The sequence below is a fragment of the Cervus elaphus genome, unplaced genomic scaffold (genome assembly GCF_910594005.1).
Source record: "Cervus elaphus unplaced genomic scaffold, mCerEla1.1, whole genome shotgun sequence".
NCBI classification, from domain to species: domain Eukaryota; kingdom Metazoa; phylum Chordata; class Mammalia; order Artiodactyla; family Cervidae; genus Cervus; species Cervus elaphus.
The window spans coordinates 441,515-581,782 of NW_025316684.1; the positions used below are offsets into that span (position 1 = coordinate 441,515).

A 140,268-nucleotide genomic window follows, 5' to 3' on the forward strand; every position below is an offset into this window, starting at 1 on the left:
TGAAAAGGTGTGAAAAATACGAGGAGCAAAAAAAAAAAGTCGAGGAGCATGAAAAGGTGTGTAAAATGCAAGGAGCATGAAAATGTGTGAAAAATGCGAGGAGAAAAAAAAAGAAAGAAAAAGACGAGGAGCATGAAAAGGTGTGAAAAATGCGAGGAGCATGAAAAGGTGTGAAAAATGCGAGGAGCATGAAAAGGTGTGAAAAATGCGAGGTGCATGAAAAGGTGTGAAAAATACGAAGAGCATGAAAAGGTGTGAAAATTGCGAGGAGCATGAAAACGTGTGAAAAATGCAAGGATCAGGAAAAGGTGTGAAAAATATGAAGAGCATGAAAATGTGTGAAAATTTCGAGGAGCATGAAAAGTTGTCAAAAATACGAGGAGCATGAAAAGGTGTGAAAAATGCGAGGAGCATGAAAAGGTGTGAAAAATGCGAGGAGAATGAAAAGCTGTGAAAAATGTGAGGAGCATGAAAAGGTTTGAAAAATGCGAGGAGCATGAAAAGGTGTGTAAAATGAAAGGAGCATGAAAAGGTGTGAAAAATGCGAGAAGAAAAAAAAAAAGAAAAAGACGAGGAGCATGAAAAGGTGTGAAAAATGCAAGGAGCATGAAAAGGTGTGAAAAATGCAAGGAGTATGAAAAGGTGTGAAAAATGCGAGGTGCATGAAAAGGTGTGAAAAATGCGAGGAGCAAAAAAAAAAAGTCGAGGAGCATGAAAAGGTGTGTAAAATGCAAGGAGCATGAAAATGTGTGAAAAATGCGAGGAGAAAAAAAAAGAAAGAAAAAGACGAGGAGCATGAAAAGGTGTGAAAAATGCGAGGAGCATGAAAAGGTGTGAAAAATGCGAGGAGCATGAAAAGGTGTGAAAAATGCGAGGTGCATGAAAAGGTGTGAAAAATGCGAGGAGCATGAAAAGGTGTGAAAATTGCGAGGAGCATGATAACGTGTGAAAAATGCAAGGATCAGGAAAAGGTGTGAAAAATATGAAGAGCATGAAAATGTGTGAAAATTTCGAGGAGCATGAAAAGTTGTCAAAAATACGAGGAGCATGAAAAGGTGTGAAAAATGCGAGGAGCATGAAAAGGTGTGAAAAATGCGAGGAGCATGAAAAGGTGTGAAAAATGTGAGGAGCATGAAAAGGTTTGAAAAATGCGAGGAGCATGAAAAGGTGTGTAAAATGAAAGGAGCATGAAAAGGTGTGAAAAATACGAGAAGAAAAAAAAAAAGAAAAAGACGAGGAGCATGAAAAGGTGTGAAAAATGCAAGGAGCATGAAAAGGTGTGAAAAATGCAAGGAGCAAAAAAAAAAAACAAAGACGAGGACCATGAGAAGGTGTGAAAAATGCGAGGAGGAAGAAAAAAAATAAGACGAGGATCATATGAAGGTGTGAAAAATGCGAGGAGCATGAAAACGTGTGAAAAATGCGAGGAGCAAAAAAAAAGAAAAGAAAAAGATGTGGAGCATGAAAAGGTGTGAAAAATGCGAGGAGCATGAAAATGTGTGAAAAATACGAGGAACAGGAAAAGGTGTGAACAATATGAGGAGCATGAAAAGGTGTGAAAAATGTGAGGAGCAAAAAAAAAAAAAAGTAAAAGACGAGGAGCATGAAAAGGTGTGAAAAATGCGACGAGCATGAAAAGTTGTGAAAAATGCGAGGAGCATGAAGAGGTGTGAAAAATGCGAGGAGCATGAAAATGTGTGAAAAATGCGAGGAGCATGAAGAGGTGTGAAAAATGCGAGGAGCATGAAAAGGTGTGAAAAATTTGAGGAGCAAAAAAAAAAAAAAAAGGCCAGGAGCATGAAAGGTGTGAAAAATGCGAGGAGAAAAAAAAAAAAAAAAAAAACCAGGAACATGAAAAGGTGGGAAAAAAGGGAGGAGAAAAAAAAAAAAAAAAAAGAAAGAAAGACCAGGAGCATGAAAATGTGTGAAAAATGCGAGGAGAAAAAAAAAAAAAAAAAAGAAAGACCAGGAGCATGAAAAGGTGTGAAAAATGCGAGGAGCAAAAAAAAAAAAAGAAAGACCATTAGCATGAAAAGGTGTGAAAAATGCGAGGAGCAAAAAAAAAAAAAAAAAAAAAAACAGGAACATGAAAAGGTGTGAAAAATGCGAGGAGCAAAAAAAAAAAAAAGAAAGACCAGGAGCATGAAAAGGTGTGAAAAATGCGACGAGCATGAAAAGTTGTGAAAAATGCGAGGAGCATGAAGAGGTGTGAAAAATGCGAGGAGCATGAAAAGGTGTGAAAAATTCGAGGAGCAAAAAAAAAAAAAAAGACCAGGAGCATGAAAAGGTGTGAAAAATGCGAGGAAAAAAAAAAAAAAAAGAAAGACCAGGAGCATGAAAAGGTGTGAAAAATGCGAGGAGAAAAAAAAAAAAAAAAAGACCAGGAGCATGAAAAGGTGTGAAAAATGCGAGGAGCAAAAAAAAAAAAAAAAAAAAAGAAAGAAAGACCAGGAGCATGAAAAGGTGTGAAAAATGCGACGAGCATGAAAAGTTGTGAAAAATGCGAGGAGCATGAAACGGTGTGAAAAATGCGAGGAGCAAAAAAAAAAAAAAAGAAAGACCAAGAGCATGAAAAGGTGTGATAAATGCGAGGAGCAAAAAAAAAAATAGAAAGACCAGGAGCATGAAAAGGTGTGAAAAATGCGAGGAGCATGAAAAGGCGTGAAAAATGCGAGGAGCAAAAAAAAAAAAAGAAGAGACCAGGAGCATGAAAAGGGGTGAAAAATGCGAGGAGCAAAAAAAAAAAAAAAGACCAGGAGCATGAAAAGGTGTGAAAAATGCGAGGAGCAAAAAAAAAAAAAAAAGACCAGGAGCATGAAAAGGTGTGAAAAATGCGAGGAGCAAAAAAAAAAAAAAAATCAGGAGCATGAAAAGGAGTGAAAAATGCGAGGAGCATGAAAAGGTTTGAAAAATTCAAGGAGCATGAAAATGTGTGAAAAATGCGAGGAGCAAAAAAAAAAAATACAAGGAGCATGAAAAGGTGTGAAAAATACGAGGAGCATGAAAAAGTTTGAAAAGTGCGAGGAGCATGAAAAGGTGTGAAAAATGCAAGGAGTATGAAAAGGTGTGAAAAATGCGAGGTGCATGAAAAGGTGTGAAAAATGCGAGGAGCAAAAAAAAAAAGTCGAGGAGCATGAAAAGGTGTGTAAAATGCAAGGAGCATGAAAATGTGTGAAAAATGCGAGGAGAAAAAAAAAGAAAGAAAAAGACGAGGAGCATGAAAAGGTGTGAAAAATGCGAGGAGCATGAAAAGGTGTGAAAAATGCGAGGAGCATGAAAAGGTGTGAAAAATGCGAGGTGCATGAAAAGGTGTGAAAAATACGAAGAGCATGAAAAGGTGTGAAAATTGCGAGGAGCATGAAAACGTGTGAAAAATGCAAGGATCAGGAAAAGGTGTGAAAAATATGAAGAGCATGAAAATGTGTGAAAATTTCGAGGAGCATGAAAAGTTGTCAAAAATACGAGGAGCATGAAAAGGTGTGAAAAATGCGAGGAGCATGAAAAGGTGTGAAAAATGCGAGGAGCATGAAAAGCTGTGAAAAATGTGAGGAGCATGAAAAGGTTTGAAAAATGCGAGGAGCATGAAAAGGTGTGTAAAATGAAAGGAGCATGAAAAGGTGTGAAAAATGCGAGAAGAAAAAAAAAAGAAAAAGACGAGGAGCATGAAAAGGTGTGAAAAATGCAAGGAGCATGAAAAGGTGTGAAAAATGCAAGGAGCAAAAAAAAAAAACAAAGACGAGGACCATGAGAAGGTGTGAAAAATGCGAGGAGGAAAAAAAAAAAATAAGACGAGGAGCCTATGAAGGTGTGAAAAATGCGAGGAGCATGAAAACGTGTGAAAAATGCGAGGAGCAAAAAAAAAGAAAAGAAAAAGATGTGGAGCATGAAAAGGTGTGAAAAATGCGAGGAGCATGAAAATGTGTGAAAAATACGAGGAACAGGAAAAGGTGTGAACAATATGAGGAGCATGAAAAGGTGTGAAAAATGTGAGGAGCAAAAAAAAAAAAAAGTAAAAGACGAGGAGCATGAAAAGGTGTGAAAAATGCGAGGAGCATGAAAAGGTGTGAAAAATGCGAGGAGAATGAAAAGGTGTGAAAAATGCAAGGAGCATGAAAAGTTGTGAAAAATGAGAGGAGCAAAAAAAAACAAAAGACGAGGACCACGAAAAGGTGTGAAAAATGTGAGGAGCATGAAAAGGTGTGAAAAATGCGAGGAGCATGAAAAGGTGTGAAAAATGCTAGGAGCAAAAAAACAAAAAGACGAGGAGCATGAAAAGGTGTGAAAAATGCGAGGAGCATGAAAAGTTGTGAAAAATGCGAGGAGCATGAAAAGGTTTGAAAAATGAGAGGAGCAAAAAAAAAAAAGACGAGGACCACGAAAAGGTGTGAAAAATGCGAGGAGCATGAAAAGGTGTGAAAAATGCGAGGAGCATGAAAAGGTGTGAAAAATGCGAGGAGCATGAAAAGGTGTGAAAAATGCGAGGAGCATGAAAAGGTGTGAAAAATGCGAGGAGCATGAAAAGCTGTGAAAAATGTGAGGAGCATGAAAAGGTTTGAAAAATGCGAGGAGCATGAAAAGGTGTGTAAAATGCAAGGAGCATGAAAAGGTGTGAAAAATGCGAGAAGAAAAAAAAAAGAAAAAGACGAGGAGCATGAAAAGTTGTGAAAAATGCGAGGAGAATGAAAAGGTGTGAAAAATGCAAGGAGCATGAAAAGTTGTGAAAAATGAGAGGAGCAAAAAAAAACAAAAGACGAGGACCACGAAAAGGTGTGAAAAATGTGAGGAGCATGAAAAGGTGTGAAAAATGCGAGGAGCATGAAAAGGTGTGAAAAATGCGAGGAGCATGAAAAGTTGTGAAAATGCAAGGAGCATGAAAAGTTGTGAAAAATGAGAGGAGCAAAAAAAAAAAAAAGACGAGGACCACGAAAAGGTGTGAAAAATGCGAGGAGCATGAAAAGGTGTGAAAAATGCCAGGAGCATGAAAAGGTGTGATAAATGCGAGGAACATGAAAAAGTGTGAAAAATGCGAGGATCATGAAAAGGTGTGAAAAATGCGAGGAGCATGAAAAGGTGTGAAGAATGCTAGGACAAAAAAAAAAGATGAGGAGCATGAAAAGGTGTGAAAAATGCGAGGAGCATGAAAAGGTGTGAAAAATGCGAGGAGCATGAAAAGGTGTGAAAAATGCGAGGAGCATGAAAAGGTGTGAAAAATGTGAGGATCAAAAAAAAAAGACGAGGAGCATGAAAAGGTGTGAATAATTCAAGGAGAAAAAAAGACGAGGAGCATGAAAAGGTGTGTAAAATGCAAGGAGCATGAAAAGGTGTGAAAAAAGAGAGGAGAAAAAAAAAAGACGACGAGCATGAAAAGGTGTGAAACAATGCGAGGAGCATGAAAAGGTGTGAAGAATGCTAGGAGCAAAAAAAAAAAAAATGAGGAGCATGAAAAGGTGTGAAAAATGCGAGGAGCATGAAAAGTTGTGAAAAATGCGAGGAGCATGAAAAGGTGTGAAAAATGCGAGGAGCATGAAAAGGTGTGAAAAATGTGAGGATCAAAAAAAAAAAGACGAGGAGCATGAAAAGGTGTGAATAATGCAAGGAGAAAAAAAGACGAGGAGCATGAAAAGGTGTGAAAAATGCGAGGAGCATGAAAAGGTGTGAAAAATGCGAGGAGCATGAAAAGGTGTGAAAAATGCGAGGTGCATGAAAAGGTGTGAAAAATACGAAGAGCATGAAAAGGTGTGAAAATTGCGAGGAGCATGAAAACGTGTGAAAAATGCAAGGATCAGGAAAAGGTGTGAAAAATATGAAGAGCATGAAAATGTGTGAAAATTTCGAGGAGCATGAAAAGTTGTCAAAAATACGAGGAGCATGAAAAGGTGTGAAAACTGCGAGGAGCATGAAAAGGTGTGAAAAATGCGAGGAGAATGAAAAGCTGTGAAAAATGTGAGGAGCATGAAAAGGTTTGAAAAATGCGAGGAGCATGAAAAGGTGTGTAAAATGAAAGGAGCATGAAAAGGTGTGAAAAATGCGAGAAGAAAAAAAAAAAGAAAAAGACGAGGAGCATGAAAAGGTGTGAAAAATGCAAGGAGCATGAAAAGGTGTGAAAAATGCAAGGAGTATGAAAAGGTGTGAAAAATGCGAGGTGCATGAAAAGGTGTGAAAAATGCAAGGAGCATGAAAATGTGTGAAAAATGCGAGGAGAAAAAAAAAGAAAGAAAAAGACGAGGAGCATGAAAAGGTGTGAAAAATGCGAGGAGCATGAAAAGGTGTGAAAAATGCGAGGAGCATGAAAAGGTGTGAAAAATGCGAGGTGCATGAAAAGGTGTGAAAAATGCGAGGAGCATGAAAAGGTGTGAAAATTGCGAGGAGCATGAAAACGTGTGAAAAATGCAAGGATCAGGAAAAGGTGTGAAAAATATGAAGAGCATGAAAATGTGTGAAAATTTCGAGGAGCATGAAAAGTTGTCAAAAATACGAGGAGCATGAAAAGGTGTGAAAAATGCGAGGAGCATGAAAAGGTGTGAAAAATGCGAGGAGCATGAAAAGGTGTGAAAAATGTGAGGAGCATGAAAAGGTTTGAAAAATGCGAGGAGCATGAAAAGGTGTGTAAAATGAAAGGAGCATGAAAAGGTGTGAAAAATGCGAGAAGAAAAAAAAAAAGAAAAAGACGAGGAGCATGAAAAGGTGTGAAAAATGCAAGGAGCATGAAAAGGTGTGAAAAATGCAAGGAGCAAAAAAAAAAACAAAGACGAGGACCATGAGAAGGTGTGAAAAATGCGAGGAGGAAGAAAAAAAATAAGATGAGGAGCATATGAAGGTGTGAAAAATGCGAGGAGCATGAAAACGTGTGAAAAATGCGAGGAGCAAAAAAAAAAGAAAAGAAAAAGATGTGGAGCATGAAAAGGTGTGAAAAATGCGAGGAGCATGAAAATGTGTGAAAAATACGAGGAACAGGAAAAGGTGTGAACAATATGAGGAGCATGAAAAGGTGTGAAAAATGTGAGGAGCAAAAAAAAAAAAAAGTAAAAGACGAGGAGCATGAAAAGGTGTGAAAAATGCGACGAGCATGAAAAGTTGTGAAAAATGCGAGGAGCATGAAGAGGTGTGAAAAATGCGAGGAGCATGAAAATGTGTGAAAAATGCGAGGAGCATGAAGAGGTGTGAAAAATGCGAGGAGCATGAAAAGGTGTGAAATATTTGAGGAGCAAAAAAAAAAAAAAAGGCCAGGAGCATGAAAGGTGTGAAAAATGCGAGGAGAAAAAAAAAAAAAAAGACCAGGAACATGAAAAGGTGTGAAAAATGCGAGGAGCAAAAAAAAAAAAAAAAGAAAGAAAGACCAGGAGCATGAAAATGTGTGAAAAATGTGAGGAGAAAAAAAAAAAAAAAAAGAAAGACCAGGAGCATGAAAAGGTGTGAAAAATGCGAGGAGCAAAAAAAAAAAAAGAAAGACCATTAGCATGAAAAGGTGTGAAAAATGCGAGGAGCAAAAAAAAAAAAAAAAAAAAAAAAGACCAGGAACATGAAAAGGTGTGAAAAATGCGAGGAGCAAAAAAAAAAAAAGAAAGACCAGGAGCATGAAAAGGTGTGAAAAATGCGACGAGCATGAAAAGTTGTGAAAAATGCGAGGAGCATGAAGAGGTGTGAAAAATGCGAGGAGCATGAAAACGTGTGAAAAATTCGAGGAGCAAAAAAAAAAAAAAGACCAGGAGCATGAAAAGGTGTGAAAAATGCGAGGAAAAAAAAAAAAAAAAGAAAGACCAGGAGCATGAAAAGGTGTGAAAAATGCGAGGAGAAAAAAAAAAAAAAGACCAGGAGCATGAAAAGGTGTGAAAAATGCGAGGAGCAAAAAAAAAAAAAAAAGAAAGAAAGAAAGACCAGGAGCATGAAAAGGTGTGAAAAATGCGAGGAGAAAAAAAAAAAAAAGAAAGAAAGACGAGGAGTTGAAAAGGTGTGAAAAATGCGAGGAGCAAAAAAAAAAAAAGAAAGACCATTAGCATGAAAAGGTGTGAAAAATGCGAGGAGCAAAAAAAAAAAAAAAAAAAAAGACCAGGAACATGAAAAGGTGTGAAAAATGCGAGGAGCAAAAAAAAAAAAAGAAACACCAGGAGCATGAAAAGGTGTGAAAAATGCGACGAGCATGAAAAGTTGTGAAAAATGCGAGGAGCATGAAACGGTGTGAAAAATGCGAGGAGCAAAAAAAAAAAAAAAGAAAGACCAAGAGCATGAAAAGGTGTGATAAATGCGAGGAGCAAAAAAAAAAAAAAAAAAAAGAAAGACCAGGAGCATGAAAAGGTGTGAAAAATGCGAGGAGCATGAAGAGGTGTGAAAAATGCGAGGAGCAAAAAAAAAAAAAAAAGAGACCAGGAGCATGAAAAGGTGTGAAAATTGCGAGGAGCAAAAAAAAAAAAAAGACCAGGAGCATGAAAAGGTGTGAAAAATGCGAGGAGCAAAAAAAAAAAAAAAAGACCAGGAGCATGAAAAGGTGTGAAAAATGCGAGGAGCAAAAAAAAAAAAAAAATCAGGAGCATGAAAAGGAGTGAAAAATGCGAGGAGCATGAAAAGGTTTGAAAAATGCAAGGAGCATGAAAATGTGTGAAAAATGCGAGGAGCAAAAAAAAAAAATACAAGGAGCATGAAAAGGTGTAAAAATGCGTGGTGCATGAAAAGGTCTGAAAAATGCGAGGAGCATGAAAAGGTGTGAAAAATGCGAGGTGCATGAAAAGGTGTGAAAAATGCGAGGAGCATGAAAAGGTGTGAAAAATGCGAGGTGCATGAAAAGGTGTGAAAAATACGAGGAGCATGAAAAAGTTTGAAAAGTGCGAGGAGCATGAAAAGGTGTGAAAAATGCAAGGAGTATGAAAAGGTGTGAAAAATGCGAGGTGCATGAAAAGGTGTGAAAAATGCGAGGAGCAAAAAAAAAAAGTCGAGGAGCATGAAAAGGTGTGTAAAATGCAAGGAGCATGAAAATGTGTGAAAAATGCGAGGAGAAAAAAAAAGAAAGAAAAAGACGAGGAGCATGAAAAGGTGTGAAAAATGCGAGGAGCATGAAAAGGTGTGAAAAATGCGAGGAGCATGAAAAGGTGTGAAAAATGCGAGGTGCATGAAAAGGTGTGAAAAATACGAAGAGCATGAAAAGGTGTGAAAATTGCGAGGAGCATGAAAACGTGTGAAAAATGCAAGGATCAGGAAAAGGTGTGAAAAATATGAAGAGCATGAAAATGTGTGAAAATTTCGAGGAGCATGAAAAGTTGTCAAAAATACGAGGAGCATGAAAAGGTGTGAAAAATGCGAGGAGCATGAAAAGGTGTGAAAAATGCGAGGAGCATGAAAAGCTGTGAAAAATGTGAGGAGCATGAAAAGGTTTGAAAAATGCGAGGAGCATGAAAAGGTGTGTAAAATGAAAGGAGCATGAAAAGGTGTGAAAAATGCGAGAAGAAAAAAAAAAGAAAAAGACGAGGAGCATGAAAAGGTGTGAAAAATGCAAGGAGCATGAAAAGGTGTGAAAAATGCAAGGAGCAAAAAAAAAAAACAAAGACGAGGACCATGAGAAGGTGTGAAAAAGGCGAGGAGGAAAAAAAAAAAATAAGACGAGGAGCCTATGAAGGTGTGAAAAATGCGAGGAGCATGAAAACGTGTGAAAAATGCGAGGAGCAAAAAAAAAGAAAAGAAAAAGATGTGGAGCATGAAAAGGTGTGAAAAATGCGAGGAGCATGAAAATGTGTGAAAAATACGAGGAACAGGAAAAGGTGTGAACAATATGAGGAGCATGAAAAGGTGTGAAAAATGTGAGGAGCAAAAAAAAAAAAAAGTAAAAGACGAGGAGCATGAAAAGGTGTGAAAAATGCGAGGAGCATGAAAAGGTGTGAAAAATGCGAGGAGAATGAAAAGGTGTGAAAAATGCAAGGAGCATGAAAAGTTGTGAAAAATGAGAGGAGCAAAAAAAAACAAAAGACGAGGACCACGAAAAGGTGTGAAAAATGTGAGGAGCATGAAAAGGTGTGAAAAATGCGAGGAGCATGAAAAGGTGTGAAAAATGCTAGGAGCAAAAAAACAAAAAGACGAGGAGCATGAAAAGGTGTGAAAAATGCGAGGAGCATGAAAAGTTGTGAAAAATGCAAGGAGCATGAAAAGTTGTGAAAAATGAGAGGAGCAAAAAAAAAAAAGACGAGGACCACGAAAAGGTGTGAAAAATGCGAGGAGCATGAAAAGGTGTGAAAAATGCGAGGAGCATGAAAAGGTGTGAAAAATGCGAGGAGCATGAAAAGGTGTGAAAAATGCGAGGAGCATGAAAAGGTGTGAAAAATGCGAGGAGCATGAAAAGCTGTGAAAAATGTGAGGAGCATGAAAAGGTTTGAAAAATGCGAGGAGCATGAAAAGGTGTGTAAAATGCAAGGAGCATGAAAAGGTGTGAAAAATGCGAGAAGAAAAAAAAAAGAAAAAGACGAGGAGCATGAAAAGTTGTGAAAAATGCGAGGAGAATGAAAAGGTGTGAAAAATGCAAGGAGCATGAAAAGTTGTGAAAAATGAGAGGAGCAAAAAAAAACAAAAGACGAGGACCACGAAAAGGTGTGAAAAATGTGAGGAGCATGAAAAGGTGTGAAAAATGCGAGGAGCATGAAAAGGTGTGAAAAATGCGAGGAGCATGAAAAGTTGTGAAAATGCAAGGAGCATGAAAAGTTGTGAAAAATGAGAGGAGCAAAAAAAAAAAAAAGACGAGGACCACGAAAAGGTGTGAAAAATGCGAGGAGCATGAAAAGGTGTGAAAAATGCCAGGAGCATGAAAAGGTGTGATAAATGCGAGGAGCATGAAAAAGTGTGAAAAATGCGAGGATCATGAAAAGGTGTGAAAAATGCGAGGAGCATGAAAAGGTGTGAAGAATGCTAGGACAAAAAAAAAAGATGAGGAGCATGAAAAGGTGTGAAAAATGCGAGGAGCATGAAAAGGTGTGAAAAATGCGAGGAGCATGAAAAGGTGTGAAAAATGCGAGGAGCATGAAAATGTGTGAAAAATACGAGGAACAGGAAAAGGTGTGAACAATATGAGGAGCATGAAAAGGTGTGAAAAATGTGAGGAGCAAAAAAAAAAAAAAGTAAAAGACGAGGAGCATGAAAAGGTGTGAAAAATGCGACGAGCATGAAAAGTTGTGAAAAATGCGAGGAGCATGAAGAGGTGTGAAAAATGCGAGGAGCATGAAAATGTGTGAAAAATGCGAGGAGCATGAAGAGGTGTGAAAAATGCGAGGAGCATGAAAAGGTGTGAAATATTTGAGGAGCAAAAAAAAAAAAAAAGGCCAGGAGCATGAAAGGTGTGAAAAATGCGAGGAGAAAAAAAAAAAAAAAAGACCAGGAACATGAAAAGGTGTGAAAAATGCGAGGAGCAAAAAAAAAAAAAAAAGAAAGAAAGACCAGGAGCATGAAAATGTGTGAAAAATGTGAGGAGAAAAAAAAAAAAAAAAAGAAAGACCAGGAGCATGAAAAGGTGTGAAAAATGCGAGGAGCAAAAAAAAAAAAAGAAAGACCATTAGCATGAAAAGGTGTGAAAAATGCGAGGAGCAAAAAAAAAAAAAAAAAAAAAAAGACCAGGAACATGAAAAGGTGTGAAAAATGCGAGGAGCAAAAAAAAAAAAAGAAAGACCAGGAGCATGAAAAGGTGTGAAAAATGCGACGAGCATGAAAAGTTGTGAAAAATGCGAGGAGCATGAAGAGGTGTGAAAAATGCGAGGAGCATGAAAAGGTGTGAAAAATTCGAGGAGCAAAAAAAAAAAAAAGACCAGGAGCATGAAAAGGTGTGAAAAATGCGAGGAAAAAAAAAAAAAAAAGAAAGACCAGGAGCATGAAAAGGTGTGAAAAATGCGAGGAGAAAAAAAAAAAAAAAGACCAGGAGCATGAAAAGGTGTGAAAAATGCGAGGAGCAAAAAAAAAAAAAAAAAGAAAGAAAGAAAGACCAGGAGCATGAAAAGGTGTGAAAAATGCGAGGAGAAAAATAAAAAAAAAGAAAGAAAGACGAGGAGTTGAAAAGGTGTGAAAAATGCGAGGAGCAAAAAAAAAAAAAGAAAGACCATTAGCATGAAAAGGTGTGAAAAATGCGAGGAGCAAAAAAAAAAAAAAAAAAAAGACCAGGAACATGAAAAGGTGTGAAAAATGCGAGGAGCAAAAAAAAAAAAAGAAACACCAGGAGCATGAAAAGGTGTGAAAAATGCGACGAGCATGAAAAGTTGTGAAAAATGCGAGGAGCATGAAACGGTGTGAAAAATGCGAGGAGCAAAAAAAAAAAAAAAGAAAGACCAAGAGCATGAAAAGGTGTGATAAATGCGAGGAGCAAAAAAAAAAAAAAAAAAAAGAAAGACCAGGAGCATGAAAAGGTGTGAAAAATGCGAGGAGCATGAAGAGGTGTGAAAAATGCGAGGAGCAAAAAAAAAAAAAAAAGAGACCAGGAGCATGAAAAGGTGTGAAAATTGCGAGGAGCAAAAAAAAAAAAAAGACCAGGAGCATGAAAAGGTGTGAAAAATGCGAGGAGCAAAAAAAAAAAAAAAAGACCAGGAGCATGAAAAGGTGTGAAAAATGCGAGGAGCAAAAAAAAAAAAAAAATCAGGAGCATGAAAAGGAGTGAAAAATGCGAGGAGCATGAAAAGGTTTGAAAAATGCAAGGAGCATGAAAATGTGTGAAAAATGCGAGGAGCAAAAAAAAAAAATACAAGGAGCATGAAAAGGTGTAAAAATGCGTGGTGCATGAAAAGGTCTGAAAAATGCGAGGAGCATGAAAAGGTGTGAAAAATGCGAGGTGCATGAAAAGGTGTGAAAAATGCGAGGAGCATGAAAAGGTGTGAAAAATGCGAGGTGCATGAAAAGGTGTGAAAAATACGAGGAGCATGAAAAAGTTTGAAAAGTGCGAGGAGCATGAAAAGGTGTGAAAAATGCAAGGAGTATGAAAAGGTGTGAAAAATGCGAGGTGCATGAAAAGGTGTGAAAAATGCGAGGAGCAAAAAAAAAAAGTCGAGGAGCATGAAAAGGTGTGTAAAATGCAAGGAGCATGAAAATGTGTGAAAAATGCGAGGAGAAAAAAAAAGAAAGAAAAAGACGAGGAGCATGAAAAGGTGTGAAAAATGCGAGGAGCATGAAAAGGTGTGAAAAATGCGAGGAGCATGAAAAGGTGTGAAAAATGCGAGGTGCATGAAAAGGTGTGAAAAATACGAAGAGCATGAAAAGGTGTGAAAATTGCGAGGAGCATGAAAACGTGTGAAAAATGCAAGGATCAGGAAAAGGTGTGAAAAATATGAAGAGCATGAAAATGTGTGAAAATTTCGAGGAGCATGAAAAGTTGTCAAAAATACGAGGAGCATGAAAAGGTGTGAAAAATGCGAGGAGCATGAAAAGGTGTGAAAAATGCGAGGAGCATGAAAAGCTGTGAAAAATGTGAGGAGCATGAAAAGGTTTGAAAAATGCGAGGAGCATGAAAAGGTGTGTAAAATGAAAGGAGCATGAAAAGGTGTGAAAAATGCGAGAAGAAAAAAAAAAGAAAAAGACGAGGAGCATGAAAAGGTGTGAAAAATGCAAGGAGCATGAAAAGGTGTGAAAAATGCAAGGAGCAAAAAAAAAAAACAAAGACGAGGACCATGAGAAGGTGTGAAAAATGCGAGGAGGAAAAAAAAAAAATAAGACGAGGAGCCTATGAAGGTGTGAAAAATGCGAGGAGCATGAAAACGTGTGAAAAATGCGAGGAGCAAAAAAAAAGAAAAGAAAAAGATGTGGAGCATGAAAAGGTGTGAAAAATGCGAGGAGCATGAAAATGTGTGAAAAATACGAGGAACAGGAAAAGGTGTGAACAATATGAGGAGCATGAAAAGGTGTGAAAAATGTGAGGAGCAAAAAAAAAAAAAAGTAAAAGACGAGGAGCATGAAAAGGTGTGAAAAATGCGAGGAGCATGAAAAGGTGTGAAAAATGCGAGGAGAATGAAAAGGTGTGAAAAATGCAAGGAGCATGAAAAGTTGTGAAAAATGAGAGGAGCAAAAAAAAACAAAAGACGAGGACCACGAAAAGGTGTGAAAAATGTGAGGAGCATGAAAAGGTGTGAAAAATGCGAGGAGCATGAAAAGGTGTGAAAAATGCTAGGAGCAAAAAAACAAAAAGACGAGGAGCATGAAAAGGTGTGAAAAATGCGAGGAGCATGAAAAGTTGTGAAAAATGCAAGGAGCATGAAAAGTTGTGAAAAATGAGAGGAGCAAAAAAAAAAAAGACGAGGACCACGAAAAGGTGTGAAAAATGCGAGGAGCATGAAAAGGTGTGAAAAATGCGAGGAGCATGAAAAGGTGTGAAAAATGCGAGGAGCATGAAAAGGTGTGAAAAATGCGAGGAGCATGAAAAGGTGTGAAAAATGCGAGGAGCATGAAAAGCTGTGAAAAATGTGAGGAGCATGAAAAGGTTTGAAAAATGCGAGGAGCATGAAAAGGTGTGTAAAATGCAAGGAGCATGAAAAGGTGTGAAAAATGCGAGAAGAAAAAAAAAAGAAAAAGACGAGGAGCATGAAAAGTTGTGAAAAATGCGAGGAGAATGAAAAGGTGTGAAAAATGCAAGGAGCATGAAAAGTTGTGAAAAATGAGAGGAGCAAAAAAAAACAAAAGACGAGGACCACGAAAAGGTGTGAAAAATGTGAGGAGCATGAAAAGGTGTGAAAAATGCGAGGAGCATGAAAAGGTGTGAAAAATGCGAGGAGCATGAAAAGTTGTGAAAATGCAAGGAGCATGAAAAGTTGTGAAAAATGAGAGGAGCAAAAAAAAAAAAAAGAAGAGGACCACGAAAAGGTGTGAAAAATGCGAGGAGCATGAAAAGGTGTGAAAAATGCCAGGAGCATGAAAAGGTGTGATAAATGCGAGGAGCATGAAAAAGTGTGAAAAATGCGAGGATCATGAAAAGGTGTGAAAAATGCGAGGAGCATGAAAAGGTGTGAAGAATGCTAGGACAAAAAAAAAAGATGAGGAGCATGAAAAGGTGTGAAAAATGCGAGGAGCATGAAAAGGTGTGAAAAATGCGAGGAGCATGAAAAGGTGTGAAAAATGCGAGGAGCATGAAAAGGTGTGAAAAATGTGAGGATCAAAAAAAAAAAGACGAGGAGCATGAAAAGGTGTGAATAATTCAAGGAGAAAAAAAGACGAGGAGCATGAAAAGGTGTGTAAAATGCAAGGAGCATGAAAAGGTGTGAAAAAAGAGAGGAGAAAAAAAAAAGACGACGAGCATGAAAAGGTGTGAAACAATGCGAGGAGCATGAAAAGGTGTGAAGAATGCTAGGAGCAAAAAAAAAAAAAATGAGGAGCATGAAAAGGTGTGAAAAATGCGAGGAGCATGAAAAGTTGTGAAAAATGCGAGGAGCATGAAAAGGTGTGAAAAATGCGAGGAGCATGAAAAGGTGTGAAAAATGTGAGGATCAAAAAAAAAAGACGAGGAGCATGAAAAGGTGTGAATAATGCAAGGAGAAAAAAAGACGAGGAGCATGAAAAGGTGTGTAAAATGCAAGGAGCATGAAAAGGTGTGAAAAAAGAGAGGAGAAAAAAAAAAGACGACGAGCATGAAAAGGTGTGAAACAATGCGAGGAGCATGAAAAGGTGTGAAGAATGCTAGGAGCAAAAAAAAAAAAATGAGGAGCATGAAAAGATGTGAAAAAGGCGAGGAGCATGAAAAGGTGTGAAAAATGCGAGGAGCATGAAAAGTTGTGAAAAATGCGAGGAGCATGAAAAGGTGTGAAAAATGCAAGGAGCATGAAAAGTTGTGAAAAATGCGAGGAGCAAAAAAAAAAAAGTAAAAGACGAGGAGCATGAAAATGTCTGAAAAATGCGAGGAGCATGAAAAGGTGTGAAAAATGCGAGGAGCATGAAAAGGTGTGAAAAATGCGAGCAGCATGAAAAGGTTTGAAAAATGCAAGGAGCATGAAAAGGTTTGAAAAGTGCAAGCAGCAAAAAAAAAATACAAGGAGCATGAAAAGTTGTGAAAAATGCGAGGATCATGAAAAGGTGTGAAAAATGCGAGGAGCATGAAGAGGTGTGAAAAATGCGAGGAGCAAAAAAAAAAAAAAAAAAAAAGACCAGGAGCATGAAAAGGTGTGAAAAATGCGAGGAGCAAAAAAAAAAAAAAAGACCAGGAGCATGAAAAGGTGTGAAAAATGCGAGGAGCAAAAAAAAAAAAAGAAAGACCAGGAGCATGAAAAGGTGGGAAAAATGCGACGAGCATGAAAAGTTGTGAAAAATGCGAGGAGCATGAAGAGTTATGAAAAATGCGAGGAGGATGAAAAGGTGTGAAAAATTTGAGGAGCAAAAAAAAAAAAAACCAGGAGCATGAAAAGGTGTGAAAAATGCGAGGAGCAAAAAAAAAAAAAAGACCAGGAGCATGAAAAGGTGTGAAAAATGCGAGGAGCAAAAAAAAAAAAAAGACCAGGAGCATGAAAAGGTGTGATAAATGCGAGGAGCAAAAAAAAAAAAAAAAGACCAGGAGCATGAAAAGGTGTGAAAAATGCGACGAGCATGAAAAGTTGTGAAAAATGCGAGGAGCATGAAGAGGTGTGAAAAATGCGAGGAGCATGAAAAGGTGAGAAAAATTCGAGAAGCAAAAAAAAAAAAAAAAAAAGACCAGGAGCATGAAAAGGTGTGAAAAATGCGAGGAGCAAAAAAAAAAAAAAGAAAGACCAGGAGCATGAAAAGGTGTGAAAAATGCGACGAGCATGAAAAGTTGTGAAAAATGCGAGGAGCATGAAGAGGTGTGAAAAATGCGAGGAGGATGAAAAGGTGTGAAAAATTTGAGGAGCAAAAAAAAAAAAACCAGGAGCATGAAAAGGTGTGAGAAATGCGAGGAGCAAAAAAAAAAAAAAAAAAAAAAGACCAGGAGCATGAAAGGGGGGAAAAATGCGAGGAGCAAAAAAACCAAAAAAAAAAGATCAGGAGCATGAAAAGGTGTGAAAAATGCGAGGAGAAAAAAAAAAAAAAAGACCAGGAGCATGAAAAGGTGTGAAAAATGCGAGGAGCAAAAAAAAAAAAAAAAGAAAGAAAGAAAGACCAGGAGTATGAAAAGGTGTGAAAAATACGAGGAGCAAAAAAAAAAAAAAAGAAAGAAAGACCAGGAGCATGAAAAGGTGTGAAAAATGCGAGGAGCAAAAAAAAAAAAAAAAAAAGAAAGACCAGGAGCATGAAAAGGTGTGAAAAATGCGAGGAGCAAAAAAAAAAAAAGAAAGACCAGGAGCATGACAAGGTGTGAAAAATGCGAGGAAAAAAAAAAAAAAAAAAAAAGACCAGGAACATGAAAAGGTGTGAAAAATGCGAGGAGCAAAAAAAAAAAAGAAAGACCAGGAGCATGAAAAGGTGTGAAAAATGCGAGGAGCATGAAAAGTTGTGAAAAATGCAAGGAGCATGAAAAGGTGTGAAAAATGCGAGGAGCAAAAAAAAAAAAAAAGAAAGAAAGAAAGACCAGGAGCATGAAAAGGTGTGAAAAATGCGAGGAGAAAAAAAAAAAAAAAGACCAGGAGCATGAAAAGGTGTGAAAAATGCGAGGAGCAAAAAAAAAAAAAAAAAAACAAAGAAAGACAGGAGCATGAAAAGGTGTGAAAAATTTGAGGAGCAAAAAAAAAAAAAAAAAGAAAGAAAGAAAGACCAGGAGCATGAAAAGGTGTGAAAAATGCGAGGAGCAAAAAAAAAAAAAAAAGAAAGACCAGGAGCATGAAAAGGTGTGAAAAATGCGAGGAGCAAAAGAAAAAAAAAAGACCAGGAGCATGAAAAGGTGTGAAAAACGCGAGGAGCAAAAAAAAAAAAAAGAAAGACCAGGAGCATGAAAAGGTGTGAAAAATGCGACGAGCATGAAAAGTTGTGAAAAATGCGAGGAGCATGAAGAGGTGTGAAAAATGCGAGGAGCATGAAAAGATGTGAAAAATTCGAGGAGCAAAAAAAAAAAAAAAAAAAGAAAGACCAGGAGCATGAAAAGGTGTGAAAAATGCGGGGAGCAAAAAAAAAAAAAAGAAAGACCAGGAGCATGAAAAGGTGTGAAAAATGCGACGAGCATGAAAAGTTGTGAAAAATGCGAGGAGCATGAAGAGGTGTGAAAAGTGCGAGGAGCATGAAAAGGTGTGAAAAATTCGAGGAGCAAAAAAAAAAAAAAAAAGACCAGGAGCATGAAAAGGTGTGAAAAATGCGAGGAGCAAAAAAAAAAAAAAAAAAAACACCAGGAGCATGAAAAGGTGTGAAAAATGCGAGGAGCAAAAAAAAAAAAAGAAAGACCAGGAGCATGAAAAGGTGTGAAAAATGCAAGGAGCATGAAAAGGTGTGAAAAATGCGAGGAGAATGAAAAGCTGTGAAAAATGTGAGGAGCATGAAAAGGTTTGAAAAATGCGAGGAGCATGAAAAGGTGTGTAAATTGCAAGGAGCATGAAAAGGTGCGAAAAATGCGAGAAGAAAAAAAAAAAGAAAAAGACGAGGAGCATGAAAAGGTGTGAAAAATGCAAGGAGCCTGAAAAGGTGTGAAAAATGCGAGGAGCAAAAAAACAAGAAAGACGAGGAGCATGAAAAGGTGTGAAAAATGCGAGGAGAAAAAAAAAAAGAAAAAGACGAGGAGCATGAAAAGGTGTGAAAAATGCAAGGAGCATGAAAAGGTGTGAAAAATGCGAGGAGCAAAAAAAAAAAAAAAAGAAAAATACGAGGAGCATGAAAAGTTGTGAAAAATGCGAGGAGCATGAAAAGGTGTAAAAAATGCGAGGAGCATGAAAAGGTGTAAAAAATGCGAGGAGCAAAAAAAAAAAAAAGAAAAATGCGAGGAGCATGAAAAGGTGTGAAAAATTCGAGGAACATGAAACGGTGTGAAAAATACGAGGAGCATGAAAACGTGTGAAAATTTCGAGGAGCATGAAAAGGTGTGAAAAATGCGAGGAGCATGAAAAGGTGTGAAAAATGTGAAGGCTCTTGGTCTCGGGTGGTGATTGCATTACTATCCTTTCAGGCAATCCCCAGGTCCGAGCCTCCCTCCCTGGGGTCCACTGTGAGCAGACACCATGACCATCTTCTTGGGGGTGGCGGTGGGGGATTCAAGGCCCAGAGAGGCCACCCCAGCTCCACCTCCACTGCACTCTGTCATGTAAACATGGATGGGCTCCTGCAGGAAAAATCAGATGTGACCATGGAATTCTTTGAGTCTAGAGAGTGCTGTGGGCTGTGGAGATCATGGCAGCATGCTGGGCCCCTGGAACTTATTTCTGATTTTGCCAAGTGCTGGTGAGAAATGAAGAGACCAGCTCCTGCCCACTACTGCCGGTGGGCAAGTATATGTGGGGGACATACCCCAGCCTCTGCCCCTGAAACCTGAGTAGGCCAGATGGGTGCAAGGGTCCAGTGAAGCCGGACATTAACATGAATCAGCCATGGATTTACATGTATTCCGCATCCCGATCCCCCCTCCCACCTCCCTCTCTACCTGTCCCACTCCTTGTGTTCCCATGGACTGAAGCTCACCAAGCTCCTCTGCCCGTGGGATTCTCCAGGCAAGAATATTGGAGTGGGTTGAGATTGTTTTTATTTTTTCTTACTGATTTTTTAAGTTGCTAGTTCTCAGTTTGCTGTATGTTGGTTGCTTCTTATTGAAGCAACATCTTTTCTCTGTTGGTTACTTTTCTTATTGAATTGTTTTTGAAGCATAACACCACATAGTGACAGCATAGCTCAAATGTGTAGCTCCATGAATTCTCCAGAGTGCCTACGTCGGTGTCACCCACCCAGGTCAGAGCACTGCTGGGTCCTAAAGTCCCTTTGCACCCCTCCAAACACTGTCCACCATCTGACCAATTAAAGAGTGGACTCTGTTAATACCCTTTCTACCAGTGTATTGCCTTGCTTACCAGAGGGATGGGCCTCCTGGTTGTGGCATATTATTTTATTTGCTAATAATTTAAGGTTTTTTGCATCTGTCTTCATAGAGGAGAGTGGTCTATGGTCTGGTGATCTCCATTGTTTTTTTTGCTGTTTATTGAGTTATGGTATTCATGTTGGGCTGGCTCTGTAACTACCTTTCAAATATGACTTTGTATTGATAATTAATCCCAGAAGCTGTGTTAGGGATAAGAAAAAGCAGCAAAGAAATGCCCGTTTAACTCTGGGCATCGAGTGAAGGATCCATCCCATAAGCAGAAGCCTGCAGCCTAGGGCAGGTCAGGCTAGGAGCTCAGGGACTAGGGATGTCCGAGAACAGAGTGACAGATGCATCCTGCCCATTGGCTCATGCACTGACTCGTCCCCAGGCAGAGGCCCAGAGCTTGGCCCATGGGATGGAGCCTGTGATTCTGACTTCATCACTACGTCTGTGGTCCACTGGTCCAGCTGGGTAGGGCTCTGGAGGGATGGTGACCTGGTTACTGGACCCTTTTTCATCCCACCTCCCAGCAGGGCCTAGGGGAGGGGCAGGTAATGCATAGCCCCTCCCTGGAGCAGAATAGCCTAGAGACTCAGAGAGGCAGGGGACTGGCCCTGTCCCCAGCCCTGCCATCACAGGAGGTGTCACAGAGGAGGCTCACCTGGGGACATAGAAGGGACAGTGCTGATGGTGCCTAGGGCCTGAGTACATGTGAGGCTCAGAGAATGGGGTGCCCCGGAATTGCAATGGGAGGGGCCAGGGTCATGGGTTGGCCAGTGGGTAGGGACTTTGTGTGGCATGATGGGGTGGCCTCCCCAGGGTCTTCATCCTGCCTGTGTGATGACAGTCCTTCTGTGCAGGAGCACTGGGCCTCAGAGGTGGTGGGAAGCACAAGGCCTCTGTCCAATGCTCTGTGGTGCAAGAGGAGGAGGATTCAGAGGCTGGTGCTAGTCTATGGCCCAGGCTTTCCCTCAAGGAGTCCCACCAAGCAGAAGGCATGGCCAGGCAGCCTCAGTTTGGCAGCTGGGTTGTCTCATGCTCTGAGGGGATATGCCCAGGTCATGGGAAACATGGGGTACTAGGTGCAGTGTTCTCCAGCTTCCATCCCCTTAGATGGCATATGCACGTGAAGAGCTAGAACAATCCATGACACAGGAAAAACCCAGCCCAACTCCGGAGGAGGAGAGCACAGAGGTAACCCCGTGCTGGCACCGCGAATCAGAGGGGAAACTGAGTTAGAGGGCAAGGCTCCGGGGCTGCCCACTGGGCACAGATTGCAGTGCTGCAGGCTGAATTTCTGGTTGGCTACACACAAAGGAATAAACTGTTCATCATCTCATTACAGGGAGGCATTCAGCTCAGCCCAGAGCCAGGGGAGTTAGCAGAACTAAGACATGGAGGGTAAAATAACAACCTGTGCTGGCTTGTGTTCATTATTTTTATTACTTCCATCCTTTCACACAGCACTGTCACTTGGACTTCAGGTGGCCCTGGAGCAGGCAGGGCAGACCAGCTCCCATGACATGGCTGAGGCCTGGGAGGTACAGGGGGCTTCCCCCACCCAAAGGTCCCCACCCTGGGTGGCTGGAGAGCGTTTTCTGACACTGCTCTTGTTTTTTGTTTGTTTAATAGAGTGTAATTGATTTACAATGTTTTGTTAGTTTTGGGTATACAGCAAAGTTATATAAACAATCAGTTATATGTATCTTTGTTTTAGACTTTTTTTCCCACGTAGATCATTACAGAGTGTTGAGTGGACTTCCCTGTGTTATATAGGAGTTCCTTATTAGTTATCTATGTTATATATAGTTGATTGGGATTGGTCTTCCCTGGTGGCTCAGATGGTAAAGAAACCGCTTACAATGCAGGAGACCTGGATTCGATCCCTGGGTTGGGAAGGTCCCCTGAAGGAGGGAATGGCAACCCACTCCAATATTCTTGGAGAATTCTATGGACAGAGGAGCCTGGCAAGCTATAGTCCGTGGGGCAGCAAAGAATTGGACATGACTGAATGATTAACACAAAGATGCAGATTGGGATTAACTGCTCTTGTTTTTAATCCTCTCCACATCCCAAATCTGGCTGCTGAAGGAGAGCACCTTGGAGAGCAACATGGACCCTGAACCTCCAGAGGACTTGCCCTGGAGGCCTGAGACAAGAGGTGACAGGAGGTGAATCCTACGAGAAGGAGGGTGTGTGGCCTCAGCTACCCCATCTCTGCCCCAACAGCCCCAGAAAACCCACAAACCTGGCTGGAGGAGTGGGTGCACCCTCCCTGTGTGGTAGAGCACAGGTGCTGAAGCTTCTTGCCCCTTGCCAGCTTCCACGGAACCCCTGGGAATCCCCAAGGGCTGGCACTCTTCATCTTCCCAGGCTGGAAGATCTTAGGAGGCTCCAGAGGAAAAAGCAGAGTCCCCAAATAGGCCCACACCCAGCAGTGGAGGCCTGAACAGAGCTCAGATTTCAGTCATGAGCGTGACGGTCTCTCTAGCTCCTGTCACCCGGGCCGGCTTTCTTGGGCCTATATCCTCTCATGGACCTTCCCAGCTACCTCCTGAGTAGTCAGGAACAAGGTCGCCTTTGAGGTTCCCGGCTTCCCCAAGGTCCTGCCACTAAGTGTGCTGGACCCCAAGGTCTCCCTCCCGCCCCACCCCAGTCCTCTCCATGACACTTCCCAGCACCTACTCGGGGTGGGACGGGCCTTCAGCACTTGTCCTGCATTTTCATCCTCATGGTGAGTCTGAGGGTGAGGTAGAACTGTTGCCCTGTTTTATAGATAAGTATACTGAGACCCTTGAGAGGTTGAAAGGGGTGGAGCATCAGGAAGTGTGGCCTCTGAGATTCCAAAGCCTTTAGACATCCCATGACACTATCTCTTTAAAAAGCAGACCCAACTGTGCTACCTCTCCACCCCAGACCTCTCAGTCCCCGAGGAGCGACTCTACACACTCACATACACATGCATACATGCATGCACACACACACACACACACACACACACACACATACACACAGGCGCACGTGCCCACACACACGTACCTGCAGGGAAGCCCACCTTCTGCCCACCTGCAGCCGACCACTCCCCAGGCTCTGGGGAGCTAATTACGTCACAGGGAATTGCAGTGTGAGTCTCACATCACCAGGGGTGTCCCCAGTGCAGGGTCTGAGACAGAACACATGTGGCAGAGCTGCAGGCCAGGCCCAGCTGCAGCAGATGTCCGCTGCAGCTGGAGGGCCACCAGGCGTTGGGCCATGTGTGGCTGGTCAGGGTCAGGGCCTCGCCTGAGGGTCAGCACAGGCCTTCCAGCCAGTGCTGGCCCAGCTGCCGCTCTGCTCACTGGGGAGCGCCCCTCCAGGGCACGGGGTATGGGAGGCAGTGTTTCCTCGTCTGTACAGAGGGAAGAAGATCAGCACCATGACCCAGTGAACGGAGCCCATGCAGGTCAGGGCATCACACCGTGTACCCGGCTTGGAGGCAGAAGGAGTACTGCCCTCAGTAAGCTGACAGCCTGCGGGGCAGAGGGGGGCACTCTTGTGCCTGAAGCAGCAACCATTCAGAGCATGGGCCAGAGAGGTGAGTCCCCTACTTCTGTTAGCAGAGAGAAGGCCAACAGGTCAATAAGGAACATGCTTGCCAACTCTGACCAGCAGGTCCGTGAAGGGGGCAGATGGGCCAAGGGGACAGGGTTTGCTGGGAGGTGATTCACGCAGGATGGCTGGGAGTGCTCAGGAAGGACCTCTCCTGAGAAACGACAGTTGAGCTTGAGAGAGACAAAAAGCCAGACAGGTGAGGAGACAGGGAGCCCAACAGAAATATAAATGCAGGGACCTGAGGCTGGAAGGATGGATAGGTGGCAGCGTGGTCCCAGGGAAGTAAGTGGCTGAAGAAGGAGAGGAGTCAAGAGGCCATGAAGGGCCCTGAGGGCCATCAGAAAGGATGTGGAATTTATTCTGCTGGCAACAGGAAGCTGCTGGGAGGTTTGCATGAAGGAGTTTCAGGGTCTGACTGTCATTTGGAAAGCTCACTCTGGCTAATGCTTGTGTGAAGGAGGGTGTTGGGGGACCCGAGGGGAGCAGGGAGGCCAGTGAGAGGCGTCTGCTCTGGTCTAGGACCCAGATGCTGCTGCTATCCCCTCCCCCCTTTCCCCTGCCCTCTTCCCTCTGTGTCCCCTCCCTTTCCCTTTCTTCCCCCTCCCAACCCACCCCTCCCCGCAACTCACCACCCCCTGTGAGGAGGCCCAGGCCTGACCCCTCAGATAGGCTCTCAGCATCCGGGACTCTGCTCACCCCTATATGCTGACAAGACTAATACTTGACCCACAGGGGCTTCCTGGCAGGTGGGATCATCCACACCTCCAGTAAGTAGAATCTGGGCTCCCCCACCCCCACTCCCACCTGCTCAGCCCCACCCACTGGGCCACTCTAGGCCTGGCGGCTCAGTCTCCTCTCAGGAGGAAGGCAGTTGTACTCTCCTAATCCACAGATGTGCAGCCCTTTCATGATGAATTAGGCCAAGGATCCCTAATTGTCGGTAGTTGATTTTGGTTAAAATGGAAACACCTCCTGTGGTTTGCAGGCGGGAGCTGAAGTGGAGGTTGTGGGGTTGTTTGCATAGACATGGAAGGTTGATGCTTGAAATGGGTCCATGGGCGTGATAGCAATTTATAACTATGAGCTGGGCTGAGGGTGATTTAATTAAGGCCAAACCAGCCCCGTGTCACTGGAAGACAGTGCCGAGCCTGTCCTTCTTCTCTTTTCTCCAGGACAGGTAAGAACACAGTGTTGGAGTGCACCAGTGTTCCATCTGCTTGCAAAGCCAGGTTCCAGGACCTCATACCTAGACTGCATTCCAGCCATGGTGAGGGAGACGGGGACCCCCAGGGTGCTGCCCTGGGGAAGGTCCAGCATGCACAGCAAGCACCCAAGGGCCCCCCACGGGGCTGCTCAGCAGGCCCTCATTGGCAGCTGTGCAGGGCTGGGACTCACACCCCAGTCAGTGTGACTGTGACACCTTTGTCTGGTGCTGGGGGAGAGGCAACACCCTAGTGCGGCCACCTCAGAAGTGCTTGGGTGATGGCTGATGGGGAAGGAGATTCCTCTGGCCACAGGTGCCCCTGGCACCTTGAGACAGATCCCACAGAATAACTAGGATTGTTAGCTCAGAATGAAGGCTGCCAGCAGTTAACTCAGCCCTTTGACTGCGGGGGAACCCCTAGCAGATGCTGATAACAAAGACACAAAGGAGAGCAAAGGGCACAGTACACAAGATCCAGAAACAGACTAATACAGGGCACAACTGATGGAGCTGGCCGGGAGTCCCCAGTGGGGTCATTGACCACAGTCCCACCGAGAAGGAAGCCATGGTCTTGCCTGGTCTCTTTCTGTCCTGCCCCTCAGAGCATGGGGCCAAGCAGAGATTGGAAGGATCCCTGCACCTGTGTGTGGCTGCCTACCACCCCTCCTTTCTCAGGGAAGAAGGGTGGGGGAGAGGCTGGCCGCCTTACCCGCTCCTGGGCGCTGGGGACCAGAGGCGGAGGGTATAAGCTGTGTGCAAACATCCCGCCTTCTCCCCAGGATATTTTCTTTAATAAAATACCATGGAAATGTCAGCTAGTCTAAACAAATAGCCAGGCTTTACAGAGGACGAACAGCCTGCATAAAGCACCCCCAGGGCCCGCTTTCCGGGGTGGCTTTGCAAAACTGTGTGCCAGGAAGGAAGCTCAGAAGCCTTCGTGGTGGGGCAAGCCTTTAGGGCCCAGACAGGTGAGGTTTACAGGGTTCCCGGGGAGGAAGGGGCAGCCGGACTGGGGCCTGGTGTGGGGGTGACTGTCCCAGGTGGTCCTGAGGACCTGGGCTCCCATCAGACCAGGGATCCCTCCTGAGGACCCTCAGGCAAGGCTGCACCCTGTGGGCAAGGAGGTGGAGGAAGGGACTGACGGCAGAAGACCCTCAGGTTCAGTTCCTCCTCTCCCCCTACAGGAAGCCCCATCTTCCTGGCCCATTACACAGATCTCTTAGATGTTAGGGGAGGCACCCATGGAGTCTGATCCTGAGGGGCCTCCCAGGATGAGGTGAGCCTCCCTGCATCCACTGGACTAGGGGACCAGGAGGCCCAGAATGGAGGAGAGAACTTACAACAGAGCAGTTAAGTGATGGAGCCACCAGATCCCCACTCCTCATCTGTGGAGCAGGGCAGTGATTTCCACTGCATGTGCCATGAAGAGGAGGCAGACACAGGGCAGGGCACTCAGTCAGTGGAGGTTTGTTCCCCCCTCATGATCCCTCCACAGTGGGCACCAAGATGGGTGCTTCTCAAGGCCGAGGACACCATCCTCAGGCCTCCAGGAAGGGATCCAATGTAGCAGGTGATATTTTCCAAAACTGGCCACAAAAGTGCTCTTGTTCCACATGCTCTCTCAGAAATCTGCCACTCCCCTGCCAACAGGGAGTCCATTTCCTCTCCCTTTGAACTTGAGTTGGGTGCTGAGCATAGGAGGCTGGGCACCCACATTACCTGATCCACCTCTGGTCAGACAAAACCCGGCAGAGCCCTTGCCTGTTGGCGAGGCCTGACTCAGAAGACCAGGCCCCCTGACCGTTCTGTCCCTCCTACCCTTGGCCCCAGGACAAGACTGAACTTGAATTCCTTGGCCTAGAATTCCTTGACAGTCAGGAATACAGCCCCACCTGTCATGAACCCTTAGAGCCATGCCACTCACCATCCAAGTTCTGCTTCATTTAGTCCACGAAAGAATACCATGTTATCAGCCCTGTTGTTTTTCACATGAGAAAATGGAGGCTCCAAGATCGACTGACTCCCTTGTCTAATATGTCCCAGTTTGACCTTGGGAGAGGCACACTGGGGAGTGATTCAAAAGTCCCCACTTAGGATCACTTCCCGGTGCCCCCATGCCAGCCACCGCCCCACACTGCTGGGGAGAAGCAGCCACTTTCGGCCCCTGGTGCCCCCATCAATCAATATTTTTAATTACTTACATGATTGACTAATAAAATTCTCCACCAACTAATTGATTTTGTGGTCAAGCAAGAGCCTCTGTTTTTATTAAAAAGCTACTTAGATGAATTTTTTCCCCCACTGAAATGGGAGGCTGTATTTCTTTTGGTCATTTTGGAAGAAGAAAAATGGGAGGGGACAGCGACAGGAGGAGACCCAGAGGCCAGGAAGACTCCAGGCCCAAACCAAGAGGCCTTGGGATCCATGAATCGGCAACTGGCTCACTTCTGTGTCCTGCCAAACACCCAGAGGCTCCGCAGTGGGTCAGGTGCTGGCCAGAAGACCCCTCAGGCGCCTACTTTACCCAACTCAACTTGGCCAGAGCCATTTCTATTGTTTTTATAAGTAAACTATAAACTTTCCTCTGAATCTTAATGGAAGCATTGGCTTTTCAGTTATAAAGGTAACTCACGCTTGGTGCACAGATCAGAAAAGACAGGCTAATCTAGCAAAACAACAAAGTGATGAGAAGGCTCTCACCCTGGAGACTCAGCTGAAAAGGAAGTTGATGGAGATGCTGTGAGAAGAACTGAAGCACTGATCCCCACATTTCCAGGGGTCCAAAGCCCCAAGGAACCATCACCATAGAAACCACCCAGAGCCCAGGGTCCAGAGAAAGCTGCTTATGGTTACTGCATTAGCAGACTTCTGGTTTTTGATTTTTTGTTTTACTGCATTGATTTTCGACTGGCTTGGAGTTGTCCTGTGATGTGTTTATAAATGACTCCAGTGTGGCCTGTCCTGTAGAGGAGCCACTGCCTGTGACCTGTCCCTGTGGTACAGGCCAAGGTCACCATTCCTGGGCAGCATGCCAGGTGGGGCCAGGGGCTCAGCATGGGCAGCTAGGGTGAGTGAGCATGGAATGTTTTGTGAAGGAGTGGCAGTGAGTGGGCTGAGGCTGGGAGAAGGGCACTCACTCACGACGCTGGGCAGCACTTTCTGCCCCAGTCCTCAGACTCCTCGCCTGGTGTGGGGCTGCTTCTGCAAAGGGCTCCCAGGCCTGGCCACTGTCAGTTCTCCACTAGGAGAGGCACTGCAGACTGGGCTGTAGCAGCAGCTCAGCTCAGGCCCTTGGGCCTGCCTCTGCTCATTGCATCCACAGTCACAGTCATCCTCCTGTTCCTGACCTTTGTTGTTTTTGTTCAGTCACTCAGTCATGTCCCACTCTTTGCAACCCCATAGACTGCAGCATGCCAGGCCTCTCTGTCCTTCACTTTCTCCTGAGTTTGCTCAGACTCATGTCCATTGAGTCAATGATGCCATACAACAAGAGGATGAGATGGTTAGATGGTCCCTGACCTTACTCTGACTGCATCTTCCCTTAACTGCTACATACCTAGCAACCAGAATGGTGGATGGCACAGAGTGGGTGCTCAGTTACCACGTAACAGGTGAATGCTGAATAAATCTATTTTAACCATGGATACTTGTGATGGCAGTCAGATGGCCCTGCTGAGCTGGCCTTGGAGCCAGGAGACAATGACCTCCATGCCTGCCCTCTGAGGAAGGTCATGGCAGACAAACAGCATGGCAGGCAGTGTTGCCCCTCTGCCCCTTGCCAACCCAGTGTGCAGAGGCCACTTTTCCGTCCTCATGGACAGAAGCAGCAGCACCACAGAGGGGACAAGAGACTCTACACAGGCTGTCTGAAATGGGAGTCTGGTTCTCTCCAGGGGAAGCTGCTCGGGATCACCTAGAAGTCCAGCCCCACTGAACCAAAACCCAGGTGAACTGTTCTCCCCTGGGTGTAAAGTCCCGAGACGCACTTGGTAGCCATGAGGTTATCACTAGCCCACCACTGTGCCTAAAGGATCTAGATTATGTCTGGAACCTAACTTACTTTTTTTTGGCTATGGACACTGAATTTGAAAAAATAAAAAGCAGTATTTGTGATACACAGTACAGCAAAGGATGCTGAAAGGAGGTATGTCTGTATTTAGGTCCTTTGCCCATTTTAAATCAAATTTCTTTCATTTTTTCTTTTTTTTTTTTTTTTGCTTTTGAGTTGTAAAAGTTTGTTGTATATTTTGGTTATTAACCCTGTAGCTGATACATAATTTACAAATATCCTAACTTACCTTTAAATTAAATAAGATACACTGGTTTTTCTTACACAAAAAAATAACATCTGCTCAAAGTAGAAAACAGATTTTTAAAAAGTCATAAAGGAGAAAAGCTCAGTTGTCCTCCTCCAGAGTGCTAATGACATATCAGAGATGCAGCAGCTCCAGAGGCAGCTGACCCCTCCTTCCTGAATCTCGGGATGTCTGAGGGATGCGCTCGCATCCAAGCTGTCATGCCCTCCACACTGCTGTCTGCCCTTGACGGGGTGAGTCACTCCCTCCTGGCAGCACTCCTCTCCCTGGCTGGGACCCGCAGAGCAGCAGCAGAATCCCGGCTCACACAGCTGGCTTGGAGTCTCACCTCACCTGCCACCCACCCTCCTTGGTTCCCTGGCTGGCCTCACCCTCTTGTCCTGATGTGTGGATTTTGGAATGTCCCAGGAGCCTCCATTCTTGGTAGCCTCCTCTCTTCCCCACTCCTTCCATGGTGAGCTCATTCAGGCAATGGCTTCATGCATCTGTGCACTGATGTCACCCACAAAGGTCACTCTGACGCTCTGGAAGGCACCTCCAGGGTAACTAGCAGCACTTGCACAGCTCTGCCTGGAACTCTCCCGCATAGCAGCAGGTGGCAACCTCGTCCTTCCAGTGCTCCATTCCAAAGCCTGGGAGCAGAGCCACCATGACTGTGCTGTTGTCCCCCATGGTCTATCAGCAAACCCGCCAGTCCCAGCCACAGTGGCCCTCAACTCAACCGTGGCAGATGCTCCTGACTGGTCTCCCCAAGCTGCATGGACACCCTGGGGCTCAGCAGCCCACCAAGCAGGTTGCCTTGGTCCCCACCAAAGCAGGGCCTGAGATAGGACTTGGGGTGGGAGTTGGTTGGGAAGGTGATGGCAGGAGGCAGGAGTAAGAGAGGAGAAAGTCCAATAGAAGGGTGGTCATCATGGGGACCGGGGGCTGCTGGGCCCCCCGAGAAGCTTTCAGAATCATCCACTAGGAGGATGTAAAGTTGGAACTCTGTCTATCCTCCCCTCCCCTGTAAGGACTACTATAACTTTATCTCCCAGACCCCCACTCTGCCTTGGGAAGGCCCCAAGTTACTACTTTTCCTTTTGTAATCAACAAGTTCATCTGCTGCTGATCCTCGTCTGTATCAGTTATCATTACAATTGTTGCCAAATGATAATTTTTCTAAGTTCTATCTATACTTCTTAGCTGACATTCTACTGTGAAGGCTAGCCTTTCCTTTTTTCTTTACTAGGCTTCTCAGGTGGCTCAGATGGTAAAGAATCTGCATGTCATTGCAGGAGATGCAGGTTCAATCTCTGGATTGGAAAGCTCCCCTGAAAAAGGAAATGGCAATCCACTTCAGTATTTTTGCCTGGAGAATCCCATGGACAGAGGAGCCTAGCAAGCTACATAGGGTTGCAAAGAGTGGAACATGACTGAGCAAGCATGCAATCTCATAGGATGCATGGAGTTTTTTAATTCTAGTGGTTATAATTCATTTTTGTAATTACTTATTTTGATGCTCAAAATATCCCAGTTGGGTCAATGGGAGCCTTCAAGTTGGCTCCTGTGTCCCTTTGACACACCCCATCATAGTTTGATTACTTTCTTACCTTCTGTCACAGCAAGCTATTCTAAGCCCATTTAAAAAATTATGTATTTATCTGGCCATGCTGGGTCTTAGTTGTGGCATATGGGATCTAGTTCCCTGATCAGGGCTCAAACCCTGGCCCCCTGCATTGAGAGCACAGAGTCTTAGCCACTGGACCACCAGGGAAGTCCATCTAAGCCCATTTTTAAGTTCCCTGCCCCAACCCTGGAATCAATCATTTCTCCAAGGAGCCTTGGTTCCTGGTTCCTTTTAGTGGGGGCTGTATTTAGAAACCAAGATCAGGGAACTGCATGTTGTGATGGGGTGTTTGCAACATTTTTAAGTATTGAAAGTATCTACGATTAGCAAGGCATGGATGAGGAGCACTCTTGTCCTCAGTCAGTGGAAGAGGGCCTGGGACAGGGGTGAGAAAGGGCACTTGGCCATGCCTGTCATACCTGTTTGATGGTGATAGGTGTGCACATGCACACAAGTGTGCCATTTATAGGAACCCCTTTAACCCAAACTAGCACACAAGTACACAAAAGCGACACATTGGAAACAATCAGTGTCCATGGACACAAAGTTAACTAAGGAAATTGTAGTACTTCCTTCCTAAAATGAACCAAATTTAAGTCCATGAATTATTTTTGGAGAAGCAGAAATTTACAAAATGCCATGTATAGTCTGATTTTTTTAAAATTTAAGATAAGAGATGTGCATCTTACAAAGGTGACTGTGTTTCTGTAGAGAAAACTAAAAGGACACACTCCAATCTCATAGGCAACATTATCCTTCTGAGTTATGGGGAAAGACCCTGGAGGTTGAAAACATAGGAGCAGAAAATCATACTTTGCATTTCACACACTTCTGAACTATGTTAAGGGTTTATAGCAGCCATGTATTTCCTTCACAATTGAAAAAAAAGCTGTAAGGACTTCCCTTCCCTGGTGGTACAGTGGATAAGGCAGGTAGATACCTGCCAATGCAGGAGTTCAATCCCTAGCCCAGGAAGATTCTGTATGCCTAGGAGCAACTAAGTCCATGCACCACAACTGTTGAACCAGTGTGCCTAGAGCCTGTGCTCAGCAACAAGAGAAGCCACCGAACTGAGAAGCCTTCACACCTCAACAAAGAGTAGCCTTGGTTTACTGAGACTAGAGAAAGCCCACACAGCAACAAAGCACATTAAAATAAGTAAATGAATAAAGAGAAAAATGCTCTAAGTGATAATAGGTGAAGAAGAGACAGCCAGCTCCCCATCCTATAAGACTCACCAGTATTACTGAATACTGCTGCTGCTGCTGCTGCTGCTGCTGCTAAGTCGCTTCAGTCATGTCCGACTCTGTGTGACCCCATAGACATCATCCCACCAGGCTTCTCTGTCCCTGGTATTCTCCAGGCAAGAACACTGGAATGGGTTGCCATTTCCTTCTCCAATGCTTGAAAGTGAAAAGTGAAAGTGAAGTCACTCAGTCCTGTCCAACTCTTAGCGACCCCATGGACTGCAGCCCACCAGGCTCCTCTGTCCATAGGATTTTCCAGGCAAGAGTACTGGACTGGGGTGCCATTGCCTTCACCATTACTGAATACTAAAGTAGCTTTAAAAATAAATGAAAAAGATGTTCATCAGAAGTGGGGTTAATCAACTTGGGAAATGGGAGAAGGAAGAGAAAAAATATTGACAGTGTTCACTCATACATGCCCTGGAGCAGAGGAGGGGTCTTGGCTGTCTGTGAAGTAGCCCCAAAGGCTGCCCCAGCCCGAGGCTGTCAAACATTTCAGATCGCAGTTCCTCCAGCTCTGATCCTGGCTCTCCACCCTCCTTTAGCAGGTAGCTGGCTTCCCCGGAGAAGTGCATGAAAGGAAGGAATGAGGCAGCCATGAAGCTCAGGACAAGAAGCCTCGATCAGGGCTATGCTGGTCTCCCCTGACTCTTAATTGTAGAGAGAGAGAGGGTGAGTATCACATGTGACTGTGAGGATGGATCCTGGAGCCAGACTTTCTGAATTCACATCTTGGCTCACTGCTTACTAACTTGAGCAAGTTCCCTCAACCTCTCTGTGCCTTAGTTTTGACACCTGTAAACGTTCCCCACGGGATTGTTGGAAGATCAGATGAGCCAATATGCTAACTGCTTAGGATAGTTGTTGGCATGTAATGAATACTCAGAAATGTTATTTGTATTGTTATCATTCTTGGTGGTTACAGCGAACACACCCCTATCTCAAAATGTAGTGGGAATGCAGGTAGGGTTTCACTGTCACCTGTGATGCTGGCTGATACTTTGTCATAGTGGTGTGCATTAGCCAGCAGTGCTTTCAGCTGCAGAAATTCCAAACACAACAGCTTAGACAAATAAAGCTTGGTTTTACCTCAGATTACAAGAGGCCTGTGAGTTGACAGCTGCTGGCCTAGGTTCAACAGCTCAGCCATGTCAAGCCCTGTCTCCATAAGGACTTTGCCTCTTTTTCATGTGTTCTGCCTCAGTGTTACAACATGACTGCCACAACTCCTGGTGTCATATCCACCTGCAAGGCAGGAAAAAGGGAAATGGAGAGAAAATTAGAAATACCAGCCACCTATGGCTCTTTAATCAAGAAAACAAGTCTGCCCAGAACCCCCCAGCTGACTGCCAATTATATCTCATTTACTAGAACTGTATTATTTGACCACACTTAGTTCAAGACAGGCTGGGAATTTAATTAGCTTTCCAGCCGCAATTAGTGCAGATCATAAGGGAAAGGAAGGTAAGAATGACCTTGCCGAGTCTGCCACTATTTTCTTTATCCCATGAAAGGAATATCCGTGACCATGTTCAGTGAATCAGGAGTGGGTAGTGAAGTTCACCAAACGTTTTCTCAGCAGCAGAACCCTCTTCCGCTCTTGGGTTCCATCTAAATAGAGGCCCACCTGTTGTGAAACAAGAGGCAAATATTGAGCCATGGGGACCACCTGGGAGCCCACATTTTCTTGAGACAGCAAAGCTGAGAACCATGCAGACCAGGATCCGAGGCTTCCAAAGAACTCCTTTCCAACTTTCAAACCCAGACATCCTTCTGCCAGAAATGGCCATCACTACCAGCCTCAGGCCGGTGAGGAAGCCAGAAGCAATCGGGTTGCTGAACCAAGCCCTTGGCAGCAAAGGCATCTCTGCTCATTTCCTCCCGGACTTGTTAACCTGTTTTCCATCTTCCGGGCTCTCAGGAGCACTGGGCAGGCCAGCTGGAGAGTAGGCGACTCCCATGTGTGACTGCCCTAGTTTTCCTTCATGTCCTCTGAGCAGGCCAGGCTGATGCTATCTAGTTCCTGAGACCCTGCAGTGAACTCAGCCCTCAGATACCGCCTCTTGATAACAGTTTCACCTTTTCCATCTCTTTTAACAAATACCAACTCCTGGCCAAAGCCCAAACTCCTGGCTGAAGACCAACTGCTGGCTGACAGCTCCTTGCTCCTTCCCAGAAGCAAACCTGGTCTGAGACGGCCTGGAGGGTGGGGCAGGGAGAAGCAGGCCAGGTGCCCAGGACTCCCTGCCTGCCCCAGGCAGCTCAGTGCCTTCTCTGGGCCCTGGTTCCCCACAGCAAAAGGAGTATATTAGATGCTTCCTGGGGTTGCTGCTCTCTGCATGCCTTCTGCAGGCTCCCCTGGCTCACCCATCATGGCACCTGGACTCTGCCGCTGTGCCAGCCACAGATTCTGTGACCAGCCACGGGCCACCTTCAGCAAAAGGGTCCTTGCCATGGTCCCAGGCCTCAGCGGAAAGGCAGCTCGTTATTTCTGAGTCTGTGGAAAGTGCACTTTGAACACATTTGCATCAATGCAGGACACAATATCTCCCCCAGGAGGCCAGAAAAGAAGGAAAATTCAATTTGTCAAGACATCCAGCCCTCGCATCCTGCTCTTCCTACCTGCTTTCTTGGCCCCTGAGAGGCAGCAAATCCTCTTGGGCCCAGACAAAGAGGAAGGGAAGCAGATGCTGTTTCAGACGGCATTTTTCCTCAGTTCAGTGGTAGGTTTATACTTTCACAGATACGATTTTGCACCACCCTCCCACCCATCACACAGAGCAACACTTCGACTTTCCAGGGCACTCTCCCCACCCCCCACCACTGGTGCCACCTGAGTCCCTCTCCCAGAAGGACACAAGGTCCCTCCCTGCCCACCTCCTGCTCCTGCTCTACAGCCTGTGAGGTGGTGTTCCCAGGCACGCCATTTGTCTGATGGAGAAACAGGCTTGGGAAGTCCAGCCCCACAGCGGGTGTCTGACCGGGGCTGGTCTTGCAGCCTGGCACACTCGGCATCCCCTGGCTGCACCCTCAGCTCAGACCCATGCCCCCTGAGTCTCTGTCCTTCCCCTCACTGGCACCTTGGAGCTCACTCAAAACGTCTTGGGTTGGCCTCTCCTCCCCTCTGTGAAGCTTATCAGCCCTTTTCTTTTTTTTCCCCAGCTTCTCACAAACCACATGAGACAAGGCTATAGATACAACATGAGATTAAAGGCTGAACCTCATCCAGGTCAGGAAATTCCGAAGGCAGTTGCCCAGTTTATCTCCAGCCCTGCTGATACCCCCAGGGTAACTAGTCTGCTAGTGAGGTGGGGGGCCGGGGGCAGGCATGAACTGCAGGGGCACCCGGGTCCTTGGAATTTCCCGAGGACCAGATGCCCTGACTCCCCACCAGCTCCCAGGGCTGTTGCCCTCTCCCTGTCTTGGGCCTGGTTCCCACTCCCTCCCTTGATGTTGTGTCCTGAGTGTGTCCCTCTGCAGACACACTGTGTCTGTTCCCACCAGATCCAAATATGCTTACTTCCTCGTCCTTCAGACAGGCCTCTGTTGGACTCACTCTACACTGACCGTCCCAGTTGCTAAGTCAGTGCTCAGCCTCAACTCTCGGTAACCCAGCACTTTGGTCCCATGCTGTCCTTGGCTGGACTACAAACTCCCTGCCTCACTCCCACCCCTTGGTCCTCTCCTCACCTACCCCCACGCTCACTCCTGTCCTGTGGCCTTAAATACTGTACACACTGCCTGACCCAACTGCCTGCTCAGCCCTCCGCCTCAAGGTCGGACAGGCATCTTGGGCCTGTGAACCCCAACCGCCAGGTTTCCCCAAACCTGCCCCCTACACCCCACCTCTTAGATGTAGGAACTCTTCCCTCACACCCTACGTCTATTATTATGTTCACCTTTCATGTAAACTGGGGACCTGACACCTCTGGCCATCTCCCTGCTACCCTCCACCTTCCCTTAAACCTATCACCCACCTGGACCCTGTTGAAATGTGCATTTGCTCAAAGTCTTAAAATCCCCCTTTGCCCAAGTTCAGGGTCAAAAAAAAAATGCTAGCGTGACATCCTTCCATCCATCTTTTTCCTGCCCCTGCCTCTTGCCCCTCTCACTCTATTCCAGCCACCCTTGTAACTGCCATCCAAAATCCAACTCTGCCCCTGGAATCCCAAGGCTCAGTCTCCCCCTTCTTCAAGTCTTCTCAAATAATTCCTTCCCTCCTATCCTATTTTAAACTGCATCACCTCCCTGGCACTCTCTATTCCCCTTTGTGTGAGTTAGCTATTGCTGAGTAACAAGTTAGCCCAAAACGTAGAAGCTTAAAGACAGTATTTGCATGTTTATCTTACAGTTTCTATGGGTCAGGAATATGGGTGTGGTCTTGTTATTCCTCTGGGTCTCTCATAACTTCAGGCAAGCTAGGTTGGGGTCCTTTCAGGGCTGGGTCTGCATAAGGCTGTCTTATGAGGCTGTGGGCAGTAATTGTCTCTTCCCAGGCTGCCCTCAGTCCCTGGCACATGGGCCCTCCTGTGCTGCTCAAAACATCAATGTGAGCAAGGGGAAAGGGAGGGCGTGCCAGTGAGACAGACTCACAGACGTTTGTTTTGTTTTTTAATTAAGTAATTTGGCTGTGCCAAATCTTTAGTTGCAGCATGTGGGATCTAGTTCCAAAATCAGGGATTGAACCTGAGCCCCTTGCATTGGGAGTGCAGAGTCTTGGCCACTGGACTGCCAGGGAAGTCCCCTCACAGGCATTTGTAACCTAGTCTTGGTAGTGCCAGCCCATCACTCTGCCTTTCCTAGTCATTAAAAGAAAGTCCCAGGTCCAGTTCAAACTTGGAGGGAGGGAGCTGCACAAGAGTGTGAGAACTCAGAGGTGTGAAGACCTGAAGCCCTGTCTGAAACTGGCAGTCATACGGTTTCTGCTGGTTTGGCTTTCTCATATCCTTCCTTCCCATCTGACGTACTCTCCTGTTCATTATCTGTCTCCTTGAATGCCCTGCAAGCTCTTTGAAGGCCAAGCTTTTCTGGGTTGTTGAAGGCTGTGTCCACACTGTTGCAGCACATAGCCAGCATTGAATAGATCCTTATTGGGTTGGTGCTTCAGGAAGTTCCTGACAATACAGAATAATAACAGCCCTCCACTCTCAGTGACTGTCCTTAAATTTTCCCAAAGTCAGCCAGTGACAGGCACTGAAGGCTGATTTCTGTAAGGGTGAAAGAGGCTAGGGTGTGGGACCCCAGGGCTGGAGTGTGTTGACTACCATGGCCATGGCCAAGGAATGACAGTCCCTATGCCCTCCCTGAGACTCAGTCTCACCCTTGTGAAATGACACTCAGTCGCAGAGCCTGATCTCAGTTTCAAGAGCTCTTTAAAGGAGTGAGGCTAATTCATTCTTTGACATATGGATTTTCAAATATTTTAAAAATTCAAAAATCATAATTTGGTAAAAAATATTTTTGGGTGACAATTTAGGATTATCTACCAAAGCTTTAAATGCACACACTCCTTGATCCAGCAAGTGCAGAGCCTGTAATTGTTGATTTTTCACTATATTCACACATAAATGCAAAGATGGGTGTACAAAGATGTGCAATGAAACTTTGTTTATTGTAGCAAAAGAATAAGAATGATAAATGTCCTCAAGTGAGGGGCCAGATAATTAAACCTGAGCATGTCCACCTGTGGAATAGCACACAGCTATTGGGAAGGCCCAGGAACCCACATGTCCTGATGTGGATGCAACATCATCTCATTTACTGAGTTAATCAACAGCTATTTGAGCATCTACTATGTTCCAAGTATTATTCTAGGCACTAGGGACACAAAAGAGCAAACTCCCTGTTCTTGGAAGCTTACATTCATGTAAACCCATACATGCACGTGCAAAGCACACCAACAAATATAACCATGCAAACATAACAGGATTCTAAAGAAAGCCCAGTGGAGCAGGGAGAGCATGGGAGACTGCTTCTTAGAGCATGGCCACTGAGGAACATCTGAGCCAACATCTGGGCAAAGTGAAGGAGAGGTCAAGGGCAAGCATCTCCCAGATAGAAGGGACAGCCAGTGCAGAGTCCCCAGTACCAACAGGCTTGCTATATTTAAAGAAGAGCAGTCGTGGGGTGGGCGGGGCACTTCCCAAGTGGCTCAGTGGTAAAGACTCCGTCTGCCAATGCAGGAAACAAGGGATACAAGGGCTCTATCCCTAAGAGGCGACGAGCCCCTGGAGGAGGAAATGGCAACCAACTCAAGAATTCTGGCCTGAAGAATCCCCATGAACAAAGGAGCCTGGTGGGCTGCAGTCCATGGGGTCGCAAAGAGTTGGACACGACTGAGCAATTGAGCACACACCTACAACAGGCTGGAGAAGCCCAAGTGGAGTGAGAAGGAGGAGAAGAGGGAGGGGAGGAGGAGGCAGGGGGAGGCTGAGGTCAGGGAGGTGGGGTGAGCAGAGGTTGGTGGGTGAGCATCAGATGGGTGACAGCCACCCATCTGAGCTGGCTGTGGACTACTTACCCTTCAGGATGCAGGCTCAGGGGCAGGTGATCTGGTGCAGCTGCTGAGATTCCACCCTGGTGGGGTTGGGACCTCAGCTGCCTGCTCCATGCAACGGGCTGAGTTTTTCCCCAGCACCCCTCTGGGACTGTGGGAAGGGGATGAAACAATGGTGGGAGCCTGAGAAGGAGGCCACTGTGACAGCCTGGAGAGGACAGCAGCTTGGACCAACGCAGACGGATGAGATTCTGAGTATGTTCTGGAGACCCAGCAGAACATGCCGTTGGGTCAGATTCAAGGTATGAAAGAGAGAAGGGAATCACTTGTAACTCTTTGGTCTTTGTCCTGAGAAACTGAGTGAATATGAACCCTTTTACTAAGATGGGAATAAGTGAAGGACAAGCAAGATTTGGGGATGGGAAAAGTGGAAATTAAGAGTTTGTTTTTGGGAATTCCCTGGTAGTCTAGTGGTTAAGACACCATACTTTCAATGCTGAGGTCACTGGTTCAATCCCAGTTTGGGGAACTAAGATCCTGCAAACCACATGACACAGCCACAAAAAAAAAAAAAAAAGTTTACTTTTGATGCATTAAACCTGAGATGCCCTCTGGGGGCCATGCAGAGAGTCCATGGAGGGCAGGCAGCTTAGTGAGTGGACTTTAGTGGGGAGGAGAGGCTGGGAATAGATGGGGGATGGAGGAGAGTGTTGGGGGTGGGGTGGACTGGGTTTCAAGCTGGGTCTGGATGCGGTCACTGAGGAGTCAGTGTGGGCTAAACTGACGGCCCAGGTTGGGGATCTTTTGTGAACACATCCATGTTTAGTAATGGAGACAAGGAAGGCACACAGATGAAGAAGAGGAGGAGGTGTATCCAGGAAGCCAAGTGAGGAGAGGCCTGGGGATGGGGGCGGAGGAGGGGGTGCGGGTGTGCAGGCAGGTGGAGGAGCAGTCCAGTGCTGCCAGGAGCTGAGTGTACGTGGACAGCAGAGGGTCACTTCTGGCCCATTGGGTGGAGGTCCTTCAGCTTTCAGGCTTAGACAAAGCCAGAGTCAGGGCAGGGCGGGGCCCACAGGGGTTGCAGGGGGCTGCAGGGACCACAGGGGCCAGAAAAGGAGGTGGTTACAAAGATAACACCTGTCAAGAGAGCCGAGGGAATTCCCTGGCAGTCCAGTGGTTCAAACTCCATGCTTCTACTGCAGGAGATACAGGTTCGATCTCTGGTTGGAGAACAAAGATCCTGCGAGCAATGAGGCCCCTCCTCCCCCCAGAAAAAGAGCCAAGGAATAAGGGATAGGCACAAGGTCTTGGAGTTTGGGTTTGAAGATGAGGAGCATTCCAGCATGTTCTGACAGGGAGTGATCCAGGAAGCCTGAGAAGTGGGTTCAAGCTGCAGCAAGACGATGCACAAGGCTCAGGAGCTGTGACTGAGTGGGTGGTGCAGACGGACTGGAAAAGGCTGAGTAGGTCCTTCTAAGAGATCTGGAGGCCCAGGGAGGTGGCTGTGAGGGCTGCGGAGGCACAGAAGACAGGGAGCGAGCAACCAGGGTGGCTGAGACCACTGTTGTGGAGAGAGGGTCCTGAACACAGACAGCTTCCCTCACCTCCTCCAGCCAGGCGAGGACTCGGGGGAGGCAGAAAACTGGGCCACCCAAGGTCGAGCTTTGCCGGGTGAATAGGAACATTTGGGGGGCAGTGTTGGGAAGAGGAAGAGAGATGTCCGTGGATTGTCCTTATCACACTCAGTTCCCAGAGCCCTCGCCCATACCCTGCTCTGTTTCACCCCCACCCTGGGGCAGGCACCACTTTGAACCCTTTCTGCACTGATGACAGGGGGTTTGCAGCTGAGGAAGGGCTCAGTAATTGGACAGAATCTCTGGGAGGGGCCATGGGGATTAGTGACAAGGAGAGAAATGCGGGGGTCAGACCAGGAGTGGAAGAGGCTCCAAGGAGCCCAGGACCCTCACTTTCTGAGGACTCAAGTGCTCCCTTTTCTTCCATTGACCTTGGAGATGGCTGCAGTCCCTTCTGAGTCTCAGATCCAATAGTTTGATCCAGAATTTGGAGGGAACTCCAACCAGGGGTAGGAACACACCCACCCCAGCCCTCTGGGGTCCTCATAGCAGCCCTGCCTAGCATCACAGCCACAGCCCACTCTGCCCCGTCTCAGAGACCCTGAGGTCCATGTCTTCCTTGACCTGTTCTGAGAATGAGCAGGAGGCCACAGGACCCTGTGTGTGCCCAGCACTGTGCTAGGCCTCATGGGGAAAGCAAGGGAAGGAGGAGAGGGTGTGCCCCTGGCATCCAGCACTCCTGAAGCTGAGCCCTTTGCTGCCTGTCGCTGCCAGGTGAGTGTCACCTGTGAACAGGTGCACAGGCCTCAGGTGGTGGTGCACACTCACCCATACCAGGCAGTGGAAGACCAGGGCATGGGCCTGGGTGCTGGGTGCAGACAGCTGTCTTTGCAGCCTGGCCAGCTCCTCCCTTGTGTTGGGGTCCAGGGGAGCCCAGCTCAGGGTTGTTTTGTCTCACACAGGTGTCACAAATGTAGAGTGCAAGCTTGAGCCTGCAACCTCCACTCTATGATTTGGCTGGGAGGAGCTGAGCACCCAGGGTCCCCCTCAGGTAGGTGGGAGGAAGCAGCCATGGTACAGGCCACCAGTCCCCCCCATGTGCCCTCGATCCAAGCATCTGCCCTGGCAGCATCATCTCATGCCGGCTGTTTTTCCTAATGGAATCACAGCTTGCCAGACAAAGCAACAACATTCATAAAATGCCCCAGGCATAACAAATCTTCCCTTTGAATGGGTCATTTGCTGAAGGAGATGCCACTGATGACTCATTCCATAGATCAGAGAGTCCTGGCATTACAGACAGCTGAAGCTGAGGAGTCTTGAGAGAGGATTATTGCTGGTCTTTGTGCCGATGGGCCTACGGAGCCAAAGGGGACACAGGTGTGGCCTGTTCAGTGTTAGCTCAGACTCACTTCAGGAGCAGTAGGGAGGCATTTTTGGACTCTGTCCCTAACTCCTGATGGTGGACCACATTGGGAACCTGCCCCCTTGACCCAGACTCCCCAGTGTGACCTCTGGACCAGGATGTCGCAGGCTGCAAATGACCACAGCAATATTTCTGTCCTGCCGGCTCTTCCAGAATCCTGCCACCACCACCCCCATCCAGAGATGGATTCTGTTTCCCCTCTCCTAGAAATTGGGCTGGACTTTGTGACTGCTATGATAAATAGAATGTGACGGAGGGATGCAGGGGGACTTTGGAGACAAGGATACAGAAGGTGATACGACTTTGACCGCCGTATTCTAAGGAAGCCCAGCTCCTACAGGGCTGTATGTCTGTGCCCTGGTGGACAGTTCCAGTGAAGGCAGAGGGTCTGGGCTAGCAACCAGCACCACACACAGTCATGTGAGGAAGTCCATGTGATTCTACATGACACAAGTCATGTGATTCCAGTCCTGCTGTGAGCCACCCTAAGCTAAGCGGAGTGCAGCAGAGACAAGATATGCCTGCTGAGGACTGCCCATGTTATAGACTCGTGAGCAAAAGAAATAACGGTGTTGTTTTAAGACAGTTTGGGGATGGCTTGTTATTGAGTAATAGACAGTGAGAATGCTGCCCTTGATGATCTCTTGGACTTCCCTGAATTTCTCTGACCCAGGGATGCAGCACCTGCTCTGTGGATGACCGACTGAGAATATGGGTGGACACAGAGTTCCTTGTCCTGGGGGAGCTCTAGTACATTTGGGTCAGTGAGAGCTACTCCAGAGGGTCTGCCATATGTGGGAGAGGAAGTGTCTCATTCCTGGAAGTGGTTTCTATTTATATTTTTTTAAGATTTTTTGATGTGGACCATTTAAAAAGTCTTTACTGAATTTGTTACAGCATTGAAAGTGGAAGTGTTAATCACTCAGTTGTGTCTGACTCTTTGCGACCCCATGGTGTAGCCTGCCAGGCTCCTCTGTCCATGGAATTCTCCAGGCAAGAATACTGGGGTGGGTTGCCGTTTCCTTCTACAGGGGATCTTCCCAACCCAGGGATCAAACCCAGGTCTCCTGCACTGCAGGCAAGTCCTTTACTGTCTGGAGCCACCAGGAAAGTTCATATTTACAACATTGCTTCTGTTTTATTTACTTATTTTGCTTCAAGGCATGTGGGAATCTTAACTCCCCGACCAGGGAGCAAACCCACACTCCTTACATTGGAAGGTGAATTTGTAACCACTGGACAACCAGGGAAGTCCCTGGGGGTTTCTGTTTAATGGGAAATGTCTTCTTGGTAGCAAAATGTTTGGTATTAGTTTTGATATTTGGTCATTTTCCCAAAGGTTGTGAGGTCTGTGAATCCCTCCTGTGATCTTAGAGCTGTGGCCTGCAGAGAAATTGCTTTTTTTAAGCCTCCACTGAAACCCAGTAGTGACAGAGCTGCTGTGAGAGCAAAAATGCACTAAGCAGTGTGAGTCAACAGGGTGTCAAACAATACACTGAAATTCCCTGGAATAAGTTTCACCAAATGGGGGTCTGTGATTTTGTTTAGAATTCATATTGTGTGATTACGCCTACAGCAGTAATGCCCACAAAGTCCTTTTCACTAGAACAACACTGACCTGTTTTTATGTGAAGGGACAAGCAAGCACTCAGTAGCCCATTGCTTCCATCTCTTTGGCTGGATGGAGGTGCCCTGTATGGGTCACCATGGGGTTCCTGATCAAGGTCACTGCCATCAGTGTGGACAGAAAACATCACTAAGACAGCGGGAAATGTGGGCTATAGTGTCCTCATCCATTTCACACTTCAGTGGCCCACACACATATCCAGCAATTCTCTGCCCTCTATCCCAGCAACCTGGGAACCCACATCCCAGGAGGGCCTCAGCTCCTGGAATGCACTGAGCAGACTTCCCCATCAGCATCCTCTCCTGAGTCTCTGACCGTTGATAAATACACCCCAGTTTGTGAATTCATAATGAAAACTAAAAGCATACAAATAATTGGAACTGGAGAAGGAAATGGCAACCCACTCCGGTATGATTGCCTGGAAAATCCCATGGACAGAACAGCCTGCAAGCTACTGTCCATGGGGTCACAAAGGGTCAGACACGACTAGTGACTAAACAACAGCAAAATCTGAAACACCAAAAGCACCCCCCCAAAAAAAGTAAAATTAATAGTGCTCTATGTTCATTACCAGGACCTTCTTTCCAGTCTGCATCAGTTTCCGGTGACTGCATGGCTTGTTATTATCTCACGGTTCTGGAGTCGGAAGTCTGAAATCATGGCTGGTTCCTTTGAGGGCTGTGATGGGAGGATCTTTCGACGGGCTCTCTCCTCAGCTTATGTCTCTTCACCTCACCTTCCCTCTGGGCCTGACTCTGTCCAAATTCCTTCTTTTTATAAGGACACCAGTGATATTGGATTGGGGCCCACCCCAGTGACCTCATTTTAACCTGATTACATCTGTAAAGACCCTGTTTCTGAATCAGATCACATTCTAAGCTAACAGAGTCAGGACTCTAATATATGGATCTGGGGGGACACCATTCAACTCCTGATACAATGAAAATCGTATTTGAGTTTATGTTTCTCCCTTTAGTAGGACTGAGGATGACTGCACAGTAGCCTAGACCAGCATCAGGGTGATTTGGCAGGCAGAGGGCAGAGGGCACTGCCCTCAGGCCAGGAGGCCAGCTTTACCCTGTGGCCTTGGCCAGTCTCAGTGGAACCTCAGTCTTTCTGTGATAAGGCTTAGACCGAGTGGTCCCTTTGGGCCTTTCTGTCCCTGAGATTGCTCAGGGTCACTTGTCCCTGGCTTTAGTTCACATGAGGCATGGAGGCCTGTGCTGGGCCCACTCAGTGTGGGTGTGAACAGAAGTGTGGCGGACACCGGGGCACTCAGCCAGGCTGCTCAGGGTGGATGTGCTAAGGAGACACCAGTAGGCCTCCCGGGGAAGGGCCAGGTTCTTGTGGGATCAAGAACAAGGAACCCTAGTTTCTCTTTCCCGCAGACTTTCCTCACTGCCAGCCCTACAGGAATTTCCCTTGAGGGCTGGATGGTCAGAGAAGAAGATGACACTCCTGAAGGGCAATGACTAGGCTTAATGCTAGAGCAGAGGGCTGGGCAGTGCATGATGAGAGGCTGGTGCCCCTTCCCCCAACAGCTGCTGCAACTCCAGAGTAGAGAGTGTGGCTGAGGGACCATGGGAGGCTTGGCAGGGAGGGGCTGAGGAGTAAGTAAACACTTTGTCTTCCTTGCTTTCGCCTCTTCCGGGGCCTCAACATCAAGGGCCAGATGACAGGATATTCCTCTGCCCCCCGCTCCACCCCCCAGGGGCAGCCTGGCTGGCCCTGACACCGGCTGGTCCAACCCACTGCCCAGCCCCCGCCAAGTGTGGCTGGTGCACACTGGGGCAAAACTGAGCAGGCATAGCCCTCACCATGGAGGAGTGGGGATGATGCACATCTCACCTAGCACAGCAGGGAAGCCAGCCCTGTAGCTGCAGTGAGGCCCATCTGTTTCCGGGCACGAGCCCCAGCCTGGAGCTCCCTCAGGGAAGCACCCCAGGAATGCCCAACAAGGGCTTAAATCCAACAGCAGATCCTAAGTCTGGGACAGTGGGAATAAATAGTTGCTTAGGCAAGTTTCACCCTAAACCAAGACTTGGGGACAGTAATTCTTGCAGAGCAAAGATGGCTGTGTGATTGCTTACTGTCAGGAGGTTTGCCCAGGCTTCCAGGGTTGGGGTGCGGGTCCCACTGCTCTGGTCTTGGCAGCACCTGGCTCAGCCTGCCCTGCCCTCCTCTCCCTAGGCCGCCTCCTGTAGGCCTGGAGGAGCTGGGCATAGGGGTGAGGACCAGTGGGACCATGGCCCAGGCTTCCAGAAACACATGGGCCACGGGTCTGGAGCTCACCAGTGAGGCAGAGGAAGGGGAAGAAAGGACAGACAGCTCAAGTGGGTTGTTGCTCCTAGCAGCCTGCAGGGCTGCCCTGTGCCCCCTCAGTTCCCCTCCCCAGCCCTGCAGGCAAGCATGGCCGGGTGGCCCCATTTCTCACCCCTATCGATTATGCTGGCAGAGCCCTGCAGCACAGGATGTAAATCATCATCCTTGGGGTATTTAACCCAGGGAGGGTTAGCTGGAGGTGGCATCCCTTATAAATCCTGCATCTGATATTTTTATATTAATTCCTAGAGTAGCCAGATTACTTTTTATTCCACTGACTATTTATTCCACTGACTTCTTCATTGACTAGGAGACATTTCTGAACAGTGCGTATCTTGTGGAGCATCAGTCATTTAGTGGGGTGCTTCCTCTGGTTGCAAGTTTTTTCATTAATGTAAAAGGAATGAAAATTCCTTTGCTTCAAAGACTCGGTCTTTGGAAATAACAATGCACAGGCCAGCCAGAGTCACTGCTGCCAGCACCACCACTGCCATGTATATGCGCTGTCTGGAGGGGCCTGTGAGCCTCTGACTAAGGGGCAGAGTCCCCTGGCATCCTCTCTTTCCTCTTTTTCCCCAGTCCCCCTTGGCCATGCACAGGACCTGAATTAGCCTCTGTCAAGGGACCATGGCTTGGCAGAGACCAGGTCCCCGAGAGCCAAACACGTGGTCATCAGGATGATGGCAATAACCGTCTTGCTCTGAGGACCCAGTTGAAGACATGGGTGTTAGGGGAAGAAAGCTGTCTGCAAATACAGGTGTGTCCCTGCAGAGGAATGGAGCAGGCATGTTCTGGGTGATGGTGACAGCCCACTTGCTTTGCAGATGAGAGAATCATGTTTGCTGGAGACTCTCTGAAGCTCCACCCCATGCAAGAGTTGGATGGCAGTAGAATCCAGCCAAAACAAAGAGATGACCACCCTTTACCTGCACAGTGAGTGTGCTGGATCACCCAGTGGACTCAGTCGGGTCTGAGTCTCCCATGAGGGACCCAGCTGAAAAAAACGGGTGTTAGGAGGAGACAGCTGTCTGCAAACACAGGTGGGTCCCTGAAGAGGAGCAGAGAAGGTGAGTTCTGGGTGGGCTCCCAGCAAAGCCAGGGCCATGGGCATCAGCCAGGGGCAGATGGAGGCTGCAGAAAGGGAGGAGACACAGAGGAGGGGAGGCTCACTGGGAACAGGGCGTGCGAGCAGCAGAGTGAAGCAGGCACCTTCCATTTTGAGATCCTCACCTGTGTCTCTCCCATTGCACCATGCTCTGGGCAGCTGATCCCCACCCAGTGGGCCGGGTACCAGCGGCATCAGCAGCCCCAGGGATCTAGTCCCGAGGACAATGTGTCACCCTACCCCCACACCCAGAGTTAGAACCTGGGGGGCAGGCTCACAGTGTGTTTGACCAGCCTTGCACTAGAATTTGGAAACCAACAGTGAAGTGAGGGCAAGAAGCCCAGAGAAGGAACAGCTGGGTTTGCACCTCAGCAATCTGCCTGGAAAATGGGGCACTGCTCCCACCCAGGCGGGTGTTGTGACCCTGAATGAGTTAGAAGCTCCAGTCCAGGGCTGCCCCCATGTAGGTTCTCCACAGCCATGAGCCATTCCCACTGTGCTCACTCAAGGCCGGCCTCCTCTTCTAGGAGAGATGATTCAGGCCTCAGAGCTTTGCCTCCCAGGGAAACCTCACTCAGCTTTTCTTCCAGGGGTCAGACATGCATAATTCAACCTTTAGGATTTTGAGATTGCTGATAAATTACAGATACAAATGGGTAACCAGGCAAAGCCCCTCTGCAGCCTGGGTATCCACCTGGGAAATAAAACAGAGGTCACTCCCTCCTGCCCCCCACCATAGGCAAGGTCGCAGGAGCCCCCAAAGACGAAGGCTGCTTGCATTTGTGGGCAGCTGCTTCCAAGACAACCGTGAAGAAAACAAAAAAAGGTTGTGAATGGTGTTAGAGAATCAGCTGTATCCAAGCGTCTGGATCCTGTAAGGAAACAATTATGAGGCAGGAGCGAAGCTTTAGAAGATCATAGGTGCTTCATCCAAACTCTTCTCTTCCATCCCTGAGGTGGACTCCTGATGAGGGTCTGGGCAAGTCCCAGGAGCGAAGGAGGTAAGCTCGGGGCCCCGGGGCGGGGGTAGGGAGGAGAGCAGGCACCCAGGTGCCTGCTCAGTCCCGGCCTCTCTGCATCAGTCTCCCTGTTCATTCATTGCCTGACACAGCCATGGATGAAATGACTAGGACAGGGAGTGATCTGGCCATTTAGATAAATACATCTTGTAGACCAGCCATCAGGTTCCTGTGGGTAGGAGGGGGTGGGGGTTGGGGAGGGGAAGGAGAGTTGCTGTGAGTGAGGAGGATGCTTCTAAGCTTCTGAATCAGCTTTCCACGAGACCCCAGGGATCTGGGGCAAAGAGAGGGTCTGAGACAGGCCTCTGAGGGCCATTGCTAGGGGGTGGGAGATGGAGGGGCGGAGTGGGAGGGCAGAATTATCCACAGACGTGGAAAAGCCGAGGTTCAGTTTCTCAGTTACAGCAGTTTCTCAGTTATAGGAGTGGTTGAAAATGTGGTTCCGGGTGTCCTCAGAAGTCACCTAAGGGAAACGAGGGGCCCTCCCTGAAATCAGTGTGGAGTCTTGGTGTATTGATTGATTAGAACCTTTCTCCTGCCCCCGGGAGATGTCCTGTGTGGAGAACAGCACAGACACAGTGGTCCCTTCTCTCCCATCCCCCACCACCTGAGTGCTCATCTCACAGCTGTACTAGGAGGTGGACTGCTGTGCCCACAAAGTTCACATGGGCTTCCTTTCAGTTCCATCCATGTGGTTTCCGTGAGCCAGGTCCTAGGCCTTCCTGTGTGCCCCCAGCCCACCCACACCCACGTGTGGTGGAAAGACAAGCCCAAGTTCTGCCTGGCTCAGCCAGGGGGCCTCCCTGTGTGGCTGAGTCACAGCACAGACAATCTGTGGTGAGTTCTTCCATGGTAGCCTCATTCAAGGACAGGTTACAATTCGCAGAGGTTGCAACTGCATCCACCCCTCACAATGCAGCCCCTGTCTTGGGGGGCAGGGCAAGGGCTGAGCAGCACACACAGGGTAGTAGAAGCAGCCCCACCAGTGGCTACTTGGTGTCCGGGCTGGAGCTGGGCAGAGAGCAGCCGCAGGGCTCCCTGGAGGTCCTGGGACAGAGCCCGGGATGGGCAGGTAGGGGCCTGTCTCTAAGCCAGAAGGGAGAAGCTTCCAGACATGATTGCATCTGACCTTCTCCTCATGTCTCCTTTCTCTGGCGTAGGGCCTGCAGTGAGCCCAGCTCCTTCGTATTCCTGGGCTTCAGCGTGGGGGAACTTTGTAAAGTTTCCAACCCACAGAAAATTGCCAACCTCTGTAGGCTTGAGGGGGACCCACGATCTCCACACAGAGCCCTTCTCATTCCTGTGGACCTCTGTGGAGAGAGGAATTGGGGGTGGGGAGTGGGAGAGCTGCTCTGAGTGAGGAGGGTGCTTCTATGCTTCTAAATCAGCTTCCTGAGAGACCCTCACCCCCAACCCTGCTGGCCTGGAGCACTGAGGTCTTCAGAACCTTCCAGAACCTTCCTCAGTTGAGCAATCCCAGCCCAGGGCCAATCCCCAGGGAACCTGGAGAAAGAGAAGCTCCCCTTGTTGAGGATCCCTGTATCCTTCTGTTTAAAGGGCCAGAGGGAGGAGAAGGATTCTGAGCTTTTAAGAGAAGGTCTCTCAACAAAACACTTCCTGATGCTCATCTGACACTAAAAACCTATTCAAGTCATAAACTTCTCCTGTGGAACACGTCTCAAGAATGTATTTATCTAAAGGGCATCTGTGTTTGGTCTCAAACTCAAATGCTCCAAATGTCAGGCCCTGAATGATTTATTTGGGGCCTCCTGTTCCCTCCCTGTGAATTGTCTTGCGGCTCCAGCCCTGCTCCTGTCACCCTTTCCACTGATGTTTACAGACTCAACAGGCTTCTGTTCACACCAAGGAGGCAGCCCAGAGGGAGTTGGGGGCAGAGGGGTGTGAGTGTGCACCGGTAAGGACTGATGCTGTCACAGCAGATGGCCCTGCCCTACCTCCTGCCTCCTGAATGCACCTTGTGCCTCTGCCCAGGCTGTCTTCTTAGCTTCCAGGGCCATTCCTCACAGCAGGTCATCCAACTAGCACCCTGAGTCCTCATCATGTCCCCATGGAGAGGGCCGGGAGATAAATCCAGCACAGTTAAACCAGGAAGCAGGACTTCCCTGGCTGTGCAGTGGTTAAGACTCCATGCTCCCGATGTAGGGGATATGGGTTTGATCCCTAGTTGGGGAACTAAGCTCGCACATGCTGCAGGGCATGGCCAAAACAACAACAAAAACAAAAACAAAACAGGAAGCACACTGCGTGTGTGTGTGTGTGTGTGCTCAGTTGCTTCAGTCGGGTACAACTCTTTGCGACCCCATGGACTGTAGCCTGCCAGTCTGCTCTGTCTGTGAGATTCTCCAGGCAAGGTTGCTGGGGTGGGTTGCCATATCCTCCTCCAAAGATCTTCCCAACCCAGGGATCAAACCCACGTCTCCTGCGACTGCTGCAACGCAGGCAGATTCTTTACCACTGAGCCACCAGGGAAACCCAGGAAGCATACTGGGTTCCCTTCAAATTGTTTAGATGGAGCATCTGAGTATTGGCTAGGGAGAGTGGTATCTTGGAGCCCAGACTTCTGAGTGACAATTAAGAGTTGAACAACAGAGGGGGCCAGAGGCAGGCAGGAAGACAGAAGGAACAGCCAGTGGAGGTCAGTGGCCACAGAACACGTAGGGAGTCTGAGACCATTGGAGGCAGGGTGGCTCGGGAGCAGAGGGAGGTAGGCCCTGGAGAGGGGCTAGATGCTGAGCTCCCAGCCCCAGCAAGCAAGCCCTTGGGTCTCAGGCTGCTGCACAGAGTCCCCTGACAGCCCTTCATCACAACATATTAACATGCATGAGCTCATCAGCCCCTTTCCAAAGAGGCCCCTGAGAACAGGGCCCTCCAACGCCCACTCTGCCTACAGGAGGCAGGGGTTTCAGTAGACGTGGTCAGGCTTGGTGCTGGGTCTGCAGGGGAACAGAAGATTCCCCAGGACGAGAGAGAGTGTGCCCAGGGGGAACCCCAGCAAGACTGCTGCTGTTGAGGGTGGGGGTGGGGGCTCTGGCACTTTCAATCCACCAGGAAACAGAGTGGAAGCTGCTGGATCAGACAGCCCACTGGGACTCAGCAGGCTCTGGTTTCTCTGCTCTCCCCACAGCGGGGGAGGTTTGGGCTAGGAGCCTGCCCAGCCCCCCAGGAGCCCCAGGGTAAAGCCGGGAAAGTGTTTCTTAGAGCATCAATGCCCAATAAGTACATAGCCATGTATGACTACTTAATTTTACATTATTGTAAATTCAGTTCCTGAGTCGCACCATCCATATCTCAAGTGCTCCACAGCCACACTTGGCTAGTGGCCCTCACATTGGATGGAACAGAGGAGGAAGTTACCACCATCACAGAACATTCTGTGGACAGCACTGGGGATGAAGGCCAGGCTGGCCAGCTTCTCAGCAAACAGGGGTGCTGAGGGGTGCCCACCTGGGCTGGGTGAGGTGTCTACAGCAGAGCTGGGAGCTACCTCCCAACCATGCACCTAGGTTCAGATAGCCACCTTTAGGGAGGTGTTAGAGAGGAAGCAATGGTGGCACCCTAGATCTACCCGAGACAGCACTCCCCACCTCCCCTGGCCACCTGGGGCTGCTGCCATCACTGAACAAGGTCTTTAGGAGCACTTCCTGGATTGGGGTGGGGAGAACGGGGGTCAGTCAGTGCCCTGCTGCTCGCGGGCTTGTCTGTAAGCACAGGTGGCTGGGGGAGCCACACAGGTTATGCCCTCCCACAGGCAGGTGGCCAGCCCCCCTCCCCCTCCTTTCCAGGGATGGCGGCACCCCCCCACACACACTGCCTCAGCACCCGCAGGCCTGAGATGGATGTAGAAGCAGCACACCGTGCCTGGAGCTGCACCCACCCCATCCTGGGCAAGGAGGCCTCAGAAGCCATTACAGGACATTAAGTCAATGGACTTCCTATTTGTCAGCACACCAAGAACACAGCAGACATTTTCCACTCCTAAAGATTGCCTGGGTCAGAGCATTCACTCTGCCAATCCTGCAGGCTGTAACCCTCTCAGAGACCAGAACTGCACCTTCTAGAGGGGTGAGGTGAGGCTGCCAAGGAGGTGCTTCATGGGGAGACAAAGACCCCTTATCCCTGCTGGGGCAACAGAGGAAACCCCAAGGCCCACCCTGTCACTTCCCCCACTCCCTGTGGGCAGCACCATCCCCAGAGCTCTGTCTTCTTTGCCCAAAGTCAACTCCCCGGGACATCCGCCCTGACAGACACCCTGCCCCATGCCCCTCCCCATCTGGGGTCACTTGTGAATGCTCTGTGTGTCTGTACCTTATGTGTTGGTGATTGTCCTTGAGAAGCACCCCAAAGGAAGGGTCTTGGCTTAGCTCACTGTAGTTTGAAAAGGGTGCTGGGAAAATAGTGCCCAGCAAGTATTTATTAAATAGATGAACTTTTCAAGAAGAGTAAATGGTAAATGTGCAGATCAGGTGAAATACAGACTCGGATGTGAATTTTTGAGCAAAAACAAGGCTCAACTTCATGCTTGTTGATCATTTTAGGTTACATGACCAGGGAGGGACATTCAAGGCCCCTCCTTGTAGACCCTGGCTAAGCAACCCTGCCACAAGGCAGACCTCCCTGGCTTTGTGATTCTGCCCACCTGAACATGACAGGTAGCATATGCTACCTGTCACCAGTTTTGTTTTGTTTTTCCACTGTGGGCCACAGAACAAATCGAGAGGCATCATCCATCTTACCTGAAGGTTTTGTCATTTCAGTCTGGAAACTGGAGAATTCATAAATAGGTTTTGTGATGGTAAAGGTAAGCTTAATTTTTCATTCACCTCTAGCTAATAACTGATGGAGAGGTTCGCCTTTGCTTCTAGAAGCAAAAGGGAAAAGAAAAGGCTTCCCAGTGACAGGATAATTTGTCAGAAAGTTATGAATGAGCACAAGCAGGACTGTATAGGAAGTGTGTATTGAATGACATGACATACTGGCTTCTAATTGCTGCTGCCTTTCTGATCAATAATACATGTTTTCAAAAAACCTTCTGTTTGCATTTACACAATGGGCTGTAACTACTGCAAAGGATCCATTAAGACCTATTTTAAAAAGTGCATTCGTAAAAACTTGTCTAAGTCTGCATTACAAGGCAGATTATGAAACTGCCCTGGGAGATGTTTTTTCTAAAGAGCATTCAGGTCATACCTGTTGGACTGGCCAATTCGAGCTCCCTGTTACTGCTATGGCTTGCTTGTAAGCTAGGTCAGTCCTTCTCTTTGGTGTCCTTGAGGCAAGAGGCAGGCACTGCCAGGCCTGAGGCCCCATTAGGTTCCAGTGGTCTCCAGCCAGTGGTACCCTTGGGCTGGGGACTTGATGTGAGCAAAGCCCCCAAAGCCTGGGTGAGGTATGAGCAGAAATCAACCCACCACTCCCGAATGTGTAATTACATGCTCAGATAAGTGCTGCGGTGGCAAAGAGGACTCTGGGGTTCTAGGGCTCTCTCTCCTTCCACTGAGAAAGCTGTAGGTCCTGTGGGGAGGGCTGGAGACAGGCATTGGCTCCTGCAGGCTGGTATCATTGGCTGCCAGCCCCATGCAGGTGTGACTTGTTACCTGTGCAGGTGGGAAGCCAGAGCTGGGGCAGCAGACAGCCCGTTTTAGGGGTCACCTGTGTTCTGTGCTACCTGAGCTAGGTCCACCGACCACTCTTGCCTCAGCTCAGCTTCCACAGCTGACGGGAACCAGTGATAACAAGGACAGCTCCTGCCCATTGCCTCGGATTCACCTGTCCTCAGGCACCTAAAGGGAGAGAGCTCTGCTTTCCTGAGGCCCAGAGATGTTGCAAACATGCTGAGGTCACACAGACCAGAGAGAGATGGCTTCGATACAACTCAGAGCCTACCTGCAACCTTCACACCAGGTCACTGCCCCCAGCCTAACATCCAGACAGCACCTTGGACTTTAGAGGACCCCTGGAAGAAGAGCCAAAAAAAAAAAAAAAGCTCATTTTCTAGACAACCAGAAACAGTGCTGATTCTGTCAAAGCTTCATTTGGGTTCAGCCTCACAGCACTGCCAGGTAGTTACTGTATTATTACTCCCATGTTCTAGTACATGATGAAGACCCCAAGGCCCCAGTGATGCAGCTAGCCTGGTTCTTGTGCTGTGGGGAGGAATGGAGAAGAGATTCTTCCAGAGAAGAGGGAGGGAAGCAGGCAAGGGAGGAAAAGGAAGAACAGAGGAAGGAAGGGAAAAGAGCAAGGTGGGGCCAGAAATTCAGAGGAGAAAAACAACTCCATTGGGGTGGCCCATGGAAGGGTGACTGGGGCAAAGAGTTGATGTCAGGCCTCCTGGTGGAGATGGGCCTTGTCTGGGACTCATGGGGGTCTCATAGATATGCAGGACCCAAGGCCAGAAAGCCCAACGCTTCACCTCTGCCCTCTCCTAGATGATTATCTGGTCAGGTCTCTGGGCATACACATGGGGGCGAGTGTACATCCGTGTCCTGCACATGACACAGGTATATGCTCATGCATACATGTGTACATACACAGACGGGGATAAAACTACACATAGGAGGCTCCCTGGACTTTTTTCTAAGAAGAAGGCAATACCCCCACCATAGTCTTAGATGTCCTCTCAAGACCCCCAAGGGTGGTGGTGGGGAAGGAGTGGAAGGGCCTGAGGGGATCAGGCAGGAGCACAGTGTCCAATGGGCCCTTGAGGTGGTCACCCAGAGCACGACTGGACATCCGGCCTGACCAGTGTCAGCCAAGGCTTGGCTGGGGCAGTTCCACAAGGGTGGGGCCAGTTGGAAAGAATGCACCAGGCCACCCCCCTTCATTCTGCATCCTCCTGTCACAGAAGTCTGTGTGTAACAAAGAAGTCTCTCTTGGGATCTCCCTTCCTAACTCAGGTCCCTTCGCTGTGCACAGGCCTGAGCAGCTCAGCCTTGGTGGTTACTATTAGCACCAGAGGTAGCTCGCCCACACCCAGGGGAATCCCCCACAGCCAACTCCAGCCCCAGATGTCCAAGAGCCTGAAGCCCTGGGAGGGTGAGGCAGGCAACATAAGGTCTGGTGGCCGCAGGGTGGCTCTCCTGAGCTGATAGCACTGTGCCCTGGCCTTCTGCCAACAGGCTGGCTTGGACATCTCAGGGGGCAGAGCCCCCAGCCAGCCTGTCTCGGCAGCTCCTCCTCCTCATGGCGAGTGACTTCACTTTGACTTCATATCTGCAGTGATGTGCACAGCTCTTACTCAGCTCTGAGCTCAGCCAGGCAGGAGGGTGCAGCTCTGTGCACAGCAGGAAGAAAAGACCCTGAAATAGGGGCACCTCAGGCCTAGGGACCTGGGATCCTCCCACCCCAAGCTCCCATGTGCATCCCATTCCTCTGTGCCCTGGTGGGGGCCAGACCTCAAAAGGCAGCTGGGAGGTGGGAGGAGAACAGTGGACTTTTCCCACAGGAGCCTAGTACTCACCTCCCCCCTCACCCCAGGACCTCCCATGTTAGGGACCCAGAGTCTTCCCTCTTTAGTATCAGATGTGTTTATAGGCATCATTTCTTGGTGCAAAAATTAAATTCTTTTGGGCTCCAGTTCCTTCTTGTTACTTGCTCTGCTACCCTGTCAGCCCCACATCCTAAGAACTCTAATGTGTGGTGGGGGGGAAAGGGTATTACCCTCCAAGCATTCCGTTAACGCTGGCTCCAGGTCTCTTTGAAAGGTGTGCCCGGTCAGATCCCTGTTTTCATTGGCTGGACCAGTCCTAAAGAGGGGTTCACAAACTAACGCTAGGACACCCCCAGAGGGACTACAGAAGCCACTCACCAGGCGCACCCCTGGAGTGCACAGAAGGCGCCGGCTCAGGGTCCCTCGCGGGGGCTCTTCCCCTCCTCCCACCTTCGGCCGCCAGAGAGGCCGCGCACCCACCGCACCTCCCCCCTCCGCGAAATGGCGGAGGATGCGCCCGTGCCCGGAGCCTGGAGGCGGGGCACCTGCCTGGTCTGCAGGTCCCTTCCGGCTCACTCCCAGCCAGTCCGCCCAGAATCCGCATCCCCGCCTGGTTTCCCTGCCCTCTCTGGGCGGCAGGGAAGGTCGAAGCGCAGAGACAGCGAGAGGGCGCACAGGCTGAGGAAGAGTGACTGTGCGTGCGGAGGTGCACGGCTTGGGGCTGCGGCTGCCAGGCCGGTACCCGGACCCCGCACCTCGCCCCTACTCGTGCCCCGCCCGGCCTGCACCCCGCGTCCGGCTCTGGTCTACTAACCCTCGCCCTGGGGTAAGCGCACCAGGGATCGCCTGGGGAGGTACCCGGCGCCCCGCCTTTACTTCCGCACCCTGGCCCCGCCCCCCCCCCCCCCCCCCCCCCCCCCCCCCCCCCCCCCCCCCCCCCACCACGCCGCCCTCACTGCCCCGCCCCGCCCCTGCTCTCGCCTCGTGCGCAGCCCGCGCCCTCCCCTCCTCAGTCATGTGCTCCGAGCCCCGAGCACAGCTGCGGAGAGTGCCCTGGAGCCCGCGCCCCGACGCTCGGTGCCCGCAGTGTTCACTGCGTCCTCCGCTCCAGGACGGGCGGTGCTGAGCGCCGCACCCCGCTGCTGAGCCCCCCAGCCCAAGGAAGCGTCCCTCTCGCCGCAGCCGCAGCGTGCATCGGCGATGGCGAAGGCGACGGCCAGCGCCGTGGGGCTGAGGTTGCTGCTTCTGCTGCTGCCCCTGCTCGGGGAAGGTGAGTTCTGTCGAGGACTGGTGCCCGCAGCGGCCGGGGTGAAGTTGGAGCCGTGCGGTGGAGTGGACGCGTTTGAAAATGCCTTTCTGTTCACGGCGGGCAGCGGGCCAGGCAGTTACTGGCCACTTGGGCTCCACTGGGAGTGGGGTGGTGTGGCGGGCAGCGCGCCTCGGGCCCCAGGCTGGGTGGGTCTCGGCCGGAGCCGGACACGGGCCAGGCGCCTGTGCCCAGGGCCCGAGTCGCAGCCACGCTCGCCTGCCTGGTTGCGCCTCGGGCCACAGCAGCGTCTCGGGGCGAACCAAGCGGATCTTGTTGGCGTTTTGGTGCAGGTAGGGGAGGACGGGTAAGGTAGCCCTAAAAAGCCTGCCACTGGGGCAGGAGGAGTTGTGTTTCTGTAAACGATTGCTCCATTTTGGTTTCCTTGTCACACTCCACGTCGGTGCGTTTCTCCTCCAGCTCTGATATCCTCTCTCAGGTGAGAGCGGAGGGGATCTGATCTTTTTAAAACGGTTGCTTTTCCTTGTGAGTTTTTGCCACCCTACTTCTTAAAAATCCCCCAAGCCTGTGGTTTTTAGGGAGGCTGCCCTCGAGGGCCCGCTCAGGCTGGCCCAGCGCCACCGGCCCTGGCTCCAGTCCCACCCACTTCTTTAGAGTCCCCTGTTGCTGCCCCACAGGGGTACCTGAAGGTGCAGCCTTTGGCACCGTTTGACGGTTCGGGGCCAACATGCACCAAGCGCTTTTACCATCCTGGAGTGGAGTAGGGCTGTGTGTTGTCAGCATCAGTGCTGGGAGGATTCGAAGTGGCTTTGCAGAGGCTGGTCACTGCCCCCACCTCCAAAACTCTCAACAGATGAATGAACCCCAAGGCTGTGGAATCTGCTTCTTACCCCCTGCCCCCCGTGGCCACGAATTTTAGTTTCTCTCAAATTGTCCCTGATTTCTTTTTCTTAAATACTTATGTGTATGTACTAAATTTCCCTCTGAGAGTAGCCCCCACCACCCTTCCCCACCTTTCCCTTCAGCCTTTGGGAATACAAGAGGCAGTGAGTGGTTCCCTGCTTCTGGCCCTGGGTCCTGCACAGACGGTGGGTTCACAGGCCTGCCCAAGGTTTCATTTGTATGACTGGATCCTAAACTCAAGAGTCAGATACTTACACTAGGATGGGCCCCCAGCCCATCACAGGAAAGGCAGGGGAGAAATCCTTCCCATGCCCCGGGGAAGAATGGGGGAAGCATTGGGAGTCTGGGGTCAGGGTGCTGTGAGGCGGAAACAGACAGAAGAAGGATGAAGACTCCGCAGAAGTAAACACAGACAAGGCCTTCAGAAGATCTCTTGTAACTCTGTGTTGCAACTTTGTAGTAATGGGCGGGTGATCAGGTGAGAGGCCGAAGCCAGGGTGGACTTGGTGGCCTCAGAACCTAGAAGAGGACTTCCCATGCCTCTCCTGTGCTTAGCCAAGGTGTCCAGCTGAGGCTAGGAGGACTGGACTGGGAGCGGGGCTGCTAGCATGGACCTGTGACACTTGGTAGGAATGCAAGTGGCTTTTTCACAGCCTGGACTTAAGGAGTTGGGTGGTGGGAGAAAGGCCCTCCAATCCAGGGAAAGCAGGTCTCCTGCCCCACCCACTCTTCCAACAGGATGAGTAAGAAACTGATTGACGACACTGAGAGTGGAGAGGTGGCCCCGCGGTACTCAGGAGGAGACAGCTGGGCGTTTGGAGAGGCCTGCGGGCACACTACTCAGAGTGGCAGTTCTGGAGCTCTCTCAGTGTGGCGCTCCAGACTGCCGCAAGTGAGCCAGGGCCACTGCTCCGGGACTCACCCAGGCTGGGAGTAGCCCGGCCTCAGGGCGGCCCCTTGTGGATGCAGCCCTTCAGTGGCCGTGCCTCTTACCTGGGGTATGGGCTGGGTCTCTAGGGGATGAAAGCCCTCCCTGCTGGCCTAGACCTACCTCCCCCAGACCGGAAGCTCTCTTCTGTGCTGGATGACTGATGAGAGGCAGGGTAGGGAGGCAACCAGATGGAGCGGCAGTGGCCTGGACCCCAGTGTTGGGGAAGGAAAGCACTGCCTCAGGGCTGGCAGGGATGGGCTAGAGGGCTCAGGGGTGCTCAGACCAAGGTCATAGGACATCACCAGACCCCTAGTGTGTGCCCCTCTCCATGTGTACACACTCTCATTGTGTAAGAATTCACACGCCTTCAGAAAAAGGCGCCATCCCAGACACAGACTCCCAGAGTAGGGCAGTACTCCTCACCCACACTCTGGTATCTGTGTGAGGGCACACATGGGCACACACACACACTCTTGAATCCATGCTCACACACTCTCATGCTCACTCTTGGTGATCACCGAGACACCACTGCCCTTTCTCAAGGATATGTGATCATGAGGCCTGTGGACACACTCACACCCATGCTCGGCCCCTCACACTACACCCTTATCTGGGAAACCCAGCCCCCCTCCCTGCTACTCCCACACATTGCGACCCCTGCGTGTATACACAGGGACACCTGCTCCTCCCTATTCACACTCAGGGGGCACAGCCTGTCCACCTGGGGCATCCTGGACCCATCTAGAAGTTGTTCTCAGAAGAGTGTGTGGCGTTTTACTGCTCCAGTGCAGGTACAGATGTCCCCGTGGCATGGATGAAGAGACTGATTCCCAGCTTCCAGGGCTCTCCCTGAATGTCTCAGGCTGACTGCTCACCCAGCACCTTCTCCCTGCTCTTCCTCATGAGGCCTCGCACCTCCCATCTTCCTGGCCTGGCTTCTGGGTTCCTGTTTTGCTCAGTACCTCTGCCCACAAGGAGAGACCTGCCCCCTGTGCCTGCACGCCCCTGGGGCCTCTCACTCCCAGTACTGGCCATGACTTCCAGCCTGCTCTCCAGGCTGTGGGCCCTGCCCCTCTGCAGTTGGACCTGGGTGTGCCACTTTTGCTGGGACCAGCAGGTGCCAGCGCAGCCCCTCAGCCAGGAAGACTGCTCTGCCGACCTCTTTGTTTCTCTTTCTGCCCCTTCCCTCTCTGGCCAGGGACGAGTGGTGGTGTGCTTCATCAGGCTCACCTGGGTCCCCCTAAGCCCTTCTGGCCTCTGAGAGCTGCCTGCGCTCCACACTGACTGTCCTGGGCCCTAGCAGAGTCCAGCCTTCTGAGGGAGCAAGGGGCTGGGTCAGCTGGTAGGCTCCTAAGAGTAGGGTCTGCAAGCAGAGAGCAAATGGGGAAGTTTATTGAGACCATTGCAAAATTGCCTTTATTCTGCAGAATTGCATTAAGGATGGCTAAGTAAATCACTGTTTCCTTGGTGGTGTGAAGAAAATGGGATTCTTTTACCTAATGGGGTGCTAATGGCCTTTTAGCCAGGGGAGGAGAAAACAAATGAAAAATTATGGGATCTGTTAACCTGAAGTATGGGGTGCCAAGTGGAAGTGGGGGGGGGGCAGGAAACTGCTGCCTTGCCTGAGGGCTTCTCCCCCTGTGACCCAAAAGAGGTGCCCTCTGCCTATTGGTCTTAACTGGATAAGGTGATGCCAGCAACAGCCACCCCAGGGGGCCCACAGCATGCTGATCCTGTGCTCAGCACCGCCTGTCTGCTACTCACTGTATCCTCCTGAAACCCTGAGGGATGTGGCCTTGTATTCCCATTTCATAGGTAAGAAAACTGAGGCTCCCACAGCCCGTGTACCTGAGCCCGTGAAGAGGACTTCATGACTCTGTGGCCCTGGTCCTCTGGTTTTCAGCAAGCCCCTCCTCTGGGCCAGCGGTGGTGGGGACCTGCAACAGGGCTCAGGAGGAGTCCGGGGATGGGTGTGGGGAAGGTGGCCCTGAGTCTGCTCACCCACTGGTCACCCTCTGGTGGGGTGCTCCAGGGGCCCGAGGGACAGCCTGGCCTGGGTCTGGGACGGAAGTGTGCTGCCATGCTCCCCAACACCTGAGTCAGGAGCCCGCAGGACTCTGGCTGATTCTCAGATGGGACTGCTACTGTAGCTGATGTCTGGGAGTCCTACAGGTCCAGGAACTGCCTCCAGGTGGGATCCTGTCATAACTGGCCCCAGGGGAGGGAGCGTGCTAGTGGTGTAGGCTGAGAGTGTGACCCTTGTACCCGCCTCTGCCTGGGGACCTAGAACCTGACAGAAGCCACTGTGCTGAGGAGTGGGGGAGGGCAGGGGCTGGGCTTCAGGGCACATGGGTATGACTGTGTCTCCTTACCTGGACTCCAGGACATTCTGGGAGAAGAAAGTGCCCACTGGGCTCCCCAGGAAAGAGGCAGAGCTGGAGAAGTGCCCCCCAACAGCGGTATTGCTTCCTTCTATCCTGAAGAAGTGGCTAGTCTCCACTCTGGAGACCCACCCCCTTCCTGTGGATGTGGGGGAGGACACTTCCTCCTGTGGGGGTTGTGTTCAGGCTCCAGTCCCTCATCTTCTCCTCTTCATTTCTTTCTCTTCTTCCTCCTGGTTTCTGCAATTGTTTTTCTGAGAGAGTGACTTAATAGTAACAATAACAGTACTGGTGAGCAGCCCACATACACGCTCCGAGGGACCACCTGCCACCCAGGCAGCTTCTCCAGGACTAGGGGTGCACCCGGGGAGAATGCAGAAGGTGACTTTGACCTCAGAGCTATCTCCATGTAGGAGAAATGGGCAGTAAAGGAAGCGCCAAGCTGTCATTTATCTCAAATGTGTGTGTGTGATATCAAATGGAAGTGCATGGCAGAAGGCAGGCTGTGGGGCCGGGTGGAAGCAGGGATGGTGGGCTGCCAGGCAGGAAAGGGGCCCTTCTGGGCTTGGGCCACAGGGTGTGAAGGCGGTGGAGGACATCCCCCTCCCTCCCTCCCTCCTGCCTTCTCACTTGCTTCCCCTGGGTCTTCAAGGGCAGAGTGCTATGCTTTATGGGTGGGCATGCTTCAGCTCCTGGAAGACTGGGGGGTTGGTGTGACTCAGAGAGATCACCCAGGGCCATGACCTGGGTAGTCTCAGAGGGGCTTGAAGGGGTATGAAGACTCAGGCCTCCAGAGCCCACATGGCTTTCCCTCCCTACCCCAGAGCAGCGGACTGGCAGCGCAGGTCCCCCTCCCTGACCCCCGTGTTCCCATGCTCAAGGGAGGCTGTGGCTCCCAAGACAGAGCTCCGCCATACCTGAGAGGACCTGAGGGTATTGTCCTCTTTGGGCTGAAGCCCTGGGAGCCCCTGTGGACGGGGCCCACTTCCTGCCTGGCTTCACCTCCCAATCCTCCCACCATCCGCCTTCCCAAGCTCTGGACCAGACGAGACCTGGGCTTCCATCAAGCTCTGGCCTCACAGCTGGGTAATTGTGGGAGCCCCTGGCACCTGTCCCTGAGGCTGGAGCCTGAAAGCCAGTGGCCCTATCAGCTGTCCACTGCAAGACCCTGGGCAAGGTAGGGTGGGGCGAGAGAGAGCAGGGAGGTAGAACTGATACCCCCTAGAAAGCGTGGTTGTGGGTGTGATGACGCCAGCAGGAGCTTGGGGAAGGCAGATCAGGCACCACCTGGGCCCTCAAGGAGAGCAGGTGGCCAGCCCTGAGCAAACACCTCTGTTTGCTTTTGCCTGGTGAGCGGCTCCACAGAGTATAGCAGCCAAGGCACCACTGTAGAAAGGTCACCTGTGCACCTGGACAGGTGTGTGCCCACCTGTTGGTCCGGCCGATGCAGGCTCTCCATGACATCAAGGATACCTAGTGGGACTGGGGGCCTCTGTGGCAGGCAGGGATCAGTTCTGGGACCCACTCAGGGAAGACAGCCCTGCCCCTGCAGACCCACGTCCTGGGGGCCCCAGCCCACTGCCCCCAGATTCAGGTACTGGGACTTTACTTTATCCCCATCTTAAGCCTTCACTCTTCTGACCTGGGAGCTACTGTCTGGGTTCCACAGGGCCCTGGGCTCCAGAGAAGTATCTAAGGGGCAGGGTGGCCGGGAGAGGGAGGCAGAGCTCCAAGCTGTGCCCTGATTACCAGCTCTGACTGCCCTGTGATTGAAGAAACAATTTGGCTTCTGAAACAGTCAGAACCTCTCTGGTGAGATAATGGACATCAGAACTGGTTCTAGTCCCCCATTCCTGCCTATGGGATTGCCAGAAAACTCCAGTGGTTCTTAGTCTTAGCAAAAGGGGGAAAGAAACCATGTAAGTTCCTAAGCTTTAATTAACAAAAAAAAAAAAAAAAGGAAAAGAAAAACTATAAGTTCCTAAGCTTTAACTAACAGCCTGGAAAATGCTTGGGAAGATATATGTTCTGTGTGCCAGAACCTGAGAGTGAGACAGGTGTGGGGGTGGGGGGCGATCTGGGGTGCACAGCGTGGTGGTGGGAGTCCGAGTGGAGGGAAAGAGTTTATGGAGTTTCTTTCTCAAGTTTTTCTACCCCTGAAACAGTCAAAGACACAGATACGGTGAAACAGGGAAAGACCCAGAAGCTGGGGGGCTGGTTCAGAGTGTGCTTTCTCCTTCCCTCCTCCCCTATCCTGCCTTTCCAGCATTGCCCATGGTGCATCTGATGCTCTTTTTTTTTCTTTCTGGGAAGGAGAAAGGATGGAATCAGCACTCCATTCCGCCACCTCTTGGCCATGACATGGGTGCAAGGTGACCGTGTACTCTGTGCTGTGAGCACATGCTTTGCCACTGGGTTGAGCCTCCTCATCAGATTGGCACCTGCAGGGGATCTTTACAGGAGATCACACATGTGACTCCACAGAGCCTTGAGAAGTTTCCGCTGGGACCCTCTTGAATCTTCTTCTGCAGCCACCTATCCCCTGTACCTATGTGAGCAGGAAAGACTATGAACTTGGGGGTGACAGAAACCCCCAGTTTCAACGTCTCAACACTGTTCATTTGTCTCCTGCTCCCCGCCCCCTGCCCTTGGCAGCCACTCCACACCTGACTGTGTGCACAAGAGGGGCCCAGAGCTCTGAGGAGTCGGGTTTCTAGGGCCCTGGGCTCTTTGCCCATTTCCACAGGCTGGAATCCCATCACAGGGTCCTTTTCTCTGCAAGAGAAGCCAGTGTGCAGAGGAGAGCATGGTGGTTTGGTGGGATGCACACTGGGGCACCTGTGCAGGCTCCTGGGGTCCGCTCTGGACTTGTGCCCCTGCCTCTTCCAGGGTGGTCTCTCCTGCGGAGATGGGGGGAAGAACAGGGTGGTAAACAATTAAAATTCACTTCTTTTGAGGTATGAAATTCACATAACAAAATTAGAGTGAACAGTTGAGTGGGATTTAGTACATTCACAGCATTGCATATTCATCACCCCTGTGTAGTTCCAGAACATTATTGTTAACCCCCCAAAGAAAACCCCATACCCATTAGGCAGTGCGCCTAGTCCCCCCACACTAGCCCCTGGTAACTGCCACTCTGCACCTGTCTCTATGGGCTTGTCTATTTTGGATATTTAAAATAAATTGACCTTTCATTTGTATCAGGCTCCTTTTACTTGGTTGGAGGTATATCCGTGTTGTAGCATGTATTGGTATTTCATTCCTTTTTAAGGGTGAGTAATATTACATTGCATGTATTGGGTTGGCCAGGAAGTTTGTTTGGGTTTATGAACTTTAGGGCCAATGCAACATGTATCACATTTATTTATTCATTCATCTCTTGGTGGACATTTGGGTTGTTTACATCTTTTGACTTTTGTGAATAATGCTGCTGTGGATATTTTTGTGTGAGTATCTGTTTGAATCCCTGTTTTCAGTTCTCTTAGGTGTTTATTTTGGAGTAGAATTGCTGGGTCATGTGATAATTTCAACTTTTCTGAGGAACTGCCAAGCTCTTTTCTGAGGAACTGCCAAGCTATTTTCTGATAACAACTGAAACATTTTACAATTTTACCAGCTGTGTGTGAGAGTTCTAGTTTTACCACATCCTCACCAACACATGTTAGTTTCTGTTTATATTTTTAAATTGTATCAATTTTCTTGGATACAAGCAGTGTCCTCACCTATGGTTTTGATTTGCTTTTTCTTAATTATCAGTGATGCTGAGAGTCTTTTTACTTCCTTCTCGGCCATTTGTATCTTTTTTGGGGAAGCAACTATTTTGCCCCTGTTTCAATTGGGTGGACCTTCTTTTGTTGTTGAGTTTACTTTGCTTTATCAAATTTCCACCAGGTGTTCCCACCTGCTCAGGGTGGGAAGATCTTGACTAGGGGGTTATCAGGAAGCCTTTGTGGGCCCAAGGAGGTCTCATTCAGGAGTCAGGGAGGAGGCGGCTCCTTGCCAGGCTGTCCTGTGGATGCTTCTGGGACTTTGTATGCTTCCCTTTTTCTTCCTCTTCCCACACAGTATCTGGAAGATTTTTGCTCTTTATTCGGACTCCTGGTTATTTATTGCGGGTTGGCAAGTGCTTGGTTTGGAAATGAAGGGTAAGGCTGGAAAGGAGGAAGCAGGTTGGAGACATGGTCTTCCTGACCTTCCAGAGTCAGTCAGCATCCTCTCTCCCTGCCTTCTGGGACCTTCTTGGTTTTCCAGAAGGTCCTGGCTGGGGGAGCTCTGAGCTCTGTGGTAGAACTGAGTGTAAGGGAGAACTAGTGTGTAAAGACACCACACCAGTATGAGGCAGAAACACACATCCTCCCAGCAGCCTGGGTCACCCTTGTACCAGAACTCGTCTGCTGGTGGTCAGCCCCTGCGTGATCCCTTCACAGCCCGAGGCTGGGGCCGCAGCCTGTGACCCAGCAGACACTGACCAGGACCCCAGTGCATTCCCTCTCGCCTGTCCCTCTGCCCTCCTCTTTCCTGGGACCATCCTGCATCACTGCATCTGATTTGCCTCAGTGGCAGACCTGGGTCCAGTGTCCTCTCCTTGACTTTGTGATGAAGGTCAAAAGAGCACAGGGACCATACCCAGGTTAGACTGAACTCCTCCAAAGGGAAGAATTACCCTTGGCAATTTCCACGCCCCCACCCCCCGGCAAGACTCTCAAGGGAGGTGCCAAGAGACCCCGAGACTCCAAGGCTTCCTCCTTGGGAAGCTGCCCCTAGGACTCTGGACACTGGGCTGAATGAATTCAGTTAGTCTCACTCTAAGGGTCAGAATGTTAGTCTGCTTTTATTTTTTCATTTGTTTTGTTCGTTGAATAAATGCTGCTGACGACAAGTTGTCTTTAATAAACCACAAGTTCTTTGCAAAAAAAAAAAAAAAAAAGAGAGGGAGAAAAGAGGAGAAGTGGCTCTGGCTCCCACCAGTAGGTGCTTGGTCCCAGCAGCCCTTCCAGGGAGGGTCCCTGTCCCTGTTCACAGCTGGGAACAGACGCAGAGAGGCTGAGCACTGAGTGGGCCATGCAGGAAGACAGAGAAGGAGCGTGGCCTGGGCCTGGCTCTGCACTTGTCTCTCTGCTTTCACGAGTCACACTGAAATCTCTCCTTTGTATCTAGACTCACTTCTGAAGGTGAAATGTGTGTGTGTACGTGCATGCATGTGCACGTGTGCACGCACACATGCTCAGTTGTATCCTACTCTTTGCAACCACATGGACTCTAGCCCTCCAGGCTCCTCTGTCCATGGGATTCTCCAGGCAAGAATACTGGCGTGGGTTGCCATTTCCTCCTCCAGGGGATCTTCCCAACCCAGGTATCGAATAGTAGGATCTAACAGCAGCAAAGAAAAGGACCCCTCAAGGCTCAGTCCTGTGTCCAGGGGGCATGGGCACATCAGGCCCCCAGCATCCCCAGGTACCTGCACACTCAGCAGCCTTGACCATGTCTGTCCCTGTTGGACAGCGCTGGCCGAGCAAACTCCCCCCTGTTCATGCCTTCCTGGGCCTTTGCTCTGTTTCACTGAGATATGAAAGAGCAAATTTCCACGAGGAGACTTTTAAGGGCACCTGCATTTTTGAGGAGACTGAAGAAGACTATGGAGGATTATTTAGGTTGCATTTTCCACCTGGTCAGCAAGCAGGTGGATGGGTGGCCTGGAGTCCCAGGTCATGGTGCCCTGGCTTTTCCACATGTGTGTGCACAGCCGTCACCGAGCAGAGGAGCCTGGTGGCCATGTATACCTAAGAGTAGAACCCTTAAGTCCTGGCTCACTCACTCTGTACAGCCTTGGGCAAGGTAGCCTCTCTCTGCCTTGGTTTCCTTGCTCTAAGACAGGAACCAGAAGTTGTCCTTACCTCTGGCAGTTGTCGTGTCCATTAGTAGGGTGATGCACGTGAAGCATTTGGAATAGAGCCTCTCGGGAAGAATGCATTGGCTTGCCAAAAAGTTCGTTTGGGTTTTTCTGTAATATCATGCATTAAAAACTCAAACGACCTTTTTGGCCAACCCAATAAAGAAGTCTCACTCTTGCTGAGTTAAATCCAACTCTTTGCAACGCCATAGACTGTAGCCCATCAGACTCCTCTGTCCATGGGATTCTCCAGGCAAGAATACTGGAGTAGGTTGCCATTTCCTCCTCCAGGGGATCTTCCCGAGCCAAGGATCGAACCTGTGTCTCCTGCATCGCAGGCAGATTCTTTACCTGATGAACCTTCGGGGAAGCCCTTGCTGGTTAATGGTAAACCTGGGCTGGGCGAGACCGGTGCTGGGGGGAGGGGCAGAAAGGGGCAGGACCATGGCTGTTCAAGGAGGTCCAATGAGGTGACACATTTGTTGAGATCTGAGTCATAGTGCCCTGCTGGGTGAGAGGGGGACAGTTGCTGGGCAGCAGCAGCAGAGTCAAAGCCTGGGATGTCCTGGCCAGTCGCCAGGGCTGACCTGACCAGGCCGGGGCTGATACACCTGCCGTTGGCTGGGGTTACAAAGCACAGGAACCCCAGAGCCAAGGGAGCCTGGTGACCTGCAGAACAGTCATCATCAGGCCACTTGGGTGGCCAGTCTTTTTCCAGTCAGGCTTTGCCCTGGGTAAAGAAATTAATTGTAACCTAATTCGCAGTTTCCTTTGCATAGAAGCTGGAAGGAACTGCTAGTGAGGCTGGTGAGTAACTCAGTGGCAGCTGGGAAATCACATTTGGGCATGAGTGTCCATCATCTGAGCGAAGCTGTTGCAGCTGGTCCGGGTGGTTGGGGATGTGGGTGGTGGCCACGGGTGCCTGCTAGGTGCAGCCTGGCCCTCAGGCCTCTGGGAACAGAAGGTTGGGGCCTGGGCACAAGGGAGGAATTTGGGCTGCTGGCTCCATGCAGCTGGGCTGCAGATCTCGTCTGCACACCTCACTACCCCAAACTTCAGCCACACCCTGACCCCTTCCTGCCCATCAGCAGAGGACTACGTAGATGGCATGGCAGAGGAGGGGGTTGTCAGGAGACCTAGGCCTGGTTGCAGTTCCATTCTGAGAGCAAGAAGTGAATTCTCTTCCTCAGAATTGGGAAACAGACGGGGAGACTGAGGTCTACAGTAAGAGCTCGGGTAAGGTGGGCAAGTCAGAGCTTTTCACGTGTGGAGGAATGTACCTGTACGTACAGGTCTGTGGTGCCTCTGAGGCAAGGCCTGGTCCTCGGGTTTCTCCTCCTCTCTCCAGGCCACCAGCCACCCTGTCCAGGCAGGGCCCACGCAGACAGGTGTGTGGGGAGACACAGTACCCCTGCATGTGATCGCCTGCCCTGCCCACCGTGGACCACACGATGAGGCTCAGTCTGAAGGGATGATGGAGGGAAAGCCTGCAGAGCTGGGCTATGTGTGAAGTCCCTGACCAGACAGGCAGGCAGGTGCCTGGGCTCTGCACTAGACAGAATCCTCAGGAGCATGGAGAGCCCCGGGCATCCAGGGTGTGCCAGGGTGGCTGCTCACTCCTCCTTGTGTGCCAGGCCTTTGTGCCAGCTGGCCTTTGTTGTGTGCCCAGTCCGGGCCAGGAAGGCCACTCAGCCTTGTGGCCACAGTGGCACACAGGCTGTCCACTGAGGGCTGCTGGCAGCATTTGGGAAGAGGGAATTTAAGACTGGAATTGAGGCTGCTCTCATGGTGATTAGTGTCCTCACTGGGCACCAAGTAAAGTAGCTAGCCCTGGCTTGTATTCACCACCCATGTATGCACTTAGCTGTTCAGCTTTGGGTACACCTGCACAGGCCAGAGTTTTCTTGATGATTTTGTAGAGAGGCTTCAGTTCCCAGCATGAGGACTGGGGCAAGCTGTCATATTCCCTGCAAGGAGGCACTGGCTTGTGACATCTAAGCTGAGCCCAGGACCCGTGAACAGAGGTGGCTGGCTCTCAAAGGGCCACCCAGGCCTTCCCTTCTCGCCTGCTCTGTGCCAGGCATCAGGCAAGGTTCTGGGAATGCAGCAGTGAACAGGACAGGCCCGGGCTGGCTTTGTGGGTCTTTCCAGTCCAGCTTTCTTCCCACATCTTATGTGGGTCAAACCTGGCAAAGCTGCTTCATTTGGAAGCCTCTGGATGCCTAGCAGAGTGATGATGGTGGCGATGGTTGGAGGGTGGAGTGATGGTGGGTGGTGATGGTGTAGGCATGGTCAGCAGTAGTGGTGAAGCTGGTGGGTGAAGGTGTGAGGTGATGGTTGTGGGGAGGGTGGTGATGGTGTCAGTAGTGGTTAGGGTGTGGGGATGATAATATAGTGGGGGGCTGGAGTTCAGGTGAAGTTAGTGATGGTGGTGGTGATGCTGTGTAGGTGAGGGGGGTGAAGGTGATGGTGCTTGTGGGGAGAGTGGTGATCATGGTAGTGGTAATGGTGTAGCTGGGGGTGGTGATTGTGGTTGGGTAATGGTGGTGATGGTGGTGATGGTTTTATGGCCACACACAGGAGGTACTGAGCATACCATCAGCCCCATTTATGGCCAAAGTGGGGCTGGCCTGCAGGGCCCTCTCTGCGCTCATAGGCACTGGTTCTCCTGACCTGTGCTTTTTTCCTAAAAAGCCAAAATTACATTACAATCCCTTGCAAAACCAGCCTCCATCTGGGACAAAAAATGGAGATCGTGGGGTGTGTGGAGCATCCTACAGGGTGACCCTGCCTGAGAGTGCACATGTGTGTGTGTGCATGTGTGTGTCATTCTGCCTAATGTCTCCCAGTTGGCAGTGTTCCTCAGTTACCAGGCCATCATTTCCTGAGCCGTGGTCAGTGATTTTGTTCTTAGGTGTCCTCAGGGTTTCTTTGCTCAATGCCAACTCTGGCCTCACCCAGGCAGGTCGTGCACTAGAGAGTGCTGTGTGCCCCACGTGAGCCTCATGGGGTGGGGAGGGGCATCCGTGAGGCTCCATTGCACTCATCCTGCCACTGGCCACCCACCTGTGGCTCCCTGTGCCTGTCAGACCAAGCCAGGGGGTCTTGACCAAGGTGATATCACCCATCTCTCTGATACCCTGCCCCCTCTCCTATCCCAAAGTCTCACTGTTTTCCAAATGTGCCCAGCTGTTAACCTCCCGCCCACCTTCCCCCCGCCACTCTGTGCTTAAAACCATTTATGTATTAGTTTGTTCCTTCCTGGATTCCTTTGTTGTTTCACTCACTAGTTTGTTGTTTCAGACAGATTGTGACATGATCTGACTGACCCTGGCTGCTCTGGGGCAAGTGGCCTATGGGGTCAAGAGTGGTCTCAAGGAGGGACTTCCCTGGTGGTCCAGTGACTAAGACTCTGTGCTCCCAAAGCAGGGGGCCTGGCTTCAGTCCTGGTCCAGGAACTTAAATCTTGCATGCCACAACTAAGATCCAGTACAGCCAAAAAAAAAAAAAAGAGTGGGCTCAGGGAGGCTAGGTGGTCCTCTAAGCTGAACTGAGATGAGGGAGAGGATGGAGCGAGTTGGTACGGATGTCTCTGGTACTTGGGTGGAGGTCAGGGCTGGTGAACGTGGCATTCCTTGGCTCAGAGGCAGCCATTCGAGCTGTGGGACTGGCTGCCATTTGCTTAAGGATGCTCTGGAGAGAACACCTAGAAGATAAGCTGAGACGGAGGAAACCCACATGGGGGTGAGCAGGCTGGCTCATCAGAATGAAATAGGAAAGCACCAAACACAGGAGGTCCTGAAGCAACCAGAGAGAAGAGAGAACCAAGAAGGGAATCATCAGAATTGAGTACAGACCTCTCAGAAGCAGGACAGCAGAATCACGCTTTTGAAGGACAGAATAACTGTCCTGTAGAAGTCTCAGGGCTTCCCAAGTGGGCTTCCCAGTTGGCACAGTTGATAAAGGGTCTGCTTGCCAATGCAGGAGATGCAGATTCAATCCCTGGGTCGGGAAAATCCCCTGGAGGAGAAAATGGCAACTCCCTCCAGATATTCTTGCCTGGAAAATTCCATGGACAGAGGAGCCTGGCAGGCTACAGTCCATGGGGTCACAAAAGAGTTGGACATGACTGAACACTCACACACACAGAATTCTCTGCCCAGCAGAAGTGCCTTTCAAGAATAAGGTAAAAGTGTTTTAAAAAGAGGGGCAAGGGAAACAAAGACCCAGATTCATGTTTCTGTGAGTGTATGAGGTGGAAGGGGCGTGTGGGAGGGGCAGCACTGTTGCTAAACGTCCAGTTAAGTTGGCCACAGGTTCATGAGTGTTTGTTGCAGAACACTATTTTGACATAAATGTTCTGCAAAATATACTGCTTGTACATGTCAAATATTCAACTAGAATAAAGAGAAAATGTGAACAGGATATGAGAGGAGGGGCATGGGGTGGACGAGGAGAGGATAATGGTGCCAAAAGTTGCTGTCTGGGCGGTGGGGCTAGGGGGACCCTCCACAGGGACAGCTGGCCCTCAGGGAGAGGGGCAGTCCCTGGGGAGGAGTCCATGAGGTCTGCTTCCTGTTCCTGCAGAAGTGATGGCATTAGGAAACCACCGTCTGTTAAGGAGATTGTGCTGGGCCATAATAAAGCTGTCATCTGCAGGATCTGGTGCTCGTCACAGGCAGGAGCAGGGCTGCCCGGTGAGTGGATTCTGCGGGAAGGTACTGCCTTGCACACACATGTGGGCACTATTGTCACCCCACTCAGTTCTTAGATCAGACCATCTTGCCATGTGTTTTTTTCTTGAGAGCCCCAAATTCTGGCTTTTACATTGCAGTCCTAGGACATTGGTTGTCTGGGGCCTTGTGTGGGATGACCACGGTGACTGCCACTCACTCTAGTCAAGGGTGCCCAGTTAGGAAGCACCTGCCTGGATCTGGGTTGGTATGGTCAGACTGGCAGCACATCCTCAGTCGAGGGTAGCAAGGAGGTCAAAGGAACCTCAGGGGAGTTGTGCATGGCCTCTCATGGCCAGGGCTGACCAGGGGGCACTGGTGAGGTGAGCCTGCAGTTAGGACTGGGTAGGCTCGGTATGTCTCACTAAATGAGCAAGAAGATGGGGGAGGTGGGGGTGGGTCTGCAACAGTGTGAGAGAATGTGCATGTGACATGCTAAGTGTAAGAGAGATGTGTGTATCAGTCTGGGTCCAATCCAGAGACACCCACACAGCGACTGGACCAGAGGAGGTTAACATAAGAGTTGATCGGCAGTGATGAGTGTAAGAGAGCTGTGGGCCACCCTGAGGCAGAGGGCAGGAGCTTGGGGAAGGGGCTCCCTCCCCAGAGTGGGGTCACAGCTCACTGCATATTGAGAAGTTGGCTGGGTTGCAGGGGCCAGGACTGGTCTGCAGCCTCGGGGGCCAGCGGGAGGTGACCCTCCAGTACACGGGGGAGCTGAGGCTGGTGCACAAAGGCTGGTGATGGGTGCATCTGGGGGCTATGGGAGGTGATCGCGGGGCAAGGGCGTGGGCTACATTGGCGCCAAGGGGCTGCGTGCATTTGGCATGGACTGAGGCAGAGCATGCAGGATGTCCCCACAATGTGCTGCAGAAGTGAGGGATGACAACCAGAAACCCTCGTCCACCTGCGTGGTTCTCCACCGCACAGGAGGGCACTCACAGCTTCTGTGTGGGTCTGAGAATGTGTACGAGTATGACCAGTGTTCATGTGTGAGTGTTCACACAGGGCTGAGCTTGTGGACAGTTGAATGAGTGAAAGTGAAGTAGAGACTTGGGCCTGCTTCTCTCTGCATACAAATGTGAGTAAATGACACATCCAGCCAGGTGTGGAGCATTGAAGACTGCCTTTCCAGGATACAAAAAGGCTGGTGACTGCGTGTGCCGAATGAGACCATCCATGCCTGGTGGCTCTGCTTGTAAAGATGCTGGAGGAGGCCCTCCTTGGAACAGGACAGCCCGCTGTCCCCACTGAGTGTTAGTTGCACATCTTCTCCTGCAGGGGTGGGGCAGGGTGGGAGCATATGGGGCCTTGGGCCCACATGCCTGTCTCTGTTTCCATCTGCTGCATACCTGTGCATACACATTCATGCATATACACACACATGCCATGAAGGGGGCCTGGGGTCTCTGCAAATGCGAGCAGCAGCCAGGACCTTTGGCAGGTATGTCATGAGCAGTGTGGGACCCATCCCCACTCCTGTGAGAGCAAAGCCCAGCTCCTCACCCTCTGGTGTGATGCCAGGGCAACTTGAGGGGCCAGAACCCCACGTGGTGCTGGCAATATCTGTCGAGGCAGAAACGTGGGACTAGGTGTTGGGGGAGGACCCTGTCACCCAGCAGCATTCGGGGTGGAAGGTGTGGGTGGGGCAGGTTTTACAAGTCCTGCTGTGTCGACCTGCCCCAAGTTCCAGGGGAGACTCTCATCAGAGGTTGGTCAAAAAGCCCTTCCTGGCAAAACGGTGCCAGCAGGGAGGGGTGGTCAGCTGGCAAGGCCTGGGGCTTCCTGGTGGGGCCAGCATCTGCCTTGCTCCTGAGTCCCATCGCCGCTTTGTTAGTCATCGTCCAAACCCCAAGATGCCCACCCTCCAGCTGTTTGACCATGGGAAGTCTTCTCACCTCCCAGCCTCCGTGTTCTTACCTATTTAATGGGGCAGTGAAGAGGTTTGCCCAGTGATTATAAATCGGAAGTGTGAACTTCATACCGCGTGTACCTGTGCAAAGGTGAGGCCTATACCAGCTCCTCCTCTCCCCAGCCTGCCCTTCTCTTGTTCACAGTCAGAGAAAGTGAGGCCCAGAGGAGGCTAGAACTTTACAGAGGCTGCACAGCCCCAGGAAACTGGACACCTCTGATGGCCCTTTCCGGGCTCTTCTCCTTCACCCTCTGGGGTTGGCCCCATCATCTGTAGGGCCCACCATAGAATGCAGATTGTTCTAGAATTATGAATTATTTTAGGACAATGACAGGAGAGCATTAAACCAAGTATGGGGAACTGTGGTCTCCCCAGGCTACACCCCCCTGAGGCCAGCCCTGCACCCACACCCTCGTTCCCTACCTTGGACCATGTGTTTTTCCATCTAAACGTGTCTGTGACAAGGAGGAGCATTAAGGCGGCCATGCCCTGAGTAGGGACCACCTGGGAAGCATTTTAAGTGCATTTAAGACTGTTTCTGCTCACAATCATCGCCCAACCCACAAATCACTTTTGGCAGCAACAGACCAGGCCCCACATGGATCCTGTAGGACCTGGCTCGGAGATGAGAGCAGGCAGTGCTCTCATCCTGCACGTGAAGTCTGTGTGGTGGTGACTGGACCAGCTCAGAGGTGGGGGCTCCCTGGAGCTCAAGGCACCTCCCAGCCCCTGGACCATTGAATGTACATGTGCTCAAGGGGGCCCCAGGGGAGGAGCCCTATTCTGGATCTGCTCCTCACTACCTGGTAGGTGGAGTGAGCATCTCGCCCCCGCTTAGAAGACCGATCTGCAAGCCCTACCCCCCATGGGTGGCTCCCAGGGCTGCCAGTTCTTGCACAGCTGACCGAGGCCACAGGGATTATATCCTGAGAGAATAAGAAGGCAAAAGTCGCGATATTCTGCTGATGTGGGTGCAGGCGTCCCACACCATCCTTGACAGTACTCCGGAGACCAGAATGCAGACCTCACTTCTCCACGGAGAGCTCTGGCACACCAAGGAGAGCTGGTGGCCAGGCAGGCTGGCAGACACAGGCTGCCCTTGGCTGTGTGCCATCTGGGGGACCCACCCACACCCACCCTGGGCTTTCCCCCTCCCCACCAACTGAGTCTCCTGCAGCTCTGGGGTTGGGGCCCTGAAGGCAGCATCTCAGATCGCTAGTGGTTGGCGCTCACCTTTCTGCCAGGATGAGAAGGAGGCTGGCAGCACAGAGCCCCCTTCCCATCCAGCATGGTGTCACAAGCCTGGACTGCCACCAGGTCACCACCCTGTCAAGCCACTGGGAAATCTCTCATTCTCTTTGTGGCCAGAAAGTCAACCTTCCCGAAAGATGGTGCACCCTCCGGGGCTGCTTTCTACTGCAGGCCAGTGTCCCTGACTTGCGGTCACTGCCCAGGACTTGGGGTGGGGGTGGAGGGTGGGCACAGTAACCGTGGGTTCTGGACCATGTGACATGGGGTTGAGCAGGCCGGTGAGGGCTATGCTGCTGGAAAGACAGCCCTCCAAATCCCAATCCCCTGGCTGGCTGCACATGTGCCCTCGAGCATACAAACAACTTTCTTTCTGTCCTGCCCAGGTGTCTGTTTGCAAAGCAGTGATCCCATCAGCAGCTCCATCTGGGGCTGCGAAGAAAATGCAGGGTCACCATGTGCCACGGGGCCTGGCCTCGTGCTGTGTGAGTCCACCTGGCCGTGCTCACCCCACTCTGCACCTTTGAGAGGCGGGGTGGGTGAATGCGGTGGGCCAGGTCCTCTGGAGAAGGTGGCAGTGGAGGGAAAAGCAAGCCACTCCTCTTGCTGTCCGCAGGGCTGTGAGCATCAGCTTCTGCGCTCCTTCCCCAGCCCCCCACAGCCCACCCCAGAGCTCCCCCTAGACTCTTTGACTTGCAACCTTCATGGAGTGTTGGAGGGAAAGGAAGCTGGGCTGCTGCTTATGAATCAGGCACTTGTTTTGGGGCAGCAGGGCTGTGTCTGGTGTTGACCCCCACTTTGAATCTGCCTTCCCAGACCCGGCCTTACTGGGGCAGGACAGGGGGCCACCGTGGGCTCGGAGCCCTTCTGATTTCTGTGAGGAGTGCAGACCCAGGTTTATTACTCTGCCAGGCAGTGCAGTGGGGCTTCAGTGCACTACAGGTGGGGAGCAGCTGCCCCTTCCCTCTCGTTGGCTGAGGAAACACCACAGGAACCCTCCTGCCTTTGTCACAAGAGCAGTATGAGCAGTGCTGTAGGGTCCTCTTTGGGACCCCGAACTGTGTACTTCTCAGGAAGTGTGAGCCAGTGGAGTGCATCCTAGCTGTGCAGGAGGATCTGTCAGCTGTGGCCTGTCACTCTGCCCAGCTTGCAAAAGGCCTGCTCCGAGCTAGTGCCATTGGCTGCCTTTTCACAGAAGCATCAAGGCCAGTCTTGAGGCCATTTGGGGCTGACACAGTTCTCTGAGCTGCCAGCCATCCCTGCTAGGGTTGGCTACTAAATCCCGAAGAAATGAACACTCTGAGTGTATCTGAGAGGCAGTCCATGTCCTCGTGGCCAGTTGGGAGGCTGTGGGACAGGAGGGTGGCATCCAGCCATGTGTGGGTGGCTCCTGTCGTGGTCTCTACCAGTGAGACCCCCGGCAAGGGAAGTCAGGTCTCAGTGCTCCCTCCCCAGAGTTCCCCAGAGTGACTTCTTCCTAGGGCTCCTGGAGCTGCCACCCCCTTGGATGGCAGGCAGCATGATGCTCTGGGTGGATCCCTTCCCCCAAGAGGTGGCAGGGCAGGAAGGCCACACGCAGAGCCTGACTTGGGCACAGGGCCAGCTCCTTGGAGTTCAGCTGCCCTTCCCAGTACCTCACCTGCAGAGACCCAGTGATTCTGGGTCCCACTCCAGGGACAGCACTCCTAGGGAGCAGTTTTCCGAAGGTCTAATAAGTCAGCTCCGTACCTGCAGCCCCCCTCCTTCCATCTCTGTCTTTAGTGCCGGGTGTGCAGTAGCCTTTGACTACTGGCCAGAGCATCTCTCCCCTCCATCCTCTCTGCCTTACTTACCTTTGTCCTTAGCCCCATTTGTCTTTTCCCTCCTTCCCTCTCTCTCCCTCTGTTTCTCTTCCTGTTCCCTCCCTCTCCTGCTGGCTCCGTGGTCCAGCCTGTTTGGCAGGGCAGCACCCACACTGGGTGGGTGGGACCCAATCAATGCACACTTCAAGTTGGCATTCCCAGCCGGGTTGCCTTTGAAGTCATCCTTGGGAAGCCTGGCACAGTGCTGGCAACCTTCCAGTTTTCTTCTGTTTCACCACTTTGGGATCCAAAAGGTCTTCACCAGTTCTCCTCACCTGACTCTAGTTGGCTCTTGATTGTTTCCCACACACAAGTGTGTCTTCAAGGACCCAGGCAGCCCCAGGGTATCTTCCACTGGTGTGGAGTGGACCAACCACTCATCTTGGTGGCTGCAAGAGAAGCAGAATGTAGGTGGAAACAAATTGATTGAAAAGAGAAATCGCTCACACACAAGTACAATGTTTCTCATGTTTGCTTTGTGTGTTAGTATTTTTTATGCTTTGTAGAGAATATTGGCAGGTTTTCAGTTTTTTTTTAAAGCATCACCTGCCCATTTATCCATCTTTTTAAAATTTCTTACTATTTAAAAATAACTGTTTATGATGCAAAATGTTGAACATACACCAAGTCAAGAGAGTAGTAGGATGAGTGCCCCATTGGTTCACCCAGCGTGGCCATGGTCAGCATCCCTCTTCCTCATGGCATTTACAGCTCTACCCACAGCCTCTCAGTGATAAATTTAGGCCACAATTACATACGTTGAAATGCACAAATCTTGGCTGTATGTTGTTGACAAATGGATGTCCCTGTGTGACCCACACCCCATCAAGATATGAAACATGTATGTTTCCCAGAATATGCCCCCTGCTTTTCCAGTCTATTACCTCCCCTACCCCCAGCTGGTACCCAGTTTGATTTCTGTCACCTAAAATCAGTCTGGAATGGTGCCATGTGATTCTTTTGTGCTGCTTCTTCCACTTAGCAGGATGTCTATGAGATGTGTCCAGGCTGTCGTGTGTATCAATAGTTTGTGCCCCATCCTAACTGCATAGGGTTCCATGGTGTGATGGACTGAGGTTTGTTATCTGATAACCTGCTGGAACACATCTGGGTTCTTCCCAGTTCTTGGCTCTGTGAATAACCCCAGCATTTGTGAACAAGTCACTTGACGGACATATGTTTTCATTTTTCTCAGATAAATGGAGTGGAATTTTTCGGTACTATGGTAGGAGCATGTTTGACTTTAGATGAAGATTTTGTTACTTACAGGGGCTTCCCAGGTGGAACTAGTGGTAAAGAACCCACCTGCCAATGCAGGAGGTGTAAGTGATGCAGGTTCAATCCTTGAGTCGGTAAGATCTCTTAGAGGAGGGCATGGCAACCCACTCCAGTATTCTTGTCTGGAGGATTCCAAGGACAGAGGAGACTGGAGGGCTATAGTGCATAGGGTTACAAAGAGTTGGACACGACTGAAGTGACTTAGCATGCACGAATGTTGTTACTTATAAAGTGCTCTAGTTCATCTTTGGGGACCCCTGCCTGCTCTGCTTGTCTGGCAGCGTCTTGTACACTTCAAAACTCTGGCTCCAGGTGATTTGCTCAGAAGCTTGGGTGAAAGCCGAGTGGTTTACGTGCTTATCTATCTCAGGTAATCGAGGATGATATTGCAACTGTTTATGCTTCCTCACTTCCTCCTTTTTCTGTTTTAAAGCAGTGTATTTGCAGCTAGTGTTTAGCTATACAGATAACTGTGTGTTGATGTTCTTAGGAATACAGATGAGAAAGACCTAAGTTTTCTTTTTTGGCCCACAAGGAAGCTATTACTAAAATGTGAAGTTAGGCCGCTGGGAAAGGTGATCTGCCTGGGAGGGCTGCTGGGCTCTGCACCGTGGTCGTCCCTCAGTCCCTCCTTCCCTCACGTGTTTCCCTGCCTCCCACAGCCCCGCTGGGACTCTACTTCTCCAGGGACGCTTACTGGGAGAAGCTATACGTGGACCAGCCGGCCGGCACGCCCCTGCTCTATGTCCATGCCCTGCAGGACGTGCCAGAGGAGATGCCCAGCTTCCGCCTGGGCTAGCACCTCTACAGCGCCTACCACACGCGGCTGCACGAGAATGACTGGGTCCGCATCCAGGAGGACACGGGGCTTCTCTACCTTAACCAGAGCCTGGACCACAGCTCCTGGGAGAAGCTCAACATCCGCAGTAAGGGGGCGGCCCTGACCCCACCCCCACATGCCTCATTACCCACCCCGCCCTGCCCTCACCTGGTCCTTCCTTAGAGCCCATCACACAGCTCCTACGACTCCTGCTGTGTAAGAGTGGAGCAAGTGAGATGGGGCTGGCCTGTCCTCTTTGTCCAGCCCGTGAGGGAGCCAGGATGAGCTTGAGGACCACTGATGACCCTCAGGCCTCCTGAGGCTGTTGGGATTTTGGAGAACTTATGTGGAGGACTTGAGGGGCTCTCTCCATGCTGGCTCCAAATGTCTTCCAGTTGGATTAACAGAGATGTGGGGTTGTGAGAGAAGAGTTAAGAAAGGCTAGAGACATCCCAAGATCTTGATTTAGTGGATGATCTGGAACTTGGTGGAGAAGCAGCTGTTTGCACAGAAAGCCCACCTTACCATCAGCAGCAGGCTGCTCTTGGCACCTGGTGAGGACTGGGGCCTGGTGCCGGGGAGGAAAGTGGAGCAGGAGGAAGGCCTGGACGGCTTCTCAGAGCAGGGGTCCAAGCTGGAGTGAAGGCCATGTGTGACCCTGGTACTGGGAGGAGGTTGTTTGTGGAGCAGAGTTCTGCCTTGTGGCACCAAATGGTGATCACAACCCCACCTCTTGCTCTATAGACATGGCCTCCCTGGGCCCTCACGCCAGCTCTGAGCTCCTGTGAGTGCTGAGAGGCAGACACTCTGCTGTGAACAGTACTGCCAGAGTGAAATTTGCCAAGGGTCTGAGTTTCATAGGAGGCCTGTTCTGTTCGTGATTGGAGAGCAGCCTCATGCACCTGCCAGCTCTAGTCAGGAGAGAAATCACAGTAATTAGAACAGAGAAAGTTTATACGGAGAATTATTAACCACAGCAGGGGACTGGAGCAACAGAGGACAGGCTAGTAAGAAGCAGAGAACTGATGAATATGGGAGGAGTAGATGTAGCGGGGGGACACTTACCTAGAGCTAAGATAGAAGGCCCAGGAAGAGCCCCCGCCCCAGCTGAGATCCAGATGGGTTGGACGGGGGTTGCTATGGTGCCTCCATGATGGAATTTGCCAGAAATCCCCTCTCTAGGTGCTGGGGAAGTCTGTGTCTCTGCAGGGGTGGCATGGAATTCCCTGGGGGTCCCGTGGTTAGGACTCTGAGCTTTCATTGTTGAGGTCTTGGGTTCAGTCCCTGGTCAGGGAACTAAGATCCCACAAGCAGCAACACTGGCAAAAATAGAATAGAATAAGTGTTTTATTTATTTTTAATTGAGGGATAATTACAGTATTGTGTTGGCTTCTGCCATACATCACAATGAATCAGCCATAGGTATACATATGTCCCCTCCCTCTTGAACCTCTCTCCCCCCTCCCACCCAATTCCACCCCTGTAGTGTTTTTAAAAGTGAGAAAAGAAAGAAAGTGGTTGGGGTAGTGGGTGAGGGAGGGAAGGGAGGTCACCTGAGGTGCCAAGAGCCTGCCTTGGGGAAGCACTCCATCTTAGACCCAGGGTTCAGCGCACCTCTCTGAGGAAGGGTATTTGAACTGAGATTTGGAATAATCAGAGAGATGGACCTGTGAGGCACCCCCCAGGATGAGGGAGCAGAGCCATAGGGCCCTGAGGCTGCCAGATCCCAAGTCCAGGGCCGTAGGGGGCAAGCAGGAGGTAGGGGGCAGGGCGGGGTTCCCAGCAGAGCCCTGCTAGCCTTGGTGAGGACTAGGCTTTGCACCAGCCCGGAGCTCCTGCCCTCTCCCCATTCAGATCCCAGCTGGGCAGGTGTGGCTGACACCCTGGCGGGGCCTGACTTGTCTCTGCAGAGGGCGGCTTCCCGCTGCTTACCATCTACCTGCGGGTCTTCCTGTCACCCACATCCCTACGTGAGGGCGAGTGCCAGTGGCCAGGCTGTGCCCGAGTGTACTTCTCCATCATCAATGCCTCCTTCCCAGCTTGCGGCGCCCTCAAGCCCCGGGAGCTCTGCTTCCCTGAGTCAGGCCTGTCCTTCCGCATCCGGGAGAACAGGCCCCCTGGCACCTTCCACCAGTTCTGCCTGCTGCCCGTGCAGTTCCTCTGCCCCAACGTCAGTGTGGCCTACAGGCTCCTGGGAGGTGAGTGCCAGCCGCATGGAGCCTTCCTCGATGCCTGCCGAGTGCCAGGCATGGCCCTGCAGTTCCTCTACATGAGCCGTCCAAGTTGACTACACCACCCCATCATCCATTCATTCAGAGGTCCACGTGTATCTCATGTATGCTGGCCACAGGCCAGGCATGGTTCTAGGGACCAGGGATGAAACAGTGAACAAGTTCAGGCCCAAATCCTGCCTGTCTGGACCTTCAATGCCTGGGGCAGGTGGAGACCACACAGGCGCTAAGGACGTTGGGTGGCCTCTGAAGGGACCAGGTGGGAGGTAATGCTGAGAAGGCACGGACTGGTGGAGACCACTGTCCTAAATCAGGTGGCTGGAGCAAGGTAAAGGAGGGTGCCCAGCAAGCAGGGCGAGCTCATTCAAAAGTGCGGAGGGGGAGGTGCGGCTGGAGGGGAGGGCAGAGGCTGCTGAGGGCAGAAAAATGCAAGGGAGGGGGCAGGACTTCCTGATGAGGGGACTAGGGAGCCATAGAAGGTGTTTTCAGGAGTGGGGGGAGGGTGTCATTGACAGGATATAACTTACTTTAAAAGGTTAGTCGGGCTGATGTGTTCGAAATGATTTGGGGCGAGTGGTTTGGAGGAAGCAGGAAAACTATGAAGAGGCAGGAGACATCCTTGAGTGAGAGGATGAGGACTGGGGTTGAGGGTGAAAGCCTTTAGGCCACAAGAAGCAGGCAGATTCTGGGCATGTTTTTGCAGGAAGATCCAGCAAGATTTTCTGGGGAGTTGAATGTGGGGTGTTGAGAGATTCACAAGGGGACCAAGCATGGTTCTAGGATTCCGCCTGAGCCACTGTAAGGACAGTGGACCTTGTCACAAGATAGTCCTACCACACGATGGCCCTGGGGAAGCCACATGGATATGGGGTAGGGGAAGGGCACTGGATCCGAGTGGAGATGAGAGAAGGCAACTGAGCTGCTGTGTGTGAGGTGCCATTGGACAGTTTAAAGGGGACTTAAAGGGGACACTTTTATGCTGGATGGCTGGTAAGTGAAGCCTGGATTCCCCCCAGGTTGATGGCACCCACACATGGTCATAACGTTAAAGGAGCACTCAGTAGTGTAAGGAAAGTAGTCACTCACACTTCCACATCCCTTCATTTATCCTGCCACAGGGATGGATGTCTTTGTACAAAATTGTCCCCAAAGCATATGGTTTAGTGTGCTGCCTTTTTCGCTTAAAAAGAAAAGCCATTTTTGTAACCATAAGCAATACAGGGAAATGTGTAGTTCACATGTAATATGTGGCTCTGATGTGATTTTCCACCAAGTGGAGTTGACAGCCCTCCTGAGGTTGGCTATGGGGTGGTCACTGTTGACCTTCAAGCGTTCAGCTTTTCCCCCTTTCTGGGTCCTTTCTGGAGGATGAATTCGAGGACAGGCTTGGGTTGAAGAGTATATTGTTATTACTGGTCCTCCCCTCACCAGGTTGCAGTTAGTCATTGAACTTACAGCAGTGTCTGGCGATGAACACACACAGCATCTCATCTTCTGGGGCTTCCCTGGTGGCTCAGCTGATAGAAAATCTACCTGCAGTGTGGGAGACCTGGGTTCAATCCCTGGGTTGGGAAGACCCCCTTGGAAAAGGGAACGGCTACCCACTCCAATATTCTGGCCTACAGAATTCCATGAACTGTATAGTCCATGGGGTCGCAGAGTCAGACATGACTGAGCAACTCTCACTTCACTTCATCTTCTGGCGAGGAAGCTGAAGAACAGAGACAGAACCATCAGCCTCAGGCCACGCAGCCTGCAGGTGTATAGGGCAGGGATCCAAACCAGGCAGTCAGAAATATTTGTGTGTTAACATGAAATTACACCAGATGTCCCCAATGTTGGTTTTCAAGTGGTGGAATTGTGGCTTTTTTCTCACATTCTCTAAAATGAGCATGTCTTGCTTCCACAGTTAAGAAAATTCCTGACAGTTTTTCAGATACCAGCAAACGCTAGGAGCTGGATCTCTGGGCCTGCAGCGTGACTGGTGCCAGCCCTCGCCACAGAGGAGGCAGGCAGGGTGTGTGAAGGGGTGTGCCCTCCTAGGTGATTGGGTTGAGGACCTGAGGCAGACCTCCTGGTCCCTGCTCTTCCCTATCAGCACCAGTGCAGGCTGCAGGCACAGTGATGCTCAGAGCATAATCTCCACTGCAAACTGTGCTTGGAGGCTGTGCTCCACTGTGGAAGCTGAAGAGGGGCCACGGCCCAGGCCCAGCATGCACCCCAGCTCTGTCTCCTCTTGCACACTGCTCCCTGTGGGGCCCTGAGGAAGGCAGCTCACCCTCCCCTCAGCTCAGGGTCATCCTGGGGTTGCTGGTCTGTTTGGTGCTCAGGTGAGAGTCTGCCTTTCCGCTGCGATCTGGACAGCCTGGAGGTGAGCACGCGCTGGACCCTGGACCGTGAGCAGCGGGAGAAGTATGAGCTGGTGGCCGCGTGCACGGTTCGCATGGGCATGCGCGAGGAGGAGGTGATGGTGCCCTTCCCTGTGACCGTGTACGACGAGGACGACTCTGCGCCCACCTTCTTCGGGGGCGTCGACAGTGCCAGCGCGGTGGTGGAGTTCAAGCGGAAGGAGGTGCCTATGCGTTTGTCTGGTGCTTCTCTAGTGTCTGTCATCTCTTTGTTGTGCATCTGGGTCTCTCCATTCGTCATTTGTTCCTCGGTCTATTCAGCTGTCCATCTAGCCATCCAGACATGTGGCTGACCATCACTGTGGTTATTCGTCTTTCATTTGTCCATCAGTCTGTCTGTTGGGGTTTTGTTGGTTTCCAGGACAGCTGAGGAGGAGAGAGGACCAGCCCCGCTGGCCCCGAGCTGACCTCTGCCCTGGGAAGCGGGTGAGGGGAGGGGTTGGGGTGCCGGTGGGGTTGAGGGTAAGGGTGCCCAGCCTCTGACTCAACCATCAGGGCTCGCATCAGAGGGGCACAACTGTGGTACTGCAGAGGCGGGGCACACTGCCCCAAGGAGACGGAGAGGACATCTGCCAGGAGGGTGTTCCCTTCTTCGGGCTGTCAGCCCCTCAAGGGAGGGCCAGTGAGTTCAGGGAGGGTACCCCGGAGTGGAGGAAGACAGGCCAGTGGATCCGGCAGGGGTGTCCCTGCGCCGCCCCTCCCATCGGGGCCCCGCCTTCCTCTTGCCTGTGCAGGCGGAGCGTGACTGCCACCTGCTGGGCCCTGGGCTGTCCTGCAGCCGGCAGGCTGGCGGGAGCAAGGGGAGGGTCGGGGTCGGATATGCTGTGGTTGCCTGCTTCTCTGGACACCCAGGGAGCAGGTTTGGTGGATGGATGGGCAAGAGGAAAGCACATGGAGTAGGGAAATGTCCCATGAGCCTGGCGGGGCAGCTCCATGGTAACACTGTGGAGCTTGGCCAGGAGTGAGAGCAGAGATGACATGTGGCTTTACTCAGAACCCCCCTCATGACCCCATCTAGCCTGGGGTACAGAAGAAGCTGTAGGAGAGCATTCTGGTGGACACTGTGCTTAGGTCCCAGCTCTGTCATCTGTCACTGCATGACATTGAGCTAACTTCTCCACTGTGCGGGGCCCAGCTTCCTGGAAGGAGAGTGGGGGTGCCCACTCTGCCCTGTGGGGACCTGAATGAGGTCTTCCACAGAGCACCAGGGCATCTGTTCTAACCCATAATCATGGGAAGTCTGGAGATGCCATTGCACCTGTTGCAGAGGTGAGGTGCAGTGGCCCAGGAAGGGTGACAAGCAGGCTGGCTGGGGGCCCCTTGCAGCTTGAACCCTGGTCAGGCTGTCCCTGGAGCCAGCTCTGACCGCACACACCTGATCCACCTGCAGGGCACATGCCCTCCTATGGGCTCTGGCTTTCGGGGCCCTGACTGGCCCCCATATTCTTTGCAGGGCACAGTGGTAGCCACGTTACGTGTCTTCGATGCAGACGTGGTGCCAGCCTCTGGGGAGCTCCTGAGACGGTACACGAACACGCTGCTCTCTGGGGATGCCAAGGCCCTCCGGACCTTCCGAGTGGAGCACATGCCCAATGAGACCTTGGCCCAGGCCAACGGCAGCTTTGTGCGGGCAACCGTGCATGACTACAGTAAGAGGGGACCAGTGTGGCCTGACAGGGCCCCCTGGGGAACTGGCGACCTGCTTTCCTTGGGCAGGGCAGCACCCTGCACAAGTAGACACCTGTCCTGGCCCTCTCAGCCCCAGGTGGCCACCCCTTCCAACCCTCTTCCCAGCCTTTGTCTCTGCTGGGCTCACCTTGGCCACCTTGGTGGGTGTTTACAGGCTGTCCTTTCTCGCTGAACTGCCCCAAGGCCAAGGCTGACCCTGGCAGGACCCCCACCACACTACCCTGTGCTGACCACGCCAGGGCTCACCGCAACCTCCTAGGTGCCCAAGTGCCCAGGGATCCTTAACCACCCCCCCCCAGCAACTCTCCACTAACAGGAGTTGATGTCCAGTAGCAGCTCTGTGCCCTCAAATTGGAGGGTTCTGGGATGACTGTCCTGTCTGACTTCTGAAATGTGCCCACCCTCAGGGCTAAGCACCACGTGCCCCCAGGGCTCACCTGCAGGATTGGGTGTCCTCATCAGTTGCCAAACCTCCCCACCTCCCTCGCCTGCTCTCCTGCCTATGTTTTGTAGGATCACCTTTCAAATATGCCACTTGTGCTTGGATCCTTGTTTGGAGGCCTGCTTCTGGGGAACCCAGGATCACTGGTGCCTTTACCCCTTTCTGCCTGACCTAATCCTATTTCCTGTCTTCTTCCTCACCAAGCTCTGATGACCTCTATTCTGTGCAAGGGAAAATGTCATCCTTGCCCCTGCACACTCACTCTGTATGCCATGTGCACCCAGAGATCCTCGCCTCCTTTGTACTCCACTAAATGGGGATCTTAGCCTTGGCACACGGTGACTGCTCAGGAGTGTGGAAGCTCCTGGGTGCTTGAGGCCTGTGGAATCTGAGGGTCCATAGGAGGCTGGTACTGTTGCGAGAAGTTCTCAGGGGCCAGGACGGTCTTTCTGGGACCTTGCTGGTGGTGGTGGTGGGTCTTTACCTGTGTGTCCTTGCCCTGACATGCATCTTTCTTATACACATGCACACACACACACACCTCACTGAGGTTACCTCCCAGCTGAGGAGGGTCTTCTGGGCTCAGCTCAGCACAGTGACTCACCTTTAAAATATTTCAACCTTAGTGCCTACAGCCAGGTCTGTTGTCTGTGTACCGTGTGGGTAGAAGTACCTGTTGTCACACGTATGCCCATGTGTCCAGGGAATGCTTTGCAGGGGAGATGTGCAGCATCGTGGGGCAGTGGTCTCCACCCTGGGCAGGGCCCCTACCTATCATCACATGCCTCCACCTGCAGGGCTGGTTCTCAACCAGAGCCTCCCCATCTCGGAGAGCTGGGCTGTGCAGCTGGCCGTGCTGGTCAACGACTCAGACTTCCAGGGCCTGGGGGAGGGTGTCGTCCTCCTCCACTTCAATGTGTCCGTGCTGCCCATCAGCCTGAGCCTGCCCAGTGCCTACTCCTTCTCCGTGAGCCGGCGGGCCCACCGCTTTGCCCAGGTGAGCTCCTGGCCTCTTGCCAGCCTGGGGAGGGGAATGGAGGAGCAGGGACTCCCAGGATGGGGTCACATGGGGGACACCACCTCCCTGAGCACACAGAGTGGCCCTGGGGAGCAACAGGCACAAAGCCAAGGAGGCTAAGGCCGTGGGAGAAAGGAGTGGGGCTGGTGGGCTTTGTGGGCCCCTCTTTGCCCTCTCCCTTCTCAGCATGTTTACATTTTTTACTAATGAAAGAGCAGTGCCAGTTAAATCTATGCTGACTTGGAAAGACATTCCTGGTGAATGAAGTGGGAAAAGTAGTTTGCAGAAGTATTGGTCTTAGGTGGCTCCATATGTTCAAAACCAAGTCTTCATTGCCAGAAATTTCCAAGTGTGCAAACATAGGCATTAGTGGAGACCTCTGCAAGGAAAGACAGGAAGTGCTTCTATTTCCTACTTTCCTGCAAGTCTGTTTGCTAGAGCTTATTTTGCATTTGTCATCAGAAAATAGTGATTAGAAGTAGAAAAAAAGGGAAGTGGTAAGAATTCATCAAAAGGATATAAGGGATAGATAAGAGTGATCTCTTTTCCTCATATCAGCCAGTGTTTAACGTTTTGGTGCAATTCTTTCTAGAATGTTTCTCTGAAGCACTTTTTAAAGTTTACTTGCAGTTATGGCAGGCATGACTTAACATACTGCATTCTCCTAATGGCATAGCTGTGGCCATGTGCCCTTTAGAATATCCCATTTAGGGTCATCTCCTAATTAGGACAGTGGCTTTGCCAGTTTCTGTGGTTGGTTCCCATGCCACCTCCGCTCCTGGCAGCCACTTAGGACCCAGCACAAGAAGAGCCACATCCTTGGACGTGGCCAGGCCACCCCACTTGCCACCCCCGCCAGGCCTTTCCTGGAAGCAGAGGGCAAGGCTGGTGAGAGGTGACGAAGCAGGGGGCCCTGAGGGGTGTCCAGGGGGGCTGAGGCAGGCATAGGCATTGCCAGGGGTGTGTCAGCAGAGCCAGGCAGTGGGGAGGGTGATGAGGGCTGAGTGGGAGTGGGGTCTGAGAGGGCGGGCCCTGCCAGCCTCTGCAACACCGCCCACCCCTGACGACTAAGTCTTTCCCTGTGCCTGGACTCACGAGGGTGCAGAGACCCGAGTCTTGGCCCAGCCTTACACACACTGCTGTCTCTCACCAGCCCCCCCTTAGTATTCATGATTATAAATTGAAGGTGGTGATCTCAGGCAATTTTGAGGATCACAGGAGAAAGTGGAAGTGAACCTGCTCTGTACAAGGAAGTGCTCGGAGCCTAGGAGGTGGTTTTGTTGTGGTATGAGGAGTGGGCTTGGTGGAGCCTGGCTCTGCCCTGGGCCTGAGCAAGGCTGAGCAAGGGCCTGGCCTGTGGCTGCAAGCAGGGGGCCCTGTGCCATCACTGCCGCCAGGCCCGCAGCCCTCGACCTTGACTGGTCAGAGCTTCTGATCTCAAGCCCCAGCAGCCCTAACTCCACCTTGGGTGGTGAGGGAGGGAAAAGGAGAGTTCAGGCCCCAGTGACCACTGTGGCCATGAGGCATCCCTGGAGAAGTATCCCTTCTCTCCCAGGGGTTCCGGCCCAAGTCTCGGAGGAGGCTCCAGGACCTGGGTGGGACAGCAACCCTGCTGTGTGAATTATGGCCCGGGTGCTGTGCTCTGGCTGACCAGGCAGGTGACCCAGGCAGGACACTGAGGATGGACCCTAGTGGTGCCCAGAGCACGACGGCCCCTGCCCAGAGGGGAGGGAGGTGTGTGGGAGGCATCCAGGCTGCCTCTGTGCCCAAATGAGGGAGCAAGTGAGGGGTGAGCCGGGCAAGCCAGCAAGCGCCTCCCTGGAGGGCCAGTCCCTAAACCAAAGCCCGGCACCCTGTGTTCTTTTCACCTCCGGCTCCCAGGAGCAGGGATGAAGGGTGGTGTCACGGTCTGCGCAGGGCCAGGCCAGGCCAGGCAGGCAGATGGGTCTGCAGATTCCAGGGGCATGGAGGATGGGGAGATTGGGGGCCACCATCTCTGGGCTGAGTGGGAAACTGTCCTGGGACTCAGCTGGCATGGAGCCCCTCCAGCCACTGTCCCAGGTGGTCTACTCACCTGGCTAAGGGTTCCGTGATCCCATGCCTAGATTGGGAAAGTCTGCGTGGAAAACTGCCAGGAGTTCAGCGGCATCCAAGTGCAGTACAGGCTGCAGCCCTCCAGCGCCAACTGCAGCGCCCTGGGGATGGTCACCTCAGCTGAGGACACCTCGGGGACCCTGTTCGTGAATGACACGGAGGCCTTGCAGCGGCCCGAGTGTTCCCAGCTCCAGTACACAGTGGTGGCCACCGAGAAACCAACCCACCAGCAAGCCCAGGCCCTGCTGCTCGTTACCGTGGAAGGGATGTGTGAGTGCCCGGCTGCGGGAAGGGTCAGGGTGGATGGGGCGTGGCAGAGCCTCGGGCTGTTCCTGCAGAAGGGTGCCGTCCTATACCCCGTCACTGACCAGTGGGCTTTCTTGAGCCTCCTTCTCTGTAAGATGAGAAAACAGCGCACAGCTGCACTGGAAGGATGATGGGGGAGGTATGACACAGTTTAGTCCAGTGTGACAGCATTGTGGGTGGCCGCTGCTGCCCATCGCCTCTGTCAGCAGGACCTACCTGTGCACTTGTTTTAGGGCTGCCAGGTACAATATAGGACCCAGGTTGAGTGTGAATTTCAGGTGAACAACAAGCAATTATTGTGGTGTAAGTACATCTCGTGCAGCCTTTGCAGTGAATTAGAAGACAAACTCCCCTATGTCCCTGTGATATTAGGGCCATATTTACACAAAGCAGGTATTCACTGTTCTCTGAAGTTCAAGTTTAATTGGGTGTCCTGCGTGTCCCTGGATGAGTCTGGCCACCTCCCATCCCCACTCCATACTCAGCCCCTTAGCTGCCCCTGCTGTGTGACTATGATGCCACCCCTCCCCCAGCAGCCCCCTCACTACCCTGCGCCCCCAGAGTTTAGTGACTGCCTCCTCTCTGGGCTCAACTCGGGACAGCTCCAGCCAGTGCTGCCTGCACCCATGGGTGCCCATGGCAGGCTGGCCCCCCATGACTGCTTTCTGCCACCCCTAGACATGCCTGAAGAGCCTGGCTGCCCCCTGTCCTGCGTGGTCAGCAAGAGGCAGCCCGAATGTGAGGAATGCGGTGGCCTGGGCTCTCTGACAGGCAGGTGCGAGTGGAGACAGGGAGATGGCAAAGGTAGGCCCTGGGCAGAGCCAGGCGGTGGGGAGTGTGATGGGGGCTGAGGGGGAGTAGGGTCTGTGCATGCAGGCCCTGCCAGCCTCTGTGACACCCCCCACCCCTGCCCACCTAGTCCTCCCCTGCGCTTGGTCCCTGCCGTGGCTCCTGATGCCAGGAGAGGGTGGTCACGAGCGCAGGGAACAGAGAACCTTCCAACTGTTTATCACCGATGGGATCACAGGTGCCTGAGACTGAGCTCGCTCTGGACTTGAGAAGGTCAGGGCCAAAGTTGAGATGTGTGTGTTTTCTTTTTACTTTATTCTAAAATTCTGAATTTCTGTATTGGTGCCTAAACCAGATGGTAATTAACATGTATATATCCATTTCTCTACCCATATACACATAAATACATGTGCAGTTGTGAATGTGAAATTGAAAGTGTTAGTCGCTCACTCGTGTCTGACTCTTTGGGACTCTGTGGACTGTAGCCCACCAGGCTCCTCTGTCCATGGAATTCTCTGACAAGAATACTGGAGTGGTAGCCATTTCCTTCTCCAGGGACTGTCCCAAGCCAGAGATCAAACTCAGGTCTCCAGCATTACAGGCAGACGCTTTACTATCTGAGCCACTATATTCACCCAATGCCTTCTCTTTTTTTTTTAACTTTTTATGTTATATTGGAGCATAGTTGATGAACAATGTTGTGTCAGTTTCCAGTGTACAGCATAGTGATTCAGGTATACATATACGTGTATATATTCTTTTTCGAATCCTTTTTCCGTTGAGGTTTTTATAGCATATTGAGCAGAGTTCCATGTGCTATACAGTAGGTTCTGGTTGGTTATTTTAAATATAGTGTGTATACATGTGTATCCCAAACTCCCTGACTATCCCTTCTCCCCACTCTTCCCCCATTCACCCAATGCTTTTAAACACATAGTTCACAGACACTTTTCGAAGATCTCTTGGTAATATTACTGTGCATCCAAGAAGTGGAGGAATTAAGGTAGACTACACTGTTGACATGTCATTTATGGTTGGCTTTACTTCATGAAAACACAAACCTTAAAATAATTCAAAATATCCAAAGTGGTCTTCAGAGAGGCTCTACCCAGGAGTTCCCAGCCCAGGGGACATGGACCCAAATAGGAGGGACCTGAGCAGCCTTGGGTGTGGACAGTAACTGGCTGCCAGCTGGGCCCACCAATCTGAGGGTCCCACCCACAGTGCAGCCTAGAGAGGGTCCCAGCCTCATCTGGTCTCTTCTGGCCTCTCTGATGTGAGCCTGGCACAGCTCTGGGACTGCCTGGCTCCTCTGGCCCCCACCATCCTGGCTGCCCTGTACCTCAGGGATGCCCTGCTGGTAGGGCTCTGTGTGTGGTTCTTCTCTGCTCAGATCTCAGTTTGCTCTTCCTTGCAGGGGATGGGGTGGGGTACAGGGTTGACCTGGAAGGCCCTGGGGTATGACCCTCCTGGCTCTGCAGTCTGAACAGGGCAGCTGCTCCCTTGTGGTCATAACTGCCCACTCTGTGTTGTAGGGATAACCAGGAACTTCTCCACCTGCTCCCCCAGCATCAGGACCTGCCCCGATGGACACTGTGATGCCGTGGAGAGCAGAGACCCCAACATCTGCCCCCAGGACTGCCTCCGTAAGCAGCCCGATGAGCCTGCACCGTGACTCTGAGCGAGCAGGAGCCTGATTGGGTGGGGGGAGTAACAAGCTAAAGGGGCTTGGACTCTCACCTGCATTTCAGCCAGACCAGCCAAGCTTCTGGGTTTTGCGTACTGAGCCCTTTCCTAACATTTTTTTTTAATAAAGGCGCTCCTCCCCCCAAATTAGAGCTTGCTGGCTTGACCCACACCCTTCCAGTGTTGCTCTAGCCAACTCATGGGGCACGACTCCCTGTCCCCCGTTTTGCTGACTGCCAGCTGCCCCCTCTGCCCCTTTTCTGCTTCTGAAAAGTAACCAAGTGTGGACCTTGACCTGGGCCCAGGGCAGCCTGTGGGTTCCTCCTCTCACCTGCTGCAGCCAGGGAGCTGGTTTGGGGGCTCATCATGCTGCAACTGGGGCTTCCCAGATGGCGCTAGTGGTAAAGAAACCCACCTGCCAATGTAGGAGATGCGCAGGTTTGATCTCTGGATTGGGAAGATCCCCTGAAGAAGGGCCTGGTGACCCACTCCAGTATTTTTGCCTGGAGAATCTCATGGACAGAGGAGCTTGGTGGGCTACAGTCCACAGTGTTGCAAAGAGTCGACCTGACTGAAGCGACTTAGCACACATGCATGCATGCTGAGGCTCTTGCCTGGGGTGACCTAGACTTCTGATCTCACTGTGCTCCCTGGGCGTGAGAGTGCTGACATCAGGTGGGGAGGGGCCTCTCATGATCCTGTCTGGTGGTCCTGGCTGGCCAGGTCCCCCTGGAGGCTGAGAGTGGGCTGCTGAGTGGGTGGTGTCTGTCCTCAGGGGGCGGCAGCATCATTGGTGGGCACGAACCTGGGGAGCGCCGGGGGATTAAAGCTGGCTTCGGTATCTGCAACTGCTTCCCTGAGAAGAAGAAGTGCTTCTGCGAGCCGGAGGATAGCCAAGGTGCATTGGGGGTGGGGGGGTGGGGGGCACAGCTGGCCGGGATCCCCACACCTCCCTGAGCCTCCAGGGAGCAAGGGAGAAGATTGCAGGAAGGAAGAGAAACCTAGGAGATCTTCCTCCTTCCCTGGGGTCTTGGTTCCCCCATGTGTGCAGACAAGGAGCTGGCTCAAGGCTACTAAGACTGCCTTGTGGCCCGAAGTTCCTTTTTTTTTTTTGGCAAGGCTTATGGGATCTTAGGTGCCCAACCAGGGATTGAATCTTGGCCACAGCCGTGAAAGCTCCTTGTCCTAACTGCTGGACCACCAAAGAATTCCCTGGCCTCAAGTTCTATAATAAAGATTGGGCTGGAAAACTAGTTATTCCACCAAATAGCTCAGCATCTCCTCAGACTGTGCCTGTGTAGAGCCTTTCCTGGGCCTGTGGCATTGGCCAGCTGGGTCCCCCCTCCCAGCACCCTCCAGGTGCTTCTTCTAGAACAGGGGGGCCCCACTGAACACATGGGGAGCTTTTCTGGCATTTGGGTGGTCATTGCATGGCCCAGATCCTGGGCCACTTGTCTTTCCTCTCCACTATATATTGAACATGAAGAAAATACAGAAGATATTAGGAATGCAGGAGAAGAACTTCTCCCACCCCCCGGGCCCCTGGGCCTCTGGCTTCAGTGCAACGTTCCAGGGTGGGGGAGGTGCAGGGGTGCACAACCTCTGGTGTGTGACCTCAGGCAGGATGTTTATAAATGCTCATTCCTTCCAGAAAAGGGCAATAATAGTCTCTTGTAGCAAAAACATACAGAACAGTACCTGCCATGGGTCAGGAGTGTTGGCAGGCAGCTCACAGTCGGTTACAGCAGCCACTTCCTGGCTGTCACAGGTGTGGCTCTGTTGGGTATTGGGGGTCCCCCTTGTGGGGTGTCTACTCTCACAGCCCCTACTCGCCCGCAGACACCCTGCGTGATGACCTCTGCTGCACAGTGATCACGGCAGCTGTGGTCTTCTCCATCGTATCTGTGCTGCTGTCTGTGCTGCTGTCCACCTTCTGCATCCACCGCTACCGCAAGAATGCCCACAAGCCGCCCATTGCCTCGGCTGAGATGACCTTCTGTCGACCCGCCCAAGCTTTTCCGGTCAGCTACTCCTCATCTGGTGCCTGCCGGCCCTCTCTGGACTCCATGGAGAACCAGGTCTCAGTGGACACCTTCAAGTTCCTGGTGAGGTTCTCCATGTGGCAGCAGGGCCAGGGAGGCAGCCCTTCCAGGTAGCCATGTGGGTAGCCTCTGGTCTAGGGCAGCTGGGGAAGGAGGGGGGGGGACAGAAGGGGCAGGGCCCTTGGGGTTGTTGCATCCTTGCCTGCCAGGAGGACCTCGTGAGCTTCCAGCTGTCTTCTAACCTCCACCGAGCTGTCTTTCAGGGAGGGCAGAAGGCAGGGGTGGGGCAGAGAGCGTGAATCAGTGTGGAAAAGGATGGGTGTGGATTTAAATGACTGAGATCTGGGCCATTAGGCTCCAAGGAGAGGGCAGGCCATGCTGTACCCACCTAAGATATCTCCTATGGAGGCCCCAAGTGCTGGAGGATGCAGCCTTGGGGGAGGCCCTGAGGAGGAGTGTGTGGGTTTTATTCTCAGAAGGTAGGACCACCCTAGGGCTGGAGGCTGATGTTCTGCCTTCATTTCCACGGGTCACTCTGCTGGGGAGTCTGTTGGGTAGGAGCCCCATGATGAAACACTGTCCCCATCCAGGCGAGAGAGACTGGCAGGTGGGGGGCCTGGCCGCAGCCAGGAGGGGATTCTGTCTGTGGCTTGGAGAGTGGGGTTGCTGAGAGGCCTCTCAGGCACCATCAGGGGAGCCTGGCCCCAGGACTCTGTGACTGGCCTGCCAAGAGGGGAGAATCAGCCCAAGCCTCCTCCTCCATGACATGGTCTGGGCCTGCAGTTAGTGTGGGAGGCTCAGACACCACCTCCTGCCCGGCCAGGCTGCTCCTCCGCCTGTCTGCCCTCCAGTGTTTTTGCTGAGGAGACTGAAATACTATGGGGACTGGGGGCTGGAGACCTCCCACCTGCTGAGTGTTTGGAACCAGCAAAGTCAGGAAGGAGGCCTCTGTGGCCACCACATCTGGGAATGGCCCTCGTGGCCCAGGGACGAGCCATTTGATTCCCTTATATGCCCTGACGGTTTGTGCTGAGACACACAATGAGAGAGGTTCTTCTGTGGGGGGGGGGGGCCACGGACCACTTTCAGCCTCTAGCCCAGAGTGCAGAGAAGCCAGAGCTGGGCCGGAGGCCCAGGACCACACTGACCAGCTCTGAGGTCTTAGACACATTATTCGACCCTTTGGCCTTAGTTCTGTCTTACATAAAGTGGGGAGGACACTTTGGGGTTTTAGCACTTTTAAAGAGAAACAAATGAGAGATATCCCCTCTTAGCCCAGTCTTTATGTGCAGTCAGCTGTTATCCAGTGCAGTGTGGACACCAGGGTGGTGGTGACTCTGTTGTCACCTTTGAGCCTGACTATGGATTCTTGGTAGAGGAGGAAATGGCAACCCACTCCAGTATTCTTGACTGGAGAATCTCATGGACAGAGGAGCCTGGCTACAGTCCATGGGAGTCAGACACGACTGCCTCTTTTGCAACTTAAAGAACAAACAACATGGGTTATTGGGGAAGCTGAGACACCAGGACACCTGGGGAGCTGGCTGGAAGGCGCCCCTGGCCGTGGTGCTTAGAGGAGCCTGCCTCTGCTCCCAGACGTAAGAACACAGGGTTCTGGTCCCTGGGGGGGGGGCAGTGGGTCACCAGTGTGTGTCTGTGGGTTAGGCGAGCCTGCCAGGCACATCATAAGCAGCCCCTGGAGCCATGCCCACACCCAGCCACAGCAAGACTTGGGGACCTGGGCATCCAGTGCTGACGGGAAGGCAGGTTCCAGACAGGCTTCAGCATCCCCAGAGTTCAGGTCTTCGAGCCAGTCTTGGGGTCTGGGAAGACCCCACCCCAGAGGGGTCTTCAGTGGGCATGGTGTGTTGGGAAGGCCGGTGTGTGCAAGTTCTGGCCAGTGGCTGGGCTGTGGGAGGAGCAGACTCTTCCACACATTGTCAGGGAGGGATGGGGGGGTACCTGAGGGGCACAGTGGTAACTTTCTAGAGGCTGCCACACCAGGAAGGTGTTCTTGACACCCCATCCTGTAGCTGGGAGTGCAGGGCTGGTAGGCAACTGGGGCCACAGCTGCCACTTGAGTTCTCTTGGAAGTCCTGGAGCCTGGGCCACTGTCAGTGCCTGGTGTCCAAAACAGAGGTGGTGCCATGAGGCTTGGGCCTGAGTCCCAGGGAAGAGGCTGTGGTCCCCCTGTGAGCACCTGTGGGTGCTGAGTAAACCCTGACTCTCTCACTGGAGATACCAGGCCCTGGGCCTGAGGTGGCCCAGGGCATCTATAGTAGATGGAGGCCAGTGAGGGTATGAGCATACGGAGTCCAGCCAGTCTGTGGCAACACCTGCCTTCCTGTGGGGGGACGCATCTTGTCATGGCACCTCAGGGCCTGACTGTGGGGTCTTGCCCTTGGACATGGTGACTGTCACCTGTCACTTCAGGTGACAGTCGGCCGTCTGCACATGGAGCTTGTCCGCCGGCTCTTGCCTTCTTCCTTTCTTCTTACCTTCGCCATCTCTCTTCCCTCTCTTTTTCCTTCAAACCCAATGTAGGAGGATCCCAAGTGGGAATTCCCACGGAAGAACTTGGTGCTTGGAAAAACTCTGGGAGAAGGTGAATTTGGAAAAGTGGTCAAGGCCACAGCCTTTCGGCTGAAAGGCAAAGCAGGGTACACGACTGTGGCTGTGAAGATGCTGAAAGGTACGTGCCCAGGCAGTACACAGGGGGCTCTGCCACTCACACCTGCGGGGGCCCCAGTGGGTGGATGAAGCCCTTATGACAGCCAGGACTCTGGCAATCAGCCTGCTGCCTCCTGAAGAACCAATACGCCTCCCCTGCTCTTCTTGAGTGGCTGCAGTCTAGGGACCTCCACCATGGATGATGTGGGCTGGTGTGGTCCCTGGAGAAGCAGGGTAAGACATTCCTCCCTTGAAAGCTTTCAGAGCCATGTTGCTTGTGTATCAATGTTGGGTAAAGATCCGAGTTTAAATTAAAAGCCCTTAAGTTCAAAACCGACAGCTCTCCCCACCTCAGTCTGCCCCATTAATTTCTTTCGCCAAGCGTCCACTGAGGTCCTGGTGAAGAGACCACCTGTAAGGACTGGCCCCTGTCCCCCAGGTCCCTGCCTTTCCCAGTCCCCATCCCCCCCAGCCCTTAGTGGGCCAGCACTGCCCCAGTCTTAGCACATGCTGGGTATCCTCACTGCTGCTTCTCAGCAGGGACTGGGTAGACAGTCCTCTGCCATGGCTGAGTTCTGCCTCAGCTTGACCAACTGAGGGCCCAGTGGCCATGTGATGGGCACATTTTAGGCTGATGCACTCTGATGTTCAGCAGTCGGGGAGCCATGCAGTGCCGGGTACTTTTGTGTACTTACCCAGGCCCTCAGACTGGGGTTGCCCCTTGTCTATGAGACCCCAGGCCCTAAGAGGGCACAGTGAGACTGGCCCTGGGTCACTCATGTGTGGTCCAAAGGGTTCCAATGCCCCATCTTGCAGCTGTCTTCTCATTTCCAGACAAGTCTACAGCCAGAGGCAGTGGCACAACTGGGCAGTGGGATGTGGGGCCATGACCCAGGAGGACAGTTGGCCAGGAGACCTCCACACCCAAGCTCCTGAGCACAACTATCTCTGCCCTTGGAAAACACACACTCAGCATGGCAAGACGACTTCTGTGAAGTCTCATGGCCTTCACCTTTCTCCAGGGCCTCACCCCCCTTTGCCAAGTGCTTGGTTGGCAGGTGTTTGGGGACACCAGGGAGTCCCTTTACCTCCCCAGAAGGGTTAATGAAGGGTTAACGCCACTGTCTTTGAGAGATGGTGATTGCAGGGAAATAATGCCATTTGCATGCATAGCCCAGCCCAGAAGGCTTTCCATGGAAAGACTCTGCTCACATGGAAGTGCGCTCCTCTGGTTCTTACTCCCTGTAGGCAATTGAGGCCGCTGTTGACCCTCCCATGGGCTGAGAGTAGCTCCAAGCAGTGAGGTCCTGGCAGGCCTCAGTCTGAACCTGAGTAGGATGTCTGGGAAGGAGACAAGTCTGTGTAGACCCCTCGTTTGCGCCTGTGACCCAGCATGGTGGTAGCAGGGACTTTGTGACCTGCTTTGTTTCTGTGCATTTCAGAGAATGCCTCCCCAAGCGAGCTGTGGGACCTGCTATCAGAGTTCAACCTCCTGAAGCAGGTCAACCACCCGCAAGTCATCAAGCTGTACGGGGCCTGCAGCCAGGATGGTAAGACCAGCCGGGGACTAGCAGCTGCTGGGCACAAGCCAGGGGCTCTGGGCTGCTCCATTCTGCATTCTCCCTCATCCCCATCCTTTTCTTCTCTGGCACCTGTCCTCTCTCTTCCTGGAAGCATGGTTTCTCTGGCTCTTGCCTGAAACTTGTGTGTCAGTGGACCATGAGGGCTGCCACAGGAGTGTTCCCTGGGGTCTCTGGCGACATCCTGGTTGTCAGCACCCTGCCCCAGGCTGAGCCCTTAAGACAGGGAAGTCCAGAGATGAGCAGTGTCTCCTGGGCACCTACTAGATATGCCATAACCTCCAGGTGATCTCAACCCCACCCCAGCCTGGGGTGGCAAAGGCAATGGCAGATCATTTTTCACATAAGAGCATTTTGCTCTATTAGTCTTCCAAAACTGCTTTGCCACCCTGGGGGCCTCCCACTTTGTGTGTGTGTGTGTGTGTGTGTGCATGTGCGCGTGGGTGCATGTGTATTTCGGGTGTGAGGGAGATGGGAGGCCGACAGGGAGAGAGCAGCAGGGGCACCAGTAGCACTCAGGGCCGGGCCTCGGGGAGGACTGTGGCCTGAGAGCAGGCAGGGCAGGGAGAGGGTGGCCAGGGGCAGTCCAGAACCTCTGCCTCCATCAGCTGTCCCCAGGCCATACTGTGGCAAGACCAGGGGTACAGAAAGTTCCTGACATCCGAGCAGCAGTGGTTATCTCCCAGGGCAGCTTCAAATGCAGTGACTGCTTGCCCTGGACACCCAGGAAAGAGGTTGTGGTCAACTGTCCAGGCAGCTGGCTTTGGAATCCAAAGCCCCTGCAAGATGGAGGAGCTTCCCAAGTGGCACTAGTGATAAAGAACCTGCCTGCCAATGCAGGAGATGTAAAAGACTTGGGTTCAATCCCTGAGTCAGGAAGATCCCTTGGAGGGGGACATGACAACCTACTCCACTCTTCTTGCCTGGAAAATCCCATGGACAGAGGAGCTTGGCAGGCTACAGTCTATAGGGTCACAAAGAGTCAGACATGACTGAAGTAACATAGTGCTGCAAGGTGGAGAGCAGAGTGATGGGAGAGTGAGCTGAGGCTTGAGTCCTCAGGCTGCTGGAAGCGATTGCCCCGTGCTGGCCCAACTTCTGCCTGCCCAGGGTCACCTAAGCAGCCAGCCCACGTACCTACTGCTCTGCCCCTAGGGCCACTGCTCCTCATCGTGGAGTATGCCAAGTACGGCTCCCTGCGGGGCTTCCTCCGAGAGAGCCGCAAGGCGGGACCTGGCTACGTGGGCAGCGGGGGCAGCCGCAACTCCAGTTACCTGGACAACCTGGAGGAGCAGGCCCTGACCATGGGCGACCTTGTCTCCTTTGCCTGGCAGATCTCACAAGGGATCCAGTACCTGGCTGAGATGAAGGTGCGTGCCGCCCCAGCCCCGCGCCCCCTCCGCCAGCGATTGGCCCGGGGTTCAGGGGTCCCTGCTGTTGTCTTTTCCACAGCTTGTCCATCGGGACTTGGCAGCCAGAAACATCCTGGTAGCCGAGGGCCACAGGATGAAAATCTCAGATTTTGGTCTGTCCCGAGATGTTTATGAAGAGGATTCCTACGTGAAGAGGAGCAAGGTACCAGGCTCTGGGGTGTGATGGCCTGAGGGCAGAGGGCATGGTCAGGGAGCCCACAGGGTGGGGACAGATTTTGATCTGAGGAAGATAAAGCGGGTTTTTAGAGTGCAAACTTCCAGTCCTCATCCCCGAACTCTTTCCTAGTCCTGGGTCCCCAGAGACCCAGAGCAGGACTCAGTCTTGAGCCTGTTCCTTCTCTTCCTCACAGCCACACGTGCTGTTTTGGAGCTCCCTGCTGGGAGTGGGGTTCCTGCAGCTTCTCTCACTTTTCATCACTATCACTTCTAAAGGTCACCCACCACTGCAGAAATAACAATCTTCTTGTCTGCAGTTGCTCCTCTCACTGCTGCAGAGTGAAGGTCACTGTTTTACTTTCTGTGTAACTTTAGTCCTTTGCTTGGGGAAAAGAAATGAATTAAACCCAAGCTTGCTAGTCATTCTTTACAGAAAGGATTGAACCACTTTACAGCAGGGTATGCTCCTGGTCCAAGGGCCTAGGAACGGCTGACTAAGTGAGTTTGGAAGGCAATCAGGAGGATCCTGGAGACAAAGTCCAGAGTTACAGTGTAGAGATTTGGGAAGCTTTTTCCAAGTCACTAAAACAGGTGGTTCGGGGACCTTCTTGGGAAACCTGGTTCCCTGGTATGGTCCCCTTCCCTGTGACATTGGTCTTGACTTTCTTGGTGCTGCTATCCTCCCAACCCCTTTCTAGTAGCCTCCCTGTGACAGACTAGACAGGGAAGATCACAGGCCCCCTCAAGACACACAGCTAAGCTGGCATTCAGAACAGATGCTGCTCAAAAAGAAAAACACAGAAAGCCACGACATACACTTCAGCTTTGCTCTGAGGGGCGAGTGAAGCCCAGGTGCTCCTGGGGCTGTGAGGATGACATTTGATTTCTTGTGGGGTTTCTGTTGTGACAGCACATCTTAGAAGTGCTGAAGGGGAAGTGGAGAGGGGTGCTCCCTACCCCGTGGAGGGGGCTGGATGGAACTTCCTGTTGATGCACTGGTCCTCGGGAAGGCCCTGTGTCACCCAGCAAGGAAGCACAAGGTGCCCAAGCTCGGCCCCTGAGAGCACAGCCTGCAGGTTGCATTGTTAGAAACACACACCCTCGAAGCAGTCACACTTCATGTAGGGTATGAATCCTAAATAGTACTTTAAAAAAAAAAAAAGAAGTACAATAAATGCATTAAAATCCAAAGCAAATGCCTTTTTTTTAATTGATTGTGCCTTGATGCTGACCTGTTTGTTGTTGTTTAATCGATCAGTCGTGTCTGACTCTTTGCGACCCATGGACTGTAGCCCAGCAGGATCCTCTGTCTATGGAATTCCCCAGGCAAGAATACTGGAGTGGGTTGCCATTTCCTCCTCCAGGGTATCTTCCTGACCCATGGATCAAACCCGCATCTCCTGCACTGCAGGTGGATTCTTTACCACTGAGCCACCAGGAAAGCCCGCTGATCTATTTGTACCAAAAAGCTATTTCTTAAGTTGCATTAGAAAGGATTTGTTAGGTTGAACTCCAGCCTCTCCATGGTGGAGGACAGTCTTTTAGAGGATGCTAAAAGGGCCCTGGGATAAAATAAGGGAAAAATCAGACTCAAGACACTCACATTGATTTCTTCGCTCAGAGCTTCTTAGAAAGGCCTTTAGTGTGTTCATTTGTGTCAGAAATTCCCAAGATGGAAACACTGGATGTTGGCTTCCCAGACCCCTTCACCCTCAGAAATCAGGGGAGATCTTGATGGAAGTGCTTCCAGCCTACCCACTGGGCAGCACCCAGGGTGCAGTGCCCCTGATCTCCCGAGAAGTGACCACAGTGGGGCCTGGCTTGCACTTAGCATCAATTCCTTGGGATGTGGTGCATGACCAGCACACCTTGTATAGCTGTGGGCAGGCCGACTGACTCCCTCGGGGGTCTCAGCCAAGCCTAGGAAGGCGGGGCTAGGACTCCAGCCCCTGTGAGGCTGGGCTGCTGGCCTCTACCCAGGAACACACTGGAGTCATTACTCAGTGTTCCCTAAGAGCTGAAAGAGCCTGAGATGTGTCCCCCACACACACCAGTTCCTAGGATCTCAGAGCAACGTTAATGCCTTTCTTTCACTCCTTCCTTAGGGTCGGATCCCAGTCAAGTGGATGGCCATTGAGTCCCTCTTTGATCATATCTACACCACCCAGAGTGATGTGTGAGTCTGGGTGTTGCCTTCCTGGGGTGGAGGTTACATGTATGCACCTGTCTGGGCAGCTCTGCTGGGGAACAGAGTTGCCCTGAGTCCCTGTCAGCTCATTCCAGCCGTCCAGAGTGACCTCCCCAAACTGGGGGGCTGTGGATGGGGAAGCTTTGTGTACTCACACAGCAAATGGCAAAGGCCCAGGCAGTAGTTCTGAGTGCCACGGTGGAATGCATGAGGATGTGAGCCATAGCTGCAGCCCCCTTGCCTCCCCCACCTCCCCTGCCCTCTCTTTGGACATCTCAGTGACACACAGTCCCAGCTGAACAGTTCCCTCTCTGTGAGCCTGAGTGTGAGCGGGCTTCAAGCAGGTCCCTGGAGACTGGTCCCCACCCAGAGACAGGTTTAGGGTGGAGTGACCTTGAATGGGTTTCCGGTACCCAAACTGCTCCAAGACCAAAACTCAAGTCTTCCAAGTCCAACTGCATTCTCAATTGTTTTGAAAACCACAACAGACTTGTTTCCAAATGTTCTGCTGTAAACAGCCTTGCATGTTTTAAATAAAGTAGGCTGTGAAAAGGCAATTCTTAAACAGTTTTAACAGCTGTGTTCTGATTACCAAGTGGACTGTAAAACAACTGGAAATGCAGGGGAAAGCATAATGAGACTAAAAGTCAATGGGGCCCCACCATCCCAAAATAACTACGGCCAGCACTCACAGGCCTTGCCTAGAGTTGTCCGTGGCATGCAGGCATTCTTTATTACTGTAAACGGGCTTGTGTGATAATGCTGTTTTGTGATGATTTTGTCCCCACTTGACAGTAAATTTTCCCTCACAGTTGATATTTTCCCATTGCAGTGTTTTTTCCTTTTAACATCTTATGAAAATTTCCAGGCACACAGAAAAGGTGAAGGGGTTTTGCAGAGTGCCCTGGTGCCCTGTGGCCTCAGTTTGACCTGCTTTTCACTGTGCTCATTTGCATTCCCTGTGCCGTCTCTGATGCTACAGAGCTTCACCTCAGGGGTCAGCCACCTGCCCTTTTTGGATATGGGGGCTGAGCTTGGGCAGCAGGTTGCCAGGGGGTTGGGGCAGGGCAGGCAGACACCTGGTCCCGCCTCCATTCCACTTCCATCTGTCTGGTCAGCCTAGGCTGAAACTGTGGGCACTTGGACCACTCTCTGTACAGGGAACTCGGGTCCTGTTGCTGCCCAGGGGGAGGATATCTGGGGCGCTGAGGATGCCACAGACTCAGTGCAGTCGCTCATTGGCCCTCTGGTTCTGCAGGTGGTCCTTTGGTGTCCTGCTGTGGGAGATTGTGACCCTGGGCGGCAACCCCTACCCTGGGATTCCTCCAGAGCGGCTCTTCAACCTTCTGAAGACAGACTATCGGATGGAGAGGCCAGACAACTGCAGCGAGGAGATGTGAGCATGCTTTCTCTGGTCCAGCCTCCCCAGCCACTGACACTCCAGGTTTTGGAGGGGTGGGGTCATGCACACTCATCCTTTCCCACTGCTGGGCAGCCCTGGGTGCCAGCCCTAGGCGAGCTGGGCAGCTGGAAGCAACGGGCTAAGACAAAGGCACAGATGACAGAGAACCACCCTTGGGCATGATGGCAGATGCTGGGGACCCAGATTCCACTGGGGGCTGGGTGGGCCTCCTGGGGGGACTTACAAGCTGAGGGGGAGCAGGACCCCAGGAGAGGTGGTGGAAGGATGAGGGAGCAGCTTCAGTCTAAGGCTAGAGACCTGTCCCAGGATGCTTGGGGAGGGGCAGGTAATTCAGAATGGCCCCAGGGGTACATACAGGGGAGCGCCCAAGTGGAGACACCAAGGCAGACAAAGAGCAGGCAGATGGCACCTGGACTTCAGCTCGAGGGCACCAGAATCTTCTCATCAAATGGTGGTTCCATCAGATGATCCTTGGAGAACAGGTTGAGAACACATGAGAAGGGGGTCGTCCATAGTTAGACACACACTGGTCCATTCATTCTACAAAGTCTGTCATGCACCTGCCATGTGCCTGGCTCAGGGCTGTGGGAGTGCAAGGGTGAGTAGGTGCTGCCTCCCTGGGCACCCTAGACTGGCAGGCACAGGCCCAGCACTCACCCACAAGGTGGCCCCTGCAGCCCTGCCAGAGCCCCAGGGGAGGGAGGGAGGGAGGTGCAAGACAGAGTGTGCTTGGCAGGTTTTTGTGTTCATACACAGTTCATCCTTCATAAGAGTTTTAAGGACTGGCATTTCTGCGTTAGCTGCCATAACAAGCATGGCTGGACCACAGCGCCAGACACTGTGAGCCCCTGCTGACCCATCATACCCTGGCCCAACTCAGAGAAGGATGTCAGTGACACAGGAACAGCTTTGGGATTTTGGACCAGAGCCTCTGGGGCCCAGGTGCACTGTACTGGGTGTGGTGGTTGTGACTGGGCAATCCTTGCTGGATTGTCACCACCCACCTGTTTGTCTCACCAGGTACAGTCTAATGCTGCAGTGCTGGAAGCGGGAACCAGACAAGAGGCCAGTGTTTGCCGACATCAGCAAAGACCTAGATATCTAAGATGATGGTTAAGAGCAGAGTGAGTACCCGGAGCCAATCCCTGGTGCCACTTCCCTCACCCCAGTTCATGGAATTCCCAATACAAAGGCAGAGTGCGGCTGTGCAGAGTGAGATGGTCATGTCGTCTCCTGGTAGGGGGCAGGGCAGACTGGGGGCAGGGGGCGGGGCGGGCACGAACCTTTATCCTTAATCCAGGCCTCTTGGACTTCTTGAAATTAGGGAGAAACCAGGATTTTTACCTTGACACTTAGGAAGAGCCCTCCACAGACAGGGGTGGGAAGAAGATATGCCAAAGCCAAACAAAATTATTTTCAATAATGGAACTTGAGGAAGTAAAGTTGGAATGAATGTGTCCTAAATTCAGATTCTATGAAGGGTCTGGCTAGGGGTGGGAAGTGAAGGGAGCAGTGGAAACTGTGACAAATAGTAACCTACCAGCTGGCTCTGAAGGACCTGTTACCATAGACAATGTAACCTGTAGGAATAAGAGTGCCAGCATGCCAGGGCTTTTTAAGGGATGTTTATGTTTCCCAGTTTTTATAGCAATTTCCAAAAGCTCAGTGTGGGCCAAACAACATATCTGTGTGCCTCCAGTTTACAACTCTAGGTGATAGAGGAAATCAACACAGTTTTCACTAATATTGATTGGGCAATGGGCTGCCTCCTGTATTCTGCCTTAGATGCTGGGGATGCAAGTAAAGAAAATAGACACAGACCTTGCTTGCCCTCTGGTGGTTTCATCCTTAAATTGACACAGTTACTGAAAGTTGTCATTTCTCCAAACATGGAAGGCAAGATGCATGGACTGGGCCCCTTGGAATAAAACCCAACCTTGGTGTATCGTTTGGGCACATCCTATGATTTGCCCTAAACAGAGGTAATAGCTGATGCCTACAAACAGCTTTCCTAGAACAGTGCTGAGAACCAGCCAGAAACACACTGGAAGCATTCTTGACACCTTTAACCAGGGCAGTGGAAGTAGCCGGTCCTCACAAATCATCCTGCTTGGGAGCTGAAGCCTCTAGCAGCATCTTATGCAAAACCCACACCGATGACTCAGATTTCTTGGTCCTGACTTGATATTGGAGATGGCAGGAGTGCCTGGAGGGAAGCCAGAAAGTGTGGAGCAGATGGGGAATGTGTCTTGGCCTTCCCACATGAGTCACGGGACTGCAATCCCAGAGCCTCAGGTTTTATAAACAGGCCTGTTCTCCAGTGCTGGGCCTGGTGCCCCTAGCGCTGCAGAGAGAGGACCAGAACAATGAGGGAACACATTTCTGCCTCCAAGAGGTGATTTTCTGTGATGAGGACCAGAGGCTGGGGGAACTCATGCTGACAGACCTGGCCAGGGGCTCAGATCTGGCGAGAGGTTGATAGGTGCGGGGTGGGACTCGGCTGGGGCTTCTGCTATCAGGCAGGGCGGGGGTGGGGAGGGGTGGGCATGTCCAGCAATGACCTGCTCCAGGAGTGACCAGGTCTCTCTCCCTTCCAGGACTACTTGGACCTGGCCGTGTCCACCCCATCCGACTCACTGTTGTATGATGATGGCCTGTCAGAGGAGGAGACACCCCTGGGGGACTGTAATAATGTTCCCCTCCCTCGCACCCTCCCCTCCACATGGATTGAAAACAAACTCTATGGTAGAATTTCACATGCATTTACTAGATTCTAGCCACGTTGTTCCTGCTCTCTGCACTGTCCTTACTCTCTGTAATGCTTTTTAAGAGTGTTTCTGGTTTGAATGAAACCAAAGTCTGCTCTGAACCTTTTTGTTTGTAAATGTCTGACTTTGCATCCATTTACATTTAGGCATTTTTTTTAAAACTATGTTTTTTTTAAAGGATGTGAAAATATGTGTGATGATCACATTGCCCAGCAGCTTAAGATGATAGAGGAGAGGGCGGGGCAGAACTCTCAGGGGATTTTTTTTTTTTTGGCTCCTCGCATTTTTCACACCTTTTCATGCTCCTCGCATTTTTCACACCTTTTCATGCTCCTCGTCTTTTTTTTTTTTTTTTGCTCCTCGTATTTTTCTCCCCTTTTCCTGCTCCTGGGATTTTTCACACTTTTCTTGCTCCTCGTATTTTCACACTTTTGATGCTCCTGTTATTTTTCACACTTTTCTGCTCCTCGTATTTTTCTGTTTTTTTTTTTTTTTTTTTTGCTCTTCGTATTTTTCTCCCCTTTTCCTGCTCCTGGGATTTTTCACACTTTTCTTGCTCCTCGTATTTCCACACTTTTGATCCTCCTCTTATTTTCCCCCCTTGTCTGCTCCTCGTATTTTTCTTTTTTTTTGCTCCTCGTATTCTTCTCCCCTTTTTCTTCTCCTCGTGTTTTTCCCGCTTTTCTTGCTCCTCGTATTTCCACACTTTTGATCCTCCTCTTATTTTCCCCCCTTGTCTGCTCCTCGTATTTTTCTTTTTCTTTTTTTTTTTTTGCTCCTCGTATTCTTCTCCCTTTTTTCTTCGCCTCGGGTTTTTCAAACCTTTCTTGTTCCTCGTATTTCCACACTTTTGATCCTCCTCTTATTTTTCCCCCTTTTCTGCTCCTCGTATTTTTCTTTTTTTTTTTTTTCGCTCCTCGTATTGTTCTCCCCTTTTTCTTCTCCTCGTGTTTTTCCCACTTTTCCTGCTCCTCGTATTTCCACACTTTTGATCCACCTCTTATTTTCCCCCCTTTTCTGCTCCTCGTATTTTTCTTTTTTTTTTTGCTCCTCGTATTGTTCTCCCCTTTTTCTTCTCCTCGTGTTTTTCCCACTTTTCTTGCTCCTCGTATTTCCACACTTTTGATCCTCCTCTTATTTTCCCCCCTTGTCTGCTCCTCGTATTTTTCTTTTTCTTTTTGCTCCTCGTATTGTTCTCCCCTTTTTCTTCTCCTCGTGTTTTTCCCACTTTTCGTGCTCCTCGTATTTCCACACTTTTGATCCTCCTCTTATTTTCCCCCCTTGTCTGCTCCTCGTATTTTTCTTTTTCTTTTTGCTCCTCGTATTGTTCTCCCCTTTTTCTTCTCCTCGTGTTTTTCCCACTTTTCTTGCTCCTCATATTTCCACACTTTTGATCCTCCTCTTATTTTCCCCCCTTTTCTGCTCCTCGTATTTTCTTTTTTTTTTTTTTTTTGCTCCTCGTATTGTTCTCCCCTTTTGCGTCTCCTCGTGTTTTTCCCACTTTTCTTGCTCCTCGTATTTCCACACTTTTGATCCTCCTCTTATTTTTCCCCCTTGTCTGCTCCTTGACTTTTTCTTTTCTTTTTTTTTTTGCTCCTCGTATTGTTCTCCCCTTTTTCTTCTCCTCGTGTTTTTCCCACTTTTCTTGCTCCTCGTATCTCCACACTTTTGATCCTCCTCTTATTTTCCCCCATTGTCTGCTCCTCGTATTTTTCTTTTTTTTTTTGCTCCTCGTATTGTTCTCCCCTTTTTCTTCTCCTCGTGTTTTTCCCACTTTTCTTGATCCTCATATTTCCACACTTTTGATCCTCCTCTTATTTTCCCCCCTTTTCTGCTCCTCGTATTTGTCTTTTATTTTTATTTTTTTGCTCCTCGTATTCTTCTCCCCTTTTTCTTCTCCTCGTGTTTTTCCCACTTTTCTTGCTCCTCGTATTTCCACACTTTTGATCCTCCTCTTATTTTCCCCCCTTGTCTGCTCCTCGTATTTGTCTTTTATTTTTATTTTTTTGCTCCTCGTATTCTTCTCCCCTGTTTCTTCGCCTCGGGTTTTTCACACTTCTCTTACTCCACGTAGTGGCATACTGTTGATCCTCCTCTGATTTTCGCCCCTTGTGTTCTCCTCGTTTTTGTATTTTGCTTTTTTTTTCTTGCTCCTCGTATTCTTCTCCCCTGTTTCTTCGCCTCGGGTTTTTCACACTTCTCTTACTCCACGTAGTGGCATACTGTTGATCCTCCTCTGATTTTCGCCCCTTGTGTTCTCCTCGTTTTTGTATTTTGCTTTTTTTTTCTTGCTCCTCGTATTCTTCTCCCCTGTTTCTTCGCATCAGCATTTTCACACTTCTCTTACTCCACGTAGTGGCATACTGTTGATCCTCCTCTGATTTTCGCCCCTTGTGTTCTCCTCGTTTTTGTATTTTGCTTTTTTTTCTTGCTCCTCGTATTCTTCTCCCCTGTTTCTTCGCCTCGGGTTTTTCACACTTCTCTTACTCCACGTAGTGGCATACTGTTGATCCTCCTCTGATTTTCGCCCCTTGTGTTCTCCTCGTTTTTGTATTTTGCTTTTTTTTTCTTGCTCCTCGTATTCTTCTCCCCTGTTTCTTCGCATCAGCATTTTCACACTTCTCTTACTCCACGTAGTGGCATACTGTTGATCCTCCTCTGATTTTCGCCCCTTGTGTTCTCCTCGTTTTTGTATTTTGCTTTTTTTTTCTTGCTCCTCGTATTCTTCTCCCCTGTTTCTTCGCATCAGCATTTTCACACTTCTCTTACTCCACGTAGTGGCATACTGTTGATCCTCCTCTGATTTTCGCCCCTTGTGTTCTCCTCGTTTTTGTATTTTGCTTTTTTTTTCTTGCTCCTCGTATTCTTCTCCCCTGTTTCTTCGCCTCGGGTTTTTCACACTTCTCTTACTCCACGTAGTGGCATACTGTTGATCCTCCTCTGATTTTCGCCCCTTGTCTGCTCCTCGTATTTGTCTTTTATTTTTATTTTTTTGCTCCTCGTATTCTTCTCCCCTGTTTCTTCGCCTCGGGTTTTTCACACTTCTCTTACTCCACGTAGTGGCATACTGTTGATCCTCCTCTGATTTTCGCCCCTTGTGTTCTCCTCGTTTTTGTATTTTGCTTTTTTTTTCTTGCTCCTCGTATTCTTCTCCCCTGTTTCTTCGCCTCGGGTTTTTCACACTTCTCTTACTCCACGTAGTGGCATACTGCTGATCCTCCTCTGATTTTCGCCCCTTGTGTTCTCCTCGTTTTTGTATTTTGCTTTTTTTTTCTTGCTCCTCGTATTCTTCTCCCCTGTTTCTTCGCCTCGGGTTTTTCACACTTCTCTTATTCCACGTAGTGGCATACTGTTGATCCTCCTCTGATTTTCGCCCCTTGTGTTCTCCTCGTTTTTGTATTTTGCTTTTTTTTTCTTGCTCCTCGTATTCTTCTCCCCTGTTTCTTCGCCTCGGGTTTTTCACACTTCTCTTACTCCACGTAGTGGCATACTGTTGATCCTCCTCTGATTTTCGCCCCTTGTGTTCTCCTCGTTTTTGTATTTTGCTTTTTTTTTCTTGCTCCTCGTATTCTTCTCCCCTGTTTCTTCGCCTCGGGTTTTTCACACTTCTCTTACTCCACGTAGTGGCATACTGTTGATCCTCCTCTGATTTTCGCCCCTTGTGTTCTCCTCGTTTTTGTATTTTGCTTTTTTTTTCTTGCTCCTCGTATTCTTCTCCCCTGTTTCTTCGCATCAGCATTTTCACACTTCTCTTACTCCACGTAGTGGCATACTGTTGATCCTCCTCTGATTTTCGCCCCTTGTGTTCTCCTCGTTTTTGTATTTTGCTTTTTTTTTCTTGCTCCTCGTATTCTTCTCCCCTGTTTCTTCGCATCAGCATTTTCACACTTCTCTTACTCCACGTAGTGGCATACTGTTGATCCTCCTCTGATTTTCGCCCCTTGTGTTCTCCTCGTTTTTGTATTTTGCTTTTTTTTTCTTGCTCCTCGTATTCTTCTCCCCTGTTTCTTCGCCTCGGGTTTTTCACACTTCTCTTACTCCACGTAGTGGCATACTGTTGATCCTCCTCTGATTTTCGCCCCTTGTGTTCTCCTCGTTTTTGTATTTTGCTTTTTTTTTCTTGCTCCTCGTATTCTTCTCCCCTGTTTCTTCGCCTCGGGTTTTTCACACTTCTCTTACTCCACGTAGTGGCATACTGTTGATCCTCCTCTGATTTTCGCCCCTTGTGTTCTCCTCGTTTTTGTATTTTGCTTTTTTTTTCTTGCTCCTCGTATTCTTCTCCCCTGTTTCTTCGCATCAGCATTTTCACACTTCTCTTACTCCACGTAGTGGCATACTGTTGATCCTCCTCTGATTTTCGCCCCTTGTGTTCTCCTCGTTTTTGTATTTTGCTTTTTTTTTCTTGCTCCTCGTATTCTTCTCCCCTGTTTCTTCGCCTCGGGTTTTTCACACTTCTCTTACTCCACGTAGTGGCATACTGTTGATCCTCCTCTGATTTTCGCCCCTTGTGTTCTCCTCGTTTTTGTATTTTGCTTTTTTTTTCTTGCTCCTCGTATTCTTCTCCCCTGTTTCTTCGCCTCGGGTTTTTCACACTTCTCTTACTCCACGTAGTGGCATACTGTTGATCCTCCTCTGATTTTCGCCCCTTGTGTTCTCCTCGTTTTTGTATTTTGCTTTTTTTTTCTTGCTCCTCGTATTCTTCTCCCCTGTTTCTTCGCATCAGCATTTTCACACTTCTCTTACTCCACGTAGTGGCATACTGTTGATCCTCCTCTGATTTTCGCCCCTTGTGTTCTCCTCGTTTTTGTATTTTGCTTTTTTTTTCTTGCTCCTCGTATTCTTCTCCCCTGTTTCTTCGCATCAGCATTTTCACACTTCTCTTACTCCACGTAGTGGCATACTGTTGATCCTCCTCTGATTTTCGCCCCTTGTGTTCTCCTCGTTTTTGTATTTTGCTTTTTTTTTCTTGCTCCTCGTATTCTTCTCCCCTGTTTCTTCGCCTCGGGTTTTTCACACTTCTCTTACTCCACGTAGTGGCATACTGTTGATCCTCCTCTGATTTTCGCCCCTTGTGTTCTCCTCGTTTTTGTATTTTGCTTTTTTTTTCTTGCTCCTCGTATTCTTCTCCCCTGTTTCTTCGCCTCGGGTTTTTCACACTTCTCTTACTCCACGTAGTGGCATACTGTTGATCCTCCTCTGATTTTCGCCCCTTGTGTTCTCCTCGTTTTTGTATTTTGCTTTTTTTTTCTTGCTCCTCGTCTTCTTCTCCCCTGTTTCTTCGCCTCGGGTTTTTCACACTTCTCTTACTCCACGTAGTGGCATACTGTTGATCCTCCTCTGATTTTCGCCCCTTGTGTTCTCCTCGTTTTTGTATTTTGCTTTTTTTTTCTTGCTCCTCGTATTCTTCTCCCCTGTTTCTTCGCCTCGGGTTTTTCACACTTCTCTTACTCCACGTAGTGGCATACTGTAGATCCTCCTCTGATTTTCGCCCCTTGTGTTCTCCTCGTTTTTGTATTTTGCTTTTTTTTTCTTGCTCCTCGTATTCTTCTCCCCTGTTTCTTCGCCTCGGGTTTTTCACACTTCTCTTACTCCACGTAGTGGCATACTGTTGATCCTCCTCTGATTTTCGCCCCTTGTGTTCTCCTCGTTTTTGTATTTTGCTTTTTTTTTCTTGCTCCTCGTATTCTTCTCCCCTGTTTCTTTGCCTCGGGTTTTTCACACTTCTCTTACTCCACGTAGTGGCATACTGTTGATCCTCCTCTGATTTTCACCCCTTGTGTTCTCCTCGTTTTTGTATGTTGCTTTTTTTTTCTTGCTCCTCGTATTCTTCTCCCCTGTTTCTTCGCATCAGCGTTTTCACACTTCTCTTACTCCACGTAGTGGCATACTGTTGATCCTCCTCTGATTTTCGCCCCTTGTGTTCTCCTCGTTTTTGTATTTTGCTTTTTTTTTCTTGCTCCTCGTATTCTTCTCCCCTGTTTCTTCGCCTCGGGTTTTTCACACTTCTCTTACTCCACGTAGTGGCATACTGTTGATCCTCCTCTGATTTTCGCCCCTTGTGTTCTCCTCGTTTTTGTATGTTGCTTTTTTTTTCTTGCTCCTCGTATTCTTCTCCCCTGTTTCTTCGCCTCGGGTTTTTCACACTTCTCTTACTCCACGTAGTGGCATACTGTTGATCCTCCTCTGATTTTCGCCCCTTGTGTTCTCCTCGTTTTTGTATGTTGCTTTTTTTTTCTTGCTCCTCGTATTCTTCTCCCCTGTTTCTTCACATCAGCATTTTCACACTTCTCTTACTCCACGTAGTGGCATACTGTTGATCCTCCTCTGATTTTCGCCCCTTGTGTTCTCCTCGTTTTTGTATTTTGCTTTTTTTTTCTTGCTCCTCGTATTCTTCTCCCCTGTTTCTTCGCCTCGGGTTTTTCACACTTCTCTTACTCCACGTAGTGGCATACTGTTGATCCTCCTCTGATTTTCGCCCCTTGTGTTCTCCTCGTTTTTGTATTTTGCTTTTTTTTTCTTGCTCCTCGTATTCTTCTCCCCTGTTTCTTCGCCTCGGGTTTTTCACACTTCTCTTACTCCACGTAGTGGCATACGGTTGATCCTCCTCTGATTTTCGCCCCTTGTGTTCTCCTCGTTTTTGTATTTTGCTTTTGTTTTCTTGCTCCTCGTATTCTTCTCCCCTGTTTCTTCGCCTCGGGTTTTTCACACTTCTCTTACTCCACGTAGTGGCATACTGTTGATCCTCCTCTGATTTTCGCCCCTTGTGTTCTCCTCGTTTTTGTATTTTGCTTTTTTTTTCTTGCTCCTCGTATTCTTCTCCCCTGTTTCTTCGCCTCGGGTTTTTCACACTTCTCTTACTCCACGTAGTGGCATACTGTTGATCCTCCTCTGATTTTCGCCCCTTGTGTTCTCCTCGTTTTTGTATTTTGCTTTTTTTTCTTGCTCCTCGTATTCTTCTCCCCTGTTTCTTCGCATCAGCATTTTCACACTTCTCTTACTCCACGTAGTGGCATACTGTTGATCCTCCTCTGATTTTCGCCCCTTGTGTTCTCCTCGTTTTTGTATTTTGCTTTTTTTTTCTTGCTCCTCGTATTCTTCTCCCCTGTTTCTTCGCCTCGGGTTTTTCACACTTCTCTTACTCCACGTAGTGGCATACTGTTGATCCTCCTCTGATTTTCGCCCCTTGTGTTCTCCTCGTTTTTGTATTTTGCTTTTTTTTTCTTGCTCCTCGTATTCTTCTCCCCTGTTTCTTCGCCTCGGGTTTTTCACACTTCTCTTACTGCACGTAGTGGCATACTGTTGATCCTCCTCTGATTTTCGCCCCTTGTGTTCTCCTCGTTTTTGTATGTTGCTTTTTTTTTCTTGCTCCTCGTATTCTTCTCCCCTGTTTCTTCACATCAGCGTTTTCACACTTCTCTTACTCCACGTAGTGGCATACTGTTGATCCTCCTCTGATTTTCGCCCCTTGTGTTCTCCTCGTTTTTGTATTTTGCTTTTTTTTTCTTGCTCCTCGTATTCTTCTCCCCTGTTTCTTCGCCTCGGGTTTTTCACACTTCTCTTACTCCACGTAGTGGCATACTGTTGATCCTCCTCTGATTTTCGCCCCTTGTGTTCTCCTCGTTTTTGTATTTTGCTTTTTTTTTCTTGCTCCTCGTATTCTTCTCCCCTGTTTCTTCGCCTCGGGTTTTTCACACTTCTCTTACTCCACGTAGTGGCATACGGTTGATCCTCCTCTGATTTTCGCCCCTTGTGTTCTCCTCGTTTTTGTATTTTGCTTTTTTTTTCTTGCTCCTCGTATTCTTCTCCCCTGTTTCTTCGCCTCGGGTTTTTCACACTTCTCTTACTCCACGTAGTGGCATACTGTTGATCCTCCTCTGATTTTCGCCCCTTGTGTTCTCCTCGTTTTTGTATTTTGCTTTTTTTTTCTTGCTCCTCGTATTCTTCTCCCCTGTTTCTTCGCCTCGGGTTTTTCACACTTCTCTTACTCCACGTAGTGGCATACTGTTGATCCTCCTCTGATTTTCGCCCCTTGTGTTCTCCTCGTTTTTGTATTTTGCTTTTTTTTTCTTGCTCCTCGTATTCTTCTCCCCTGTTTCTTCGCCTCGGGTTTTTCACACTTCTCTTACTCCACGTAGTGGCATACTGTTGATCCTCCTCTGATTTTCGCCCCTTGTGTTCTCCTCGTTTTTGTATTTTGCTTTTTTTTTCTTGCTCCTCGTATTCTTCTCCCCTGTTTCTTCGCCTCGGGTTTTTCACCCTTCTCTTACTCCACGTAGTGGCATACTGTTGATCCTCCTCTGATTTTCGCCCCTTGTGTTCTCCTCGTTTTTGTATTTTGCTTTTTTTTTCTTGCTCCTCGTATTCTTCTCCCCTGTTTCTTTGCCTCGGGTTTTTCACACTTCTCTTACTCCACGTAGTGGCATACTGTTGATCCTCCTCTGATTTTCGCCCCTTGTGTTCTCCTCGTTTTTGTATGTTGCTTTTTTTTTCTTGCTCCTCGTATTCTTCTCCCCTGTTTCTTCGCATCAGCATTTTCACACTTCTCTTACTCCACGTAGTGGCATACTGTTGATCCTCCTTTGATTTTCGCCCCTTGTGTTCTCCTCGTTTTTGTATTTTGCTTTTTTTTTCTTGCTCCTCGTATTCTTCTCCCCTGTTTCTTCGCCTCGGGTTTTTCACACTTCTCTTACTCCACGTAGTGGCATACTGTTGATCCTCCTCTGATTTTCGCCCCTTGTGTTCTCCTCGTTTTTGTATGTTGCTTTTTTTTTCTTGCTCCTCGTATTCTTCTCCCCTGTTTCTTCGCCTCGGGTTTTTCACACTTCTCTTACTCCACGTAGTGGCATACTGTTGATCCTCCTCTGATTTTCGCCCCTTGTGTTCTCCTCGTTTTTGTATGTTGCTTTTTTTTTCTTGCTCCTCGTATTCTTCTCCCCTGTTTCTTCACATCAGCATTTTCACACTTCTCTTACTCCACGTAGTGGCATACTGTTGATCCTCCTCTGATTTTCGCCCCTTGTGTTCTCCTCGTTTTTGTATTTTGCTTTTTTTTTCTTGCTCCTCGTATTCTTCTCCCCTGTTTCTTCGCCTCGGGTTTTTCACACTTCTCTTACTCCACGTAGTGGCATACGGTTGATCCTCCTCTGATTTTCGCCCCTTGTGTTCTCCTCGTTTTTGTATTTTGCTTTTTTTTTCTTGCTCCTCGTATTCTTCTCCCCTGTTTCTTCGCCTCGGGTTTTTCACACTTCTCTTACTCCACGTAGTGGCATACTGTTGATCCTCCTCTGATTTTCGCCCCTTGTGTTCTCCTCGTTTTTGTATTTTGCTTTTTTTTTCTTGCTCCTCGTATTCTTCTCCCCTGTTTCTTCGCCTCGGGTTTTTCACACTTCTCTTACTCCACGTAGTGGCATACTGTTGATCCTCCTCTGATTTTCGCCCCTTGTGTTCTCCTCGTTTTTGTATTTTGCTTTTTTTTTCTTGCTCCTCGTATTCTTCTCCCCTGTTTCTTCGCCTCGGGTTTTTCACACTTCTCTTACTCCACGTAGTGGCATACGGTTGATCCTCCTCTGATTTTCGCCCCTTGTGTTCTCCTCGTTTTTGTATTTTGCTTTTTTTTTCTTGCTCCTCGTATTCTTCTCCCCTGTTTCTTCGCCTCGGGTTTTTCACACTTCTCTTACTCCACGTAGTGGCATACTGTTGATCCTCCTCTGATTTTCGCCCCTTGTGTTCTCCTCGTTTTTGTATGTTGCTTTTTTTTTCTTGCTCCTCGTATTCTTCTCCCCTGTTTCTTCACATCAGCGTTTTCACACTTCTCTTACTCCACGTAGTGGCATACTGTTGATCCTCCTCTGATTTTCGCCCCTTGTGTTCTCCTCGTTTTTGTATTTTGCTTTTTTTTTCTTGCTCCTCGTATTCTTCTCCCCTGTTTCTTCGCCTCGGGTTTTTCACACTTCTCTTACTCCACGTAGTGGCATACTGTTGATCCTCCTCTGATTTTCGCCCCTTGTGTTCTCCTCGTTTTTGTATTTTGCTTTTTTTTTCTTGCTCCTCGTATTCTTCTCCCCTGTTTCTTCGCCTCGGGTTTTTCACACTTCTCTTACTCCACGTAGTGGCATACTGTTGATCCTCCTCTGATTTTCGCCCCTTGTGTTCTCCTCGTTTTTGTATTTTGCTTTTTTTTTCTTGCTCCTCGTATTCTTCTCCCCTGTTTCTTCACATCAGCGTTTTCACACTTCTCTTACTCCACGTAGTGGCATACTGTTGATCCTCCTCTGATTTTCGCCCCTTGTGTTCTCCTCGTTTTTGTATTTTGCTTTTGTTTTCTTGCTCCTCGTATTCTTCTCCCCTGTTTCTTCGCCTCGGGTTTTTCACACTTCTCTTACTCCACGTAGTGGCATACTGTTGATCCTCCTCTGATTTTCGCCCCTTGTGTTCTCCTCGTTTTTGTATTTTGCTTTTTTTTTCTTGCTCCTCGTATTCTTCTCCCCTGTTTCTTCGCATCGGGTTTTTCACACTTCTCTTACTCCACGTAGTGGCATACGGTTGATCCTCCTCTGATTTTCGCCCCTTGTGTTCTCCTCGTTTTTGTATTTTGCTTTTTTTTTTCTTGCTCCTCGTATTCTTCTCCCCTGTTTCTTCGCCTCGGGTTTTTCACACTTCTCTTACTCCACGTAGTGGCATACTGTTGATCCTCCTCTGATTTTCGCCCCTTGTGTTCTCCTCGTTTTTGTATTTTGCTTTTTTTTTCTTGCTCCTCGTATTCTTCTCCCCTGTTTCTTCACCTCGGGTTTTTCACACTTCTCTTACTCCACGTAGTGGCATACTGTTGATCCTCCTCTGATTTTCGCCCCTTGTGTTCTCCTCGTTTTTGTATTTTGCTTTTTTTTTCTTGCTCCTCGTATTCTTCTCCCCTGTTTCTTCGCCTCGGGTTTTTCACACTTCTCTTACTCCACGTAGTGGCATACTGTTGATCCTCCTCTGATTTTCGCCCCTTGTGTTCTCCTCGTTTTTGTATTTTGCTTTTTTTTTCTTGCTCCTCGTATTCTTCTCCCCTGTTTCTTCGCCTCGGGTTTTTCACACTTCTCTTACTCCACGTAGTGGCATACTGTTGATCCTCCTCTGATTTTCGCCCCTTGTGTTCTCCTCGTTTTTGTATTTTGCTTTTTTTTTCTTGCTCCTCGTATTCTTCTCCCCTGTTTCTTTGCCTCGGGTTTTTCACACTTCTCTTACTCCACGTAGTGGCATACTGTTGATCCTCCTCTGATTTTCGCCCCTTGTGTTCTCCTCGTTTTTGTATGTTGCTTTTTTTTTCTTGCTCCTCGTATTCTTCTCCCCTGTTTCTTCGCCTCGGGTTTTTCACACTTCTCTTACTCCACGTAGTGGCATACTGTTGATCCTCCTCTGATTTTCGCCCCTTGTGTTCTCCTCGTTTTTGTATGTTGCTTTTTTTTTCTTGCTCCTCGTATTCTTCTCCCCTGTTTCTTCACATCAGCATTTTCACACTTCTCTTACTCCACGTAGTGGCATACTGTTGATCCTCCTCTGATTTTCGCCCCTTGTGTTCTCCTCGTTTTTGTATTTTGCTTTTTTTTTCTTGCTCCTCGTATTCTTCTCCCCTGTTTCTTCGCCTCGGGTTTTTCACACTTCTCTTACTCCACGTAGTGGCATACGGTTGATCCTCCTCTGATTTTCGCCCCTTGTGTTCTCCTCGTTTTTGTATTTTGCTTTTTTTTTCTTGCTCCTCGTATTCTTCTCCCCTGTTTCTTCGCCTCGGGTTTTTCACACTTCTCTTACTCCACGTAGTGGCATACTGTTGATCCTCCTCTGATTTTCGCCCCTTGTGTTCTCCTCGTTTTTGTATTTTGCTTTTTTTTTCTTGCTCCTCGTATTCTTCTCCCCTGTTTCTTCGCCTCGGGTTTTTCACACTTCTCTTACTCCACGTAGTGGCATACTGTTGATCCTCCTCTGATTTTCGCCCCTTGTGTTCTCCTCGTTTTTGTATTTTGCTTTTTTTTTCTTGCTCCTCGTATTCTTCTCCCCTGTTTCTTCGCCTCGGGTTTTTCACACTTCTCTTACTCCACGTAGTGGCATACGGTTGATCCTCCTCTGATTTTCGCCCCTTGTGTTCTCCTCGTTTTTGTATTTTGCTTTTTTTTTTCTTGCTCCTCGTATTCTTCTCCCCTGTTTCTTCGCCTCGGGTTTTTCACACTTCTCTTACTCCACGTAGTGGCATACTGTTGATCCTCCTCTGATTTTCGCCCCTTGTGTTCTCCTCGTTTTTGTATGTTGCTTTTTTTTTCTTGCTCCTCGTATTCTTCTCCCCTGTTTCTTCACATCAGCGTTTTCACACTTCTCTTACTCCACGTAGTGGCATACTGTTGATCCTCCTCTGATTTTCGCCCCTTGTGTTCTCCTCGTTTTTGTATTTTGCTTTTTTTTTCTTGCTCCTCGTATTCTTCTCCCCTGTTTCTTCGCCTCGGGTTTTTCACACTTCTCTTACTCCACGTAGTGGCATACTGTTGATCCTCCTCTGATTTTCGCCCCTTGTGTTCTCCTCGTTTTTGTATTTTGCTTTTTTTTTCTTGCTCCTCGTATTCTTCTCCCCTGTTTCTTCGCCTCGGGTTTTTCACACTTCTCTTACTCCACGTAGTGGCATACTGTTGATCCTCCTCTGTTTTTCGCCCCTTGTGTTCTCCTCGTTTTTGTATTTTGCTTTTTTTTTCTTGCTCCTCGTATTCTTCTCCCCTGTTTCTTCACATCAGCGTTTTCACACTTCTCTTACTCCACGTAGTGGCATACTGTTGATCCTCCTCTGATTTTCGCCCCTTGTGTTCTCCTCGTTTTTGTATTTTGCTTTTGTTTTCTTGCTCCTCGTATTCTTCTCCCCTGTTTCTTCGCCTCGGGTTTTTCACACTTCTCTTACTCCACGTAGTGGCATACTGTTGATCCTCCTCTGATTTTCGCCCCTTGTGTTCTCCTCGTTTTTGTATTTTGCTTTTTTTTTCTTGCTCCTCGTATTCTTCTCCCCTGTTTCTTCGCATCGGGTTTTTCACACTTCTCTTACTCCACGTAGTGGCATACGGTTGATCCTCCTCTGATTTTCGCCCCTTGTGTTCTCCTCGTTTTTGTATTTTGCTTTTTTTTTCTTGCTCCTCGTATTCTTCTCCCCTGTTTCTTCGCCTCGGGTTTTTCACACTTCTCTTACTCCACGTAGTGGCATACTGTTGATCCTCCTCTGATTTTCGCCCCTTGTGTTCTCCTCGTTTTTGTATTTTGCTTTTTTTTTCTTGCTCCTCGTATTCTTCTCCCCTGTTTCTTCACCTCGGGTTTTTCACACTTCTCTTACTCCACGTAGTGGCATACTGTTGATCCTCCTCTGATTTTCGCCCCTTGTGTTCTCCTCGTTTTTGTATTTTGCTTTTTTTTTCTTGCTCCTCGTATTCTTCTCCCCTGTTTCTTCGCCTCGGGTTTTTCACACTTCTCTTACTCCACGTAGTGGCATACTGTTGATCCTCCTCTGATTTTCGCCCCTTGTGTTCTCCTCGTTTTTGTATTTTGCTTTTTTTTTCTTGCTCCTCGTATTCTTCTCCCCTGTTTCTTCGCCTCGGGTTTTTCACACTTCTCTTACTCCACGTAGTGGCATACTGTTGATCCTCCTCTGATTTTCGCCCCTTGTGTTCTCCTCGTTTTTGTATTTTGCTTTTTTTTTCTTGCTCCTCGTATTCTTCTCCCCTGTTTCTTTGCCTCGGGTTTTTCACACTTCTCTTACTCCACGTAGTGGCATACTGTTGATCCTCCTCTGATTTTCGCCCCTTGTGTTCTCCTCGTTTTTGTATGTTGCTTTTTTTTTCTTGCTCCTCGTATTCTTCTCCCCTGTTTCTTCGCCTCGGGTTTTTCACACTTCTCTTACTCCACGTAGTGGCATACTGTTGATCCTCCTCTGATTTTCGCCCCTTGTGTTCTCCTCGTTTTTGTATTTTGCTTTTTTTTTCTTACTCCTCGTATTCTTCTCCCCTGTTTCTTCGCCTCGGGTTTTTCACACTTCTCTTACTCCACGTAGTGGCATACTGTTGCTCCTCCTCTGATTTTCGCCCCTTGTGTTCTCCTCGTTTTTGTATTTTGCTTTTTTTTTCTTGCTCCTCGTATTCTTCTCCCCTGTTTCTTCGCCTCGGGTTTTTCACACTTCTCTTACTCCACGTAGTGGCATACTGTTGATCCTCCTCTGATTTTCGCCCCTTGTGTTCTCCTCGTTTTTGTATTTTGCTTTTTTTTTCTTGCTCCTCGTATTCTTCTCCCCTGTTTCTTCGCCTCGGGTTTTTCACACTTCTATTACTCCACGTAGTGGCATACTGCTGATCCTCCTCGGATTTTCGCCCCTTGTGTTCTCCTCGTTTTTGTATGTTGCTTTTTTTTTCTTGCTGCTCGTATTCTTCTCCCCTGTTTCTTCGCCTCGGGTTTTTCACACTTCTCTTACTCCACGTAATGGCATACTGTTGATCCTCCTCTGATTTTCGCCCCTTGTGTTCTCCTCGTTTTTGTATTTTGCTTTTTTTTTCTTGCTCCTCGTATTCTTCTCCCCTGTTTCTTCGCATCAGCATTTTCACACTTCTCTTACTCCACGTAGTGGCATACTGTTGATCCTCCTCTGATTTTCGCCCCTTGTGTTCTCCTCGTTTTTGTATTTTGCTTTTTTTTTCTTGCTCCTCGTATTCTTCTCCCCTGTTTCTTCGCCTCGAGTTTTTCACACTTCTCTTACTCCACGTAGTGGCATACTGTTGATCCTCCTCTGATTTTCGCCCCTTGTGTTCTCCTCGTTTTTGTATCTTGCTTTTTTTCTCTTGCTCCTCGTATTCTTCTCCCCTGTTTCTTCGCATCAGCATTTTCACACTTCTCTTACTCCACGTAGTGGCATACGGTTGATCCTCCTCTGATTTTCGCCCCTTGTGTTCTCCTCGTTTTTGTATTTTGCTTTTTTTTTCTTGCTCCTCGTATTCTTCTCCCCTGTTTCTTCGCCTCGGGTTTTTCACACTTCTCTTACTCCACGTAGTGGCATACTGTTGATCCTCCTCTGATTTTCGCCCCTTGTGTTCTCCTCGTTTTTGTATTTTGCTTTTTTTTTCTTGCTCCTCGTATTCTTCTCCCCTGTTTCTTCGCCTCGGGTTTTTCACACTTCTCTTACTCCACGTAGTGGCATACTGTTGATCCTCCTCTGATTTTCGCCCCTTGTGTTCTCCTCGTTTGTGTATTTTGCTTTTTTTTCTTGCTCCTCGTATTCTTCTCCCCTGTTTCTTCGCCTCGGGTTTTTCACACTTCTCTTACTCCACGTAGTGGCATACTGTTGATCCTCCTCTGATTTTCGCCCCTTGTGTTCTCCTCGTTTTTGTATGTTGCTTTTTTTTTCTTGCTCCTCGTATTCTTCTCCCCTGTTTCTTCGCATCAGCATTTTCACACTTCTCTTACTCCACGTAGTGGCATACTGTTGATCCTCCTCTGATTTTCGCCCCTTGTGTTCTCCTCGTTTTTGTATTTTGCTTTTTTTTTCTTGCTCCTCGTATTCTTCTCCCCTGTTTCTTCGCCTCGGGTTTTTCACACTTCTCTTACTCCACGTAGTGGCATACTGTTGATCCTCCTCTGATTTTCGCCCCTTGTGTTCTCCTCGTTTTTGTATGTTGCTTTTTTTTTCTTGCTCCTCGTATTCTTCTCCCCTGTTTCTTCGCATCAGCATTTTCACACTTCTCTTACTCCACGTAGTGGCATACTGTTGATCCTCCTCTGATTTTCGCCCCTTGTGTTCTCCTCGTTTTTGTATTTTGCTTTTTTTTTCTTGCTCCTCGTATTCTTCTCCCCTGTTTCTTCGCCTCGGGTTTTTCACACTTCTCTTACTCCACGTAGTGGCATACTGTTGATCCTCCTCTGATTTTCGCCCCTTGTGTTCTCCTCGTTTTTGTATTTTGCTTTTTTTTTCTTACTCCTCGTATTCTTCTCCCCTGTTTCTTCGCCTCGGGTTTTTCACACTTCTCTTACTCCACGTAGTGGCATACTGTTGATCCTCCTCTGATTTTCGCCCCTTGTGTTCTCCTCGTTTTTTATTTTGCTTTTTTTTTCTTGCTCCTCGTATTCTTCTCCCCTGTTTCTTCGCCTCGGGTTTTTCACACTTCTCTTACTCCACGTAGTGGCATACTGTTGATCCTCCTCTGATTTTCGCCCCTTGTGTTCTCCTCGTTTTTGTATTTTGCTTTTTTTTTCTTGCTCCTCGTATTCTTCTCCCCTGTTTCTTCGCCTCGGGTTTTTCACACTTCTCTTACTCCACGTAGTGGCATACGGTTGATCCTCCTCTGATTTTCGCCCCTTGTGTTCTCCTCGTTTTTGTATTTTGCTTTTTTTTTCTTGCTCCTCGTATTCTTCTCCCCTGTTTCTTCGCCTCGGGTTTTTCACACTTCTCTTACTCCACGTAGTGGCATACTGTTGATCCTCCTCTGATTTTCGCCCCTTGTGTTCTCCTCGTTTTTGTATTTTGCTTTTTTTTTCTTGCTCCTCGTATTCTTCTCCCCTGTTTCTTCGCCTCGGGTTTTTCACACTTCTCTTACTCCACGTAGTGGCATACTGTTGATCCTCCTCTGATTTTCGCCCCTTGTGTTCTCCTCGTTTTTGTATTTTGCTTTTTTTTTCTTGCTCCTCGTATTCTTCTCCCCTGTTTCTTCGCCTCGGGTTTTTCACACTTCTCTTACTCCACGTAGTGGCATACTGTTGATCCTCCTCTGATTTTCGCCCCTTGTGTTCTCCTCGTTTTTGTATTTTGCTTTTTTTTTCTTGCTCCTCGTATTCTTCTCCCCTGTTTCTTCGCCTCGGGTTTTTCACACTTCTCTTACTCCACGTAGTGGCATACTGTTGATCCTCCTCTGATTTTCGCCCCTTGTGTTCTCCTCGTTTTTGTATTTTGCTTTTGTTTTCTTGCTCCTCGTATTCTTCTCCCCTGTTTCTTCGCCTCGGATTTTTCACACTTCTCTTACTCCACGTAGTGGCATACTGTTGATCCTCCTCTGATTTTCGCCCCTTGTGTTCTCCTCGTTTTTGTATTTTGCTTTTTTTTTCTTGCTCCTCGTATTCTTCTCCCCTGTTTCTTCGCCTCGGGTTTTTCACACTTCTCTTACTCCACGTAGTGGCATACTGTTGATCCTCCTCTGATTTTCGCCCCTTGTGTTCTCCTCGTTTTTGTATTTTGCTTTTTTTTTCTTGCTCCTCGTATTCTTCTCCCCTGTTTCTTCGCCTCGGGTTTTTCACACTTCTCTTACTCCACGTAGTGGCATACTGTTGATCCTCCTCTGATTTTCGCCCCTTGTGTTCTCCTCGTTTTTGTATTTTGCTTTTTTTTTCTTGCTCCTCGTATTCTTCTCCCCTGTTTCTTTGCCTCGGGTTTTTCACACTTCTCTTACTCCACGTAGTGGCATGCTGTTGATCCTCCTCTGATTTTCGCCCCTTGTGTTCTCCTCGTTTTTGTATGTTGCTTTTTTTTCTTGCTCCTCGTATTCTTCTCCTCTGTTTCTTCGCATCAGCATTTTCACACTTCTCTTACTTCCACGTAGTGGCATACTGTTGATCCTCCTCTGATTTTCGCCCCTTGTGTTCTCCTCGTTTTTGTATTTTGCTTTTTTTTTCTTGCTCCTCGTATTCTTCTCCCCTGTTTCTTCGCCTCGGGGTTTTCACACTTCTCTTACTCCACGTAGTGGCATACTGTTGATCCTCCTCTGATTTTCGCCCCTTGTGTTCTCCTCGTTTTTGTATGTTGCTTTTTTTTTCTTGCTCCTCGTATTCTTCTCCCCTGTTTCTTCGCCTCGGGTTTTTCACACTTCTCTTACTCCACGTAGTGGCATACTGTTGATCCTCCTCTGATTTTCGCCCCTTGTGTTCTCCTCGTTTTTGTATGTTGCTTTTTTTTTTCTTGCTCCTCGTATTCTTCTCCCCTGTTTCTTCACATCAGCATTTTCACACTTCTCTACTCCACGTAGTGGCATACTGTTGATCCTCCTCTGATTTTCGCCCCTTGTGTTCTCCTCGTTTTTGTATTTTGCTTTTTTTTTCTTGCTCCTCGTATTCTTCTCCCCTGTTTCTTCGCCTCGGGTTTTTCACACTTCTCTTACTCCACGTAGTGGCATACTGTTGATCCTCCTCTGATTTTCGCCCCTTGTGTTCTCCTCGTTTTTGTATTTTGCTTTTTTTTTCTTGCTCCTCGTATTCTTCTCCCCTGTTTCTTCGCCTCGGGTTTTTCACACTTCTCTTACTCCACGTAGTGGCATACTGTTGATCCTCCTCTGATTTTCGCCCCTTGTGTTCTCCTCGTTTTTGTATTTTGCTTTTTTTTTCTTGCTCCTCGTATTCTTCTCCCCTGTTTCTTCGCCTCGGGTTTTTCACACTTCTCTTACTCCACGTAGTGGCATACTGTTGATCCTCCTCTGATTTTCGCCCCTTGTGTTCTCCTCGTTTTTGTATTTTGCTTTTTTTTTCTTGCTCCTCGTATTCTTCTCCCCTGTTTCTTCGCCTCGGGTTTTTCACACTTCTCTTACTCCACGTAGTGGCATACTGTTGATCCTCCTCTGATTTTCGCCCCTTGTGTTCTCCTCGTTTTTGTATTTTGCTTTTTTTTTCTTGCTCCTCGTATTCTTCTCCCCTGTTTCTTCGCCTCGGGTTTTTCACACTTCTCTTACTCCACGTAGTGGCATACTGTTGATCCTCCTCTGATTTTCGCCCCTTGTGTTCTCCTCGTTTTTGTATTTTGCTTTTTTTTTCTTGCTCCTCGTATTCTTCTCCCCTGTTTCTTCGCCTCGGGTTTTTCACACTTCTCTTACTCCACGTAGTGGCATACTGTTGATCCTCCTCTGATTTTCGCCCCTTGTGTTCTCCTCGTTTTTGTATTTTGCTTTTTTTTTCTTGCTCCTCGTATTCTTCTCCCCTGTTTCTTCGCCTCGGGTTTTTCACACTTCTCTTACTCCACGTAGTGGCATACTGTTGATCCTCCTCTGATTTTCGCCCCTTGTGTTCTCCTCGTTTTTGTATGTTGCTTTTTTTTTCTTGCTCCTCGTATTCTTCTCCCCTGTTTCTTCACATCAGCGTTTTCACACTTCTCTTACTCCACGTAGTGGCATACTGTTGATCCTCCTCTGATTTTCGCCCCTTGTGTTCTCCTCGTTTTTGTATGTTGCTTTTTTTTTCTTGCTCCTCGTATTCTTCTCCCCTGTTTCTTCACATCAGCATTTTCACACTTCTCTTACTCCACGTAGTGGCATACTGTTGATCCTCCTCTGATTTTCGCCCCTTGTGTTCTCCTCGTTTTTGTATTTTGCTTTTTTTTTCTTGCTCCTCGTATTCTTCTCCCCTGTTCTTCGCCTCGGGTTTTTCACACTTCTCTTACTCCACGTAGTGGCATACTGTTGATCCTCCTCTGATTTTCGCCCCTTGTGTTCTCCTCGTTTTTGTATTTTGCTTTTTTTTTCTTGCTCCTCGTATTCTTCTCCCCTGTTTCTTCGCCTCGGGTTTTTCACACTTCTCTTACTCCACGTAGTGGCATACGGTTGATCCTCCTCTGATTTTCGCCCCTTGTGTTCTCCTCGTTTTTGTATTTTGCTTTTGTTTTCTTGCTCCTCGTATTCTTCTCCCCTGTTTCTTCGCCTCGGGTTTTTCACACTTCTCTTACTCCACGTAGTGGCATACTGTTGATCCTCCTCTGATTTTCGCCCCTTGTGTTCTCCTCGTTTTTGTATTTTGCTTTTTTTTTCTTGCTCCTCGTATTCTTCTCCCCTGTTTCTTCGCCTCGGGTTTTTCACACTTCTCTTACTCCACGTAGTGGCATACTGTTGATCCTCCTCTGATTTTCGCCCCTTGTGTTCTCCTCGTTTTTGTATTTTGCTTTTTTTTTCTTGCTCCTCGTATTCTTCTCCCCTGTTTCTTCGCCTCGGGTTTTTCACACTTCTCTACTCCACGTAGTGGCATACTGTTGATCCTCCTCTGATTTTCGCCCCTTGTGTTCTCCTCGTTTTTGTATTTTGCTTTTTTTTCTTGCTCCTCGTATTCTTCTCCCTGTTTCTTCGCATCAGCATTTTCACACTTCTCTTACTCCACGTAGTGGCATACTGTTGATCCTCCTCTGATTTTCGCCCCTTGTGTTCTCCTCGTTTTTTGTATGTTGCTTTTTTTTCTTGCTCCTCGTATTCTTCTCCCCTGTTTCTTCACATCAGCATTTTCACACTTCTCTTACTCCACGTAGTGGCATACTGTTGATCCTCCTCTGATTTTCGCCCCTTGTGTTCTCCTCGTTTTTGTATTTTGCTTTTTTTTTCTTGCTCCTCGTATCTTCTCCCCTGTTTCTTCGCCTCGGGTTTTCACACTTCTCTTACTCCACGTAGTGGCATACTGTTGATCCTCCTCTGATTTTCGCCCCTTGTGTTCTCCTCGTTTTTGTATTTTGCTTTTTTTTCTTGCTCCTCGTATTCTTCTCCCCTGTTTCTTCGCCTCGGGTTTTTCACACTTCTCTTACTCCACGTAGTGGCATACTGTTGATCCTCCTCTGATTTTCGCCCCTTGTGTTCTCCTCGTTTTTGTATTTTGCTTTTTTTTTCTTGCTCCTCGTATTCTTCTCCCCTGTTTCTTCGCCTCGGGTTTTTCACACTTCTCTTACTCCACGTAGTGGCATACTGTTGATCCTCCTCTGATTTCGCCCCTTGTGTTCTCCTCGTTTTGTATTTTGCTTTTTTTTTCTTGCTCCTCGTATTCTTCTCCCTGTTTCTTCGCCTCGGGTTTTTCACACTTCTCTTACTCCACGTAGTGGCATACTGTTGATCCTCCTCTGATTTTCGCCCCTTGTGTTCTCCTCGTTTTTGTATTTTGCTTTTTTTTTCTTGCTCCTCGTATTCTTCTCCCCTGTTTCTTCGCCTCGGGTTTTTCACACTTCTCTTACTCCACGTAGTGGCATACTGTTGATCCTCCTCTGATTTTCGCCCCTTGTGTTCTCCTCGTTTTTGTATTTTGCTTTTTTTTTCTTGCTCCTCGTATTCTTCTCCCCTGTTTCTTCGCCTCGGGTTTTTCACACTTCTCTTACTCCACGTAGTGGCATACTGTTGATCCTCCTCTGATTTTCGCCCCTTGTGTTCTCCTCGTTTTTGTATTTTGCTTTTTTTTTCTTGCTCCTCGTATTCTTCTCCCCTGTTTCTCGCCTCGGGTTTTTCACACTTCTCTTACTCCACGTAGTGGCATACTGTTGATCCTCCTCTGATTTTCGCCCCTTGTGTTCTCCTCGTTTTTGTATGTTGCTTTTTTTTCTTGCTCCTCGTATTCTTCTCCCCTGTTTCTTCACATCAGCGTTTTCACACTTCTCTTACTCCACGTAGTGGCATACTGTTGATCCTCCTCTGATTTTCGCCCCTTGTGTTCTCCTCGTTTTTGTATGTTGCTTTTTTTTTCTTGCTCCTCGTATTCTTCTCCCCTGTTTCTTCACATCAGCATTTTCACACTTCTCTTACTCCACGTAGTGGCATACTGTTGATCCTCCTCTGATTTTCGCCCCTTGTGTTCTCCTCGTTTTTGTATTTTGCTTTTTTTTTCTTGCTCCTCGTATTCTTCTCCCCTGTTTCTTCGCCTCGGGTTTTTCACACTTCTCTTACTCCACGTAGTGGCATACTGTTGATCCTCCTCTGATTTTCGCCCCTTGTGTTCTCCTCGTTTTTGTATTTTGCTTTTTTTTTCTTGCTCCTCGTATTCTTCTCCCCTGTTTCTTCGCCTCGGGTTTTTCACACTTCTCTTACTCCACGTAGTGGCATACGGTTGATCCTCCTCTGATTTTCGCCCCTTGTGTTCTCCTCGTTTTTGTATTTTGCTTTTGTTTTCTTGCTCCTCGTATTCTTCTCCCCTGTTTCTTCGCCTCGGGTTTTTCACACTTCTCTTACTCCACGTAGTGGCATACTGTTGATCCTCCTCTGATTTTCGCCCCTTGTGTTCTCTCGTTTTTGTATTTTGCTTTTTTTTTCTTGCTCCTCGTATTCTTCTCCCCTGTTTCTTCGCCTCGGGTTTTTCACACTTCTCTTACTCCACGTAGTGGCATACTGTTGATCCTCCTCTGATTTTCGCCCTTGTGTTCTCCTCGTTTTTGTATTTTGCTTTTTTTTTCTTGCTCCTCGTATTCTTCTCCCCTGTTTCTTCGCCTCGGGTTTTTCACACTTCTCTTACTCCACGTAGTGGCATACTGTTGATCCTCCTCTGATTTTCGCCCCTTGTGTTCTCCTCGTTTTTGTATTTTGCTTTTTTTTCTTGCTCCTCGTATTCTTCTCCCCTGTTTCTTCGCATCAGCATTTTCACACTTCTCTTACTCCACGTAGTGGCATACTGTTGATCCTCCTCTGATTTTCGCCCCTTGTGTTCTCCTCGTTTTTGTATGTTGCTTTTTTTTTCTTGCTCCTCGTATTCTTCTCCCCTGTTTCTTCACATCAGCATTTTCACACTTCTCTTACTCCACGTAGTGGCATACTGTTGATCCTCCTCTGATTTTCGCCCCTTGTGTTCTCCTCGTTTTTGTATTTTGCTTTTTTTTTCTTGCTCCTCGTATTCTTCTCCCCTGTTTCTTCGCCTCGGGTTTTTCACACTTCTCTTACTCCACGTAGTGGCATACTGTTGATCCTCCTCTGATTTTCGCCCCTTGTGTTCTCCTCGTTTTTTGTATTTTGCTTTTTTTTTCTTGCTCCTCGTATTCTTCTCCCCTGTTTCTTCGCCTCGGGTTTTTCACACTTCTCTTACTCCACGTAGTGGCATACGGTTGATCCTCCTCTGATTTTCGCCCCTTGTGTTCTCCTCGTTTTTGTATTTTGCTTTTGTTTTCTTGCTCCTCGTATTCTTCTCCCCTGATCTCTTCGCCTCGGGTTTTTCACACTTCTCTTACTCCACGTAGTGGCATACTGTTGATCCTCCTCTGATTTTCGCCCCTTGTGTTCTCCTCGTTTTTGTATTTTGCTTTTTTTTTCTTGCTCCTCGTATTCTTCTCCCCTGTTTCTTCGCCTCGGGTTTTTCACACTTCTCTTACTCCACGTAGTGGCATACTGTTGATCCTCCTCTGATTTTCGCCCCTTGTGTTCTCCTCGTTTTTGTATTTTGCTTTTTTTTCTTGCTCCTCGTATTCTTCTCCCCTGTTTCTTCGCATCAGCATTTTCACACTTCTCTTACTCCACGTAGTGGCATACTGTTGATCCTCCTCTGATTTTCGCCCCTTGTGTTCTCCTCGTTTTTGTATTTTGCTTTTTTTTTCTTGCTCCTCGTATTCTTCTCCCCCTGTTTCTTCGCCTCGGGTTTTTCACACTTCTCTTACTCCACGTAGTGGCATACTGTTGATCCTCCTCTGATTTTCGCCCCTTGTGTTCTCCTCGTTTTTGTATTTTGCTTTTTTTTTCTTGCTCCTCGTATTCTTCTCCCCTGTTTCTTCGCCTCGGGTTTTTCACACTTCTCTTACTGCACGTAGTGGCATACTGTTGATCCTCCTCTGATTTTCGCCCCTTGTGTTCTCCTCGTTTTTGTATGTTGCTTTTTTTTTCTTGCTCCTCGTATTCTTCTCCCCTGTTTCTTCACATCAGCGTTTTCACACTTCTCTTACTCCACGTAGTGGCATACTGTTGATCCTCCTCTGATTTTCGCCCCTTGTGTTCTCCTCGTTTTTGTATTTTGCTTTTTTTTTCTTGCTCCTCGTATTCTTCTCCCCTGTTTCTTCGCCTCGGGTTTTTCACACTTCTCTTACTCCACGTAGTGGCATACTGTTGATCCTCCTCTGATTTTCGCCCCTTGTGTTCTCCTCGTTTTTGTATTTTGCTTTTTTTTTCTTGCTCCTCGTATTCTTCTCCCCTGTTTCTTCGCATCGGGTTTTTCACACTTCTCTTACTCCACGTAGTGGCATACGGTTGATCCTCCTCTGATTTTCGCCCCTTGTGTTCTCCTCGTTTTTGTATTTTGCTTTTTTTTTCTTGCTCCTCGTATTCTTCTCCCCTGTTTCTTCGCCTCGGGTTTTCACACTTCTCTTACTCCACGTAGTGGCATACTGTTGATCCTCCTCTGATTTTCGCCCCTTGTGTTCTCCTCGTTTTTGTATTTTGCTTTTTTTTTCTTGCTCCTCGTATTCTTCTCCCCTGTTTCTTTGCCTCGGGTTTTTCACACTTCTCTTACTCACGTAGTGGCATACTGTTGATCCTCCTCTGATTTTCGCCCCTTGTGTTCTCCTCGTTTTTGTATTTTGCTTTTTTTTTCTTGCTCCTCGTATTCTTCTCCCCTGTTTCTTCGCCTCGGGTTTTTCACACTTCTCTTACTCCACGTAGTGGCATACTGTTGATCCTCCTCTGATTTTCGCCCCTTGTGTTCTCCTCGTTTTTGTATGTTGCTTTTTTTTTCTTGCTCCTCGTATTCTTCTCCCCTGTTTCTTCACATCAGCGTTTTCACACTTCTCTTACTCCACGTAGTGGCATACTGTTGATCCTCCTCTGATTTTCGCCCCTTGTGTTCTCCTCGTTTTTGTATTTTGCTTTTTTTTTCTTGCTCCTCGTATTCTTCTCCCCTGTTTCTTCGCCTCGGGTTTTTCACACTTCTCTTACTCCACGTAGTGGCATACTGTTGATCCTCCTCTGATTTTCGCCCCTTGTGTTCTCCTCGTTTTTGTATTTTGCTTTTTTTTTCTTGCTCCTCGTATTCTTCTCCCCTGTTTCTTCTCCTCGGGTTTTTCACACTTCTCTTACTGCACGTAGTGGCATACTGTTGATCCTCCTCTGATTTTCGCCCCTTGTGTTCTCCTCGTTTTTGTATGTTGCTTTTTTTTTCTTGCTCCTCGTATTCTTCTCCCCTGTTTCTTCGCCTCGGGTTTTTCACACTTCTCTTACTCCACGTAGTGGCATACGGTTGATCCTCCTCTGATTTTCGCCCCTTGTGTTCTCCTCGTTTTTGTATTTTGCTTTTTTTTTCTTGCTCCTCGTATTCTTCTCCCCTGTTTCTTCGCCTCGGGTTTTTCACACTTCTCTTACTCCACGTAGTGGCATACTGTTGATCCTCCTCTGATTTTCGCCCCTTGTGTTCTCCTCGTTTTTGTATTTTGCTTTTTTTTTCTTGCTGCTCGTATTCTTCTCCCCTGTTTCTTCGCATCGGGTTTTTCACACTTTTCTTACTCCACGTAGTGGCATACGGTTGATCCTCCTCTGATTTTCGCCCCTTGTGTTCTCCTCGTTTTTGTATTTTGCTTTTTTTTTCTTGCTCCTCGTATTCTTCTCCCCTGTTTCTTCGCCTCAGGTTTTTCACACTTCTCTTACTCCACGTAGTGGCATACTGTTGATCCTCCTCTGATTTTCGCCCCTTGTGTTCTCCACGTTTTTGTATTTTGCTTTTTTTTTCTTGCTCCTCGTATTCTTCTCCCCTGTTTCTTCGCCTCGGGTTTTTCACACTTCTCTTACTCCACGTAGTGGCATACTGTTGATCCTCCTCTGATTTTCGCCCCTTGTGTTCTCCTCGTTTTTGTATTTTGCTTTTTTTTTCTTGCTCCTCGTATTCTTCTCCCCTGTTTCTTCGCCTCGGGTTTTTCACACTTCTCTATTCCACGTAGTGGCATACTGTTGATCCTCCTTGATTTTCGCCCCTTGTGTTCTCCTCGTTTTTGTATTTTGCTTTTTTTTTCTTGCTCCTCGTATTCTTCTCCCCTGTTTCTTCGCCTCGGGTTTTTCACACTTCTCTTACTCCACGTAGTGGCATACTGTTGATCCTCCTCTGATTTTCGCCCCTTGTGTTCTCCTCGTTTTTGTATTTTGCTTTTTTTTCTGCTCCTCGTATTCTTCTCCCCTGTTTCTTTGCCTCGGGTTTTTCACACTTCTCTTACTCCACGTAGTGGCATACTGTTGATCCTCCTCTGATTTTCGCCCCTTGTGTTCTCCTCGTTTTTGTATGTTGCTTTTTTTTTCTTGCTCCTCGTATTCTTCTCCCCTGTTTCTTCGCATCAGCATTTTCACACTTCTCTTACTCCACGTAGTGGCATACTGTTGATCCTCCTTTGATTTTCGCCCCTTGTGTTCTCCTCGTTTTTGTATTTTGCTTTTTTTTTCTTGCTCCTCGTATTCTTCTCCCCTGTTTCTTCACCTCGGGTTTTTCACACTTCTCTTACTCCACGTAGTGGCATACTGTTGATCCTCCTCTGATTTTCGCCCCTTGTGTTCTCCTCGTTTTTGTATGTTGCTTTTTTTTTCTTGCTCCTCGTATTCTTCTCCCCTGTTTCTTCGCCTCGGGTTTTTCACACTTCTCTTACTCCACGTAGTGGCATACTGTTGATCCTCCTCTGATTTTCGCCCCTTGTGTTCTCCTCGTTTTTGTATGTTGCTTTTTTTTCTTGCTCCTCGTATTCTTCTCCCCTGTTTCTTCACATCAGCATTTTCACACTTCTCTTACTCCACGTAGTGGCATACTGTTGATCCTCCTCTGATTTTCGCCCCTTGTGTTCTCCTCGTTTTTGTATGTTGCTTTTTTTTTCTTGCTCCTCGTATTCTTCTCCCCTGTTTCTTCGCCTCGGGTTTTTCACACTTCTCTTACTCCACGTAGTGGCATACGGTTGATCCTCCTCTGATTTTCGCCCCTTGTGTTCTCCTCGTTTTTGTATTTTGCTTTTTTTTTCTTGCTCCTCGTATTCTTCTCCCCTGTTTCTTCGCCTCGGGTTTTTCACACTTCTCTTACTCCACGTAGTGGCATACTGTTGATCCTCCTCTGATTTTCGCCCCTTGTGTTCTCCTCGTTTTTGTATTTTGCTTTTTTTTTCTTGCTGCTCGTATTCTTCTCCCCTGTTTCTTCGCATCGGGTTTTTCACACTTTTCTTACTCCACGTAGTGGCATACGGTTGATCCTCCTCTGATTTTCGCCCCTTGTGTTCTCCTCGTTTTTGTATTTTGCTTTTTTTTTCTTGCTCCTCGTATTCTTCTCCCCTGTTTCTTCGCCTCAGGTTTTTCACACTTCTTACTCCACGTAGTGGCATACTGTTGATCCTCCTCTGATTTTCGCCCCTTGTGTTCTCCTCGTTTTTGTATTTTGCTTTTTTTTTCTTGCTCCTCGTATTCTTCTCCCCTGTTTCTTCGCCTCGGGTTTTTCACACTTCTCTTACTCCACGTAGTGGCATACTGTTGATCCTCCTCTGATTTTCGCCCCTTGTGTTCTCCTCGTTTTTGTATTTTGCTTTTTTTTTCTTGCTCCTCGTATTCTTCTCCCCTGTTTCTTCGCCTCGGGTTTTTCACACTTCTCTTACTCCACGTAGTGGCATACTGTGATCCTCCTCTGATTTTCGCCCCTTGTGTTCTCCTCGTTTTTGTATTTTGCTTTTTTTTTCTTGCTCCTCGTATTCTTCTCCCCTGTTTCTTCGCCTCGGGTTTTTCACACTTCTCTTACTCCACGTAGTGGCATACTGTTGATCCTCCTCTGATTTTCGCCCTTGTGTTCTCCTCGTTTTTGTATTTTGCTTTTTTTTTCTTGCTCCTCGTATTCTTCTCCCCTGTTTCTTTGCCTCGGGTTTTTCACACTTCTCTTACTCCACGTAGTGGCATACTGTTGATCCTCCTCTGATTTTCGCCCCTTGTGTTCTCCTCGTTTTTGTATTTTGCTTTTTTTTTCTTGCTCCTCGTATTCTTCTCCCCTGTTTCTCGCATCAGCATTTTCACACTTCTCTTACTCCACGTAGTGGCATACTGTTGATCCTCCTTTGATTTTCGCCCCTTGTGTTCTCCTCGTTTTTGTATTTTGCTTTTTTTTTCTTGCTCCTCGTATTCTTCTCCCCTGTTTCTTCACCTCGGGTTTTTCACACTTCTCTTACTCCACGTAGTGGCATACTGTTGATCCTCCTCTGATTTTCGCCCCTTGTGTTCTCCTCGTTTTTGTATGTTGCTTTTTTTTTCTTGCTCCTCGTATTCTTCTCCCCTGTTTCTTCGCCTCGGGTTTTTCACACTTCTCTTACCTCACGTAGTGGCATACTGTTGATCCTCCTCTGATTTTCGCCCCTTGTGTTCTCCTCGTTTTTGTATGTTGCTTTTTTTTTCTTGCTCCTCGTATTCTTCTCCCCTGTTTCTTCACATCAGCATTTTCACACTTCTCTTACTCCACGTAGTGGCATACTGTTGATCCTCCTCTGATTTTCGCCCCTTGTGTTCTCCTCGTTTTTGTATTTTGCTTTTTTTTTCTTGCTCCTCGTATTCTTCTCCCCTGTTTCTTCGCCTCGGGTTTTTCACACTTCTCTTACTCCACGTAGTGGCATACTGTTGATCCTCCTCTGATTTTCGCCCCTTGTGTTCTCCTCGTTTTTGTATTTTGCTTTTTTTTTCTTGCTCCTCGTATTCTTCTCCCCTGTTTCTTCGCCTCGGGTTTTTCACACTTCTCTTACTCCACGTAGTGGCATACTGTTGATCCTCCTCTGATTTTCGCCCCTTGTGTTCTCCTCGTTTTTGTATTTTGCTTTTTTTTTCTTGCTCCTCGTATTCTTCTCCCCTGTTTCTTCGCCTCGGGTTTTTCACACTTCTCTTACTCCACGTAGTGGCATACTGTTGATCCTCCTCTGATTTTCGCCCCTTGTGTTCTCCTCGTTTTTGTATTTTGCTTTTTTTTTCTTGCTCCTCGTATTCTTCTCCCCTGTTTCTTCGCCTCGGGTTTTTCACACTTCTCTTACTCCACGTAGTGGCATACTGTTGATCCTCCTCTGATTTTCGCCCCTTGTGTTCTCCTCGTTTTTGTATTTTGCTTTTTTTTTCTTGCTCCTCGTATTCTTCTCCCCTGTTTCTTTGCCTCGGGTTTTTCACACTTCTCTTACTCCACGTAGTGGCATACTGTTGATCCTCCTCTGATTTTCGCCCCTTGTGTTCTCCTCGTTTTTGTATTTTGCTTTTTTTTTTCTTGCTCCTCGTATTCTTCTCCCCCTGTTTCTTCGCCTCGGGTTTTTCACACTTCTCTTACTCCACGTAGTGGCATACGGTTGATCCTCCTCTGATTTTCGCCCCTTGTGTTCTCCTCGTTTTTGTATTTTGCTTTTTTTTTCTTGCTCCTCGTATTCTTCTCCCCTGTTTCTTCGCCTCGGGTTTTTCACACTTCTCTTACTCCACGTAGTGGCATACTGTTGATCCTCCTCTGATTTTCGCCCCTTGTGTTCTCCTCGTTTTTGTATGTTGCTTTTTTTTTCTTGCTCCTCGTATTCTTCTCCCCTGTTTCTTCACATCAGCGTTTTCCCACTTCTCTTACTCCACGTAGTGGCATACTGTTGATCCTCCTCTGATTTTCGCCCCTTGTGTTCTCCTCGTTTTTGTATTTTGCTTTTTTTTTCTTGCTCCTCGTATTCTTCTCCCCTGTTTCTTCGCCTCGGGTTTTTCACACTTCTCTTACTCCACGTAGTGGCATACTGTTGATCCTCCTCTGATTTTCGCCCCTTGTGTTCTCCTCGTTTTTGTATTTTGCTTTTTTTTTCTTGCTCCTCGTATTCTTCTCCCCTGTTTCTTCGCCTCGGGTTTTTCACACTTCTCTTACTCCACGTAGTGGCATACTGTTGATCCTCCTCTGATTTTCGCCCCTTGTGTTCTCCTCGTTTTTGTATGTTGCTTTTTTTTTCTTGCTCCTCGTATTCTTCTCCCCTGTTTCTTCACATCAGCATTTTCACACTTCTCTTACTCCACGTAGTGGCATACTGTTGATCCTCCTCTGATTTTCGCCCCTTGTGTTCTCCTCGTTTTTGTATTTTGCTTTTTTTTTCTTGCTCCTCGTATTCTTCTCCCCTGTTTCTTCGCCTCGGGTTTTTCACACTTCTCTTACTCCACGTAGTGGCATACTGTTGATCCTCCTCTGATTTTCGCCCCTTGTGTTCTCCTCGTTTTTGTATTTTGCTTTTTTTTTCTTGCTCCTCGTATTCTTCTCCCCTGTTTCTTCGCCTCGGGTTTTTCACACTTCTCTTACTCCACGTAGTGGCATACTGTTGATCCTCCTCTGATTTTCGCCCCTTGTGTTCTCCTCGTTTTTGTATTTTGCTTTTTTTTTCTTGCTCCTCGTATTCTTCTCCCCTGTTTCTTCGCCTCGGGTTTTTCACACTTCTCTTACTCCACGTAGTGGCATACTGTTGATCCTCCTCTGATTTTCGCCCCTTGTGTTCTCCTCGTTTTTGTATTTTGCTTTTTTTTTCTTGCTCCTCGTATTCTTCTCCCCTGTTTCTTCGCCTCGGGTTTTTCACACTTCTCTTACTCCACGTAGTGGCATACTGTTGATCCTCCTCTGATTTTCGCCCCTTGTGTTCTCCTCGTTTTTGTATTTTGCTTTTTTTTTCTTGCTCCTCGTATTCTTCTCCCCTGTTTCTTTGCCTCGGGTTTTTCACACTTCTCTTACTCCACGTAGTGGCATACTGTTGATCCTCCTCTGATTTTCGCCCCTTGTGTTCTCCTCGTTTTTGTATTTTGCTTTTTTTTCTTGCTCCTCGTATTCTTCTCCCCTGTTTCTTCGCCTCGGGTTTTTCACACTTCTCTTACTCCACGTAGTGGCATACGGTTGATCCTCCTCTGATTTTCGCCCCTTGTGTTCTCCTCGTTTTTGTATTTTGCTTTTTTTTTCTTGCTCCTCGTATTCTTCTCCCCTGTTTCTTCGCCTCGGGTTTTTCACACTTCTCTTACTCCACGTAGTGGCATACTGTTGATCCTCCTCTGATTTTCGCCCCTTGTGTTCTCCTCGTTTTTGTATGTTGCTTTTTTTTTCTTGCTCCTCGTATTCTTCTCCCCTGTTTCTTCACATCAGCGTTTTCCCACTTCTCTTACTCCACGTAGTGGCATACTGTTGATCCTCCTCTGATTTTCGCCCCTTGTGTTCTCCTCGTTTTTGTATTTTGCTTTTTTTTTCTTGCTCCTCGTATTCTTCTCCCCTGTTTCTTCGCCTCGGGTTTTTCACACTTCTCTTACTCCACGTAGTGGCATACTGTTGATCCTCCTCTGATTTTCGCCCCTTGTGTTCTCCCTCGTTTTTGTATTTTGCTTTTTTTTTCTTGCTCCTCGTATTCTTCTCCCCTGTTTCTTCGCCTCGGGTTTTTCACACTTCTCTTACTCCACGTAGTGGCATACGGTTGATCCTCCTCTGATTTTCGCCCCTTGTGTTCTCCTCGTTTTTGTATTTTGCTTTTTTTTTCTTGCTCCTCGTATTCTTCTCCCCTGTTTCTTCGCCTCGGGTTTTTCACACTTCTCTTACTCCACGTAGTGGCATACTGTTGATCCTCCTCTGATTTTCGCCCCTTGTGTTCTCCTCGTTTTTGTATTTTGCTTTTTTTTTCTTGCTCCTCGTATTCTTCTCCCCTGTTTCTTCGCCTCGGGTTTTTCACACTTCTCTTACTCCACGTAGTGGCATACTGTTGATCCTCCTCTGATTTTCGCCCCTTGTGTTCTCCTCGTTTTTGTATTTTGCTTTTTTTTTCTTGCTCCTCGTATTCTTCTCCCCTGTTTCTTCGCCTCGGGTTTTTCACACTTCTCTTACTCCACGTAGTGGCATACTGTTGATCCTCCTCTGATTTTCGCCCCTTGTGTTCTCCTCGTTTTTGTATTTTGCTTTTTTTTTCTTGCTCCTCGTATTCTTCTCCCCTGTTTCTTCGCCTCGGGTTTTTCACACTTCTCTTACTCCACGTAGTGGCATACTGTTGATCCTCCTCTGATTTTCGCCCCTTGTGTTCTCCTCGTTTTTGTATTTTGCTTTTGTTTTCTTGCTCCTCGTATTCTTCTCCCCTGTTTCTTCGCCTCGGATTTTTCACACTTCTCTTACTCCACGTAGTGGCATACTGTTGATCCTCCTCTGATTTTCGCCCCTTGTGTTCTCCTCGTTTTTGTATTTTGCTTTTTTTTTCTTGCTCCTCGTATTCTTCTCCCCTGTTTCTTCGCCTCGGGTTTTTCACACTTCTCTTACTCCACGTAGTGGCATACTGTTGATCCTCCTCTGATTTTCGCCCCTTGTGTTCTCCTCGTTTTTGTATTTTGCTTTTTTTTTCTTGCTCCTCGTATTCTTCTCCCCTGTTTCTTCGCCTCGGGTTTTTCACACTTCTCTTACTCCACGTAGTGGCATACTGTTGATCCTCCTCTGATTTTCGCCCCTTGTGTTCTCCTCGTTTTTGTATTTTGCTTTTTTTTTCTTGCTCCTCGTATTCTTCTCCCCTGTTTCTTTGCCTCGGGTTTTTCACACTTCTCTTACTCCACGTAGTGGCATGCTGTTGATCCTCCTCTGATTTTCGCCCCTTGTGTTCTCCTCGTTTTTGTATGTTGCTTTTTTTTTCTTGCTCCTCGTATTCTTCTCCCCTGTTTCTTCGCATCAGCATTTTCACACTTCTCTTACTCCACGTAGTGGCATACTGTTGATCCTCCTCTGATTTTCGCCCCTTGTGTTCTCCTCGTTTTTGTATTTTGCTTTTTTTTTCTTGCTCCTCGTATTCTTCTCCCCTGTTTCTTCGCCTCGGGTTTTTCACACTTCTCTTACTCCACGTAGTGGCATACTGTTGATCCTCCTCTGATTTTCGCCCCTTGTGTTCTCCTCGTTTTTGTATGTTGCTTTTTTTTTCTTGCTCCTCGTATTCTTCTCCCCTGTTTCTTCGCCTCGGGTTTTTCACACTTCTCTTACTCCACGTAGTGGCATACTGTTGATCCTCCTCTGATTTTCGCCCCTTGTGTTCTCCTCGTTTTTGTATGTTGCTTTTGTTTTCTTGCTCCTCGTATTCTTCTCCCCTGTTTCTTCACATCAGCATTTTCACACTTCTCTTACTCCACGTAGTGGCATACTGTTGATCCTCCTCTGATTTTCGCCCCTTGTGTTCTCCTCGTTTTTGTATTTTGCTTTTTTTTTCTTGCTCCTCGTATTCTTCTCCCCTGTTTCTTCGCCTCGGGTTTTTCACAATTCTCTTACTCCACGTAGTGGCATACTGTTGATCCTCCTCTGATTTTCGCCCCTTGTGTTCTCCTCGTTTTTGTATTTTGCTTTTTTTTTCTTGCTCCTCGTATTCTTCTCCCCTGTTTCTTCGCCTCGGGTTTTTCACACTTCTCTTACTCCACGTAGTGGCATACTGTTGATCCTCCTCTGATTTTCGCCCCTTGTGTTCTCCTCGTTTTTGTATTTTGCTTTTTTTTTCTTGCTCCTCGTATTCTTCTCCCCTGTTTCTTCGCCTCGGGTTTTTCACACTTCTCTTACTCCACGTAGTGGCATACTGTTGATCCTCCTCTGATTTTCGCCCCTTGTGTTCTCCTCGTTTTTGTATTTTGCTTTTTTTTTCTTGCTCCTCGTATTCTTCTCCCCTGTTTCTTCGCCTCGGGTTTTTCACACTTCTCTTACTCCACGTAGTGGCATACTGTTGATCCTCCTCTGATTTTCGCCCCTTGTGTTCTCCTCGTTTTTGTATTTTGCTTTTTTTTTCTTGCTCCTCGTATTCTTCTCCCCTGTTTCTTCGCCTCGGGTTTTTCACACTTCTCTTACTCCACGTAGTGGCATACTGTTGATCCTCCTCTGATTTTCGCCCCTTGTGTTCTCCTCGTTTTTGTATTTTGCTTTTTTTTTCTTGCTCCTCGTATTCTTCTCCCCTGTTTCTTCGCCTCGGGTTTTTCACACTTCTCTTACTCCACGTAGTGGCATACTGTTGATCCTCCTCTGATTTTCGCCCCTTGTGTTCTCCTCGTTTTTGTATTTTGCTTTTTTTTTCTTGCTCCTCGTATTCTTCTCCCCTGTTTCTTCGCCTCGGGTTTTTCACACTTCTCTTACTCCACGTAGTGGCATACTGTTGATCCTCCTCTGATTTTCGCCCCTTGTGTTCTCCTCGTTTTTGTATGTTGCTTTTTTTTTCTTGCTCCTCGTTTTTTTCTCCCCTGTTTCTTCACATCAGCGTTTTCACACTTCTCTTACTCCACGTAGTGGCATACTGTTGATCCTCCTCTGATTTTCGCCCCTTGTGTTCTCCTCGTTTTTGTATTTTGCTTTTTTTTTCTTGCTCCTCGTATTCTTCTCCCCTGTTTCTTCGCCTCGGGTTTTTCACACTTCTCTTACTCCACGTAGTGGCATACTGTTGATCCTCCTCTGATTTTCGCCCCTTGTGTTCTCCTCGTTTTTGTATTTTGCTTTTTTTTTCTTGCTCCTCGTATTCTTCTCCCCTGTTTCTTCGCCTCGGGTTTTTCACACTTCTCTTACTCCACGTAGTGGCATACTGTTGATCCTCCTCTGATTTTCGCCCCTTGTGTTCTCCTCGTTTTTGTATTTTGCTTTTTTTTTCTTGCTCCTCGTATTCTTCTCCCCTGTTTCTTTGCCTCGGGTTTTTCACACTTCTCTTACTCCACGTAGTGGCATACTGTTGATCCTCCTCTGATTTTCGCCCCTTGTGTTCTCCTCGTTTTTGTATGTTGCTTTTTTTTTCTTGCTCCTCGTATTCTTCTCCCCTGTTTCTTCGCATCAGCATTTTCACACTTCTCTTACTCCACGTAGTGGCATACTGTTGATCCTCCTCTGATTTTCGCCCCTTGTGTTCTCCTCGTTTTTGTATTTTGCTTTTTTTTTCTTGGTCCTCGTATTCTTCTCCCCTGTTTCTTCGCCTCGGGTTTTTCACACTTCTCTTACTCCACGTAGTGGCATACTGTTGATCCTCCTCTGATTTTCGCCCCTTGTGTTCTCCTCGTTTTTGTATGTTGCTTTTTTTTTCTTGCTCCTCGTATTCTTCTCCCCTGTTTCTTCGCCTCGGGTTTTTCACACTTCTCTTACTCCACGTAGTGGCATACTGTTGATCCTCCTCTGATTTTCGCCCCTTGTGTTCTCCTCGTTTTTGTATGTTGCTTTTTTTTTCTTGCTCCTCGTATTCTTCTCCCCTGTTTCTTCACATCAGCATTTTCACACTTCTCTTACTCCACGTAGTGGCATACTGTTGATCCTCCTCTGATTTTCGCCCCTTGTGTTCTCCTCGTTTTTGTATTTTGCTTTTTTTTTCTTGCTCCTCGTATTCTTCTCCCCTGTTTCTTCGCCTCGGGTTTTTCACACTTCTCTTACTCCACGTAGTGGCATACTGTTGATCCTCCTCTGATTTTCGCCCCTTGTGTTCTCCTCGTTTTTGTATTTTGCTTTTTTTTTCTTGCTCCTCGTATTCTTCTCCCCTGTTTCTTCGCCTCGGGTTTTTCACACTTCTCTTACTCCACGTAGTGGCATACTGTTGATCCTCCTCTGATTTTCGCCCCTTGTGTTCTCCTCGTTTTTGTATTTTGCTTTTTTTTTCTTGCTCCTCGTATTCTTCTCCCCTGTTT

The 140,268-nt window shown here is 49.1% G+C and overlaps 1 protein-coding gene, 1 long non-coding RNA gene and 1 other non-coding gene across 3 annotated transcripts; 2 read left to right on the forward strand and 1 right to left on the reverse strand.

The window, feature by feature from the left end:
* Nucleotides 1–32,272: 32,272 nt before the first annotated feature.
* LOC122691251 lies at nucleotides 32,273–55,734 on the reverse strand. The gene is made up of 6 exons (XR_006340371.1): nucleotides 55,668–55,734; nucleotides 55,084–55,169; nucleotides 53,308–53,377; nucleotides 33,310–33,461; nucleotides 32,924–33,079; nucleotides 32,273–32,390 (listed from the first exon to the last, which is right to left on the reverse strand). It is a non-coding gene; the product is annotated as an uncharacterized LOC122691251 (long non-coding RNA).
* TRNAE-UUC lies at nucleotides 38,787–38,859 on the forward strand. Its single transcript has one exon. It is a non-coding gene; the product is annotated as a tRNA-Glu (tRNA).
* A 69-nt stretch (nucleotides 55,735–55,803) lies between the features above and the next one.
* Nucleotides 55,804–105,084, forward strand: LOC122691250 (proto-oncogene tyrosine-protein kinase receptor Ret-like). Its single transcript, XM_043897906.1, is given in 20 exon segments — nucleotides 55,804–56,123; nucleotides 77,903–78,166; nucleotides 79,971–80,258; nucleotides 82,622–82,863; nucleotides 84,153–84,348; nucleotides 85,628–85,827; nucleotides 87,954–88,212; nucleotides 88,927–89,052; nucleotides 90,573–90,683; nucleotides 91,499–91,621; nucleotides 92,563–92,828; nucleotides 95,310–95,457; nucleotides 96,878–96,985; nucleotides 98,171–98,385; nucleotides 98,468–98,590; nucleotides 100,710–100,780; nucleotides 102,051–102,188; nucleotides 103,236–103,314; nucleotides 103,316–103,339; nucleotides 104,813–105,084. Coding segments are annotated over 20 exon segments (3,231 nt in total). The 5' UTR covers nucleotides 55,804–56,053; the 3' UTR covers nucleotides 104,993–105,084.
* The last annotated feature ends 35,184 nt before the right edge of the window (nucleotides 105,085–140,268 follow it).